Source organism: Urocitellus parryii, chromosome 7 (assembly GCF_045843805.1).
Source record: "Urocitellus parryii isolate mUroPar1 chromosome 7, mUroPar1.hap1, whole genome shotgun sequence".
Classification (NCBI taxonomy): Eukaryota; Metazoa; Chordata; class Mammalia; order Rodentia; family Sciuridae; genus Urocitellus; species Urocitellus parryii.
This window is the reverse complement of record NC_135537.1, coordinates 75,226,734-75,370,912: the sequence shown is the minus strand read 5'-3', so window position 1 is coordinate 75,370,912 and position 144,179 is coordinate 75,226,734. Positions and strand designations below refer to the sequence as shown.

Sequence of the window (144,179 nt, the reverse complement as noted above, 5' to 3'; positions counted from 1 at the left end):
TTACACCATTGATGGGACTGTAAATTAGTATGACCACTATGGAAATCAGTATGGAGGGTCCTCAAAACCTATGACTCAGTTCTACTACTTCTTGATATTTATCCTAAAGAATTAAAGTCATCTTACTACAGTCATACATGTGTACCTATCTTTATAGCAGCACAATTCACAATAGCCAAACTATGAAAACAGACTAGGTGTCCTTCAGTGAATGCATAGATAAAGAAAACATAGTTTCACTTGGCCATAAAGCAAAAAGAAATTATGTCATTTGCAGGAAAGTGGATGGACCTTGAGGACATCATGTTAAGCAAAATAAGCTGAACTCAGAAGGTCAAGGGTTGCAGGTTTTTTTTCTCATATGAAGAAGTTATAGAGGAAAAAGTAAAAGAAAGGTGGTATGGGGGACCTCTGTGCATGTACCACAATATGTACAATTATATTGCACCAATATAGTTGTACATATTGAGGTACATGCACAGAGGTGGTACATGCACCAACTAAATTCCACAATGTGTACAACTATAATACACCAATTTAAAAATATGGAAAAAAGTATGGACTTTTTATGGTTTTATGGTTCATCAGGTTGATGATCCAATTTGAGCTCTTTTTTATAGAGACTTATTTACCTACCTATTGTTTAGCATATGGATATGCAACTGCTCCAGCAACATTTGTGAAAAAGACTATCATTTTTCAAAGATACCAAATTGCCTTTGCACTCTGACAAATCAGTTGTCATGTAATTTGTGATCTAGTTCTGGACTAGAGATTTCTAAATCCCATTGACTTATATTTTTATTCTTCTGCCAAAATCACTCTCATCCATTACTATGTCTTTAAAGAAAGTCTTTACATTAGGTGCTCTAAGTCTCCAACTTTGTTATTGCTTTTCAATATTGCTTTGGGTCTTCTAAGTCCTTTGCATTTCTGTATAAATTTTCAACTCAAGTGAGTGCATTCTCTCTTTTTTAAAAAATTTAAGATAGCCTTTTCTAAAAATCTTGCCTTTCATATTATATGCAGTTTCACTGATTGATTGCTAAGAGATTGACATGAGTAATGTAAAAAAGATAATAAAATCTGAGCCCATGTGCTGCTATTCAAAATGGTGTAAGCACAGTATTTATCTTTTAAAATTCTCTTTTATTCAAAATTTGTCTATAGGATCAGGTAGAGCACAGTGTACAAGAAGCCCTACATTTCACTCCCAGCACTACACACATGCACACACACACACACACACACACACACACAAGCATATATTGAGTACCTGTTCCATGCCAGGTTTCTGCATGTATTGTCTTCTTCAATCTTAAGAGTAATCATGAACAGCCAGTGTGAGGGCAGAGTTTGTCAAACTCACCTGCAATAGGTCTGGGTTGGTGCAGACCTGGCAAAAACTGATTCAAGGAGATTTCCAAGAGAGGAAAATTTTGCAGATACAGAGGCTATCTCCCAACAGTTTCCCTCATGCTCCGAGTTTGTCCTCCAGATGCTGCAATACCATTGAGCCCCCATCAGGATGATAGATGCTCATGACCCTGGCTCCCAGGTAGCATGTCTCAGCTTGTGTTCCTGAACCTACAATGATCATTATCACCTAGGAAACTTAAAAAAAAAAAAAAGATTTCTGGGCCTTAGACCAAATCTATTAAAGCTGAATTTCTGAGGATTGCTAGTATTGCATTTTTAAAAGTTCAATGCATCTTTTATAAACAACTGCAGAACTCACCAAACCATAGGAATTCACTCTTGTTGTTGTTTTTCCCTCATCTATAAACTTGTTTTCTCCTATGGTCATCTCTTTTTTAGGCTAAGACAGCAAAATTTAGACAGAACCCTCTGCCCCAAACCTCTAATTATCATTGGTTCAATTTTTAAATTAAAAAGACATTTATCTGGTTCACTCCACAACTTTTCACTGACATGAAAACTATGTGAAATACTTAGCCCTAATCTAGAGTCAATACTGAAGAGAAAAATTAAGGACATTTTCATGATGGATGTTAATTCAATTGAAAAAAATTGCATATGGACTTATTTAGTTGATCAGTGTTCTGTGGTTGTATAAGAGAATATTCCTATTTTTAGGAAATACATATTGCAATATTTAAGCCTAAAGAATCATTATGTAAAGACATTATTCACAGAACTTGCAAAACACATAACTTTAATTCATTCAAAAGAATAAGAAACTCAAGGAAAAAAAGAATAAGAAACTCAAGAATAGCCACAGCAATTATGAGCAAGAGTGATGCAGAAGGCATCACAATATCTGATCTGAAATCATACTACAGAACTATAGTAACAAAACAGCATGGTATTGGTATCAAAATAGACATGAAGACCAATGAAATAGAATAGAAGACACAGAGACAAAACCACATACCTACAACTATCTGATATTTGACAAAGTGACAGAAGTATTTGTTGGAGAAAAGATAACCTTTTTAACAAATGGTGCTAGAAAATTGTAAACCACATGTAGAAGAATGAAACTAGACCCCTATCTATCACTCTGCACAAAAGTCATATCAAAATGGATGAAAGACTTAGGAATTAGACCAGAAGCCTTGCAACTACTAGAAGAAAACATAGGGTCACCATTCTATCATGTAGGGGCAAGCAACAAGACCCTTAAAGTTCAAGGGTCTTTAACTTCTTCCTCCACACAACCCTTAAAGTTCAAGAATAAAATCAAGAATCAATAAGCGAAATGCCATGATATTAAAAAGCTTCTACACAGCAAAGGAAACAATTAAGAGCATGAAAAGAGAACCTACAGAATGGGAAAAACATCTTTGCCAGTTGTTTCTCTGACAGGGGATTAATATCTGAATATATAAAAAACTCAAAAAAAAATATCACCAAAAAGCCCCAAATAATCTAATCAGTAAGTGGGCAAAAATCGAAGCAGATATTTCTCAAAAGATGAAACACAAAATTTGAAAAAATGTTCAACATCTCTAGCAATCAGGGAAATGCAAATCAAAACTACACTAAGATTTCATCTTACTCCAGTTAAAATGGCAATTATCAAGAATACAAATAATAATAAATGTTGGCAAGGATGTTCAGGGAAAGAGACACTCACACGTTGCTGGTAGGATTGCAGAGTAGTACAACCATTCTAGGACACAGTATGAAGAATCCTTGAAAAACTATAAATAGAACCACACTATGACCCAGCTATTCCACTCCTTTGTATTTATCCAAAAGAACTAAAATCAGCATACTATAGCAATGTAGCCACATCAATGTTTATACCAGCACAACTCACAATAGCCAAATTATGGAATTAACCCAGATGCCCATTAATAGATTAATAGATTAAGAAATTGTGGCATATATACACAATGAAGTTTTTCAGCCATAAATAAGAATAAAATTATAGCATTTTCTGGTAAATGGAAGGAAATGGAAAACATCGTGCTAAGTGAAATAAGCCAATCTCAAAACATCAGGATCAAATGTTTTCTTTCATATGTAGAAGCTAGAGCAAAATAAAAGAAATTGGGGAGGATCAGATATCATAAAGCTACAGGGAAGATCAGTAGAGTAGAAGGAGATCCAGAGAAAAAAAGGGGGAGATGAGAAAGGGGAGGAAATGCAGAATAAATTTTTTAAAATCGTGATATGTGAATATATAAATACACCACAGGGAATTTCACCTTTATGTATAAGTAGAGAGACCCAGTTAAAAAATAAACAAATAGATGAGCTAAAGGAAGATCAGTAGACTAGAAAAAGGAGAATGGGAGGAGGGTGATGGGGAGGACATTTAGGGGTATACATGAACTGAAATGGAATTCCACGAATGTACAAATCTGTCATGATGAACTCAACTACTCTGTAATTCATGATGTATATAACTCACCATCAAATGGCTCAAGAAAATAATGTGTTTGTGTGTGTGTGTGTGTGTGTGTGTGTGTGTGTGTGGAGAGAGAGAGAGAGAGAGAGAGAGAGAGAGAGAGAGAGAGAACAATTATGTCCAAAAGATAATAAATTGGGTAAAATATTTTTTTAAATTGTGAATTGTATAAATGTTTTTGTTGCTATTTTTTGTTTTTGTAAAGTTGAAATTATTGCCAAATGGAAATTAAGGGGGAAATTTAATTGCATGTTGATTGTTAACAGCCTTTTGCACCAGTCAAGCTCTTCACACTGAATCAGCTCATAATCCCTGGGAAATTTTCTACATCCTAAAGGAACTAAATGGAACCACCAGTTCCAGTGCAATATGCTTGCATAAATAGAACAGTGTGAAGTTACTAAGCAACTCAAGGCACCTTCCCCTGACTCTATTTAAAGACTAAGTCAGGTTTTCCTTTTTTTAAACCTATTTAAATAGAATCCAACTATTTGTGCACTTCAATTCTTTTTTTCTTATTTTCAAATCCTCCAAAATGCTTCATGAAGGTTGGTTTACAGGCATGCATTTCATACAAACTACCAATATTTAATAAGCAACTACTGCATGTAGAAGCTCATGTTAAGCACTGGAAAGAGCAGGCCTACCAACAGTCTGGGCTGTACATGCTGGGGGAAGCATTCTCCACTAACACTTATTTCAAGAGTCAAACCTGGAGAGACAGGAATGGGCATACATGTGCTGTGTGTGTGTGTGCGCATGAATGCATGCATGTGCTGGAGAGTAATTTCTGCAAGGCTTGAAGGACAGGGCAACAATGCCCTTTCAATTACTAACGAATCCTGGGAGGGCCTTAGCAGCTCAGAAAGCAGCCTTGGGCCCACACAGAAAACACCATCAGTTGAAACCAGGGAACTGGCAGGAAGACCAGTGTTCACTGTGCATGAGCTGGGTCTGGGCTGTTCTCCCCATTCTCACGGAACCCTGCCAACATCCATCCATCCAATAGGTCTCACTGTGACAAGTGAAGAAACTAAGTTGTAGTCAACCTAAACAAGAGAGAGAGAGAGAGAGAGAGAGAGAGAGAGAGAGAGAGAAGAGAAGAGAAGAGAAGAGAAGAGAAGAGAAGAGAAGAGAAGAGAAGAGAAGAGAAGAGAAGAGAAGAGAAGAGAAGAGCAGGGCGGGGGCAAGATCCTCCAAAAATTATTCAGTGATAACAGGATATTGCACTGAGAATATTCATGCCACAGTAAGCTATGGGTATGTTCAAGAAGGTTGAGACAAGGGAAACTTTTAAGTTGAAAAAAAGGCAGATATTTATTTAGGCTACTAAGATCAAAAGTTCATTGGTCTTGGAGACCTGAGACAGGAATTGGCAGCAGTTCATTGGTTCAAGTGCCTTCTCTGGGTAAGTGGTCTGTGCAGAGCATCTTGTCTGAAGCGCTGCAGACTCAAAGAATGTTAAACCTTGTTACAGAAATCTGTGCATACGTGGGAGGCATGCAAAGCACAAGGCGCCTGTAGAACAAGAAGAAATTTCCTTGGAACCTTTAGAAAGTCCTTGAGAACGTACTTATCTCAGACAGGCAGACATGTCCCTTCCCCCTTCATCACTTCTAAGTTCCAATTTTGTCTGGGTCTGACAAGTATAATTTCATCTTGGTGTCATCAACTTTCACAGTCACAAAGCTGATGGGTAGGGGAACAGAGATTTCCAACTTCTCTCTATCTCACCTCAACAGCTATGGCTGGGTTTTGTTTGGTTTTTATCTTCAGAGTTACCCTAAATATTTCACCATGAATATAACACAATCAAACTCTGAAATTGAGCAGCATCTTTTTCCTACTCCTGAGCAAAGTGAGGACCTTACAACACAAACTCAGAACATGATCCTCCAAGATGATGTTCAACTACTATACAATATTTTTGTTCTATTTTTTAAATTTTATCCTCCCATTTTAGTTATCATTCATTTTTCTTATTTCATCAAGCTCTATTTCTGGACTCCACTCTGTCTGCTGATTCATATGTTGGTCCTTATGTCAATATCACATCAACTTGAATGCTTTACACCAGATACTGTTAAGTCTCCCAACCAGGTTCTTTCTATCAAAATTGTTTTGGCTCTTCTAGGTCATTTGTATTTTCATATAGATTTTAAATTGCCTTGTTGATTTCTTAAAACAGACAGCATTCTTTTGAGATTGTATTGAGTCTATGGATCAATTGAGAAGTATTGATATGTCAATCATACAGCATCTTCCAATCCACAATCATGATATAGCTCTTCATTAATATCCTCTTCTTTAATTCCTCTCAGCAATCCTTTATGGCTTTCCGTGTACAGGTCTGCACATATTTTATTGGATGTTGTACAGTATTTCATATTTTTATGCTATTTTAAATTTTAATTTGTACTTATGAGCTACTAGTAGAGAGAAAATGCAGTTGATCTTTATATATTGACTTTGCATCTCATGTGTTAATTCTAGGATATTTATACCTTATTTCAGATTTTCTACAGAGATGATGATGTCATCTATGAATAAATGCAATTCTATATTTTGATTTCCGATTTGCATGCCTTCTTTTCTTGCTGTTTTGTACAAATGAGAACTTACATTTCAACATTAACTAGAACAGACATTGCAGGCTTATTCTTTATTTTAGGGGCAAATCATTTAATCTTCTACCAATTTATATTTTAACTCTAGATTTTTAGTAATTTCCCTTATAAAATTGAGGAAACTTCCTTTTATTCCTGGTTTTCAGGGAGCTTAATAGTGAATAGATTTTTATACAATAGAATTTTATACAATTATTTCTTTGCATATATTGAAATTATATGCTTTTTAAATTTAGTCTGTACATTTAGTGAGCTACACTGATTGATTTTATAAATGCTAAAACTACCTTGAATTCCTGTGATAAACCCTACTTGGACAAGACGTATTATCCTTTTTGTATATTGTTGGATTCAGTTTGCTCAAACTTTGTTAAGATTTTTACATATATAGGCATGGAAAACATTAGCTATCGTTTTCTTTCTTGTAATTTTTTATTTATTTAGCTACTTAGTTATTTTTGGCTTGTGGTATTATGATAATTTTGGTCTCTGGAAAAATACATTAAGTACTAATCCTCTTTGTCAGAGAAATTGCTATAAAATTGCTATTTTTTTCTTAATTGGGGATAGTTCATTAGTGAAACTACTTAAATATGAAGCTTTCTGTTCTCTGTTGAAATGTTTTTACCTAAACATTCAATTTCCTTCATATTTTCAGGACTGTTGACCTGTAAGAGAAACTGAGGCATAAATTGATCAAGAAACAAAGTCTGTTGGGACTGATCACAAATTCAAACAGACTTGAATATGAGCTCCAGGATCTTACAATTTCAAACAATTTTTTTTTTTGCTTTGTTTTCAAAAAAGTTTTAAAAGCAAAAACACAAATGGGGAGAGAGAGTACATGGAGAGAGGGGTTATATCAGTTGCTCATCAAGAATTGAGATGGTTCAGGCAAGATGGCAAGCTGTCTTATAAGATGGGAACTGGCTAACTTAAATGATATAAGTAGAACAGTTCACATAGAGGGAGTGGGAGGAAAGGACAAAGAGCAAAGGAATTCCTAAGAAAAAGGGAGTTAGAGGCAAGTAGTCCTGTGGCATTAGAATGTTCTTCTGTAAAGAAAACTGTAAGTCTCTGCACATAAACCACAGGATGATGTGAGTTTGGGCCTGGTGGGGTTTCTGTATGCACTGGGAAAGGGGTGTCTATCTGCACAAGCTCAAAAATATCAGGGATACATGACAGAAGCCTAGTCTCTTGTGTCCTCTCAGCCCTTCTGTGGTGCCTCAAAATTTGTCCTTTTATTTTAATTTCTTCCACAAGACTATGAAGGTTTTCTTTATCCTTTTTTTCTATGTGGGATTCACTGAGTTTCTGAAATTTATGATTGTATGGTTGTCATCAAATGTAGAAAAATTGTAACCATTATGTCTTCATATTTTTGATCCTTCCTGTCTCTCCTCTCCTCGTAGTTTATTACACATAAACAGATCCCTTGATATCTTTGCAATCTTTTTTCTCTCTGTACTTCCATTTGCTGTTTTCAATATTACTATACTTTTCTTCTGCAATGTCTAATTTGCTATTAATCCAATCAAGTGTGTATGTCATATCTAAAAAATGTCTCTTTTATCTCCCAGAGTTTAGATCTTTCTTAGTATCTTCAATCTCTATCCTCACAATATTCATGTTTTCCTCTAAATTCTTAAGCATTCGAGCCTATTATAATAGGGTTGGTTTTTTTTTTTTTCCAAACTTGCTGTCTATTAGAAGTCTCACGTTATAATTTCTGGGCTTGTTTCTCTTGAATGATTTTTCTCCTAGTTTTGGGTCATTTTCTTTTACTTTCTTTCTTTTTTGTCTTTGCATGCTTTAGATATTTTTAATTGTATGCTAGACATTGTGAAATTTGTATTGTATACTGGATTTAATTTTATTCCTTTGAAGTGAGTTGGTACACACACAGGTTACTTAGGAACAATGATTCATTCATAGCTTGCTGTTAAGCTTGTTAGGGCTCCCAAGCAGCCATTACTCTAGGAGTAATTTAGCTTCACAGATAAAGTGTGACTCTTCTAAATACTCAAACTGGCTTTCCATATATTACAAGATCTCTCCACCCTATAGGTTAGAATACACCTTTTTCCCAGCCTTGTGTGAGTTCTGGAGATTGTTCAGCTCTGTGGAGACCCACTCCATGAATGCAAAAACCAGTATTCAAAATTTTAAAGGGATCCCACTTTAAATCTTCAGAGGTCCCTTCTCTCCAGTATTCTACTCCGCAATTCTGGCAGCTTTGGTCTTTACAAATACTGATGCTCTTCTCTGCCACTAAGCTGAATTACTAGACTGTGCCTGGAGGCAATCAGCCAGGATGATCCTAAAACATATGTTAATTTTTCTTTCAGGGATTATACTCCTGCACTGCCTGGTGTCCTGTGTCTGAAAGGGGTGTTTTGTATATTTTTTCTGATTTTTTAGTTGTTTATTGTCGGGGAGTTTGGTGGACAGAGTCAAGGACAGCCTGTGGTATTGCATCCTAGTGATCACACGTATGTATGCTCTTGTCCCCTTGAGTATGGGCAGGACTTAGGACCTTCTTCTAACCAAGAGAATCTGATAAGTGAGAGGCTGTATGTGATCATAATACTTAAAATTACAATGCCCACCTTGGGAGAAGACAGCTTCTCTTCCTTGATAACTTTGAAGAAACAAAATGCCATGTGAGCTGACCACAGCCAGAGGACTAAATATGGCCTCTGGCCAAAAACTAGCAGAGCATTGAACCACTCACACCAGCAGCCTGCAAGGAACTGGACTTTTCCAACAACCATGTGAGCGTGAGAATGTAGTCCTCCCCAGACTTTCTTGATTGCAACCAGGGAAAAATTAAAATCAAACGGAAAAAGGCAAATTCAGATGCCCCAAAACATTAGACCAAGAGAACCTGAGACATCAGACTTCTTTCCCACCTACCTTCACATAAGCTTTTGACCCTGTGCAACATGCTGTAGTTTATGAGAGCTGTAGTTTTCATTACAGCAGAAAGCCACTAGGGTCATTTTGCCCCTAACTCTGTTCTTTTCCCCAAAATTTCTTTTTCTTGTCTTTTCCCTGATTCCTTCTTGAAAGCTGATTTACATATATCTTCTAAGTTCCCTAGTCCCTTACTTACAAGTCAGCTTGCCAGCCTACCTGCACCAAACTGAATTCCTGACAATTGATACAACCCCTCTCCCTACTTGTGTTTTTTGCCTTTATAACTTGCTTAAAATTTGTAAAACTTCTGAGCATATTTCAGCCAGCCTGAAATTTGTGTCTCCTGAATTAATACTCTGATCAGTCCAAATAAACCCTCTTTGTTTCTCAATCACTCTGTGCCTCAGTTCCTAACAGAATACAAACCCCAAGGCAAAAGACTCAGCTGAGTCATACACAGGTTTCCTACCCAAAGGATATAATAAATGTATGTTATTTTGACCTGCTGAGTGTGTAGTAATAGTGTTCTACAGCAAGAGACAACTGATACAGAGGTAATCCTTAGAGCGGTTAATGCTTGAGGGCAGAAGCAGAAGTCCACTCCACTCCGCCTCACTCCTGAATCCAGATCCACCCTAGATAGACCCTTTTTATCTTTCATTTTAAGAAAGGGTCTTGCTAAGTTGCCCAGGCTGACCCTGAACTTATGATTCTCTTGTCTCATTCTCCTGAGATGCTGGGATTACAGGTGTGCACCACCTCACCCAGCTCCAGAGCTACTCTTAAGAGGAAAAAAAATATATTCTATTTCTACTTCCTCAAAAAGAATCTAAAAATCTATGCAAATTCTTGTTTTCCATAGAAGACATAAAGCATCTCATTAAAATAAGAATAAATGTGAGAGAATGATTGACTGGTCCACCAGGTAGAGATTAAGAACACATACAGTGACTGGAGTTTGCCCCCTGTGACTGGCTACCCATTACCTCCCTTCTCTGCAGTGCCCTTGTCTGTAAAGTGAGGCTAACACCCACTCACAGAATCTTTGTGGGCCACAGATGGGCCACTTCAAGGAGAGTGCCTATCACATTGCCAAGGGCGTGAGAGTTCAACATATTCTGGTTGCTAGTTTTGTTCTTTCTGGTGAAACTAGTAGGATTAAATAACATTTTTTTTTAGTCTTTGCCCATCAATAGTAGGACCACACAGATCCAGAGGAGTATTCTAGAATAGCCATGCAGTAAATATTCATCAAGCTCCACTTTGTACAAGTATTGGCTGGACTTTGGATATATTTTGGTGAATAAAACAGTCTGAAGGGGAGAAAGTACAGAGAAATTCCACTTACAATCCAACCTTACAATCTAGTGTGGAGGACATTAATGATAGCAAATAGATAGATAAGAAGATAGATAAAATAAGAGTGTAATTAGTTTGATCCAGAAATACCATTGAAATAAATAAATAAGATGATATTTTTCCAGCAACTATTTCTATATCACCCCAGTAAGTCCCAAGTTTTCCATTATGCAAATATTTCAATGAAATTGGTACAGATGCATTAAAATAGGTTGGAAATCTTAATCTAGAACTTACATGCTAATATTAATTAGTATTATAGTTATCAAAAGTATATTCTTATTATTTAATTACATTACATAATATATAATTACTTTATATATTATGTACCATATTTAAGTTTTTATAGGTTTTCCACATCAGGGACAATCAGAAAAAAAAATCAATTAATTTGCTCCATCAAATTCCTCCATTTTCCAAGTGAGTATCCTTAGTGGAGTTTTAGCCTGATTCTCTACTTTCCAGCCACTTTTAATTATTAAAACAACTTGATCAGGGCTGGGGTTTTAGCTCAGTGGTGGAGCGCTTGCTTCACATGCATGAGACCCTGGGTTCAATCCTCAGCACCACATAAAAAATAAAGAAATAAACAAAAATAAAGATATTGTGTCCATCTACAACTAAAACAAAAATATATATACATTAAAAAAACTGGTCAACCTGTCAATTTCATAGTCAATTAGAATTCCTCTCTTGTTGATGCAAAGTTTCAGTTAGATGTGGTAAATAAAATTTAGGAATCTATTGCACAGCATGGTGACCATCATTAATAATATGTATTGCCTATTTCAAAATTGCTAAATGAATAGGTTTTAAACATTCTCACACACAAAAAAAATAGATAAGGTGATGTGTATGTTAATTAGCTCGATTCAGTCTTTCTACAATGTACACATACATCAAAGCAACACACCGTAGCCTATAAACATAATTATCATTTGTCAATTAAAAATAACAAATGAACAAACAACACATTTTTTACAATTACTCTACCTCCTCTGCAGCACTCTCTCCTGCTGGATGGAGGGCTTCTGCAGCCGGAGGGAGAAAGTAGAGAGAAATTCTGCTTTACCTCTCACACAAACACCACCTTTCAACTGCCCATCCCTTTGCTTTGGAAAGAACGAGAAAAAGAAAAATTGTGTTTCCCTTCATGATTCTGCTCCTGTTGAGTTTGCCTAGTTGGTTATCATGGTTAATCCATTATATGAGCAAGAACATGGTGAGCGTGAGACTGCCGCTGTGTTTTATTAATTTCGGTTGTCTGAAATTGGTTTATTGTCCCCAATAATTCCCACTGACAAATGAATCCCAAGCAGCCCCTTGACATACAAGTGGCACTTTGCAAGATTTGATGCATCTTTCAGCTGCCTCCTGGAAATGGCATTATGCAAGAATCCTCAAATGCATCTACTTACCTTTTCCACCCTGAAGTGATCTCTAGAGAATCTACAGCTCCTGTTCTCTCCTGTCTCCACAGGCCCAATTCCCTGGTCCTAAAGGAGATCGTGCTCCTCTTTCTATTTCTCCAAACTATCACCCCATCCCTCCTCACGTACCTTCCCCCAGCTCTAGCAGAAAAAGCACAAGCCAGGCAATACAGGAGTTCTGGGGACATCCTAAGGAGAAAAGAACACCAGTATCCCTTCCTTTAGCACCCACAAATTTTGGAGCTTTATCGAATCAGGATTTAGGGAGGGGACCCTCTTGGTTAAAGTAGAGATACCTTCTCACCCAACCCCTTGGCCAGTCCGTAGTCTTTTAATAAACATTACCATCTTGCCAAAGGTCACCTGTCTCCATATGTCCCCTTCCATAATACCATTTCATCTCCCATTTTTAAAGACTGGAACATGAAGCCTCCTTGGTTGTCCACAGCCATCCACAAAGCAGGTGAACAGTTAACCAATCACCAGCTGTATTTGATTTTGAGAAAATAAAAGTCAAAAGAAATAGAAGAAATAAAGACCAAAAAAAGAAAAAGAAAAAGAAAAAACACACAAAAATGGAGCAGCAGCAGGATACAGTGGGTGATCCAGCTCTGGTGGAGATTGCATCTAATGAAGGGAATGAAAACCCACGTGTTTACTGTGTAAGTATGAGCACTAACGGGTTACAGTGTGAAAGGACGACAGGATGAAGTTGAGAAACACAACATGGCTGGGCTTAGCAGGTTATGCTCATCTCTTCTACCTCCGGGCAGCTGGGATTTGAGATCAAGGCTTTTGAACTAGTGAATTCCATGACAAACACTGAACTTTCCAATCAACAGGAGTATGATGCAAATGGGCGTTCCTCTGAAGTAGTGTCTCATTATTCCCAGAAGCAGTGTCTCCTGTCCAGGGTTTATGTAGTTCAAATCAATGGTTTATATACTGCTCACGACATTTGGTTGCCAAGATCAAGGAAGAAAAGTTTCAGCTTCTCCATCGGGGATCTGTCACAGACTCAGCCTGTAACAAATCTCACCAGCCCTCAGGCCACTTTCCAATGTCCCATTTGTCCTCTTCCAATGGGAGGGAGCTGGGAGGAGCAGTCTTCATGGGCCCTTGAAAGAGAGAGGAGGGTGCTCATCTCCCTGTTAAAAGTTCCAAATTGTTCCAAATTAGTTTGCATTTCATGGTACCCCTAAACTCTAATAATCAATTTCTGATATTCTACAACGTATTTCTATACAACTTGCTTGGATTCTGGAGGTGGATGTTGACATTGTTTCAGAGAATTTCATCCTTCTTAGAAAGACGGATTGCTTATTTTCTTTGGTTTTGTAAGTAATTTACCTCAATATGAAGGTCCCCAGTGTCCTGACAAGTAAGTACCATCCCATCCTCCATTGATGAGAAAGAAGGCCCAGGCATCCACTTGAGGCTAGGACCCCAAACAGTGAGCAGACCATGGGAGGCCCAGAAAGGACAAAGATGTGAGACCCAGAGAAATGAACAGAACAAATAAAGTGTGGATGGTGGACACCTTTTCAACCTTTATAGTCAGCAAGGCACTTCTTCCAGTAACTTCTTCAGGTCAGGGGAGCCCAATGCACAGGTATGGCTCTCTAAAAGGTTCCATGAGACTAGGAACCAGCTGTAAACAAACAAACAAAAAAATCCTTTGTATTTTCCTCCATCCATGCTTTTCCACAACCTTCTCCTGGAAATCACTGCCTAAAGAATATACACCCTCAAGTTGCTTCCAGAGATGCTAACAGCTTCTGAAGATAATTGGGCATAGCTCTTTGATGGTATCTCCAGTCTTTAGAGCACATCTTTGTTTATAACAGATGCTAGCAATGCTGTGATCATAGCTTGGTATGGACCAAACCCAGCCCATCAATGATGGACTTTCTAGCAATTGTTCTCACTCTTACATTTCGGTAAAACTCTTAAGCTCTAGTGCCTGAGAGGTTAGGTGAGGTTGAGTCTTCCTAGGACGAAAATAAGAGACAGAGAACAGGAGAGGTAGAAGACAGCAAACCGAATTGGAAGCTGAGATTTCTGAGTTGATGGGAACATTGACATCCCCTTATTATTAGTAAGAGCATGAGGATCTGGGACTTTGGCAGAGCTTTCTACAGCAATTTATGAGTCACCCCATTCCCATTTAAGGCAGCCCTACAGCTCTGTGTAATTACATGCAGCACAGTCTCAGCAGTAGTCTCTTGACAAACTTAAAATATATGTAGAAGCCTGCTGCGCTCGTTAGATTTCCCTTATTGTAATGGAAACCGCAGATCATCAACTTATAAAGAGGAAAGATTTATTTTGGTTCGTGATTTTCAGCCCAGGATCCCTTGGCCCATGCTCTTGCACCTGTGGCAAAGCAACATATTGAGGCAGAGAGAACAGGGCAGAGGAAAATCATTTACTTCATGGCCAGAATACAAAAAAGAGGGTGAAAGAGAATCAGAGTGGGGTCCTGTGATTCCCCTTTGAGGGCACATCTCCAATGATCTGAAACCTCTCCCTAAGCTCTACCTCTTAAACTTTACACTACCTCCCAGTAGCACCAAGTTTGGGACCATGCCTTTAACACATGGCCCTTTGGGGACACTGCAGATCCTAACTGTAGCCCTGGCCCCCAAACGCCCATGTCCATCTCACAGTCAAAATCTATTTATTTTACCCCCAAATCGTCCAAGGTCTTAACTATTCCAGCACTGCTCAAAAGTCCCAATGCAAAGTCTCTTCTAAGATTCAAGACAAACAGCTGTGAGTCTTATAAGAAAATGTTTTGTAAAATACATACTTCCAAGACATGATGGTGGGAAGGGCAGAGGTTACATAGCCCATTCCAAAAGGAACAGGAAACTAGCAAGAAAGAATTGGACCAAAGCAAGACTGAATTCAGCAGGATAAACACTTAACTCCTGCAGTTCCGTGTCTAGCACCCAGGGCATGCTTTGGGATGGGGCTCTCAAGGGCATGGGAGGACCCCAGCTTAGCTGGTTACAGCGCACTCGGCCACTCTCCCAGGCTGGCTTCACATACTGCCTGCAGCCTCCCTTGGTCGGTGCTCCACGTTCCTTTCATGACCTTCCAAGCTTTCCTTTGAAATCTTAGTGGAAGCCTCCACATCCCCATAAAACTCTCGTTTTCTGCATCCCTACAAAACTAGCATCACGTGAAGGATGCCAAGATCTGGGGCTGGCCCTAACTGTACTTGGCCCCACTTGAACCACTGCAGCAGTCGGAGTGCCTTGCCTGCTTAGGCCATCCTTGGTGAGGAAAGTGCCCTGGGCTCTCTTCTTAAAATACTCTGCCCTACCATGTCTTTGAAATAAATTTGCATTTCTCTATCACTGAGTCTGTAATGGCCTTGCCATTCCAAAGATATCCTCAAGACATCTTTCCTGATGTCCCCATTGCAGAGCACTTGGCTGCTTCTTCTTCTTTTAATTATTATTATTAAATTTGGCTTCTTTCTAATGGTACCAAAGTCCTTAGTAACTTGTGCCTTCCTTGGCAGCACATTAAAATACACTCATTTTCTGGCCAAATTGCAAGATTTCCAAATTTTTCTGCTCTGCTCCTCTGAGCTTCCGATTCTCACTACAAATTGGGATAAAAACAGCCAGTCATACCCAAGCTACTGCCTGAGTGCTCTGCTGCCTTGAAATTTCCTCCACCAGATGAACTAGCCCATTACCTTTAAACTCAGCCTCCTACAACATCTCAGAGCATAGACAAAATGCATTTAAATTTTTGACTAAGATGTAACGAGAATGGCCTGTAGCTCAGTTTCCAATAGAGGACTCCTTTCCACCTGAAACCTCATCAACATCAGCTTTACTGTCCACATTCCTATCAATATTCTGGTCTTCTGAGCCCTTGCCAGGTCAGCTCTTAAACACTGCTTTACAGAACTCTAGGCTTTTTCTAGTCTGCTCCCCAAAAGATTTCCAAACTCCTTCTGCAAGCCAATTTCAAGTTTTTCCACATGATCAGGGAAACACAAGTCAGAGCCTAGGAGGACCTGATGTTTCTGAAGGTCTGCTACCAAGAATGTTTTGGGGGGTAAAGAGGAGGAAAAGTGGCCACATTCTTCACCTCCATTCTTCAGGTAGGGATAAAGCAGAACAACCTTGGTTGTGGAGTAGAGTCATGTGCTTATAAAGCATCTGAAGAAATCCAGATGTATAAGTGGCATGCAATCTATCCTATATGCACTCCTCCCAACCACCCCCCACTTATAGGTACAGAACAGCCGCCATTTTATCCCATTCTGCCACCACTGAGGAGCATGTGAGTAATAAAATGTCCAGACCTTCTTGGTTGAGTCCCTTCAGGGTTTTTTTGGTGGGGAGGGGATCAGGAAAACCTATGCTGGGGCTTCTGCAGCCCTGAATTGAACACAGCACACAACTTTTTCTGCTGTATCTATTGTTTTGCTTTTTGTTTGGGGTTTCAATTTGGGTTTGGTTGAAGTTACTGTGATGGCTGCGATTTGTGACCTGGGAATGAGGGTGAAAACTTTGAACCAGGCTCTCTGCTCTAAATGTAAACACAGGAGACATTGGGTATATCTGGAGAGAAAGAAAAAGCCAGAAGGAAACAGCATGGGACAGTCCTCAGAGTTTCCACAATAGTCAGTGTTGATTCTTGTATGTCTGTAACCTGGGTCGTGAACACTGAAGGCTTCAGATGGCTTTAACAGAGCCAGAGAGAGGTCTCTTCTATCATAACTCTTAACATCAAGCTAATATAGGAAATGGTGTCATTTTAAATATAATCTCAAATAGCAGTATTTCTGTGCTTACCTGGGAGACATTAAGTAGGATTTCTCACTCCTGGATGAGGTCTAAGTATTTGCCTTTAGTTATCTGAGTCAATGAGACAGGAATTACTTAACTATACAAATAAAAGAATAAGTATTTGTGTTTGTTTTATGCCATTCATTCTGCTGAAGACAAAGAAAAAGTGATTCCATCCTGCTCTGTGGCGGAGGGGAAGCGGATCACCCCAGCTCTGTGCAGCTGACTCCAGAGCAAAGCCCTCACGAACACCAGAGGCCTCCTCGGATAATTCCCCAGGATTCAGCCTCGAGAAGGCAATATGCCCAGTGCACAGTCACATGCTGGAATCTTTCCTCCCTTACCTGTGATAAAAGCTGAAAAACAGCAGATCACAATTTTTCGAATCTATACTGAGTGGTAATCACTTTCCAAACGTTTCCAGGTTCAGGAAAGTCTGAATTCAATGAATAAATAAATAAACATGAGCTGGTAGCTTGGAACGCTGCTACATTCACTCAGTCCTGCACCAAGAATGGGCGCTGCTGGATGGAAGGCAGGGTCCAGGTTGGACATCCCAGTGAAAAGGAAGGGTCACCTTGTCCCCCTGGAAAATATGGAACACAGTTCCTGTATGTAGATCTGAGCTGGGCGACACTGACTGCATCGAATGCTGCTCTCTGGTCCCATGCTCTTCAGCACCACCCTGGGACGCGGGAGGCTGGAGGGGGCTGCTTGGTACATGGGGCACATCTCCCAACGCTAGGAGGGACAGAGCGACATGGCCAATTACCACCTCCTTGGAATGAGCAGATGCCCTGGGCACACTTCATGACAAGCTGGGAAGAGCAGGCATTCTCCCATGAATGAGATTCCCACAAGGCATGGATTTTAAGCCTACATTACCAGCCATCTACCTCAGGCTTTCTCTGGCTTCTCATGTGCTTCTTTCTGCTAAGAGCCAGAAGGACATAGCTCCTGTCTTGCGACCTTTTCTCATGGCCTTGTGAGTGAATTTTCTTCCCCAGTGTTGGATTTGGCAAGGACAGTCCTGGTTAACTCCTTCCATTTGATTCTCAACTCTCAGCTCCATTAAAACTAGTCCCAGTGACTCCCTCTTCCAATTCTAGCACCATATGGAAGTGTTTCCAGGAAATGGGTCTCAAACCTTGACCAGACCTTCCTCAAAGCATCCGGTCGGTTTCCAACCTTTTTAAGGAGTCTAAACAATGGCTCGAAAGAACTCAAAGAGTAATTAAAAATAACAAATAGAAAAATAACTCAAATAGACATGGAGTCTTAGATGTTTACTAATAGACTTTGCATGACTTAGTCATTTACTTTCCTCATCTGTAAAATGGTATAAATAGTTTTTATATTATGGGTTTATTGTGAAGAAGAAGTGAGGTAACAAACACAAAGCACTTGGCATGGCACCTGGAGTATGGTGAAAGCTCAGTCCACAGGTCTCTGCCCTGGTTCAGTCACTTGTATGGCCTACCTGGACAACAGCCAGTGCCTCCTTACCTGTCTGCACTCATCCTACCTCCAGAGCTTCCAATGCCTCCTCACCTGCCTGCAATTATCATCCCTTTAGCAACAGGTGCTACACAAAACTAAAATCCTAGGCAACAGCCTCCCATGCAGTACTACATTTGAAACATGTTCCATTTTCCTGGTCAACACTCCCTCACCAACTGAACACCCCAGATTTTTCCATGCCCCCCTCCCCTAGCTGATTCTACATGATCTTATCTGTTTCCAGAAACACCTGCAGCTCAGATCAAGAGACACACCTTCTGCTTCCACTGGTCCTGTGGAAATATCCCAAGGATTCTGCTCAAATTATCCTCCTGCAGTAGATTTCAGCATACATCCTCATATCTCTGACTGAGGAGGGAGTGTGCTTTTCTTTCTCTTCTCTGACATTTTAAAACTCTTACAAGTTCTCAGTTGCTGTTCCCTTACAATTCACTAAAACTCCAAATCTACTTTCCCACACACACACCAAAAAAAAAAATACACACACACACACACACACACACACACACACCCTGGATCCTCTGTGGTGAGTGAGATGATTTCCACCCCACATCCCAGCAGGTGTTTCCATCTCAAATATCCTTGGAGCCAGTTCTGTCTGTGTTTCTAAGGCTTGTGGTCCACATTCATGGGAAATGCTTAAAAGGAGAAACTCAGGAGAAGTGGAAGTGGGGATGGTTGATGAAGAAGGAGAAAGGTCTCACAGAAGAAAACTGAATTCATGGCCCAGGGTCAGTGCTATAGTTTGACCTGGAATGTCCCCCAAAATCTTATGAGTTGAAAATATGGTCCTCCACACAGCAGTTCCGAGGTGGGGCTTTCAGGCAATGATTGGCTCCTGCGGGCTCTGACCTCATCAGTGGAGGAACCACTGGGAAGGGGGACAGAGTTGGAGAATGTAGTCTAGGTCACCGGGGGCTGCCCTGGAAGGTTCTGTCCCCTCCCTAGCCTCTTCCCGGCTGCCCACCCCCTCTCCTTTCCAGGCTGCTCTGAGTTGAGTAAATTCCCTTCTCTGCATCTTTCCACCATGATGTTTCTGATTCAAGTCAGCCAACCATGGGATAAATTCCTTAAAACCATGAGCCAAAATACATCTTTGTCTAACTTGTTCTCATCAGATATTTTGGTCTCAGCAACGAAAAGCTGACTAACAGTTGGCAAGAAGCCAAACAGGTGGAAGAGCAGTGAGAGAGAATGGGTGAGATGCAGAGGAGGAGGGGAAAGGCCAACATCAGGAAGGGCTATGGAACTTAACTCCCAAGTTCAGTGGAGGAAAATCCGTGACTATACCAGGAGCTGGGGACTGGAGGCACAAGAGGCAGGATATTGTTGATGGCCCCCGGGGCATGAGGAATGATTCACAGTGAGATGACTCCCTCCTCCCTCTGAAGAGAATAAAGTCGTCATGAATTTTGCATCACCACTAAAGTGAAAGCTTGCAGCCATTTTGATCTTGCCAACATCAGATCAATCTCTACGGAATGCTTAGATGATTATTTGCCATTCGAAAGTTGTTTGTGCCTCTCCCACAGGACAAAGCCCCAGCTTTGGTGGGGCATTTGAAACCTTGCCAACAGGTCCCTGCCACTGCCCACAGCCTGCACTCTGGATTAGCTTCTGGCATGGCTCCTGTCAATCACTCCCAACACTATTGCTTTGTCCAACTTAATAGCTACTTCTTACCCTATCTGATTCCACTCTCAGGTCCTGAGAAAGCACCTCTTGTTTTATATGTTCATCAATTCCTATTTCTTCTACTCTGAACCAGATACAGAAAGACAAACACCACATGATCTCACTTTTTTGTGGAATCTAAAAAAAAAAATTGTTCTCATAGAAGTAGAAAATAGAACAGGTTCCCAGAGATGGGGGCGGGAATGGGGGAGAGAGCAATGTGGAGAGAAAGGTCAACAAGTACAAAGTTACAGTTAAGACGAATAAATTCCAGTGTTCTATTGCACAGCAGGTTGAATATAGTTAACAATAATGTATTGAATATTTCAGAATAGCTAGAAAAGAAGACATTAAATGTTCTTGCTGCAAAGAAATAATGTATGTTTGAGGTCACAGAAATATTAATTAGCCTGATTTGATTATTACACATGCATACATGAATCAAAGCAACACATTGATTCTAGAAATATGTATGTTTATTATGTGCCAATCAAAAACTAAACTTTCAAAATGCTTACTAGAAATATATAAATTCATTGGAATAACAGATTGATTTGGTCATACCGGTCACCAGGAGAGGACTGAGTCCTAAAATAAGTGGACAAAGTTCCTGCCTGCAGGAGCTGCATGTGTTCAGTACATACATACACACACACACACACACAACAGGATCACATCAAGACCCTCAGCTGACCTCTGAACACAAGTTCCCTAAAAGACCATGGTTGGTAAAACTTCAGCTGGTAAGATCAAAGGGTTTTTTGGGGTTTTGTTTTTCGTTTGGGGGGGCGTTTTTGGTACCAAGGATTGAACCCATGGATGTTTAACCACTGAGCCACATCCCCAGGCCTTTTTTGAAATTTTATTTTGAGGCAGGATCTCTCTAAGTTGCGTAGGGCCTCACTAAATTGCTGAGGCTGGCTTTGAACTTATGATTCTCCAGTTCAGCCTCCCGAACTGCTGGGATGACAGGTGTGTACCACCGCACCCAGCAAGATTGAACTTTTAAAGAAAGAGAGAAATATGTATATATTTTATAGATATGGCAGCGTAGATTTCTGCCAGTCCACGAATATTCAGATTTCTTCTATCTGTTGAGCCTGTGCTAGCAAATACAGGAAGAGGCATTTCCACCAGCTATCTAATCCATTCTTGCAGGGGAACCTTCCCTCACATTAATTGATTGACATCTGGAGCATTGCACAAGGAGTGAATTTTTACAGCTTCCCTGCAATGCAGACCTTTTTTTTTTCTTTTCTTTTTGCAAAGATCTGAACCAAATCTTCAGTTTGAAATTTAATTTCTTCTGCACATTTATTTCCCCAAAACTTTTGTAAGTAACCGTGTAGTGTATCCATCTGCTGGGCGCACACATTCACACAGCACCCAGGGGAAATGTTCTGAGCTGTGTGCTGCACAGATGACCAGCCTTTTCCTTCCCCACCCCCTGACACAGGACACACAGACAGGAAGAGCAATATAGAAAAATATAAACTCATTGGAATAACAGATTGATGTTATATGCTCATCAATTTCTATTTATTCTACTCTGAACCAGACACAGAAAGACAAACACCACATGATCTCACTTTTTTGTGGAATCTAAAAAAAATTGTTCTCATAGAAGTAGAAAATAGAACAGGTTCCCAGAGGAGCAACAATGACCTGCACAAATAAAAGTTCTGATTTGGCCTAAAAATACTTCAAACCTGCAAAGACTAGGAAGGACAGGCCCTGAAGGCCCAGGAACAATCCAGATGATGTGGTCAAGGGGAGCCACCAAGTTCAGAGTGGAGCGTGAGTTCAAAGGACCCCACCATCTACCAACTAGAGATACAAACAAAACCACCCTTGATACTGGTGTAAATAGTATTTCTTGGAGACCAATTATATTTCATGAATAGGAAAAAATGTGGTTTTAAGTCTGAACCCAACCCTTCCTTACTCTACCTGTAGCTGATTGGGTGCCCTCAATTCTGAAGACCTGTTTGATTCCTGCCTCTCACTCTATGCTTACTTACCTTTGGGAGGATTCTTAACCTTGTATATATCATTTCTCCTCCAGGCCTCCCAAGAGGTCGTGGTTTTCTTGTGAGGAATGATGGTGCTTTCTGAATCTCTTGATGGACCACTTGATCTTCGACAGAGAGGAGGGACGATTTCTGATGCTGGGGCTCCATTCCGGATGGAGAAGGGTCCCTGGTGGTGACAAGCAGTCCACCAACCCCATAGCCTCTTTATTCACTGGTCCATGGCGCAGGGCAGCCCCTGTCTTTGCTACAGGCGCCAGCTTTAACACTTCCCTGAACTTAAGTGAGGAAGTTCTGGCAGGAAACCATCTGAATGCAAACTGGTACCCATGAAGTCATCTTTTATGGCCCTCTTCCTACATCATATCAGTGAGAAAATGAGAAAATACGGGGGAAGGAGCTATAAATCTTGTATTAGCTTTTCATTGCTGTCACCAAAATGCCTAACAAGAACAACACAGAGCAGGAAGAGTTTACCTTGGGCTCACTGTTTCGTTCCAGGATTAGCCAATTCCATAGCTCTGGGTCAGAGGGGACCCAGAACATGTTGGCAGAAGAGCATAGCAAAGGGAAGCGGCTTCGTTCATGCAGAGAGCTCTGCTCTCTAGGGACAAAATATAAACCCCAAAGGCACGCCCCCCTGGTGACCTACCTCCTCCAGTCACACCCTACCTGTCTGTAGTTACAGGCCAGTTAATCCAAATCAGTGGATTAATCCAGTGATGAGGTCACAGCTCTCATAATCTGATCACATCACCTCTGATCATTCTTGCGTTGTCTCACACATGAGCTTTACAGGGAATGCCTCATATCTAAACCACAGCAGAAGTGTCTAGTATTGTGTGATGCTGAAGGTCATGGTCTAAGTTCATGGGTGTTGAGAAGTACATTCCAGCTTTCTTTGGTTTTTACTGTCCTGGCTGAGCATGGTGCTTAGCAGGTCATAAATATTAATTCCTTGAAAATTGTCTACATTTAGCAGCAACTTGGTAGGAAAAAAACAAGATAAGCAGGAACCAGGAGTTTTACTTCTAAATTTCAAAAATGTAGATACACCAATAAAAATTGCATAATAACTGAATAATTTAATATGTACTCACTCAGAAGTCTTTCTCTCAGAAGAATAACTTTTATTAAAATGGTATTTTAATGCCATTTAATGGGATTTTATCTAAAAATATGGATACAACATTTATAAGCATATAACTACCAAAGGTTTATGTTTCATTCATCTAATCAGGTGCGAGAGGCCACAGCCCTTGAAAGAAGGGGACAGACCTCCTCCCCATTCTCCCTGCTTGTCTTGCTGGTGTTCAGAGTGGCAAAAGACATTTCAGAACAGAATTCTGGGCAGAGAGAAGAATCATTTTGGAGGAAACCTACCCAAATCATAATTGCCAAGGATATTATGTGTCCTTTTGGCATTAAAAGATGTTCAGAGCCCAAATCCAGTGAGAGGACTTAATGTTTATGGATTACATTTCCACACCTTGAAATGGGCCACTAAGATCCTTCCCAAAAGTTCAGGAATCGATTTTCCTCAGTACAAGTGTACTGTGTAAAAGACTGCAAGTCCAGACAGGTATTCACAAATAGAGGGCTTCCAGCCTGGGGAGCTCACTGCCACCCTGCCGTGCCTGCAGCAGGATTAAGGGAAGACCCTCTCTGGTGTGCCTTTTGTGGGGAGACAAATAGGAAAAGAAGGGCAGGATTCAGGGTATCCACTTCAAATACTGACTGTGCTCACAAGAGGACTAAGTATCACAGAGGCCAGTCTTGGGATGTTGCAATTGTCATCAGGAAGAACTCTGTACTGCTGGGTCCAAGTCCATGTTAGCGTCCTCCTTCACAGAGCCTCCTCTGGCAAGCTGACCGTCTCACTTTCTTGTTGACTGGTTTCCCTGACAAGCCGTCCCCATAGAGAAACTGATGACCAAGTACCTAAGGAAAATCCCCAGGCCACCAGGTTCTGGACCCACGTGAACAGATTCACTCTGGAAATCCTTCCAAACAACCCACTCATGATAGGTACAGCCCATGCTGAATAAATTTTAATGCAAATCAGGATTATTCAGTATTGTTATGAAATGAAAACTTCATCTGGTTTACAATGTAGCCTTGTCGGGAAAGGACTGCAGAAAGCACTTGCATTCTAAGTAGTGGTGGTTTGGGCAACTTGTTCTTACACTGGCAACCAAATAAACTAAAATCCAGGTCTGTAAGCAGAACTCTGACAAGTTCCCCACTCCCTCCCCATCCTCCAAAGTCTCTGGAAAGTCACCCACTCCATCAACACACAGAGTCCACTTCAAGTGATCCTGGTGTGCATGGTGGGTACTGGCACTTGTGAGATTAACATGCGTGTCCTCACTTTTTTTGACGGAGGGAGCCCTATTAGGTTCAGGCATCTCCCTTCCTCCACCTGCTTTCAGGTAGATGGAGCTGTTTTAAAGTAAGCAAGGTCATCCCATTGAATCTCACTGTCCTGCCATTAACTGTGCATTGCTTTTGGCCAGAGAGAAGTAAATAATGTCTGTAGGGCTTTCTATAGGGACTCAGAAAGAAACATGGAGACAGAGGCTGGGAGCAGTCAGCCCACAGGTGGCAGATGCATAAAGGAGATTGTGCTGAGACCCAAGAACAGGATGCCCCCCCTTTTTTAATACCTAAGATTGAACCCAGAGGCCCTTAACCACTGGGCCACATCCCCAGCTCCTTTTTTTATATTTTATTTAGAGGCAGGGTCTTGCTGAGTTGCTCAGGGCCTCCCTAAGTTGCTGAGGCCTCCCTAACTTGCAATCCTCTTGTCTCAGCCTCCCAAGCCTCTGGGATTACAAGTATGCATCCCTAGACTTCTTACAGAGGACAAGGCAAATTGTTTTTAAGCTAGTTAAAGTCAAGTTTTCTACTGCTTAGATAAAAACATCTGTGTAAAAGATTAGGCCTCATAACCTCAACAAGCCAATACTTAACAAGCCAAAGTTATTAAAACAAATCCAAAATTCCATTTCCTCTGGTCTTATAATTAAATGGTACAATAAAAGTGTCATGAATCATAGAACTGGGTTTTAACTGGAATTTAATTGGAATTATTTAATCAATTCCAGGTTCTAAATCTGGCCAAAGTCTGTCTGATCAAAATTTTCAGTAATCACTTGGATGAAAACATAAAAATTATAGTTAATAAATGTGCAAGTGGCCAAAGTTGACAGGCATTGCTAATAACAACTAATAACAGATGGAGGATATAAAAATTTGAACAGAATTTATTTGCATAAGAAAATGATTTCCCATAACTAGATATGGTATATTCCAGAACTGTAAATATTTCTTAGCATTAGGAGCCCATAGATTAATTTAAGGGTCACCTTAGGAGATCACATCAATAGGTCAAATAAACTTCCATGGGATTATTCCAGTAGATATCACCAGGGCATTGACAAAACTCTATCTGTCACTAAACGGGATAAACTAGGGTAAACTAGGGGCAGGCATATCCCTTGACATGATAAATGTCTCAGGCCAACAGCTCTATCTTGCACATGAATGAAACACTAGGGGCTTTAAAATTGAGACTCACAAAGGAAGTGCTATTAAGTAGCAATATCCTGTGAATTAAGACCAATATAGTAACTGATAAGGAGCATTTCAAGTTCTTATTATTTCTCCTTTTTTTATATATATCTTTTATTTTTATGGCTATGTAGTGCTGAGGATTGAACCCAGTGCCTCATGCATGCCAGGCGAGCACTCTACCACTGAGCCACAACCCCAGCCCCTTATTATTTCTTCTTAACCTTTGCAACTCTGTGAAGCAGGTGCCATCATTTTCAATTTTATAAACAATAAACTTGAAGTCTAAGGAAATTTGGTTTTTTTCTCTCTTTTTTTATTGGTTGTTCAAAACATTACAAAGCTCTTGAGATATTTCATACATTAGATTCAAGTGGGAAATTTGATAATATCTAATTAATAGTATGAAGCAAAGCTATATTTAACCTAGATTTCTCTGAGGAAATAATGGGCATACGTATGGAAAAGTAAGAAATAAAATTGTCACTACATGCACAATATGTGATTATATGTCCAGGAAAAATGGGTGGGTGAATGGACAAGTGCACAGTCACAGACTAAAAGACGGGTTGGGCGAGGAAATAAACCCACCTTGATAGCCCTGAAGGATTGTGAACTCCTCCTACACTGGCCCTGCAAATCTCCCTCTCCCTCAACAGCAGCCTCACCCTTCCACTTGCAATTGACCACATGCAATGTCTGCTTTTCCCCAGACAAGCTTGTTCCGTCTTCCATCGAGCAAACTCAACCACAGCACCTTCCTGTCTGCCTGGTACAGATGACGTCCACACACAGACACTCCATGAGCGTCCTTCAGTATGTTTCAGGCTCCCGCAGGTGGAATGATCAACTTCACCCAGTCAGTGGGAACATGGAAGGCCACCTAAAGAATATGGGAAGGGAAGACAGCCTCTGAAGAAGCAGCCACCCCTCAGAAGGTGCCACAGAGCCACGCTGTGGTTCTCAGGACTCACCACCAGTGTTCCACCAGGCAGATGAGGCAGTGCCTCTCTGCCTTGCTCCTCCTTCACCCTCCTGTGGTCCAGCTCACATCCCCACTCTGCTCTTGACCTCATGGGTTTTTGCTTATGGCTTTTATTGCCTTTTTCTCCTGGTGGGTGGCTCCTCGTTTGCATCAATCTCACTGTCTGCTGCTTTCATCTAAGTCTCTTAGGCTGATGCCTCAAAAGAGAAGGTTACGCCAGGCTGTGACTGTCTTTTGCAGCAGGCCACCTAAGACTGGCAGCCACCTGCTGTCTGCTGCCTATGGACCAGGCTCTGGCCTGGATCCAACCAGAGCATCACAGAGCAACCGAGGTAAAGTCCCTGCACAATGGCCAGCCAGGGCCACTCCTAGACAATGAGGGGCAGGCCCTCAGAGGGTCATGTTCGACACATGGAGATGTCTTGTAGACTTGTGACAACTGCTCAAAACCTCACTTGTGTCATGGTTTCTCCAACAATTTCTCATTTGCACAATCAAAGGAGAGTCACAACCACATGGTCTGATTGATATTGTGTGACATAGGTTTGCCTAATCTTTATATGTCAAAATGTTACCTAAAATTTTTAGCATTGAAGTAGAAACATTTTATTTATTTATTTATTTATTTTTTTATTATTGGTCGTTCAAAACATTACATAGTTCTTAATACATCATATTTCAGAGTTTGATTCAGGTGGGTTATGAACTCCCAATTTTACCCCATATACAGATTGCTGTATCACATCAGTTACCCTTAAACATTACATAGTTCTTAATACATCATATTTCACAGTTTGATTCAGGTGGGTTATGAACTCCCAATTTTGCCCCGCATACAGATTGCTGTATCACATCAGTTACTCTTCCATTGATTGACATATTGCCTTTCTCGTGTCTGATGTATTCTGCTGTCTGTCCTATTCTCTACTATCCCCCCTCCCCTCCCCTCCCCTCCCCTCCCCTTTTCTCTCTCTACCCCTTCTACTGTAAATCATTTCTTCCCTTTGTATTATCTTGTCTTACCCCTCCTTTCCTCTTATATGTCATTTTGTATAACCCTGAGGATTGCCTTCTATTTCCATGCGATTTCCCTTCTCACTCCCTTTCCCACCCACCTCTCGTCCCTGTTTAATGTACATCTTTTACTCAAGCTCTTTGTCCCTACCCTGTCCTTGTTTACTCCCCTTATATCAAAGGAGTCATTTGGTATTTGTTTTTTAAAGATTGACTGGCTTCACTTAGCATAATCTGCTCTAATGCCATCCATTTCCCTCCAAATTCTATGATTTTGTCATTTTTTACTGCAGAATAATACTCCATTGTGTATAAATGCCACATTTTTTTTATCCACTCATCTATTGAAGGGCATCTAGGCTGATTCCACAATCTTGCTATCGTGAATTGTGTTGCTATGAACATCGATGTAGCAGTGTCCCTGTAGCATGCTCTTTTTAGGTCTTTTGGGAATAGACCGAGAAGGGGAATAGCTGGGTCAAATGGTGGTTCCATTCCCAGCTTTCCAAGAAATCTCCATACTGCTTTCCAAATTGGCTGCACAAATTTGCAGTCCCACCAGCAATGAACAAGAGTGCCCTTTTCCCTGCATCCTCTCCAGCACTTATTGTTGTCTGACTTCCTAATGGCTGCCAATCTTACTGGAGTGAGATGGTATCTTAGGGTAGTTTTGATTTGCATTTCTCTGACTGCTAGTGATGGTGAGCATTGTTTCATGTACTTGTTGATTGATTGTATGTCCTCCTCTGAGAAGTGTCTGTTCAGGTCCTTGGCCCATTTATTGATTGGGTTATTTGTTATCTTATTGTCTAATTTTTTGAGTTCTTTGTATATTCTGGTTATTAGGGCTCTATCTGAAGTGTGCGGAGTAAAGATTTGTTCCCAGGATGTAGGCTCCCTGTTTATCTCTCTTATTGTTTCTTTTGCTGAGAAAAAACTTTTTAGTTTGAGTAAGTCCCATTTGTTGATTCTAGTTGTTAACTCTTGCGCTATGGGTGTCCTATTGAGGAATTTGGAGCCTGATCCCACAGTATGTAGATCATAACCAACTTTTTCTTCTATCAGATGCCGTGTCTCTGATTTAATATCAAGCAATCAAAATCCCAACAGCATTTCTTGCAGAAATAGAAAAGAGAATCATGAAATTCATATGGAATAATAAAAGACCCAGAATAGCAAAAACAATGCTAAGCAGGAAGTGTGAATCAGGCGGTATAGCGATACCAGACTTCAAACTATACCACAGAGCAATAGTTACAAAAACAGCATGGTACTGGTACCAAAACAGGTGGGTGGACCAATGGTACAGAATAGAGGATACAGTAACCAATCCACAAAACTACAACTATCTTATATTTGATAAAGGGGCTAAAAGCATGCAATGGCGGAAGGATAGCATCTTCAACAAATGGTGCTGGGAAAACTGGAAATCCATTTGCATCAAAATGAATCTGAATCCCTATCTCTCACCATCCACAAAAGTTAACTCAAAATGGAAGTAGAAACATTTTAAATGACAAAAATATTGTTTTAGAATGAACATTTTAAAAGAAAGTAGAAGATTAAGAAGGAGACTTGTTCGCTGTTATTCCAAAGGTAGAATTTTATCCCAATGTTGAAAAATACAAAAACAAAAACAAACAAGCAAATAAAAAACTCTGATACTGGCTCAAAATAAGAAACATTCAGGGCTGGGGATGTGGCTCAAGCGGTAACGCGCTCGCCTGGCATGCACAGGGCGCTGGGTTCGATCCTCAGCACCACATAAAAATAAAATAAAGATGTTGTGTCCACCGAAAACTGAAAAATAAATATTAAAAATCCCCCCCCTCTCTCTCTCTAAAAAAAAATAAAATAAAATAAGAAATACTCTAGCACAGTTTCCAATCAAACAAGGTTCCTGACACTGGTATAGATACAAGTCAAGGTAGGATATGCACCTGTTCTTCTCACCACATGAAATACATTTCATATTAACTACACATTACAGTCTAGTTTCAATCCTCATTTTTAACTCTCCCAACTGTAGATGCTACATATTGTTAGAATACACAACCTCTATCAAGCCTCAGCACCACATAAAAATAAAATAAAGGCATGCTGTCCATCTACAACTACAAAAAAAATTTTGAAAAAAAAAAACACAACCTCTAAAATCTTTTCCACTCTGAAACCATATGCTCTGATACATCTGCTCCCCTTTCCTTACTCCAAAATCGAATATAGGCCTATCCTCACATGACATACACAGACTAACAGACAGGTTGAATGAGGAAATAAACCCACCTGGATAGCCCTGAAGGATTGTGAACTCCTCCTACCCTGGCCCTGAAAAGCTCTCTCTCTTACAAGTCAACATTGATCAAAAATACCAATACCTTCAGGATTTCAGTGTAAGCATATCAACGGAACACACACATTTATTTCTGTTTCTTCTGAAACCCCACTTGAAAGGCTAGAAGGAACTTTTTAAAAAATAAACAAAAAACAATAATCAGAAGAACAAATGAGATAATACAAATGCTAGCGGGACGATTTGGAAGCTGGGAGAGTTGGATGAGTAGTGATTGCCTTGGGACTATGTTTTTTCTACTCTATTACAGTCTGCAAAGGGATAGGTGAGGGAGGGTGACAGAGTGAGGCCACTTGGCATTGTAGAATAGCTCGTCTCCCTGAACCTTGGGAACTGGTAGCAGTGGGCTTCCTGGAGGTGGGCCCGCTCACAGAGTCAAATTTCTGTATGCGTGAAGCTCCCTGCCTGCTGCTGTAGTTATGGTATTGCTGGGCTTAGGTTTATATTTTTGCTATGTATTTCCTATGTGTCCCTTCTCTTCTATGTTCCTTCCATGTCTCTTCTTTTGGGTTAAGCAAGTATTTTGAGTATTCCACTCTATGGCCCCTCAGCCTTACCACTTACTTTCAGTTTATTGTGGTGGTGGTTACTCCAGGAGTTAGGTATGTATCCTGAAATCGTCAGTCTAGTTTGTATTATGTTATACTACTTAATGTCTAATATGATCACCTTACAAGGGAATAGCCCCATTTCTTCCTCCCTGCAACCTTTGTGCCATTGCTCTACATATTTTAATACTATATGTTACAAACACTGTTATTTGGTGCCTTATGTACATTGGCTCCTTCAACCTAGTCCCTGATATTTTCTTTCTTCAAGAAGGGAAAAAGGCAAAGCTGGGAAAGTACAGCATCTTGGACCAGTGTGACTTCAAACATAGAAAAGTTCCTTCAGCAATTTTATCCTAATTTTGCAATAGCACTTAATCCTTTCTCTTTTAAGAACTGAAAGAAAACATGAATTTGGTGTCAGATTTTGCATACACTATTGAGGGACCATAACATTACTCAAAGCCCTTTCTTCTCTCCAGCTGACTCTCCCATTGGCAACTTGTTAAGAAAGCCACATCTCTTAAAAACAGAACATTTCATACAGCACAACAAAAAAGAAATCTCTTCTTGAAATCTGAATGATTTCATCACCAGGTGTAGATTTGGAAAGTAACTTTGCCACCTACAAACTTTGAGTGATCTCAAAATTTAGTCTAAAATATTCTCTATTAGCAAAGGTAAAAAAAAAAAAGGGAAAAGGGAAACTTTTAAATAATTTTCAAATAGATCAAAAGCATTAAAGCCTGGCTCTGTCTTTCTAGGATTTGACAGCTAGAGGTGATGAAAGTATTTAAATTTCAATTATCTGAAATCAGCACCAATTACTCTGATATGGCTAGAAGCGAAAGAAGTTTTTTGGACTGGAGACATTCTGTTACCTGATATTTGTGGTTACTCAAGTGTAAGGTGTGGAAATAAACTTCAACTACCAATGGGAAAGCCCATTTCCACGTATCTTTTAAAAAATTAAAGAACAAGACCCAAAAGGAGTTTTTGAAGAAAGAAAGATATGATTTTATTTCCGTTTTATAGGACTGTGTGCCTAACTCTTAAGTCAGAAGTTTTTTTCACATAAAGTTAATGTTCATATCTGCTCAGGTTGATTTTATTATAAATGATTAATAAAAGATATTTTAGAAACTGGTTTAGTTGGGTTTCCTATTGAACTTTGTAGAACCTATTATGCTCTCAACAAGAAATTCAATAAAATACCCAAATTGTAAACTGTTTTTCCTAATACATTTCAACTTCAAATAGTGAAATTATTTCTGACAAATTGAGAAAGGACTGATGGTTATGGGATTTTTAAGAGAGAAAGGGGACAGATAACCTACTAACGAAGGAGGGCATACAACACTTAACTAAGGGGCTGAATATCATGGAGCTGAGTGATGTCCAAGAACCTAGAAAGCCCTTTTCTGCATGGGATTGTAAAACAAGGAAACTTTTTGGGTTTGGGTTGCAAAAGAGGGGAATTTTAAGTGATTGATTAGGATTCAGCTATAGAGCATGGATTTTAAAAACTCAACTGAAAGTCTGATCACAAAAAGCAGGACAGATTGTCAGTGGCTGGATCACCACATGGAGTCCTGGAGCCTCCTGGTTTTCAAGACATATTGCTTAACTCACATATCCACCTACAAAACATTCCCCACAACTCTGTGACAGGAACAGAGCTGTAAGCTAGTCAAATGTATAAAGTTGGGTACATATGAGGGGATATTTTTCAGCCTTGAAAAGGAAGGCAACTCTTCAACATGCTATAATAAGAATGAACCTTGAAGATATTATTCAGGCTACAATTAATCCAGTCACAAAAAGACAAATACTGAATGGTTTCACTTTTGTAAGATACTTAAGTAGCCCAAAATTATACAGATAGAAAGTAGAACAGTGTTTTCTGTGAACTGGGTAGGTGGGATGTGGGGAGAAGGAATTAATGTTTAATGGATACAGTTTCCATTTTATAAGATGAAAAGTGATGGCGATGGATGGCAATGATGTTTGCACAACATTATGAACGTATTTACAAAACTGAATTATACACTTAAAAAAAAAAAAAAAACTAGTCACCTCAGCAAGCCTGGAATGCTAGGATCTGGCCCTCCTGGTTGGGTACTTATAACACCAGGGAAAATGTAAAGTGTTAGCTCCCAAACAAGAACTTATAGTTAAGCACCTGTCCCTGTGCCTCAGAAGATACACATCCCTTCAAGTTCATCTTTCTTATTTTTTTCCCCCTGGGGCGGGTACCAGGGATTGAATTCAGGAGCACTCAACCACTGAGCCACATCCCCAGCCCTATTCTGTATTTTCTTTAGAGACAAAGTCTGAGTTGCTTAGCACCTAGCTTTTGTTGTTGTTGTTGTTTTGGCTGAGGCTGGCTTTGAACTCTGAACGATTCTCCTACCTCGGCCTCCCGAGCCACTGGGATTACAGGTATGCACCATTGCACTCCAGCTCGAGTTGATTTTTGTTCATTTCTGATAAGGCCCTCCAGAGAAGAAAATAAAGTCACCCAGCCCCAGCTCTAGGTGACCTAAATTTTGCTCATCATTCTAATGCCAAATTCTTCAGGGGAGAATTTAGGCATTGGACCCTTTACTATTTTTAAACATAAAAATGTACAAAGCATGATCTAGAACTATGCATTTGCAGGAATGTGCCCACCTCTACATGCAAGGGTGAGTCTCCCCACTACGAATATGCATATCTTCCCAGCAAAATTCCCTTGTTCAGAGAGACGCTGCTTTGGAAGTCATCCCCATGCTCTTCTTGCTTGCTGTTAAGTATCAACCTTCCTTCACTTTTCTCTTTTGGTTGTGCTTATTGGCTTTGCATTTACCAACGGGCAAACCCACTGTGTTTGGTTACATAAACATGGGGTAATGAAAAAATAATTCAATTCTATAATATTAATGGTTTTATGTAAATTTTGTTGATACAGATGTAATAACACATTTTGTAACTATTGGGCTTTGTTTAGACTGATTTTTAAATGCTTAATAGCATTTGTCCTACCACACATACACCTGAGTAGGTTTACATGCATTTACTACTTAGATTTGCCTGGTCACATTTATTATTCTGCTGTTATGTATCTGCCATTCAATTGAATATGTAAACTTCGAGGGTTTAGTCACTGAATATTAATCAAAAGCATTAAGAAAAAAATGAAAGTGAAAAGGTTGAACAGAAAAAAAGGTGCCTATAGATATTTAATTTTAATATATAGGATAATAATTAAAATATGACATGGGAGTAGAGCTTCCCATGTACAAAAGTACTTCTTGGAAATTATAGCACTAACAATTCCCACCAGAATGACTGTCACTGATTTCTACTTTAGAAGAATTTCTACAGGGCTTTGCATAATGAAACCAAAATCAGAACCTATGATCAGAACTTTCCAACGTTGAGTGTTGTAAAAATTTAATAATTTACAGACCATTAACGGGAAAACTGATCTGCTGAATGTAGAACCTGTAATTACCACAGAGAAAAGCTCTATTTAGTATTTTCCAGGTTTCTGAAAGTAAAAATATCTAGGACTGAGCAATTTTAAAAATTTTAAACTTGTCAAAAAATATAAATATATATTGGTCTGACCAAATCACTGACATTCTGGCAAATATGTACCTTTAAAGGAAAATCCCTAAGTCACAAGAACCCACTAACAAAAACATCTTTTTAACTTTTCTACAAGATCTCTATGTTGAAAGTGAAACAATCTTTGAATATTAAACAGGAGATGGAACCTATGAGTATCTTTCTATAGGAGAAACAACAAATGGATTATTAGCCTTAGCAAATTAACTTAACAACTCAACATTCAGAAAACTGCTAGGAATAAGAAGGGGGAAAAAATGAAAATGAGAGTCAAAGAGACCAGCTGATGGTTTTTGTTGCTGTTGTTGTTGTTGATAGGGGAAAATGCCTGTCACATACATACTACTAAAGGGCTGTAGTTCCCAAAATATAGGAGAAGGGGAGAAGTAAGATTTCTTTTGGCAATATTTAAACCAAAATTATTAAGACAAAACAAATAAGGATGTCATGTATAAAAAAAGAATCATTTTTTTTAAATGAGGTACTTAAAATCTCAAGTATAAGAAATCAAAGGAATAAACTAACCTATAGGTAAAAGTTTTCATGGAACTCCATGAACAAATCTTTTAGACCACAGGATGTTAAAAATTTAAGATTTCAAAGTTCTCTAAATATAATCATTCCCCATGTAACAATGTTTTGACTAATGGTGGACTGCATATTCAATGTAGCCCCATAAGATTAAATGAAACTAGAAAATTCCTATCACACAGTGGCATTATAGCCATTGTGATATCTGAGCCTAACATGTTACACATTTGTGTGGTGAGGCTGCTGTAAATATTCACACAGTCATATAAAAGTAGACCAAGTACAGTTTCGTGCAGCACATAACATTTGATAGTGATAATAACTAACTATGAGTTGGGCACAGTGGCCTATGCCTGTAATCCCAATGGTTTGGGAGGCTGAGGCAGGAGGATTGCAAGTTCAAGGCCAGGTTCAGCAACTCAGCAAGACCCTAAGCAGTTTAGCAAGACCCAGTCTCAAAAATAAAACAGGCTGGGGATATATAGCTCAGTGGTTAAAGTACCTTTGGGTTTAATCAACGATCCCCTACCCACCAAAAAGACTATATTACTGGTTTATGCACTGATTATTCTATAGTTTCTATCACTATTTTAAAGAATATTCTTTTTACTTGTTTATTAAAGCTTATTGTATAACAGCAAAGGTTTACTGTAAAACAGCATGCAGTTACACCAGCAGCAGGCTCATCCACCTGGTGTTTACCCCACCTCTTTGATTGCATTAAGTGTACAAGTGATTGACCTAAACCATCTAGGTATGTATAGGTGCACTCTGTGATGTTTGCACAACCAAAATGTCTAATGTTCTTCAGAACACGCCCATCATTAAACAACACAGTATGTATTGCTCACTCTAACAGCTACAGTGTTTGTGTCTGTGTAGATACCCACTGATAAGAGATGATTCAAAGACAATTTCAAAACATTTACTTGCCATTCACTACTTTGCAACAATTCTCCCAATCTGGTTTGAAAGAAACAACAAGTGACTTTTGTTTAAGGTCCAAGTAAGGAATAAGAAAGAAAAATGAGACATTTGGAGTGAGAATTCTTTAATAGCTATATTAATTTTCATAGAACAATAAATACAGAAATTGCAAGCAGTATGTGTAACAGAAATATTTTCCTTAGATACAGAAAACACTGTTATACAATTGAACAAGCAAACACATTTTTCAGAAATCAGTACTGGGAGAAGCTACACAACAGAAGAAAATCACAAGTGAAATTAAAAACTATATTCTTGACCCTAAATACTGAGGCTCCCACTCCAGGTAGTCTTCACAGGTAAGGGGAAGTGGAAGAGACCAGTTCAGCTTCGAGCAGCAGCAGTCTGAGGCTGCTCAGATTGAAGCTGCTTACCAAGGTATTCCCTAGAAAATAAAGAGTAAAACAACATATTAGAACTTCACTTAGATAAAATCACTTCATGATCTAAAAATTGCTAATAAAACAGCCCTGGAAAATTAAAATTCTCCATATTTCAAAAGCATTTATACTAAATTCTCCCCTATTCATGCAAAAACAACTCATGACACGTACAAACTAGTAACTGTACATACAAACGAGGTATTATAAGCTGATGTAATCACTCCTAAGGGAAAGTCTACTTCTCTTGTTCACATAAATGTCTATTTATTACTGCCGCCATTTTTGTAATCTATGTTCAAAAATCAACTTAATTATGGTTCCAAAGAAGAGTAAGTAGTAATGTCTAATTTAATTTATGTGAAGGCCAAAAGGGAAGCCATCTTAAAAAATTTTATCAAACAGGAAAAATAATATTTGGGGGCACTATTACTGCTGCTACTTTGGGAAGGCCTGCAATTAGGGAATATTTGTGGCTGCATAGGTTTGTTTTATTTTCTTGTGGGAAAGGGGATAATCTTTTAAAAATTCCCAGATCTTGTAATATATATATATATATTTCTATACATCCCTAAGAACTTAAGCCTGAAATTAGATATGCTTCATTTTAAGGAGAGCTTCAAATATTCTAATTTGAACATTAGACTGTTTTAGTATGGTTCCTTAGAAAACATTGTAAGAGTGAATTCAAAAACATCATGTCATCCTTTAATCATAATAAGCTATGGTTCTTTCACAAAAGGACCCATGTCAAGGACCAGATTTTAAAGGTAAGTTTCTAAGACAGCAGGCAAAAGCATGTGGCAAACCCCCAAGAACTGAGAATATGAAATGCTAGGTGATTACAAAGGGTCCTTGTGGATTTTACCCACAGAGGCTTCCAATTACTCGATCCGCTCCAGAGACCTGAAGGGTGGCTCATTCCCCTCCAGACTGAACTAATGTCTAGGGGACAACAGGGTCCTTCACGTGAGAGGTTCTGTTGAAGAACAGTCAAAATAGGAGGACACTAAAACACAGCAAAGGTGAGATGTCCTGGCAGAGAATTTAAAGACATGCCCAACCATGGCTTCCTCCCCAACCCTCTTTTGCTCCTGTTTGTATTCCCACTCAAAAGCATGTATTATGGATAATGGTGTCTCCTACACTCCCATTTTTTCATACATACAACACAGCCCAGAGGCATCTACTTCTTTATGGCCTAATGTGTAGTAAAATCAGCGCCTCCTTTTCCATCTGCTAACAAGAATCTATGTAATTTCAGATTCGGGGAAGGACCAGGGCACTCATGGATATAAAGCCGGTACAATTGAGAAGTTGTACTCCACAGGTCACATACAGAACTTTGTGAGCCTAACTTGAAGTACAATAGGTCACAAAATGCCAAAAGCCCATCAAGGAAAAGCAGACAGGCTTGTGCAAAGAAGAATCATCAAATTCCTTCCTAAGGGTAACTGCTGAGTTTGTTATAGCAGGTGGCTTGTTAAAATAACAGAGGGAGTTGAATCATGCTCAAATGAAAGGATGTTCTTCTACAGAAAAGACCTAATCTGCAAAATATATTGGAGAGAATCTGCTCCTTTAGCTCAGCTTAACAAAACATTGTAGTCTGCTGCCCTGATCCCAAGAGAGAACATGCAGTCAACTGGAACATTCCCAAGACCCAGGGAGTCAAGCCTGCTCTGAAACCGATGTGCCCCACGCACAGGGAATTTGGCACCAAGTGGCTGCAGGCTGGGAACACAGGCTGGCTAGTACCATTGCACCCTTTATCACAAAGCCTTCATGGAAACTTCCTTACAGAGGTGGCCACAGGCCATCCTCCACCATCCTTACATAAAGCATCCCTGTGAGGTGGGGGTTACCTGCCCCATTTTATAAGGGAGGGACCAGAACCTTAGAAAAATGTCAACAATTGAACAAAGTGACCTCAAGGCTGACCAGAACTCTCATCCCATCCTCCCCAGACTGTGGGGCTGCCTAGCATCTAAGAAGAGCTGGGAAGTTGCAGAGTGCAGACACTGTTCCTATATTTATCAACCAGAAAACAATTAGGGGATAATTAATTACTTCCCGTTAAAGTTATTGTCAGATAAAGGAAAAACAAGTATGGATCTTACTTCAGAGAATTATAATTTATCTGTAAAAAGGACTCCAAAGAGATGTTTAAATGAATTAGCCTGCCTTTCTATGTATGAAGATCAATATAACAATAAAATTTCAACTTTTAATTCACTTAAGAAGTGCCCAATTTGTATCAGCAATCAACAGCTTGACATTAAATCTTTACTTCTCCTACTCAAGAAGCAAATTTGAAAAGTGTAATATTTTTCTTCTCTTTAACTTCATCCATAACTGAAATCTCTTGGGATCCCAACATCTCTAAAGTTGAAATAAGTGGAAGTGTTGAAGACCTGTTCCACTTGGAAAAATCCAAGGACAAAAGAGATCACACTGTATGTGTCAAGAGAGTTTACATCTAGCAAAGAAATACTGAAAACCACTCTCTGGTTCCCATAAGACAGCAAGAGACAGCCGAGATTTGGCAGAGGCAGTCTGAAGGTGACATGTTCTACTGAGGTTCTATTCTGCAATGAGCCAGTATATCTGGAAGCTAGCAGCTAGACCACATTAACCCTCAGAATAACCTTCACTGTATTATAATGAAGCACCATACCATCACAATATATTACTTGTTTAAAGAGGGAAACATTTTTATTCTTTTTTAAAATCTAACTGAAGACACTATGATAGTATTCAACATGCTAACTTCTTCTATATAACTGAAACACATGGTAACTTCAGCAATATAATTTTGTGCCAGGAGAAAAGTGAATTTTCTATTAGCAAACATATTAATCAATGGAAACCACCAAGTCATTCTTATTTTCTCTTACCTCAGTAGAATATCTATCACCTTTGAATTATGTAATTATGAAACAAGTCACTTAGTCTTATTTTCTTTAATGCTAATTCACTATCATTTAATCATAAATTTAGTGATCCTTACAGCTTTTCTGATTTTGAATATTAAATACAAAGAAAATGTTGTTTTTATAAGCTAAAAAAAAACAAAATTTGTGTTCCTCCTATGAAAACAACAGACCCATATAAAAATCACAGTGCTCTGTCTCATCTGCATCAAATTTGTAGAAACACATAAATTCTAAAAGTATTATATAGTCAGACTGTTTCCACAACATTTCAAAATCAGCATAGGAAACATCACAACAAAAACCTACTGTTTTAGAACGTGGAACTACTAAAAACTACATTAATTAATTACTTTGACATACATTTTCTTACTCTTCACAATAACATCTGTAAAAAGTAATGATGAACTTTTTATAGATAATAGACAATTTATAGAAACTAGAAGTTAGCAATGATAAATGACATGCTATAAGGTTAGGATAACTAGTTAGTGGTGATAATTGTATTTATAATCGAATCTGTCAGATTTTAAAACTCAGTTTTAATGGACTGTGAAATGAAAAGGAAAATAAGAGAGACAGTAGTTTTCACTGATTAATATGTTTTCCAATAGAAAATTCACCTTTGAATAAAGGCACTAAATTATATAGCTGAAATCACCATGTGTTTCAATTATATAGGTAAAGTTAGCATCACCATCATAGTGTCTTCAGCCTCAGTTTCAATGAGCAAAGCACTGCCTCATAGCACCTGATTCTATCTCCCACTGCTTGGAGACATGTTATTGGATAAAATGAGGATATGAATCCTCAATTTATTTTATCAAATATATTTTCATGGGGCTGGGGTTGTGGCTCAGTGGTAGAATGCTCATCTAGCATGCACGAGGCACTGGGTTTGATTCTCAGCACCATATAAATGTAAAATAAAGATATGTAGCCACTTAAAACTTAAGAATAAATATTTAAAAAAAAAATATATATATATATATGTATGTATGTGTGTGTGTGTGTGTGTATATATATATATATATATTCATAATCATTTAGCCACTTCATTTTATAGCAGTATGTAAATCCAAAGATAAACAGATTAGCAAGCCTGTTTGATGATTGTCCAGTGAAAAGCAATTGGAGTGAGCTGGGGATACAGCTCAGTGGTGAAGTACTTGCCCTGCATGAAAGAGGGCCTGGGTTGGATGAATGGAAGGAAGGGAAGAGGCAGGAGGGGAGGAAAGGAAAAAAGTAGTTGGAGAATCTAGCGAGGAAGTCAGATTCTGAAAGAAGATGTATATCCTTCTAAAGGAAATGTGCTGAGACACTAATAGACAAAAACATTAATAGTCTATACCTAACAGTTACTCTCTAATATAAACCAGTACATTACAACAGAATTGTCCAGTGAATTATGAACTATTTTTTTTTAGAGTCTGCTTATAACTCAGGACAATTCTACTAAACCTACCATAAAGTCAACATTTTAGAAGGGTATTTCACTGTTTTAATGACATGTTGTGAAAAATGATTAATGTTTTATAATTAAACCTAAAAGATTTCCTAGCCTACACAATTAGTCTTTAGAGAATCATTTTCCCATGAGATACACAAAAACTAAAATATATCAAAACATGTGGGCCAATTGTTTCTTCAATATGAATTATAATTACCTGCAATGAGTTTCAGAGCTATATAAAGAACAAAGAGGGCAACTTTGATACACTACATAAAAGGCAACAAGAGTTTTAAAAAGCTTGTCTGATTTTGCAAAGTAATAAGAATATCAACTGTAAATTTGGGGAGTGGCTGCCTTCCTCCCTCTTGTTTTTCCCCATATCCACTGGCCTCCAGGTCTTGCCCATCCATCTCCTCAGCACCCAGAACCCGCCCTATCCTCTTCACCCCGACCCTGCCTTACTGAGTCATATGCTCCCCATTGTGGCTTGGATGCACCTGCAGCCTCCTCACTGGCATTCTTCCTCTTGTGTTACCGTCCCTGATACAGCAGCCCCCACTCTCTCTAAAATGGTCTTGCTAAAATGACACTGTTGTTATTTTTATTATCACTTGGTAGTTATCCACTGCCTTCAGAAAAGAATTCAAACTTCTCCACAGAGCAAAGATGGCTTGTCATGATCTGGTCATTAGATACATCTCCAATTTTACTTTTAGCTTCATAACCAGACTCTAGTTATACAAAGCCACTGGTAACTCCCCAAATGGACTGGGTGCTCTCTACTTCAAGGTGTCTGCATACACAGCTCTCTTTCCCAGCACCTGCCTCTTCCTCCTGATTCCACCTCCCCCCTTACTACCTATCTCCTCAGCTGCTAACAGCTGCCACCTACTCTCTGCCCAGAACCTGCCAGGGCCTGGACAAGGCCCACTCTTTATAAGTCTTGTAGATCTTCCTACAATATCACAATTAAGCCTATGCTTGTTGCCCTCACCACAGGATGAACAATCTAGCTTTCACCCCAAAAGAGATTCAGAAAAGTTAGATATGTTCAAATTTGAAAATCAAACATAAGATTAAATAGTATGTGATTAACAGACCTACCTCTTTCCCTCATCAAGTTTCTATCGAAAAAAAGTTTCAAATCGAATTCAAATTAATTTCATTTAAGTAGAATTTATTATTAACTATTTTTTCAGTTAATAAATCATCAATAAAAATGGCACAACTACTTCCAATGGTTTTAATTTCTTAAACATTTAAAAACAAAAAATTAGCCAGATGCAGCAGCATGTGCCTGTAATCTCAGCTGCTCAAGAGGCTGAGGCAAAAGGAACGAAAGTTCAAAGCCAGCCTCAGCAACTTAGCGAAGCCCTGACTCAAAAAATAAAAATGGAAGGGAATATGGTGGAATAAAGAGGCTGCTTCCCTGGCGGCTTTGAGGCATGAAACCAAGAAAAGCAGACAGGCAGCTTTTCAGCAAGGTGGGTGAATGAACAAGAATTAGGGAGGACTCTACTGGAAGTTAATACTGGACACTTAAAACAGATTGGGGACTCAGGAGATCGAATATAAGAAAACAAGGGAAACTCCCCAGCCTCACAGTTGCTGCAGTGGCTGTAGATTCAGCCAGAATGGGCCCTCCATGAATGCAGTAAAGCAATAAGAGAATTAAAGGAACCCCCATTCTCCAGAGGATTGAAGCATGTTGGAGTATGGAGAGTTTAGAGGTCAGAGTCACTGCCTGAATAAATAGTAAGCTACACTGCTCAATATCCTTGTACCGAAAAGAAGCCATCATCTCTCTCCCGGAGGCATGCAGGAGACATCGGAAGGAACCATTGTGCAGCCACAGGGCAGAGGCCAGCAGCCAGGAGAGCTGATTTCTAGCAGACCTGAGGCTGGCTCAAAAAACAAGCTAGGCAAACTCACATGGAGTAACAGGTAGTGTGCCTAAGTGACCAGAAGAAAATCAAGAATGGAGAGAGGTTTACACAGGGGAATACTGGTCACGGAAACCCACTTGGCTTCCTTCTCACCTTCCAATCCAACTGCTTGCAGGACTCGCTGGGAAAGAAGCACCTGACCAGAATTTGAAAGGGAGGGGGTGGGAGAGATGGAGTTTGTAGACTGAATCAGAGACTAGGAATCACAGGGTCTGCAGGCGACGCAGTGGACTAAGAACAGGCTCCTTACACCATAGGAGGGAACCCAAAGGAGATTCCTGGGTATGGTCTTCCAGTATGGACTAGCAACTGCTGGGCCCTGTAGTGCACTGACTTAAAATCTCCAGACCAAGTAGCACTCAGCAGAGAGACTGGAGTATACCTGAGCCTATACCCTGCCTCACAGAGTTCCACCCCCAGGATTAATCCTCTCACCCTAGCAACCCCACCCACCCTGAGAAGGGAAGCTGAGAAACTTTTGAAATTCAACAGAAACAACTTATAATTTTTCATCGAGATTTATTTTTTCTTCTTTTTCTCTCATATTTCTACCATTTTTGAATCAAATATTTGTCATGTATCAGTTTATTGAGGACTGGATATCTGAATAATATCTTTCAGTTTTGGTTTGTATTCGTTAATTTTTACTTTTTTCTATTTTTCAATTTTTTAAATGTTTACCTTATATATATATATTTTCTCCCATTTATCTGTTTCCCTGATTCTCTTTCTCTTCTCTCCTGCTACCGCCTACCTCTATTATTCCCTCATTTACTCTTCCTTTATTTTTTTACTTCTATCTTCTCTCCTCCTTCCTCATAAACATCACATCTACAACTTCTGTTCTCTTTGTATCCACCACTGGAAATTGTAAAATATTTTGCAAACTTACTGTTTTTATTGTAGGTAATAACTGAACACATCATTTCTGTTTGTTGTGATGAAACAATAGACGTCTTGGTAAGGGTTATTTGGTTTAATGCTGTATTTTGTTTGCATTGGTGGCTGTTATTATTTGTCTCCCCCTTAAAGATGAGGTACTGGAAATGTTCAGGGACACTATAAGTCTACAGGGTAGAAACTATACTGCCTCAGATCCACAATGTTAGATGGGTAGGCACACAAACAACATGAAAAAGCAAGAGAACAAATCACACCAAACAAACCAAGATGCTCCAATAACAGAATCCATTGATACCACAGTGGAAGAAATGTCAGAGAAGGAGTTTAGAATATACATACTTAAATTGATCCACAAGGTAAAGGATGGTATAAGGAGTGAAATCAGAGATAAAATTCAGGAGGTAAAAGATCACTTCAATAAAGAGAGATTATGAGAAGAAATCAAGCAGAAATCCTCAAAATGAAGGAATCAATAAACCAAATTAAAAATTCAATGGAAAGCATTACCAACAGACTAGAGCACTTGGAAGATAGAGTGTAAGGCAAGGAAGACAAAATATATAATCTTAAAAATAAAGTTGACCATGGAGAGAAGATGGTAGAAGACCATGAAGAGAACTTTCAAGAAATATGGGATAACATGAAAAGACCAAATTTAAGATTTATCAGGACAGAGGAAGGCACAGAGATAAAAACCAATGGAATGCAAAATCTTTTTAATGAAGTAATACCAGAAAATTTCCCAAACCTAAAGAATGAAATAGAAAATCAAAAACAAGAGGCTTACAAGACCCCCAAATGTACAACATTACAACAGACCCATATCAAGGTACATTATAATGAAAATGCCTAGCATAAAAAATAAGGATGAATTTTAAAGGTTACCACAAAAAAATGTGAGATTATGTTTAGGAGAAAAACAATTCAGATCTCAACTGATTTCTCAACTCAGACCCTCAAAGCTAGAATGCTTTGGAATAATATATACCAATCACTGAAAGAAAATGGATGCCAACCAAGAATTCTATACCCAGGAAAATTAAGCTTCAGATTTCAAAATGAAATAAAAACCTTCCAGGATAAAAAAAAAAGGTTAAAAGAATTCAAAACTAGAAAAACCACACTACAGAACATTCCTAGGAGAATATTTCATGAAAATAAAATTTTAAAAAAATGAAAACCAGCAAAGAGAAGGACTATACTAAAGGAATAGTCAAACAAAGGAGAAACTCATCCAAATTAAAAACTGGATAAAAACCAAAATGACTGAGAATAAAAATCATATCTCAATAACAACATTGAACATAAATGGCCTTACTAATCAATCAAAAGGCACAGACTAGCAGATTGGATTAAAAAATAAGACCCAACAATATGCTGTCTCCAAGAGACTCACCTTGTAGACAAAGACATCCACAGAATGAAAGTGAAGGGGTGGGGGAAAACCTATCACTCACATGGATCAGGCAAACAAGGAGGGGTTTATATCCTCATATCAGGTAAAGTAGACTTCAGCCAAAGTTAATCAGAAGGGAAAAAAGGAGGAATTATACATCAATGAGACATAACAACTGTTAATATTTATGCCCCAAGCAATAGAGCATCAAACAAATGTACATCAAACAAACCTTTCTCAATTTCAAGAATCAAATAGACTCAACAACAATAATACTGGGTAATTTTAAAACATCTTTCTCACCACTGGATAGATCCTCCAAACAAAAACTAAACAAAGAAGTTATAAAGCTAAGTAATACAATCAATAATACAGAATTAACAAACATATAGACTATTTCATCCATCAACAATTGAATATACTTTCTTCTCAGCAGCACATGGAACCTTCTGTAAAACAGACCATATCTTATGCCACAAAGCAATCACATTAAGATCAGAAAAAGAACAGATCAACACCAAAAGTAGTAGAAGGCAGGGAATAAAATCAGAGCTAAGATCAATGAAATTGAAACAAAAGAAACAATTCAAAAATTGACAAAAAATGGTTGGTTCTTTGAAAACATAAATAAATTGATAACCTTTAGCCAGGCTAATGAACAGAAAGAGAAAACACAAATTATTAAAACTCATGATGAAAAAGAAAATATCACAACAGACACTACTGAAATACAGACGATAATCAGAAACTATTTTGAAAATTTATACTCCAATAAAATAGAAAATATTGAAGACACTGACAAATTTCTAAAGACATATGACCTACCCAAACTTAATCAGGAGGACATACACAATTTAAACAGATCAAATTCAAGCAATGAAATAAAAGATGCCATCAAAAGCCTACCAATTAAAAAAAGCCCCAAACCAGTCAAATTCTCAGCCAAGTTCTACAAACCTTCAAAGAAGAATACCAGTACTCTTCAAATTATTCCATGAAATAGAAAAGGAGGAACCCTTCCAAACTCATTCCATGAAGCTAATATCATCCTGATACCAAAACCAGAGAAAGACACTCCAAGGAAAAAAAACTTCAATATCCCTGAGGAACATAGATGCAGAAATTCTCAATAAAATTCTGGCAAATTGCATACAAAAACACATGAAAAACATAGTGTACCACACAATTAAGTGGGGTTCATTCCAGGGATGCAAGAATGGTTCAACATAAGGAAATCAATAAATGTTAATTCATCACATGGATAGACTTATAGACAAGAATCATATCATCTTAATAGACACAGAAAAAGCATGTGACAAAATACAGCACCCCTGCATGTTCAAAAATACTAGAAAGACTAGGGATAGTAGGTACATAGCTCAACATTGTAAAAGCTATCTATACTAAAGCCAAAGCCAACATCATTCTAAATGGAGAAAAATTGAAAGCATTCCCTCTAAAAACTGGAACAAGACAGGGATGCCTTCTTTCACCACTTTTATTCAACATCATCCTTGAAACTCCAGCCAGAGCAATTAGACAAAAGAAAGAAATTAAAGGGAAACATATAGAAAAAGAAGAACTCAAACTATATGTATTTGTCAACAACATGTTTCTAGATTTATAAGAGCAAAAAATTCCACCAGAAAACTTTTTGAACTCATAAATGAATTCAGCAAAATAGCAGGATATAAAATCAATACCCATAAATCAAAAGTGTTAAGAGGAATTAGGAAAACTACCCCATTCACAATAGCATTAAAAAAAACTGGGAATTAATCTAACAAAAGAGGTGAAAGTCCTCTACAATGAAAACTACAGAACACTAAAGAAATAAATTGAAAAAGATCTTAGAAGATGGAAAGATCTCCATGCTCTTGGATAGGCAGAATCAATATTGTCAAATGGCCATACCACCAAAAGCACTATGGAGATTTAATGCAATTTCTAACAAAATCCCAATGATATTCTTCATAGAACTAGAAAAAGCAGTCATAAAATTCATTTGGAAAAATAAGAGACCCAGAGTAGCCAATGCAACCCTTAGCAAGAAAAGTAAGGCAGGAGGCATCAGACCTTAAACTATACTACAGAGCTATAGTAAAAAAAAAAATTAAAAAATAAAAAATAAAAAAGAAGGCATAGTATTGGCACAAAACAGACAGGTAGACCAATGATACAGAATAGAAGACACAGAGACAAACCCACATAAATACAGTTATCCCATACTAGACAAAGGTGCCAAAACTATACATAGGAGAAAAATAGGAGAAAAGATAGCCTCTTCAACAAATGGTGCTGGGAAAACTGGAAATTCATAGGTAGTAAAATGAAACTGAACCCCTATCTCTCACCCTGTACAAAATTCAACTCAAAGTGGATCAAGGACTTAGGCATTACAACAGAGATCCTGCACCTACAAGAAGAAAAAGTAGGCCCAAATTTATATCATGTCGGCTTAGGAACTGAATTCCTTGACAAGACTACTAAAGCGTAAGAAGTAAAATCAACAATCGATAAATGGGATGGAATCAAACTCAAAAACTTCTTCACAGCAAAGAAAACCATCAAGAATGTGAAGAGAGAGCCTACAGAATGTGAGAAAGTCTTTGCCACCTGCACCTCAGATACAGCATTAATCTCCAGGATATATAAAGACCTCAAAAAACTTAACACATACACACATACACACACACACACACACACACACACACACACACACACAATAAATCCAATCAATAAATGGGCTAAGGAACTGAACTGACACTTCACAAAAGAAGAAATACAGTCAAACAAATAGATGAGAAAATGTTCAACATCTCTAGTAATTAGAGAAATGCAAATTAAAACTACTCTGATATTTTGTCTCACTCCAATCAGAATGGCAATTATCAAGAATACAAACATAAGCATTGGTGAGGATGCAGAGAAAAAGGTACACTCATAAACTGCTGGTGTAACCACTCTGGAAAGCAGTATAGAGATTCCTTAGAAAACTTGGAATGAAACCACCATCTGACCCACATTCTACTATCACATGTATAACTAATTAGAATGAATACACACACACACACACACACACACACACACACACACACACACATATATATAATAAAAAAGAAAAGGAAATTGAAAAGATGCTATTTCACTAACTAGATTGGCAAAGATTTAAGTAATTTGATAATATCCAATGTTATGTAAGGCATAAGAGAAATGAACCCTCTTATAACATGTTGGCAGAAATGTAAATTGATATAACCTCTGCCAAATTATTTTGGTAAAACTAGACAGATTACTTAAATCCTGTATGGTGGAAATATAATGACATGATTTATTCAGGACAAAGTCATTGCTTTAACCTGTCTAAACATTACCACAAAACATTTTATCATAATTTCATTATCTGGATGTCAACTATATTTATATTGGTATGTATGCACAGAAGAGTTAAACTTAATGATTTATAGAATCATTTCCTTTAAACTGTATTTCTAATCCAATGAATAAAGAATCTAATAGATTCCAGCATTGGTAATTATTTTTCAGGTTTGGCAGTCATTTAGATGACTCTGGTTTTAAGAATGAATGTTATAGACCCTTTCGATGCCTGTGTCTACTTGTTCTATTAATTGTTATGCAGCTATACTATTCGTTGAAATATTAAAACTCATTCAAGGGCAATTAATTAAAAAATAAAAAGGACTAGGGATGTAGCTCAGGGGTTAGGCACCCTTGGGTTCAATCCCACATAACCAAAACAAACAAAAAAAAAACACAAAAAGTTCTGGACAATGCCAATGCCATGAGAATTGCCAAATATGAATTTTCAAGGTATTACAAATGATTTTTCTAAAATTCTTATAGGAGGAAGGAGCTTTTAGGGGCATAAACCCACCAATAACTACAGTTTCCTCAATCGTCTAGTGAATGCAAGTTATTTGGCCTAGAAAAACTAAAAATCAAAATGCACGTAATTTTAACACATAGGAGTATAAATCAGGTTTAATTTCTAGGACAAGATTGCCAGCTGCTACACCAATATCCTTTATCTCTCTTTCCTAATGAACAGAACACTGAATTTTACTAGAGATGTGGCCTATCAGAGCAAAAACTTCATTTTCCAGTTTCTTTGAAGCTATGTGCAGCCACCTGACTCAGTACTAGACCAATAAGGTTTAGCAGAAGTAGCAGGGGTGACTCTTGGGAGCCTTCCTACTGCCTGGAACACCCACCACCACCACCACCACTCATACCTATGAGGAGGAAAGCCACACATTAGAGAAGGCAGTATGCAGAGCTGGAAGAATCCTGGACCCTTGAGCACTTTCAGTTCTAGTCTGCCCAAATTCCCACATTTTGATGTAAGAGAAACAAACATCCATCTTGTTTAAGATATGGTTATTTGGGGTTTCTGTTATATCATTAGCTGAAACTATCCTTCCCATTATTTCTTCTCTTGAATAAAAATATTAGTATCTGTACTAGATACACACTGGCAAGTGTATATGACTAGATCAGTCAACTGGGGATCTAAAAGATATTGCATCAACAGCATACCACACACAAATAAATCCAAACACAAGGCAGTAGAACTCAAGATTTTTTTTTCCAAATACTGAACTTCAGAACCTTTCCTCAGAGTCTTATCTCAATATGCAGTAGTCTTGACCCAATTTTCACCTGCCTGCTCACCTATTATTTGTGACCCCTTTCTCCTAATTCTCATCCACATAGATGAGCAGAAAGACAACTGAGATAGCTACAGGGCCAAAACAAACAAAACAAAAGTTTAGTAACAAAGCCAGAGTCCTTGAGTATCCTAGAAAATGGTCAGCAAAGTTAACATACAACTATGACTATACAATAATGTTGCATAACATACACAAAGAGAGAATGAGAAACAAACAAAACAACTGGAAAAAAATGCCAGAGTGTGATGACTTGTTTTTATATTACCCTTTAAAAAAAACTTTAAGTTTCAAATAAAATATGAATGATGTTTCTAAACGAATAATATATGAGCAAGCTGCTCTGCAGAGTACTGATCATTGACAAATTATTTAATGAGTGAAAATTTTAATTAGTAAAATTATCTCTTTTAAATAAGACAATTTATACTCAAAACTATCCAAAGAAAACCTGATTAAAAAATTAAGATATCTATTCTTTGAAAATGTTAGTTTTTCTAATATTATTCCACAAATGGGAACACTTTCCACAACAGTACAGAGTCTATGTGTAACATAATTCTATACATTTTCTTGGGTTTTAATAACCCACATGTATGCCCTTAATTTATGACATTTGCTCTCGTTTAACATAATATGAAGGCAAAATAATTTCTAATAACCATTTTCTCCAAATGTGAGGCTTTTATTTTCCCTCAAGCTTTCAGGAAATTACTGGTCTCTACATGGCACAATATAAAAAGCCCATTCTTATACAGTCTCTATCTTTTGATATTTTAAATTTAAGGTACTTAAAATATTTGATTTTCATCAAGGTAAGAAGTCAACAAGACTGAAGTAAATTAGTACTATCAAATTCTGAAGTGATACCAGAAGGAACTTAAAAGATATTAAAGAACAGAAGCACAAACTACTAAAATATTTTATCGCCAGCAAAAACTTCTGAATACTTGAAACTCTAAAGTACAAAAAGACAAACTATGAAAGTAGTATTAAAAATCCCCATCACCACAAAATGTAATGTGACTAAGAGTCACATTACTTCAAAGAGACTGCAAGTGGTAAAAAAAAAAATGTTTTTTTTTTTTTTAATATAGCATGGTAAATAATACAGCTAATTCCAAATCCAGTTGCTTGGGAGAGAAAAAAAAACAGGTCAAATTGCCAGATTAAAATCACTACTTATAAAAAAATCTGAAATGGACATTTAAAATAAATTTAAGATAGGTCTTAAATATCTTAAACTTCTAACAATAAAGTTATACAATTAATTTTCTTAATTATTAAATGGGCATAACAAGAAAAGTGATCAGATAAGACAGACATTGCCCCTGTAATTTAAAAAGCCAAAATACCCCAAAAAAGCAGCAAGTCATATTCATTTAATCTGCAAAATCTGAAGACTTACTATAAGACCTATCTTTGATTGATTAAATTACTCATTATGCATTCTGTCTACTCCTAAAAAGATCTGGAAAAATACTTAGTGGATGGGTGTCTGGTGGAGGTCCAGTTTCCCTAGAAATCGTTTGTTTATCCCCAAGGTGGCTAGTCACCTTTCCTTTCGGTGGCAACAGAAACATCACCCTAAATATAAAAGTTACATTGGGAAATGGACAGAAAGGCATCTCTTTCCATCAACAAAGAGCCAGGAGCAGCAGGCAGTGATTAAAGGAAGTAAAGAGAAGTGAAGGCAAGACAATCAACCTACTGGGGCCTATCCATTAGTTCCCATTGATCTTCAGGCCTTGAGAAAGCAATGACTGATTACTGGGTAAGACCTGAACACAGCCAGCCTCTCTGCACAAAAGTCAGGATATGAGAAGAAGGAAAGAAGGGAAGAGATTAAAAAAAAAAAAAGTCAAATCATTCAGCAAATAGCAGCAACTGAGACAAAAATAGCAAGGACTTGGGGGCAAGAAAGAAAAAGAACAATATGGACAGTAAGCAACAGACATGGACAAGGAAACCAGGAGAGAAGAGACAGAGTGGACAAGCTTCACAACAGTACCACTTATGTGGCAAAGCAAAGTCCTGAAAGGCACTTTGGATGGGGAGGGGATACAAGCAACCATATGCCTGAAAGGCCCCCAAGGATGCCTTACTGAAAAGCTCAATAAGTGACACCAAGATTGGAATTGGGGTCACACAGATTGAGGTCTAAATCCAACTCCCATAAGTGGGAGAATATGAGCAATTAACCAGGCTTCGTATCTATGAACACCAGGCTTTGTATCTATGAACATAAGGACAGTAACATCTACCGTGAAAAGACATGAAAATAAACAAAGTATGTCCCAGGCTGGTGCCACCTGGTGCCTCACTAACATTGATCTCTTTCCTTCCATGGTTTGAATAGGAATCATCACACTGCGTCCCCATCTGTTATCTTTACACACAATAATTGAAAAAGACTGGCAACACTCTGAACATTCTTAACTAGTCATATCATGTGCTTACCTAGCAAAGCTAGGCCCTGGGTTCAATCCCCAGCACCACAAAAATAAAATAAAATTAAAAAGTCACAATACTTTCTACCTACTACCTAATCTCATTCCCAATGCCCAAATTACAAGTTTAGAACACAAAAAGTTAAAAGTTTAGCTATGAGGAAAATAACTTATTTAGCATAAATTGGACACCTTGCCCAATCTACCAATATTTACCAGTTTATTTCAATAAATATTTATTTGCTGAAATTAGTCCAGACAACAGTTGTTTAACCTCACTATTAGAAATATCAGGAAAGGAAGTTTGCTCATTTACTGCTACAAAATCCCCACCTGATTACTCTTTCCTGAGTAATAATCCCACCCTGCCTCTTCGGGGCCTCTCTCCATCAATTTCCCAGCACTTCGATCTTCATTTCTACCATTTTAACTCCCTGCTGGCAGCATTTAGACATCTTCTACTTAAAAAAAAATGATAATAATACAGACCCAATCTCCACCTCAGGCTCCCACTAAATGTTGTCCTCTCTCTCCCTCTCTCACTGAAGTGTCTTGAAGAAGATGCCCACATGGCTTCATTTGTTCTCTATCACAACCCTTGACCTGCTGCAATCTGCCTTCTGTGGCCCCCAAGGGCCCTGGCCCAGACCACCGCTGGCATTCTTGCTACCACATATGAAGTATGCTTCTAAGCCTTCCCACTGTGTGTCCTCTTGGCTTATTTTACACTGAGGACTACTTATCCAATCCTTTTTTATCTTCCATTTCCCTAATGGCATATATGCCTGGTTTCCCTCTAAGTTCCCATCATTTCTCTTTACAGTATGGAAGTCTTTCTCCTCACCTCTCCCGTTATATAAAATCCACTCTTCTTCTATGGGTGCCTTGAATGTTTTTTGTCACAATGCTTTTTAACCTTTCATGGGTCACATACCTCCTTGAGAATCTGATGGAAAGCATGGACCCCTCCCCCACTGGAGACTAGTTCAGGGAAACTGTCCAAATGCCTCCTGGGGGAAGAGCCCCTGTTCTATATAAACTTTTAGGGGGTAAGCTTGCCCCCTTCCATGAATTCAGTTCTTACTCCACTCATTAAATCTATTATTTTTGCTCACATCTTGCTTCTGAACACCAACCCTATATTTCTTTGGCTATAACACAAACACATAAAATTCAATTTGTCCAAAAACTGAACTCACTGCCATTTAAATCCTGTTTCTCCATCTAAATTATTGTATTCATAAATGAAACATCCAGTTCTAAGTCAGGAGCCTATCTGCCATGCTGGATCTGATTCATTCACCACTAGCTCCATTCAATAATCAAGTTGACACTTTTTTTGGAGGGGGGGGGGATACTTTGAACCTAGAGTTGCTCCAGCTCTGAGCTAAATCCATACCTCTTTTCATTTTTTGAGACAGGATCTCACTAAATTGTCAAGGCTGACCTCAAACTTGCAATTCTCCTGCCTCAGTCTCCCAAGGTGCTAGGATTACAGGTATGCACTACTAGATCCAGCTGCTTCTATACCTTAGTATCTCAAAAAAAAAATGGTCTTTCATCCTCCATTTTTGCTATCATCATTATCATTTAGAGCACAATTACCTCATCTCTAGATTAACTGAACAGTCCCAACTTGTTTCCTCCCTTCTAAATTTTCCATATGTCAGGAAGGGAGATATTAAGAAGCACAATTCTTTTGATGGTACTCTCTGCTTTAAAATCCTCCAACACTTTCTATATTCCCAGGAAAATGTCTGAACCCCTCAAAATGACAAGAAAGGCTCCCTATATCACCAGCTTCATCTCCCCTTCATGAGTCCATTCTGAATCTCAATGAGGCTGATAGCAACTTGGCCTGTGTGACTAACGACCTTTAAAATGGATCAAAGCAAGACTGAGTTGCAGCAAGTGAAAGCTCAGACAAGAACTTGAAGAACTGGTATGAAAAAATACCTTGTTAAAAATCCTCACACTGTGTTATGATTTGGATCTTAAATGTCCCTCAAAGGATCATATGTTGAAGGTTTGGTCCCCTGTCTATGGTGCTTACTGGGAGGTAGTGGAAGCTTTAAGAGGTGGGGTTTAGGAGGAAGTTTGGTCCTTGAGGGCATGCCCTGAAGGAGATTTGGGGACTCTGACCTCTTCCTGCCCCCTTTTGTTTCCTGTTCACTGTGAGGTGAGCACTCTCCTCCACCATGTTTGCCCACCATGATGGTCTGCCTTGCCACAGGCCCCAAAACATCAAAACCAACTGACAAGAGACTGAAACCTGAAACCGTGAGCCAAAATAAACCTTTCCTCCCTTAAGTTGTTTATCTCAGGTATTTTGTCACATTGATGGAAAACTGATATAACACCAAAGATCTCACTGAAATGATAATGTAAATACATTAAGTTAAATAAAATGTATTATTGAAATTAACCTCAATGTTCTTTTTATTTATTTATTTATTTTTTTTGAATGTGCCTACTCAAAAGTTTTGACTTTCTTGTGTGGTTTGTGTTTGTGGCTCATATTACATTTCCTCCAGGCAGTGCTGCTCTTAATGGGATGATTTTGTGCACTTCCTTCAGCCTTGTCCTTCCTGGCAACATCTCCTGCTCAACAATACTAGTTAGGTGTTATTCTGGGTCAGGCACTGAGTAAGATCTAACATGAAAGAAAGCAAAGCATAAGGACCCACCCTCAGGGAACCCTGGAACACCTTCTATGTGCTTTTTCCCTCTTTATATGAGTTAGCTCCTGCTTAAGGCCTCAGAATAACCATTCTTCTTCCAGGAAGACTGTCCTGATTTCACCAAGTAAAATACCTCATTCATCTTTCCCTAAGGAATACAAAGCACAATCCTATCTTAGCATGTGCTATAATATTCTGTGCTTACAGTTTCCCCACTTAGTCTCCAAATTCCCTGAAATGCTCATTACCAGAGCCCACAACAAAGCCCAGCACAAAACGGCTGCTCAATTAATGATTAATGAACAAACTCGTAACTCATATAATTAGTACTTGTGGTTTCAGTTCTGATGATGACTGGAGATTTGATAATAGGGACTTAAAAATCTCTGGGCCAGAGCAGCTACTCTCTTTAAATCCCTACCTTGCACAAGCACCAGAAACCAGCATATTTTGTTCAGCCAGGGCAATTTTTTTTAAAAGTTATAGTTTGTATCTTTAAAATAGTACAACCAGAGAATAACGTAGTCAGCATTTTAAGAAACCAGAAGTAGAAAGTGTGAAGCAGGTTCAAAGTGGACTGGTCACCAATATGGCTGAGCCTATGACACCAAGCACACGATAAATTATATAAAACAGGTTTATTACTTCAGATAGGCAGGAAGAAATGACAGAAGTCAAGAATTTATGGCAAGCAAATCCCCTACGTCTTAGGAAAGCTGACTGGAGCAGGTGATGTCTCAACTGCAAGTGGCCCACAATTGAGGGTTCCCAGAAAGCAGTCACCTTGGATTTTATTTTACATGGCATGCTGGGCTAACGCATTAAGAGACATCCTGTTGGTGTTAGAGTGGGGCAACTGAAATAGCCTCAGCTGTTCTGGTCAACTCTGCCAATCTGCAGGATGTTGCTCCCCAACACACTCTACAGTTATTCATAAGAACTATCAGTGAGAAAGGGGAGAGAACTGGGTCAATTCCCGGCCATCTGGAAAACTGTCCCACAGAATGAGGGGCCAGTTCTTCAGTGCTCTTGTAAGGGACAAGCCTCAGCCACTCTACCTGTCTAGGCCATCCCACCACATGGGTTTAGCTTAACAGGTAAAGGAGAGAAACTGGCCAATGAACAGTCCAGGCTAGAAGTAAGGGAATATCCCACATCTAGAAATTTGGAAAGGTATGCCCAATGAGCCAGCTTGGAAAGGTGAATCAGAGAATCAGAAAGACACTGGGGTTTATTACCCTGCTGCAACCAAGACAGGCAGAAAAGCCAGTCTATAGAAAAGAACAACGCAGATGAGCTAGAAATGTGAGAAATCATGAGGCCCAAAGGGGAAGATCGATGGAAGAAGTTACTGCTTTACTTCCTGCCAGTTTTCAGTTTCCGTGGATGGTATGACTACACCTAATGGTTTCTGTAAGCTACCTGATGTCCTTACAATGTATCTTATTATATTTAAGCTAACTAGAGTAGGTTTTTGTTCCTTACAAATAAACCATTCCTTAGAACAAAGGAAAAATGTTTAGATTTTAGTTTACTAATATACTCTTTCACTGGTAGAATCAATTACATTCCTGTTTCACTCTGATAGAACCTCTAGTGTCAAATTCATTTCTTTAACATTTACTTTATTTCTTAGCTGAATGTATAGAATCCTCTGACAAGCTAAAAAAAATACTGGAAAGACTTTAAGATTATCCATTAAGAATCATTTGTTACCATCCCACATTTTTACCAAAGATGTAAGTTAATAAAATCAGAACTTATATCCTTACTGAAAATAACATGCTCCTTAGAACAAAAATAGCAAAATTGTTATAGGTTGTCAAAGACAGTAAACTGCATATATCTGATTTTAAACACACAGAATACACAAAAGATGTCTAGAAAATAGGTGCATGTGAATGCCTACACACGTATACACACAAATATAACAACAAAAATTTCTACGTAAGCAGAAAAAAATTAGACAAATGAAAAGAGTAGTCTCAAAATTATGCTAAGTGTTCTAACATTAACATACTATGAACATACAAACCCTACCAAATACATTTTGTCCATTTACGTCTAAAAAAATAAAGAAAATGAACATTTGCAGTAATCTATCTTACGATTTGCTTTCTTAAAATTGTATTCATGTGGGAGAACACTCACTCTGGTATCCCAAACAAAATCTATAGTACAATTCTATTAAAAAGCTTGGTTATTAAAGACAAAGAAAATAAAAGCTTGATTAGGAGAATTTTTCTAATAGCTTTATTATGTCCATCATATTTATTATATCTCTAGAAGAGATCAAAGACATGTCATTTTCAGAAAATGATAACTGAGATGGGAAGCTGACGTGGAGTCATACTTTTCTCAATATAACTATCTGAAGTGAATAAAATAAGAATTTTATCTTATTTTCATTTCTCTTTTCCCTCTAGCATCTTGTAAATGGTACTTGGGTGCCAGAAGGAAAGAAAAAAATGGAAATAAGATAAAATTCTCACTGAATTTTATCTTATTTCCATTTTGGCAATGGAATGTCAAGAGCCTGGCCTCCAGCATCTTCCTCATTCTCCCAGTGCAATCCAGACAAATGTTTTACTGAATCATTGCATTATCTCTGCTTAAGATTTTATTTGCTATGTGCTGATGAATATAGACTACTGACTTAAAGGAACTATGAATATAAAAATCCCAAAAAGCATTTTGCAATCTTCACAATAGCCTCAAAAAAAAAAAAAAAAAAAACTTGGGAATCAACTTAACGAAAGAGGTGAAAGACCTCTATAATGAAAATTAAAGAACACTAAAGAAAGAAACTGAGGGGCTGAGGATGTGGCTCAAGCAGTAGCGCGCTCGCCTGGCATGCGTGTGGCCCGGGTTCGATGCTCAGCACCACATATAAACAAAGATGTTGTGTCCGCCGAAAACTAAAAAATAAATATTAAAAATATTCTCTCTCTCTCTCTCTCTCTCTCTCTCTCTCTCTCTCTCTCTCTCTCTCAAAAAAAAAAGAAAGAAAGAAATTGAAGAAGACCTTAGAAGATGGAAAGATCTCCCATGCTCTTGGATAGGCAAAATTAATATTGTCAAACCCAAAGCACTATACAGATTGAATGTGATTCCTATTAAAATCCCATCGTCATTTCTTATATAAATAGAAACAGCAACCATAAAATTCATCTGGAAAAATAAGAGACCCAGAATAGCCAAAGCAATTCTTAGCAAGAAAAGTGAAGCAGGAGGTATCATAATACCAGAGCTTAAACTAAACTACAAAGCTACAGCAACAAAAACGGCATGGTATTGGCACCAAAATAGACTTATAGACCAATGGTACAGAATAGAGGACACAGAGACAAACCCACATAAATACAATTATCTTATACTAGACAAAGGTGCCAGAAACATACATTGAAGAAAAGATAGCCTCTTCAACAAATGGTGCTAGGAGAACTGGAAAATCATATGCAGCAAAATGAAAATAAACTCCTGTCTCTCATCATGCTGAAAACTCAACTCAAAGTGGATCAAGGACCTAGAAATTAGTCCAGAGATCCTGCACTTAAAAGAGGAAAAAGTAGGCCCAAATCTTCATCACATCAGATTAGGCCCCGACTTCCTTAACACAACTCTTACAGTGCAAGAAATAAAATCAAGAATTAATAAATGGGATAGACTCAAACTAGAAAGCTTCTTCTCAGCAAAATAAAAAATCAATAAGGTGAACAGAGAGCCAACATTTGGGGAGCTAATTTTTGCCACATGCACTTCAGATGGAACACTAATCTCCAGGATATATAAAGAACTCAATTGTTCTGCTGTTTCTGGGATCATCCAAGAGATCGTTTGTGTTTCAGGCCTCCACAGGGACCTGGCCCTTACTTAAGCCCTTAAGGAAAATAGCCAAGCACAGCTTGTAACAGCGACAGAGGGAGGGGTTGTGGAGCTTTTTTGTTTCTGTTTTTGTTTCAAGGCTGGGGACAGAACCCAGCTCACATTCAGCAAGTGCCCTACCACTGAGCTACACCCCAGCCCTGCTGTGGAGCTTTGATAAGGCCTGGGTGTCAAAAATCTGGCCCCCTTCAAATACTGGGCATTATTTTCCTGAATTCATTCTGTTAAATATAAGGACAGATGACAAATTCTATTTAACTCACCTAAGGGAGGTTAAGTTTAGGCCATTAAAAAAGTAACTACTGTATAATTTCCTTAAAATGTAAATTTGATAAAAATTTAAAGAATATTTACATTTAAAACTGCCTTTCATAAGATGAGAGTCTTTAACATAGCGCCCCACCCTACCCCCGCGGCCATTTTTGGTTAATTCCTCAGGTTTTATATAGTGATTAAAAAAAAAATCTTGTCAGTTCATTTCTGTTATCTGTGAAGGTTTTTTCCCCATCAAGATGTAACATCTTGGTGGTATACATAAAGGAAACTAAGAAAATAATTCAAAAACCTAATTAAATCTCTTAGTAAATATAAATTTTGCTTGCTCCTTAGTGAATACTAAACTCCTTTTAGCATACTCTATTGTTAGATGATTCATTTAAAACATACACACACACACACACAGCCCATGAAATGAAATAAGCCAAGTGAACACAAATGTTAACTGCTGCACTCAGAGGAAGACAAAAGACAGCACTTAGAAGCCGAGCATGTTAATCATAAGTGAATCCATTTTGCTCTACTCTCACTGGACAAGGTTTTTCCTGGTTTTGGTTTTGGTTTTAGTTTTGGGTGGTCTCTGCTTTTACTGATTTTCACAAACCCAGTTCAAAGATCTATCTGACCAAGATCTGGACCCCAGATCTTTACACCTTGGCTACACATATCTATCTGTGAATCTGTTTTTGATTTTATATTTAATTATAAAATGCACAGATTCTATTATCCTTCAGTTTTATTTTATTTTATTTTTTTATTTTCAAAAATGATCTTTGCCCATCTCTTCCAAACGTTTATTTTGACTGGTTCTTTGCAAAAATCTAAGATTTATATTTTGGTGGCACTTCCAAGTCAATTATAATTCAGTGATACACAGTGTCCAGAAAAATTAAAAGTTAGTACAGCCCCAAGTATCAAATACAAAATAGGGCTGGGGATGTGGCTCAGTGGTCCAGTGCCCCTGAGTTTAATCCCAAGTACCAAAAAAGGGGGCGCTGGACCACTGAGTCACATCCTCAGCCCTATTTTGTATTTCATTTAAAGACAGGGTCTCACTGAGTTTCTAGTGCCTCACCATTGCTTGAGGCTGGGTTGGAATTTTGATCCTCCTGTCTCAGCCTCCCGAGCTGCTGAGATTACAGGCATGTGCCACAGCACCTGGCCTCAAAAAACACTTCTGACAAGCAAATCAGGCAATTTGACACTGGGAGACAAAACTTTTCAACTGACAATGAAACAACTAAACAATTCCTCCACTTTTACTAAGAATTGGTTTTAATTTTACTTTCTTTCTTTCTTTTTTTTTTTTTTTTTTTTTTTTTTGGTGTATGTGTGTGTGTGTTTCTGGGGATGGATCAAACCCAGGGCCTCAAGAATCATAGTTAAGTGTTGTACCACTGAGCTAGACCCTCAGCCCTGATTTTTTTTTAAATCTAGTTAATATCTGTGTTTTTCTTTTTGGTTTAAATGCACAAAACATATGACACTAAACACATGTTCAAAGGCTCCTCCACTAAAATCACTCTAAGAATGAGGTGGAAAATTCTAGGCATCCCAGAAAGAGACCATAATTTTGTAAATTAATCCTGGAAAAGTATTAAATCTGGAAATGTTATGATACATTTACTAAAAATTATATAGAATCCTTTAGTAACGTTAATGATAAAAAGTTAAAGCACATGAGGGGTTTTGTTTTTCAATTCAGTTCATAAGTAATACTTTTATTTCATAAGTAAAACTTTTAATTACTGTATTTATAAGTAAATACTTACAAAATAACTAAAATATCCTAAGTGGTATAAACATCAAGAGAACAAAGCAGTATTATCCATACTCTTGGCTTGCTAAATTTCTGTTATATTAATTTTCCTATATATAAAAGATCTAGAGAGGGTAACATTCTTATAACTTATTCTGCTGGTTAAAAAAGAATGTAGAAACACAAATAGAAATTTCTGCATGAGATTGATTCTCTACCTACAAAATTCTGTGTTTCTTTCCTGAAGTCCTGAGCTGTCCATATGCACATACTGTTGCTTCTGAATTAGAGGCTGATTACATTTTAAATCATTCTGTAGGAAAAAAATGACGACATTTTATGATGTTGAATTATAAAATATGAACTAGGAGTATGTATATACAGAAGTTCTCTAGAGTAAATGGTCATTATTTATTTTTGTCAAATCTATGAATATAAAAAATCTAGCCCTACTAAAAAAAAATAAGGGATGCACCAGGAAAGCCATGGTGAAAAAAGAGCTGCATTTTATCATCTGGAGGGAGTTCAGCGAGGACTGCCTTGCTAAAGGCCTCCTAAATGGAGGGAGACTCACTATGTGCCTACTGTCCCATTCTTCCCACCCTATGGCAACTCTATTCTACCCCCAGCACTCCAGAGTAGACTCAGGAATATCTGTAATCCATGAGCCCACATCAATAGAGATGTCAAGGAGCAGGGGAGAAACAATGGCCATTCTAAGACCTGCAAAATCATAGAAATGATTTTGAAAACAATCATAAAATTGTGAAAAAGAATTATTTTCATGCTATATAACTATATTACATGTTACATAAATTCAGACTTATCTCTATATTACAACAAAACTGAATATTTAACCCCTTATAATAGAATCAAATCAAGATCCATAGCCAGTCCAGTTCATGATTTTATAAGAATCCAATTTACACTGACAATGTAATTTTTAAATTATACTTAAAAATTTTAATTTCCTCAGAGAAAAATAAATGCTAACATTGCTATATCCACCAAAATTATGATTTAGTCTAATAAACAGAAACTTTAGGAAAAAAACAGTATTGAAAACCTAAAAATCACCTAGGGTAGAAAAGTAAAAGCAGTCAGGTTGAAAGCCTGGTTCAGAGCACAGGGACTCTGGAAAGCACCCAGGAATGTGGGGAAGAGCCGCTGCCGCCTGGCAGACACACTTCTGCTTTTCATCTACAACTGTATTTTAATTATTTACAAGTAACTTACTTCACTATGGGGTACTAAAATAAATCATTAAAAAACTAATTTTAACTAAGTTAAAAACAAAATGCTAAGTGAAGATCAACTCTGTTTTCAAGCTCTTAGTGTGAAAGTGAACAATTTCAAGACATCTTTATAAAATTCTCCCAATAAACAAACACCAGCAGCATTTTTAAAAAATACAACAACAACAAAAACCCTATTTTAGGTAAGTAGAAAGGTTGTCTTTACCAAAGAGTTTAATAAAGACAACTAGGTTTCATAGAGACATGAATCCAAGTTCATTTTACATTGGGGATTTTTACTTTGCAAATTCAGCCTCAATTAATCCAATGTAGAAATAAATTGCTATTAGTCGAGTAAAAGTCAAAACAAAATATTGAAGTTACATGTAAATTCTACTTTTCCTTCATATGAAATCTTCCTTTACCTCTTATTAAAGTATAGGAAGATGCTAAAATTAAGCTTTTCCATTAAATGCAAAAGAAATTTATAACTGAAATACTGAAGTTAAAATAGCTTGGCACATAATTAGGGAAGATAAAGGGTGCTCTTTCTTCAGCTAGTCAATGACAGAAAGCAAATAAACTAGTTTCTGTTTATAAAGACACATATATAATCATACATGGAAAAAATGTACTATGAGACTAAATTCCTAAACTCAATAAAAAAATTCAAATTTTAATTCCTCTTCAATGCATTATCATTTGAACAAAAATTCTCAATGAAAAAAAAATTTCTCTACTGGCCAAGAGAAAAGATCAACATCCTATTTCATACTCATCTTTTCTTTCACATCTGGGCTATACAGTTGTTAGAAGAAAAAGAAAACAATAAACCCAAAATCCAATTCAAGAGAAAGAAATAATAAAGTTAAATTTCTTCATTAATACAACAAGAATTATGTTTTAGCATTGCCTAGTATCAACAAAAAGGGAAAATAAAACTGACTTTCAAAAGAAACTTCAGAAAAACATCAAACAAATATAAACTCACTTGGTTCCCACAGCCTTAAACTCTATTAAATGTTAACATTTGGAAAAATAATTCCACAGATGAGATATAAACAAGCCAAAAGATATCAAATTGCTAAATAATTCATTTATGTGAAAAATCTAGCTCTAGGTAAAGTGAAACAAGGAGAGAAAATCCAGTGACACTTGAAGTTTTGTCCTCTTGCTGCTTAGATAAAAAGTCATTTTCAAGTGCCCTCTACTTTGATCTCATTCTTCTTGCACTTAAGATAATGAAAAAATACAAACATTTTCAGTCCATTAAGTGATTGTGGTACTGGCTCTAGGAGCCACCTGAAGTCCACCTACCTCTTATCTCAACTTTTATTGTCTGGTCTAGGCCTCCTACTACCTCTACCAACGACCACCATAAGAACCAACTATAACAGTCTTCTTAATTTCAGACTTACCCCTGTATGATCCATTCTCCAGTCAAAATGATCTTTTTAAAATATAAATCAAATATTGTCATTCTCCTATTTATAACCCTTTTCTATAGCTTTCATTTTACCTTATAAAAGTAAGCATCAAACAACAGCTGACAAGACACTCCATGATCCTATTCCTGCCTACCTCTCAATATACTTTTCCATGTTGGCCTTTATACTGTCCCTCTAAATTAGAGTTTCTCCTCCTCAGTACTGACATAGAACATTCTTTAAAGTGGAGGCTGTCTGTGCACTGTAGGATCTTCACCAGCATCCCTGGTCTCTATCCATTAGGTGCCAAAAGCAGCACCACCCTCAAGTGTCACAACCAAATGTCTCTATGCATTGCTTTAACAAGCCAAGCTCATTCCTGCTTCCTGGGTCTTTTTCCCTCTCCTTCCTTCTACCTGAAATAGGAATTAGCCCAAATAAATTAGCTATATGGCTGGTTCCTCATCATCATCATCTCAGCCCACTCAAAAGAGAGCTTCTCTAGCTGTTCTCCATAAATTTGCACTGACTTCTATCCTATTATTAGCCAAGCAGAAAGCAAGTGCTCAAAAAGCAGATGTGAGAATGCATAAATGTCAGTATTTATGAGAAAAGTCTTAAGTGGCAGGACCGTAACACTCAATATAGGAGGCCACAGCAACACTCCTGGGTATTCTCCTGTACTACATTCACCTGCATCTTTAAATACACCCATTCAAGTGCACCATAACTTTGTCCTTTAGAAGTGCTAGGAACAGTATCATCAGTTATAGGTACTGCATATTTATTACTTGTGCCTTAATAAAAACAGTTCAAAACCAGAGCATCCTTCAGTAAGGTTGAGAATAGAGAGGCATTTGAACTGTTCAGAAGAGTGCTGAACAACCAACCTACAGCTAAAAACAGCCAGGCAAAATAGGATCCTCATTTATTCTATCTTGTACACAAAGGGCTTACCATTATGTCTAAGCAGTTGCTCCCTATTTTAAGTGGATACAAAAGGTCAATAATCTTCTTCATTTTAAAAATAAAAACAGATGAGAGAAAAGCATGATCTGGCTACTTCCAAAGTAAAAGGATGTAATGAATGAAGTTTAAGAGTTGAATTTGAGTTAATCAATCAGCTTTTCGTGTTTTTAATGTGAACTGATAAAATTCATTCAGGTTAATCATATGCTGAATAGTTAAGACCTTACCAAACTGTAGAATCAGTGGCCCAACTAGATTCCATTCAACTCCAAAAAAGACTGATTCACTTACATCACAAGGTTCCTTTCAAAAAACTTGTGAAGTTGTTTTAGATATTAGTACTTTGAGTATATTTTTTTAAAGTATTAGTGTAGTTCATTTTCAAATTATCATGTCATTGCTCTAAATAGTAAAATAGTACATTTCTATTTTTTTATCAAAATCACTAACTTTAAGAACAAGCATTCATCAGAACATTTACAGAACTTGCAAGTCAATATAAAAGTGTGAGTGAAGAGCTAATGCATACCAGTTGTGCACCATGAGCTTCTGCACAGCCAGCAGAGCATTGTAGCGGACCTGCTGGTCTTCATGATGCATGTGGTTCATTACCAGCTGCTTCCCACCGAGCTGCTCAATAACCCTGCAGAATAGAAGAGACTTGGTGAAGATGCTACAATTACTTTCAAACTCATGCTGTTCACAAGAAGAAAGTTCAAATATGAAAGGATTTTCAAAAATGACAATGGATGGAAGTAAACCCAACACATATGCCTTCTTACATTGTTCGTCTCTGAATTACAGATTTAAAATATTCAAATATATTCTCTTCTGAATTCTTAATGATAAATCCATCTGTAATTCAAGTTTCTAAGTCAGAGAAGAGAAGAGATCATCTACCTAGATACCTCATAGATCACAAAGTACTCTAGTTGATCATTTCTGGATAGTTGAGTATTAACTTCTTTATTACCAGTATTTCTGGCTTGCTTAAAATCAATATTGAGCACAATCTATTATTTATAACTTACATAAGATCAATATTAAGGCCAGCAGTTAGCATGCCGTGTAACAGATACAAGCTTAGATGCAGATAGTAAGGGACAGAGGGTTAAAGAGCATCCATGTTAATTTCCTGGAAAAGACCCGATTTTAAGATAGCTGCCTGTTTCTCATAACTATGGGATATGCCATGTAACCTCCTGGGCAATGAAGCAGAGGAGAAAATTCATGTCTTCAAGAGAACCAAGATGACTGACAACCAACATTGTTTTCTATCACTGTACCCTCTAACACCCTGAAAATTCACTTACTACAGACAAAAGTAAAGTGAAAATGATTATTTTCTTCATAAATAAAAAGAGATTCTCTGTTCTTAAAGTGTAGTTTTTAAACAGAGCTATGGAGTCTTTAAACTCCAACACAACAATGTGAATTCCTATGTCCATTCTGTATCCACCAGTATGATCTGATGGATGATATCTATCATTTGTCAGGTACAAGAGACACCTTAATGAAATAAGGCATTTAGTGGTTGTTTCAACTTCACCGATCAGTAAGGCTTCTAATATTAGTAAGAAATGAGTTGATGGGGGTTACAGGTGAGAGGAAAGCTCTCAACTGCATACTTTTTCATATTTTATTTTAGGAATCTTTTCAAAAATGTGTTGAATTAGTGGGGGAAGAGAACAATATAAGAATAACGAAACATTAACTGAGTGCTTACTGTGTGCCAGGTACTATGCTTTAAAATGCTACCTGATATACCAGTTCAATTATTAATGTGTTATATTAGACAACTCCTTTGTTGTCTAATAAAGTAAATTCCTCCCTGCAAACAAGGAGAACAAGGGCATCTCTATTATATCATTGCTGTAAAGATTAAAGGACATAAAGCCCATGTCCCTGCAGTGTGGTATGCTTCTAGGATGACACTAGTTCTGACACCAGGCTAAGATAACACTAGTTCTGACCCCAACACTACCTCCCCTCAACACATTCTCCTATTATACTCTAAGAGATCTCTGCAAAATACTGAATATCATTTTCCATACCTAAAATAATTCAGTCACTACCACTGCTCTTAACAAAAGGACCTAAATCCTTAAAATAGTCAACAAAGCCCTTCACAGGCTCATTTGGAGCCCCTGCCTAGCTTCAGAGAATAGGATCACATACTTCTTGTGCCCAGGGCTTGCTCTGCATATTTAGCTTATGGCCAACAGCACTATTAGCCCTGCCTGAAAGAAACTTAACTGCCACATACATTTTCTCCATAGGCACTTCACAACCTCTTAGGCTTAGAAATCTACTGAGTACTTCAGCAGTACGCTGCTACACTGGGGAACCTTTTTAAACAGCAAAATAAATAGCAAAAAGACCCAGAAATGTTAACAATGTGGTACTAAACAGACTATGTAAAGGATTCTCGTTGATTGTGGGAGAGTAAACACAAGAAGGCAGATCATAGCCTTGTTCTACCTCAGTTGAAAATGTGCCAATTGATGACTCAGCTTTTCATCACTTTATACAGATCTGTGATTGACCATAAGAGTGCCATAAGCATTAACATGGGGATTACAAATTAATTTTAGTAGGTAGTGAAATTTACCAGTCTAGAATCTGCCAACAATGAGAATCAACATACAATCTCAGGAAGCTGCCATATTATGTATAAAATATGACCGAATGAAAAAACAAAGGGATCATATATCATTTAATAAAAATATGAGCACTTTTCTACATGTTGGGCACAGTGCTCAATGCATCATTTTTTTTAATCTCCTGTACTCTCACAACAAATGTATTACCAAGGAAATTACAGAGGATTGTTTTTGACATTTTAAATCCTTACCCTTTATACTATCTTCTCATACTAGTACCAGCCAAGAAAATTCTGTAGAACTTTGCTTTTAATAATTGATACTGGATATGTGTGTACACAATTTACTGAAAGCATTCATTTTCAATCTACATTTTACTGCTCTCCACCCCACAGAATCTAGCAGGTCCTAGAGTGGGGATAATCTTACCCCACTGGAAATCACTGCTATAAAATAGTCATTTCTTTTCTTCTCAACTAGATATGCAAGTCAAGTATCAATTACTTTCAGATTATAAATATATCAGAGATGCTTGAAAAAAATGAAAAAAGAATTCTCCAGCTGGCAGATTATAATGAGAGATCATTTTTTAAAAAGGATATTTTGATGATTTAATTTAGAATTAAGATTCAAGTACTTCATTTTTTAGCTATTGTCTAATATGGATAACCTTGTTAACTATATTTCAAAATACATTGAATCAATAGCACATTAAACTTTAAAGACTTCAAATATTATAATACATGATTAGCAAGTTTAACCCTAGTAAGAACATTTAAGGAATGCACCAGCTGGTGAAATAGAGAAATATAATTTTAGAATAAACTTTAGATATTCTAAAAAGTGCAGAACTATTTTTGTTTGTTCTAAAGGTCTTTTTCCCTCTTAATATAGTTTAAATAATTCAGATGAGTTTATATTTTCTAATAAGAATTGTGTTGTTTAGAATTGTATAGAGGCTAATGAAATTATATCACTCTATATTATTATCCCATGCACATTATTAAAAACTAGTTATTAAGCTTCAGGCATGACATAATTTACATGAAAGTGGATACTTCTATATCTATGCATCAATTTGCCCTCTAGAGTTCATAAGCTCAATGAGCACAGAAACCACACCTATCTTATTCCCCTTATAATTAGGAAGGTTATTAGTTCTTTCAACAACAAAAAGGTAATTTAGAAGATCTTTTTGCCAGGGAAAAATACAGAAAAAACCACAAATGTTTCACTGGAACATAAGCTCCAAGGAGCAATACTCAGAATGGTAACCAGTACATTAATAAAACATCAATGATTTCATGAATGATTTTCACTACATAATAACTGAAATTTCTGTATGATAAAAAATTACAAACAGAAGTTGTTAATGTAATAATGTAATTTAACATAATAATGCTGCAGCTTAACATAATAATGTGAATAGAAAATTTTAAAAATGTTTATCATAAATGCTAATGTTCCTATTAAATCATATAAGTAGTCAAAGTATCAATTAAAACCACCAATGCCATTTTCTCCTATAAGAGGTTAAATAGAAACAATAGCACTTAGCACTGCAGCAAGAATCATGAAAATAATGTTCTCATATATTGTTAATGAGAGTCTGAATTGGCCTACATTTAATGATATTTTTTTAAGTGTTCACATGGGGCTGGGATATAGCTCAGTAGAGTGCTTGCCTCCCATGCACAAGGCCCTGGGTTCAATACACACACACACACACACACACACACACACACAAAGGTGCTCACATGTTTCATTCTCATTAAATGTATTTCAGGGAGCCAGCAAAAGCAAAGTAATAAGAATGTAAAGATATAAGTTCCATTTTAATAATAATAAAAAATTGTAAACAAATCAAATTTGCTATAGTAAAAACAAGAAGCTGAAATACAGGTAACTAAAGGTAGCATTACATTATATTTTTAAACTTTAGATGGAAAATATTGAAATAAACAACTAAAAGCAAGAGATAAGAGAGAAAATATTACAAGACCACAGTTTTAGAACAAAAAATATGTATGCATAGCGGAAGAACAAAAACATCATTAAAATTATCTCATGGTTTGCAGCATCAGGATGCTATTTTTTCTTCATTATTCTTTTCTATAGTTTTCAAGTTTCCTATATTGAGCACTTGTTAGTTTTCATGATAACTTTAATTTTCAACACAGAAACTGGTTGGGTTTGGTTGGCAAACAGTTTGTGCCACTATTAAAAACAATCTATTTGCATGTGCTATGCTAGGTTTTTGAACAAAGGAAATAAGAGATACTTACCTGATATAAGTCTGTATTTTAAGAGAACTAATATGACTTCTTTTGGCAATTCTTTCAGCACTTATTATACCCTACTGTATGGTGAGTACTATGCCTACTCATATATGTTGCTATTTTTGAGAAGTTCACAATATAGTTGGGGAAAGAAATATAATCAGGTTATCATCGTACTAAACTACTCACAAGTGTTACATAATGGAGATATTATACAGGATACTGTGCCTCTATGCTTGAAGATATGCATCTCCCTCAAGTTACTTACATGCTATTTTATAATGTTTAAGTATTTATAGACAGGAAGGACAAAGAAGTAGTCATGAGTAATTATGGAATGCTAAAATCTTCAAATATAACCACAGCTTCACCAATTTTTTCCTCACATTCTAACAGTTCCTGAGTTTATTAACTTCTGTTGCTTGATAAATGTGTGTATATATGTATATATCTTCATATATAGCTTTGATGAATATAAAATATTAACATTACTAATAATGAAAGCAGTCAATAATTATTGAGTATTGACTGTACACTGTTCTAAACACTGTATCTGGAATAACTCCATTGACCTCATTAGAAAGAAATATTATTATCCCAATTTTATGAAATAAGGAACCATTCAGAAAGGGAAATAGCAACAATTAGAACATAGCTTTTCACACAAAATAAAACAGCCCTTTTGCCCCATTTAATGTTTTTTCCTTTGATATAATAATGGCATCCTGATTTTCTATTTTTTTTCCTAGAAAACCTGTATATCTTTTTGTTGTTAATGCATCTAAGTTAATTGTGTGACCAATATCACCTCCTCTCTAACATGTCTCCTTAATACTTTGGAATATATAATTCCAATACTATCTTTCTACTATAACTTTTCTTAAAGATGTTGTATTTTCTATTATACTTTGAACCTACTGAGGTCAATCATAACTTATAAGTCATCTCTGTAACTACAAATAGTAATAGAAAAATAACTAGTGCTCATAAAAAGTCTAATGAATTAAATTATACAAACCAGAGAAAATCCTTAACATGAAGTTTCTAATGTAATCTCTGATAGCTACTACATAATACTATTATTGCAAGTGTTCTTATATTTTATACTACTCATTTTTAATTGGGTTTATCATAATTCACACTATTATGGTAATCTTGATTCCATTTACTCAATTAGTTCCTCTACTAAACCACTCTATTTTACTTATATAGGCACATTACTTAGGATTCTATGTTGAAGATTTCAAAAAACCCAAATGAAATTATTGGTTTTCTCTTACCGTTTGCCTCGTGGATAATGCCGCACATATTCTCCAACATCATGTGCAGCAACAGCTAAGACTTGTGGATCATCTGATACCTCCAAAAGTTTTGTCAAGATTCTGCAATAAATTTAATCCAGAGAGAGCAAGTTCTATTTTTTCCTATAGATCACAGATATAATCCTAACATTTTCTTCAAAGTAGATGTTTATAAACATAATCATATTCTTTTAAGAATTTCACTATTATATATAAATTAGCAGTTCTTAAGCCTTTGTACATATATAACAGGTTAACTTGAAGATTCACAAAATACACCAAGCTGAGTCCCAAAATATTATAGGCTCCCTCTCCCTCTAAAGAAAGACAGCTAGAATGTGAGTAAGAGTTATTTTAATATGAGACTACCAGTGGATCTTTGTTAATTATATTTGTTAAATAAATCACAGCACCAATTGTTAGTATTGTTAGTATTGGGACAGATTCTTCTCAGCACCCTACAATCAAGATGATAGATTAAGCACTAAGCCACTCTCTCTTGCCGTATTTCTAAAAAAATTACTGGGACTAAGTCCAATCACTAAAGCAACTGAATGTTTTCTAGAAGATGGCAGCCTAAATCCACCATTCTCTCTTGCTTATCTAATACTTTCCCTCATGCAACCATACAGAGTGAAACTTCTTTCAGAGCCTCACAGGTATCATGAGACTATGAACTAGGGATTGAAGCAGAGAAGGCTGCTGCTGGTCTACTACATTTTCTACCTCTCTTCACAAAGACCACCAGCGAGAGGATGTGGATCCACCCAGGTGATGTAAAAGTCCCTGGGTGAAGGGGGAGGAAAACAGTGCTGCTCAGAATCCAAGGAGCTGGGGAAAGACTGCCTTCCTCTTATTCAAGAAGCACATAATTTCTGTTATTTAAGCTGTTCAAAGGTCCATAAATGAAGGGGAAACATCTCAACTCCTTTCATAAACAGAGAATATTATAATAACCAATCAGAATAGCAATGTTTAAATGGCTAGGTAGAAGACTAACATAAAACAATTGTTTTCTAATATGCCAGCAACAGACACCCAGAAATAGAAACATAAGTTTCTATTTCCTTAACAAAGTATCAAACTGAACTCAGGAGTGAACTCAAAAAGATAATTTATTCAGCTATCAGCTCAAATGTACCCTCTTGCTTAAGAGCCATATCACTAAGGCAGGACTCTCTGTGATACTCTTCTCATACTTCATTTTTATTCATAGTACTAATTGCCACTCATCATTATATTCTCTATCTCCATGATTGCTTATTTTGTCTTTCTACCCCAAATACAATGTAAGCTTAATGACAATAAAGACTTATATTTGCCAATATATCTGCAACAGCTAGAACCAGAGTGACCATTCAATAGATGCTCCAACAAACACAAGAAAAATATAAATCAATAATTTAAGTGTTAGATTGGTGATGCCAAGTGGGAAAAACAATTTTGACAGCTCCTGATGGAATTTAACATACACAGATCCTTAAACCTAGCAATTCTATTTTTAGAGCACTTCCTTACAGAAATGTTTTCACATTTTCACAAATATATATATGTACACCATCTTTTAAAATGTCTACAACAGGGCTGGGGGTATACCTCAGTAGCAGAGTACTTGCCTAACATGAGCAAGGTCCTGATTAAATCCCCAGTACAAAAAAAAAAAAAAAAAAAAAAAAAAGACTAAGTCATTTTTAGTGACTTCAAGTAATCATTTCTAAAAAAGATAAGTATCAGATTAAGACTCAGTGGTAGAGTGCTCGCCTAGCATGCATGAGACACTGGGTTCGATCCTCAGCACCACATAAAAATATTGTGTCCACCTCATCATTACCCTAAGTACATGTATTAATACACAAATGGTGTGAATATACTGTGTGTACAACCTGTGATATGAAAAATTGTGCTCTATATGTGTAATATGAGTTGTAATACATTCTGCTATCATATATAACAAATTAGAATAAAAATTTTTAAAAAAATATTATGTCTACCTAAAACTAAAAAATAAAATTGAAAAAAAAGAAAAAAGATGTATGATGGTGATAATAGAAAAATTCATCATTACTTTCATCACCATCATTCATTACAACTACCCAGGTGAGATATGTCTAGGCCCCAAAAGAACACTGGAGAGTCTACCTTTGGTTCTGGTTCCCCCAGAGAGGAATCTGAGACGGAAGAGCAGTGAAGAAGACTCACTTTAGTTCTGTATGCCTTTACGAGCGCTGGAATGACCTGAACCAGGTCTGCTTGATATGACTTGGATTTCATAGATTTAGCAATACACACATTTTAAAAGGTTACCTAATTTTACCAAGATGTTCAAGATGTTATTATGCCTTGCAATTGCTAATTATTTAAGATATTTAATAAAAAAATTGAAACCACTGAATGGTTCATTTTCATACAAGCCATTCATTTACAAAATATGTCCTATTTCTTAAAATCTTAGTAGGAAATAAAACACAACTATCTTTACTTTTATTATTTACATTACAACAAATATATAAGAGCAATAAAACCCTCTCTTTGTTCAAAATTTTTACCAATCTATGAAATTTGCTTACTTTGATTTCTAGATAACATTTACTTGGCAATGTCTTCTAAGACTGAGGCCTAAGGTCTCTGAGAATCTTTTCCTGTCACCATCTCAGCCTATCAGCTAACTAAAATCTATTAACAACAGGAAGCACTGATAAAGACCCCTGTTGTCAATTAAGGAATCATTTCATTTCATCATGAAGTAATTGCACACCTTCTACTTTCCGGAGTAACTGGGAAATTTGGATTTCCAAGTTACAGAGAAGAAAGAAATAACCACTTGTTATACATACTATGCGTGTTTCAAACTGTGTAAAATATTCTCCATAACAACACATAAATGATAAAATGAGACTTATAGAAGTTAGGTAATATGCCTTTCAACATTTCAAATGTTAAAATGATGTTAAAAATGTTGCAATTGAAATCTTAATTATTATCTGCTAACTGTCCAGCCACACACATAACACAACTGCGCCCTGATAGAAATTCTTTCAACTCCAGCATATGTAATCTAAAAGATGAAATAAGATATATATTCAATTTTCCATATACTTATATTTTGAACACTTCAAATTATGCATGTTTCCTTTATAAAAGGCCAATTTACAAGTTATTCTAAAGTTAAATTCAACTGAATTTAGCTTTAATTTAATTTTAAAAGATTAAACTGATATTATCTTGACATTTTAATAAGATATAGCTTTAGGAAATTGTAAGTAAATTGTGTTAAAATTTATTAAACATAATATTTATTCTGATTACCTCAAACTGGATGGAAGTCAGAAAATTAGAGCTCAAGCCAAACCTGGTTGCCAACTGCCTTTGTAAATAAAGTTTTACAGAAACATAGCCCTGTTCATAGTTTACTTCTTGTTCATAGCTGCTTTACCACTACAACAGGAGTGTTAAATAGTTGAGACAGGGAGTAAATGATTCAACAAGTATAAAATACATAACATCTGAGCCTCTATAGAAACAAAGTGTGTCAATCCCTGTCTTAAACCATATTCAGTGGCTTAAACCATTCTCCATGTGGCTGAAATCCTGATACCCAAAATATGATGTACAAACTAACAACAACAGTACCACCTGGACACCTGGAATCACAGGCCCTACTCTAAACCTACTAAGTTAGAATTTGCATTTGAACATGATCCCATAAATATTTGAAAAGCACAGTCAGACTCAAAGAATGCTAGAATCAGAAAGAATCACAGAGACTTTCTATTAAAATCTACCAAACACAGAAATTATTTTAATGGTTATCTTTGAGGGACACATTTAGTCCACTGATATCTTCCTATTGTCTGTAAGTCTGTTAAAGTATGGTTTCTATTTGTAATATTTAAATTATTAATATAAATGTTCAAAATACATTACAAAAAAAAATACTTTTGTTAAGAAAAAAGAGCTCCCTCCCAAGCCATCTCTGAGTACAGTTAGTAAGTCAACAATATATTCATCAATCATAATCTAAATTTCTATCACATTAACCACAAGCTGTGATTCTGTCAAATACTCTAATGGCGCCCAAACAGGAACATGCCACACAGCTTTGTAGTTAGAACAAACATGACTTACAACTCTGATGTTTGTTAGAAATGCTGTCTTGAAAAGTGTCTATATAAATTCAAAACAGAATTTAAGCTATTATTCTCATTGATCACTCAACAAATTTGCTCTGATCCTTCTTCACACTGTTTCCCTGCCTGTTTTATAAACTTGTTGCTCTCTTGGCTTTGCTTTTAACTACCATCAATGATTTTTTACATTTCAGAACATTTTCTTATTCAAAACACATACTTATTTCAAAACTATAACATAAAAGCTCCAAGATATTTTTGAATACCATTGCACTCAAAGGTAATAGAGGAAAAATCAAACTTATATCACATACTTGCTGAGTCTGAAATTACCCCATAATATGTCACAGCCTGAAATAAGTGTGGTTCTCCACAGATGAAAAGGTCAGCACTCACAGTGCTTTTAAAATAGCAGAATTAAATAAAGACTGCAACTGCATCTATCTCTTCAAATAGTTTTAAGAACAGCACTAATATACCCTTCCTGTCTATCATCCTATGCAACTAATTTTCAGGAATAAGATGAACAATGATTTCAAACTTATCATCATGTAAACATAAAAGAAAAACAAAATACCAAATGCCATTTTTTCTGGTTATTTAGAAAAATCACAAAGGATCATACAAAGATATGATCCTTTGTGATTTTTCTAAATAATGGAATATGATGGAGTAATAAAATGTAATGCCAGGAAATAGAATGTGCACTTCAAATGCTCGTATTATGTGTATCATACATAGAAATAAGATCTAAATAAGAAATATATGCATGCCTAAATATATTTCATCAAATACATGTATCTACTTTTGCTCCTTCTGTCTCAGACTACGCTGTTCAATATGACAGCCACTAGTCACATGTGGCTATATAGGCAAGTGCTCTACACTGAGCTACATCCCCAGTCCTACCTGTGGCTATTTAAAGTTAAATTTATTAAAATTAAATTCTAATATTAAGGGTTTTTGGTGATACCATCAACATATCAAGTACTCTTTGGCCATAAACTACCATACTAAGTAACACAAATACAAATTATTTCTACTTGCACATAAAAGTTTCATGGAAAAGTAGGAAATGAAAAATTATAAAAGGCATCTGTAAAAACATCAAAAAACCAAATGCACTGGTATAAACTTAATGAAATATAATCAATACCATAACATTATTTGAAAGTAATCCAACATAAACTAAGGAATATGCCATGTTCATAGACCAGAGGACTACCTCTCCCAGCAAGTTTTTTAAAATATCAATTCCTTCTAGAATGAACTATTGATTCAATCTGAGTCAAAATCCCAATAAAACCATTTACATGACAAGCTTATTCTAATATACATATGGAAACATAAAAGGCAAAATCCAAGACACCTTGGAAAAACAACAAATTTGGAACACTCTTATTATCAGAGACCTTGACTCACTATAAAGCATGACAAATTAACACAATGTAGCACTGGAATAAGAATAGAGAGATAATGGAATGAAATAAAAAATTCAGAAAGACATTTGCATAGTAGTGATTCTAGCCAAAGCAATTAGGCAAGAAACAGAAATACACTCAGAAAATAAAAAGTAAAACCACCTCTATTTGCAAATATAATAATCTTGTACTAGATAATGCAAAAATTCAATTAAAAAGCTGTTTAAACTAACAAAAAGAGTTCCAAAAGACTGAAGAATATGAGATTGACCTATAAAAATCAAATATATTTCCTTAAGTTTACAGTGAATGATTGAAAATTAAATTTAAAAAAATCCATTTGTACTAGCGTCAAAAGCAAAAATATTTAGAAACAAATTTGACAAAACAAATGTAAAACTTGTACTCTACAAATTTAAAGCATGGTCAAAAAAATATGATCTAAAAAACAGAAAAAAACTTATTCAGAGTCTATATTTAAATAGTTAAAAATTATTTATAGCTTCAACACAATCTCTGTTAGAATTACAACTGGTTTCTTTTTTAAAAAATATTTATTTTTTAGTTGTAGTTGGACACAATGTCTTTATTTTATTTAGTTATTTTTATATGGTGCTGAGGATCAAACCCAGGGCCTCACACAATCTCAGCCCTCCTACTGGCTTCTTCATAGAATTTAATAAAGGGATTCTAAAATTCATAAGAAATGGCAAGGAACCAAGAACAGCCAAAACTATCTAGAAAATTAATAGGCTTCTAGTTTCCCATTCAACATATAAACAACTTGGAAGTTATTACTCCCTTCCCCCCAACAACTAAAAAGCTTGAAAATAAACTCTTCTTAAATTCATCAGACAACTGAGTTCTAAATGTACACTATTACCATGTGAACTAGAGAGACAGGTAAATATAGAGAATCAAAGCTTATTGAGAGCAGAAGCTACTGCTGGCTCCATCAACTTGCAGGAATATTTCAAGTATAACTGAATAACTGCAGAAGATTTAAGCAGTGGCTGGCTTGAGAGAAAAAAAAAGTCCTCCTAGGGGCTAATCTAAAATTTCCTGTATCTATTATACAAATTCAATGGAGACTGAATAACCTTATAAAACAGCAAACAATAGGCCCAGACAGTTTCAGGAGTTAATTCTGGCAAACATTTAAAGAGAAAATGACATCACTTTTCTATAAAATATTATAGAAAATAGAAGGAGAAGGAATACTTTTTAAATCATTCTATGAGACCATCATTACCATAATCCCAAAATCAGATACAGAATCACAAGAAAGGAAAATTACAGAGTACTATCTATCTCTCATTAGCATAGATGCAAAAACCCTCAACAAATACTAACAAAATCAAATCCAACAGTATAAAAAGAATTATGCACCATGACCAAGCAGGACTGATTCCAAGAATGCAAATCTGATTTAATATTTGAGAATAAATTAAAGTCATCCATCATATTCAACAGGCTAAAAAAGAAAAATCACATGATATCATCAGTAGGTATAAAAACATCATTTGACAAAATTCAATACCTAGGGGGCTGGGGATGTGGCTCAAGCGGTAGCGCGCTCGCCTGGCATGCGTGCGGCCCGGGTTCGATCCTCAGCACCACATACCAACAAAAATGTTGTGTCCACCGAGAACTAAAAAATAAATATTAAAAATTCTCTCTCTCTCTCTCTCTCTCTCTCTCTCTCTCTCTCTTTCTCTCCTCTCTCACTCTCTCTTTAAAAAAAAAATTCAACACCTATTCATGATTTTAAAAAATTATTCTCAATAAGTTAGGAATAAAAGGAAACTTTCTTGATAAAGCAGAAGTACAAAAAAAATCTACAACTAAATCATACTGAATGGTGAGACACTAGATGTTTCCCCATAAGATCAGGAGGGATATCCTGTCTTGCCACTCATATTTGCTGTCATATTGGAAGTGCAGCTAGTGTTTAATAAAAAGCCAAAAAGGAAATTATAGCAAAGATACAGAATATAAGGTTAATACTTAACAGTTTTCCTATACACCATCAATGAACAATTGGAATTTGAAATTAACAGCACCCAAAAATAAAATACTTAGGTATAAATCCAACAAAATGTGTAAAAGATCTACATGAGATAGACAAATCAAATAAATTAAAGAAAATCTAAATAAACAAAGAGATTCTATGTACATAAGTAACAAGACTCAATAATGTGAAAATGTCAATTCTTCTCAACTTGATCTATAGACACAATGCAATTCCAGTAAAAATTCAGCTGAGTTATTTTGTGGATATTAACAAATTAAATCTTGTTTCCATATATTTAGTTAGGGAGAGGCAAAAGACTCAGAATGGCCAGTGCAATAATGAAGAACAACAAAATCATAGGACTGACACTACTAATTTCAAGACTTACACTAAAGTTATAATAGTCAAGTACAGTATGGTATTTACAAATGAATACACAACTAGATCAATGGAACAGATAAGAAAATTCAGAAGTGGACCCACACAAATATAGTCAACTGAATATTACTCAGCTTTAAAAAAGAATGAAATCATAGCATTTTCAGGTAAATGGATAGAGCTGAAGAATACCATGCTAAGCAAAATAAGCCAAACACAAAAAAACAAGTCAAAAGTTTTCTCTGATAAGTAAATGTTAATCCATAGTGGGGTGGAGGGGTTGGGAAGAATGAAGAAACTATGGATTATGCAGAGGGGAGTGAAGGGAGGGAAGGAGTTGTGGGGATGGAAAGGACAGTGGAATAAGACAAATACTATTACCCTACGTACATGTATGATTATACTATGGGTGTTACTCTGCACCATCAGCCAGAGGAATGAAAAGCTGTGTTCTATTTGTTTACAATGTGTCAAAACATATTCTACTGTCATGTATAACTAATTAGAATAATTTTTTTTAAAAAACTTATAGAAATGTACAATGCAAAAAGTGAACCCCAAGGTAACAAATGTATTTCAGTTAATAACGAACTCTAGATAGGGCAGAGGGGTTGGAGGGGTGGGGAGGAGGCGTGGGGTTATTAATGAGGGTGGAATGTGATGATCATTATTATCCAAAGTACATGTATAAAGACATGAATTTGTGTGAATATACTGTGTGTACAACCAGAGATATGAAAAATTGTGGCTCTATATGTGTAATAAGAATTGTAATGCATTCCACTGTCATATAAATTTAAAAATAAATAAATAAATAAATAATGCATCAAATGCTAGCTTATCAACTATAATAAATGTGCCACACTAATGCAAGATGTTAAAATCAAAAGAAACTCTGTGCTGGTGGGGATTAAGATAGGATGTAAGAATGCTCTGTACTTTCTGCTCAATTTTCATGTACACCTAAAATTTTTCTAAAAATTAAAGTCTACTATCTTAAAAAGTTATAGTAAGGTAATTTGTGCATTGTTTGTAACAGACAAATCTGGCAATAAATCTAAATGCCTATTACTTAGAGATTGATTAAATAAGATGAACTCATTTTTTAAAAAGAAAAAAAAATCAAAGTCATGTCTCGTTTCAAAACTTACTATAAAGCTGCAGTGATCCAGACAGTGTGCTACTGGCATCAGGAAAACCATATAGACCAGTATAGTGTCCAGAAATAAACCCATGTGTGTATAGTCAGATAAATTTTCCAAAAGAGCCAAGAATTCAATGGGGAAAGAACAGTCTTTTCAACACACTGAAAAATCAGACAGCTACATGCAAAAGAATTGGACCTTCGTCTTACACAAATATAAAAATAACTTAAAAGTGAATCACAGACCGACATGTAAGAGCTAAAACCACAAAAATATTAGAGAAAGCATGGGATAAATCTTTGTAAGCTGAATTTTGTTAATGGATTCTTTGACACAAAACCAAAAACACAAGGAACCAAAACAAACAAACAAACAAATTGGACTTGATCAAAATCCTAAGTAAGACTCTTACACTTCAAAGGATACCACCAAGAAAGCTAGGAATCACATAAAAGGGAGAAAATGCCTTGTAAATCATATGTCTGATCAAGGACTTATATTCAGAATATTCAGATGATACCCTGTGGTTCAACTTACAATTTTTTGACTTAATGAAGGTATGAAGAAATATGCACTCAATAGAAACCATACTTTTAGTTTTGATTTGTAATCTAGTCTCCCATGATACTGAGCAGTGGCAAGGATCCATCATTCCGCCAAATCACAAGGGCAATCAACTGATAAAGTACAATGAACTATGTTGCTGTGATGTTTTAAGTTAGGTATATTAAGTGCATTTTTAACTTATACTACATTTATCAAGATGTAGGTATCATAAATTAAGGGGGCATCTGCATAAAGAACCTTACAACTTAAATAACAACAAGGCAACCCAATAAAATATGAGTCAAGGACTTGCTGGTAAGTGGATGGAATGGGAGACTATCATTCTAAGTAAAATAAGCCAGACCCAAAAAGTCAAAAGGTCAATTGTTTTCTCTGATATACAGAAACTAATACAAAATAAGGGAGTAAAAAAAGAGAAAGAAAGGGAAAAAAGTGGGGGAACAGAAGATCAATGAACCAGATGTAGGGGCTTGAGGGGGGTATGGAGGAGGGACAGGATAAGGGAAGAACAGTGGAATGAATATAACCTAACTTTCCTATGGGTTAGGACTTTCTACTTTTTTTTTTTTTTTAGTTGTTGATAGACCTCTTATTTATTTATATGCAGTGCTGAGAATTGAACCCAGTGCCTCACACATGACAGGCAAGTGCTCTACCACTGAGCCACAGCTCCAGCCCCCTAACTTTCCTACGTACATATATGAATAAGCCACAGTGAATCTCACTATCATGTACATCCACAAGACACTAAATGAAAAAAAAACAGCAGAAAGACTAGTAGAGCAGAGGGAAGGGATATTATGTATAACTAAAAACAATCAATAAAAATATGTATAGAAAGCAAAATATTTACCTATATGTGTGTGTGTGTGTGTGTGTGTATACACATACATACATACACATCAAGGATTCAATAACTACTCCTCCAAAGAAGATATAAGGTGGCCAATGAGCATAAGAGAAGACCTTTGAGCTCATCAGCCATCAGGAAATATAAATAGAAACCTCAATAAGCTACCACTATATATCCACTAAAATGACTGGAATCAAAAAGTCAAATAATAAACCTTAGTAAAGAGGCAGAAAAATCAGAAACTTCATACATTGTTGGTGGAAATCTATAATTTTATAGCTATTATAATTTTAATAATAAAATTATTTTAATAAATTGTTATTATCTTACATCATAGTTTTAATTACAATTTTAAATTATTATAATTTTATAATCATGTAGCCACTTTGGAAAAATAGTCTAGCAGTTCCACAAAGGTTAAATGAAAAATTACCACATGACTAAACATTTACACTCCTAGTTATCTACCCAAGCAAGAGAAATAAAAACTTTACATCCACACACCAACTTCTACAGCAAGTATCACTAGTCTTATTATTCATAATAACCAAAAAGTAGAAACAATCCAAACATCCATAAACTGATGAGTTCAAAATAAAATGTAGTCTTATTCATACAATGGAATATTACTCAACCATAAAAAGAAATGAAGTACTGATAAATGCTGCAACATGAACCTTGAACATATGGTGAGTGAAAGAAGCAAGATATAAAAAGTACAAATATATGACCCCATTTATGTGAGATTATGTGAGAGAGACATGAAGTGGTTGTTTCAAGCTGGGTAAATGGGTGGATAGAGAGGTGATAGCTAAAGGACATGGGAATTATTTCAGAAAATGTTCTAATATTGACTGTGTTGATAATCATGCACAGCTGTGAATGAATCCGACATTTTGAATAGATGAATTATATAATATGTAAATTGTACAGTAAGATACCTGCACATATGTGGTCACCTTATCATGACAAAGATAAGCCTGCAAAACACTGAGAAAATGTTATTTTCAATAAAGGGTGCTAGTTCAATTAAATAGCCATATAAGGAAAAGAGCAGATTTTTTACTTCTACTTTATACCTTACCCAAAAATCAATTCCAGATAGACGGACTTCTAAATGTTAAGAGGTAAAATAATAAAGCCTCTATAAATTAACATAAAAAGGAAGCTTCATGAACTTAAGTAGGCAAAACCTTCTTAACCAAGACATAGGACATATATCTTAGGGAAAGATTAATAAATTGAGCCACATTAAAATTTAGAGCTTTGGGGCTGGGGATGTAGCTCAGTGGTAGAGCACTTTGCTAGCACATGTGAGGCACTGAGTTAGATCCTCAGCACCACATAAAAATAAATGAAGGTATTGTATTCATCTACAACTAAAAAAAAATATTTTAAAAATTTTAGAGTTTCTTTTCATCCAAACACCATTAGAGAGTGACATAGCTGATGCAGAATGAGACAATATAGTTGTAAGGAATATGAAAAAATAAGTCATACTCTGAATACAGAATTCCCATTAACATGCAAAAATAAATAAATAAAGACTCGAATGGGTAATTCTCCAAGAAAAGATGATGTTACAATAAAAAGGCATTCAACTATTCAGCATGAAAACATAAACTAAAACCATAGAATACGTAAGATTTAAAGAATGACAAAAACAAAAGTTGATGAGGATTTGAAATAACAGGCGTTAAGAATGTAAAGTGGAATAAAAACTTACTTCAAGAGTTCATAATTCTTCTCATTTAGCCTCACAGCATTCTCTCTCCAAAATTTCTCAGATTTGTGCACAGGACTCCATTCCAACCTTCCAGATTTAAGTTCTGAACTATATTCATCAAATGAGCTATAAAATTTTTAAATGAATATTGTGTACAATAAGAATTTGAGTTATTCCAAAATTAAGCATAATCAAATTTCTTCACTGGTGATTAAAAATTATGAAGACTGACAATATATAGTGACAAACTATCACTAAATAAAGTTTAAATAGATTTAATAATCTTTAATGAATTCTATGAAATTTTATTCAAAATACTAAGATCAAAATTTTATCAAAGTACTCACTCCTGAAAATTTGAATACTGCATGAAATATTTAAATGAGCACTTGTTTTCAAAATCCTTATCCCAATAAGTACATGAATATGTATTAGGAAAAAAAACTGTTCAATCTATCAGAATTTCTACTGTGACACTTGAAATACTAATGTTTGCCAGACTACTAGGCATAATAATGTGAATATATGTAAAAGCAGAGTACTTTAACAAAATATCTTTAGACTATATCATAAACTATGATAATTTATACATCATAAAAATAAAATCACAAATATCTGTACAATATTTTACAATGTGACTACCAATAATGTAGAGGTAATTTATTAACTGAAATAATCCATTATAGATTAATTAAAAACATCTATATGTATAACAAACTGCAGTGCACTTTAATTCAGAAACCACTCACTCTGTGTACAGTAACTTGATTATTCAAAACATCATAATCTGATATTTTTTAACATGGTCAGCTAGTAGACAATGTCAGGACATGCTGAGATTTTCTTTCAAGTAAAAACTTAAAAGAAATGTAGCCATTAAATATTGACTGGTAATTCAGTGAAAGCATGATAAGTAAGATGATTGGGGTATCCTGTTCAAATAAAGTAGTTACTTAGTTTTATGTAGGGCCAGTTGGTATAAAAAGTGATAGTATTTTTAACATTCATATCCTATACCTTATAACAACAAAAATAGAGATTAGCCAACTGTACACATCACTCTCATTCACTGTTTATAAATAAAAATGATAATCTCAACGGAGAAGAGGTAATCCACAGCTCTAACCAACTGTTGCCATGTAAAAATGATATTTCAAGAGAAGACAGCATATCTTAGGGAATGCTCTTGATTTTCATACTTGGCCATCAATTCAGATTCTGAAAAAGTTATGCAACTCAGCATATGTACCTGTAGCCCCAACCCCCCAGGAGACTGAGGCAGGAGGGATCTCTGGAGCCCAGAGTTCACAGCCAGCCTGGGCAACACAGTAAGAACCCCCACTCCTTGCCAAAAACAAAATAAAACAAAAAGCTATGCAAATCAAACAAAGCCCAACATATCCAGTATATGAGAATTTTTTAAAGTAATAATATGAACACACCTAAGGTCCTGGACACTTTCACCAAGTTTTTCTAAAAGAAATTTGATGTCTTCGCTGATATCTTCATCATCATACTTCTGCTGTTCCAGGTTCTCCAGCTGTTTCAGAACTTTGCACTGAATCATAGCCAAAGCATATTCTTGACGAGTTTCTCTTTCAGTTGACTTTTCTAAAAAGTTCTGGGTTAGAAAAAGAAATAATAAAAAAACTTTATAATTTTGTCACATGATGTTCCCAGATTTCTTCATTTCCTTTTATATCCTCTAACTTTCCTTCTGTTCTCAGATATAACCATCACTTTTAAGTCAATGACTTCATCATGGTGATATCCTCCTTCATGAGTGCCTCTCCCTTATTAGAACTCTACCTTTGATTACTTACATACTATTATAGTTTGAATCTGAAAAGTCTCTCAAACTCCCAGGTGTTAAAAGCTTGGTCCCCAGCCCATCGTGTTACTGGGAGGTAGTAAGAACATTACAGATGGAGCCCCTAATGGAGGAAGGAGGAAGTTATGTCACTGGAAGCATACCTTTGAAGGGGATATTGAGACCTTGGCTCCTCCATCTCTCTCCCTTTGCTTTCTGGCCACATATGAGGTGTGTAGCTTCCTTCACCACATGCTCCTCACTATGATGTGCCCTTCTGCTGCAGGCCCAAAGGCAATGGGGCCAAGAAACCACAAAACTGAAACCATGAGCCACAATAAGCCTTTCCTTCTTATGGGCTGATTATCTGAGGTACTATGTCACTGTGATGAACGTTGACTAACACACATACTTCTGGCTTACTAAACATATTTATTGGCCCAGACAAGCTTCACAACACTAAATACACTGAAAACAAAATCCACCACAATCATTTCTCACAGCCCTGCTTCTGAGTACAATAAAGTGAACTTCATTTGTTGTCCAGTTAGAACACTAAGGATGCTAAGAAAAAGAGTGCTCCTGTGATTATCTCTCTAGTTTCCAGTCAGTTACATATTTCCCCCCTTAGAAGTCTATGCACAAAGAACAGTAATTTTTAAATTCTCCTGCTTGAACAATTATCAGGAATTTTTTATGGTATTCAAACAGTTCCCTAACTTTCTTCTGCACTTTTTTATTTTTAAGAGAACTTACAAAGGGCTAGAGTTGTGGCTCAGTGGTAGATCACTTGCCTGGCATGTATGAGGCCTGGGTTCAATTCTCAGCACCATATATAAATAAATAAAGTAAAAAGATCGACTGACAACTAAAAATACATTCTTTTAAAAAAAGAGTATTTCTGAAAATAGCAAAGGAATCAACAAATTAATAAAGACAAACCGTTCATTGAATTAACCTAGGAACAAGTACAAACATGGTATTTTAACTAAGCTGATAAAAAAGATCTAAGAAATCCCCCCACCAAAAAAACACCCTCATATAATAGCAATTCTAAATAAAGTATACTTGAAATTTGAAATTTCTTTTTGTAAGCAAGTTATAACCCTAGTAGTTATGCTAAATACAGAAAGAGACTGAGCTTAGCATGTGGAAACCAAAGAGATCAATACCCACTGTTCTCCCCTTTATGTTTCCTCCAGATTTCAAGTGCCTTGAAAGTAATGGCTCATCCTTCTTTATATCAGTTGCTCAGTATCTGGCTCAGAATTGATATTCAAAAAAAATTTGTGAACCTAATATTGCTCCTCGGTGGTTGTATATATAACATCACAAACCACTTGCAATCTTAGTTTATTATAAATACACAATGAGAACAGTAGCAATACTATAACTCAATCTGCTTTTAGAATTAATTCAAAACTAAAACCCAAACTTCCACTCAAGAAAGACAAAGAACCTAGCTGATAAATCTCTCTCTTGTAAGAAATAACTATAAAACCTAATCACACTGAAAAAGCAACTACAAAAAGGAAAAGCAAACAGAGGCAGACAGACTTTGAAGTTCACACTCACTTGGAGTAAGGAAGTCAGGAAGCAATACAAACATCTGCCACTGAAGTTTATTTTGAGGCCAAGTACAATCTGTGCATTGGGCACAAGAGCAGTCTGAGAACCTGCAGTAAAGCCAAAAAATAGTCTTTCTGGCCTAGACAGAAAGTGAAGCTGGAAAGCATACATGCTGACTTCCAGAAGATTAAAAGCTAGAAAGGAGATTCAAATTCCATCTAATCACATATGACCAACCCCTTAAACCTGCATGCACAGGAAAGACTCAGAGCAGCTCAGCTAAAGACAAAATGTTTGGACTGCAACCAGAGCTGCCACCCAAGAAACAAAGTTTCCTGTTCAAAGTCAATCAAGAAAACCACCCACCAAAATAAAGCAAGCAAATTTTACTAGACAAAAACAGAAGAATGTAGAATCTCCAGGACATAGCATTTCAGGATACAATCTAAAATTACTTGACACACAAACAAACCACTATACTTAAGAATCAAACAGAGATGAAATAGGAAAGAAAAAGTGAACTAGAAAATATATAATCAAAATTATCCAAGGAGGGGCTGGGGTCACAGCTCAGTGGTAGAATGCTTGCCTAGCATGTGTGAGGAGGCCCTGGGTTTGATCCTCAACACTACATAAAAATGAATACATAAAATAATGGTACTGTATCAATCTACAACTAAATTTTTTTAATTATCCAAGGAGAAGAACAGAAAAAGAAAATATTTTTAAGAAATAAATAGAGGCTCAGAAGCTCGTTAGTTATATCAAATGGCCCAATATACGTACAACTAGAATACCTAAAGGAGAGGAGAAAGAGAATGGGGCTCAAATTTTATTTGAAGAAATATAGCTGAATTTCCCACATTCAATGAAAGAGAAATTTTCAGATGTTCAATGTACACCAAGCCCAGAAGATGCACATCACTGTCACACTGAGAAAAGTTTGTTGAAGGATTTTTTTTGTTGTTGATTACAAGAGTAAATATAGAATTCTGGGTTGACATTTCAGAGATAAGATAAAACTAAAGGACAGGCACCAAAGCAACCTCAATAAGTGCCTGAAGACTATGAGAGCTGACAATGCTTTCACTCACTAAACATAGGAGTCCTTCATTCTTTTGGTCAATCTCATTTGGAACTGTTATCTTAAGTCAGAAAACTTGCCATCCATATGTATACGATGGTCATCGTCACCTTAGGTACATGTGTGGCTGCACATATGGTACAATGCTACATTATGTACAACCAGAGAATGAAAAGTTGTGCTGCAATGAATCAAAACGCATTCTGCTGTCATATGTACCAAATTACATAAATAGATAAATTTATTTTAAAAAGAATTCAATTAACTCAAGAGAAGACAAAAATTGAAAAGAGAAATCAAAAAACAAAGGAGCAAACAGAAAAGAGTAAAATGGCAGATCTAACACAACCACACCAACAATCACTTTAAATGCTAGTGAAGTAAACACTCAGGTTAGCAGGCAGAGATTATTAGAACATATTCAAGACTCAACTATATATTGCCTAAAAGAGACAAACTTTAAATATGAAATCAAAGATAGGGTGAAACTAAAAAGATGGAAAAAGATATACCATTCAAACTATAAGCATAAGAACTGGCTTATCACATAATTTCAAATAAAGTATATATTGAGAAAAGAGCTTTATCAGTGATAAAAAAGAACATTTCACAATGACACAAGGGAACCATTTATTAGGGAAACACAATGTGCATAATGTAATAATAGAGCTTGAAAATTCATGAAGCACAAACTAACAAAATTGAAGGGAGAATAAACAAATCTAAAATAAAAGCTAGAGATGTGAACAGCTCTCTAAGCAACAGATAGAACGACTAAACAAAAAAATCAGTACACAGAAGATCTGAATAATAACTATCAACCACCCTGACCTAATTGACATTTACAGAACACTATTCCCACCTGCAAAATATGCATTCTTTTAAAATGAGCATAGTACATTCACCATGATACATTATGAGTCAGAAAACAATTCTCAACTTTCCAAGGGTTAAAAACTTATAGAAAGTTCTTTAGCCATAATGGAATTCAATTAAAGACCTGTAAATGTCTACTTTCTATTTGGAAAGATAACAATGTGCTTCTACAAAATCCACAGGTCAAAGAAGAAATTATCAATGACATTAACATTTGAACAAGCCTGTGTCCTTTACTAAACTGTGAAATCCTAGCCCACATCATCTGACTAGATAACATAGATCATGTTTAATTCTTCCCTTAACCCCAGCTCCTACTATGACTACTCCTATGAACTACTCTCTCCCAAGACATCTATTATTTCCTTCCACAAATTCTTTTGAGATCTTAGACTGTATAGAACCCTAAATCTAATAACCTCTTCCTTTATGAAACTCTTCCTTTCCTTACTTCCTTTTCTGAGATTTTACTTGTTCTTCTATTAAGTTTTCTGTTACCTTTTCCAGTTACTTTTCCTAATACCATCTCTTCTAACTTTAGAAGCATGAAAGTTTTTTGGTTCACATGGTCCCTTATTGATCTCCTACATGTCTGTTTAAACTCTATATGATATTATGGTAATAATATCATTAGTGGTTTCAACTATAACTTTAACACATTCAACATCTCAATAGGACAGTCTGTGTTATGGTAATCTCAATTCTCAAGATAATGGCACCTCAAAGATCAGTCATCTTTTATTCTCCCCTTTTCTTCAATCCTGTCAAATCAATCATTAAACCTAATTTTTCCTTGAAAACAAGTTTTAATTTCATCTCTTCATCTGATAAAGAATATATAGGAGGAAATAATGTGTTATGAAAAGTACTTGAAACAAAATCTTCCAGAAACAACCTATAAAATCTGGGAGCAACATAGTTTTATAAGGTCCTAAAACTGAGTAGTACCTTCACCCAACAAAACAAAAAAGTGACCAGGCATAGTGGCACACACTTGTAATTCCAGTGGCTGGTAAACATAGGTCAGGAGGATCATGAGTTCAAAACTAGGCTCAGCAACATATGCTGTGAGCAACTCAGTGAAATCCTGTATCTAAATAAAATATAAACAAGGGTAAAGCACCCCAGGGTTCAATCTCTGATACCAAAAACAAAACGAAAAAGTGGCCAATCCAGCCTCATTTAGCCTTTGGAAAATTTGTGGTGCAGCAAGATCTTGACTTCACTAAGTACAAGATGGAATCACATGACAATTCAGATCTTTCCATTACCAAAATTAAACTTCTAGTCATGAAATTACACATTTATCAACTGTAGTGATGATCAGTCTCAAGGTGAATGCTTTCATTAAAAAATTAAGAATGAATTTTAAAATATCTGAAAAATCCAAACTCAAATTCTATATTACAAAAATTAATAGACATGCAATTATTCTATCAAATTCCTGTAAGTTTCTAAATGCTCACTCTCACTTTCTGTACTATCCACTGTGGATTGTAAAGGATGCACTACACTGCTTACACAGGTGATAAAGATCACACTTCATGCTCACTCTCACTTTCTGTACTATCCACTGAGGGTTGTGAATGTTTCATTGCACCGCACTGCAGTGGTAATGCAGGCCACATTTTAAGATTTAAAATGTTTCAATCTTGCCAGGCATGGTAGCACATGCCTGTAATCCCACAGGAGGATGAGGCAGGAGGATTGTGAGTCCAAAGCCATAGTGAGGCCTTAAGCAACTCAGAGAGATCCTGTCTCTTATTAAAAAAAAAAAAAAAGGCTGGGGATGTTGCTCAGTAGTTAAGTGCCCCTGGGTTCAATCCCCAGTGCCAAAACAAGTCTCAGTCTTGCTTCATTCACACCTGTATCTAATAAGCAAGATGGAGATTTAATTAGCAAAGTCTATGCAGAATTTCTGAAATAGGGATTAAGGGATAGATTTGAGAATACAATTTTTTCATGGCAATATAATTTCTATGCCAAAGTGAGAAAAATAGTCCCTATACACTCAAGCTAGAGCTAGCCTCTTTGAAACTATTAATTACTTGCACAGGAAAATGCACATATCTATGAATAAGTACGTGCAGATATGAATTAAAAGTTATGATAAATACAGTTAATGAAAAGAAGATCATAACTTGATGGTAATTCTTAAGACTTTCTGATAAAAATCAGAATTTTAAAACAAATATAATGTCCCATGTCACTATACATATAATTCAGACTCTTGACTAAATAGAACTAAAAGGGGAAATAAAACTCAGAGCAGATGTAGAACTCTAGACAACAAAGATAATCTCCAATGCCTGTCTCAGTCATAGCTCCAAAACCTTCTAACTTATTTTAGAAACTAAAGATTGACAAATCCATTTAACCAACAGCAATAACATTTGCAAAGACCTGGGGTTCCACACCTACCATGCATAAGTGAGACTGACATTTTCAAAAATAAAATTCATCCCTCAAATGGAAAAATAATAATAATTAGCAGCTGCTAATTATTCATAAGGGCTCAACAAGCTTCCTAAAGTCTCCAGCATGAAAATTTCCTTCTCAGTTTCAGGATATGGGGGAAAAAATACATGACTAGACCATATTGAGAGAACCTCATCAGAAAAATCTTTTTTTGTTTGTTTGTTTTTGGTATCAGGGATTGAACTCAGGGGCATTCGACCACTGAGACAGTCCTATTTTGTATTTTATTTAGAGAGAAGGTCTCACTGAGTTGCTTAGTGCTTCACCATTGCTGAGGCTGGCTTTGAACTCGAAATCCTCCTGACTCAGCCTCCCAAGCTGCTGTGATGACAGGCATGCACCACTGCGCCTGGCTAGAGAAATCACTTTTAAAGAACACAGGGATTTGAAAATGATTTTTCAAAACATTTTCTCCAGTTTTTTTGATGGTCTAAATCATGCCCTTACAAATGGCTTAATTTTAGCTCAGTTGTATATATCAAAGTTGTGGATATCTAAAGACATTCTTTTGAGTTTGGGTCCTCAGCATACTCACATAAATAACTGCATTAACCCAAATTTAGCATTATTCAGCCCAAAAAACAAATATTTCTGCTATTGGACTGATCTCTTTAAATAATCCAAAATCTTTAAAAATTACAGATGATGGAAGCTCAGAAATTGTCAAAAAAAATTTCATGCATTATGGGTAAAAATTGAAACTACAAATATAGTTTACATAGAATTTTAAATCTTGCTTAGTGTTTGTAAAATATCAATTCTGCCTCTTATAAATCAAACAAAAATAAAGCACTACATCTTCATCCGGGCTTAACATTAATAAGAATTCACCTTACATATAAGATTTAAAGAGGCAAATTTCTGGTGTTCTATGATTTTACAAAGAGAAGAGACAGAGGAAAGAGTATGTATCATGTACTCACTATTGCCAGGCATCTCACTATTACTTCACTGAATCCTTATCTTACTCAGACATGAAGTGGGTTAAGTATTACTACCCACCCTTCACCAATGAGGAAACCATTTCAGAATTCAAGCCACTCTCCCAACACTAAACAAGCAAGTGCTGAATTCAAATCTAGGTCTATCCACTCCAGGCAGACTCCAGTCTCACATTGTACTGTCACTTAGAAAGAAAATTAAGAAAGAGCTATACTACTCTTCATATTTCAATACAAAAGATACAATTAATCCAAAGAGTTTCCATATTAGGTCAAAAAAAAAAAAAACTAAGAATCTCAGTCTGGCTCTACACTTCTTGTGGCTTTTTGAGCTTTGCATACCATAAACATTGTGAATTCATCAAGTCATTCCATCAAGACAAAGATTTAAACAAAATACAAAGGCATTTTCAAACAAAAATATGACTAACATACAGAAAAGGATAAGTAAATACAAACTGAAAAATAATACAGTTTACTTCCATATTAATAATTACTAAGGAAACTGTTGATTTTTCTATCAAAAGAAGTGAAAAGTCATACAAAAAATAAGAACAATAATTCAAGATTATCTTTCTAGAATAATCTAATTGTAAGAACATTGAGTCAAAGGTATTTTTCCTAATGGTTTAACAATTACAAAATATATCTTATTTTTTGAAAAGAGCTTTTCAATAACAAGTTTATGAACAACTTTCAAATTAGAAAAAAACATTTATGGACTAACAGAAAAAAAGGGATTTTCTTCCTCTAGTCTTGCTTTCTGTGATATGTTTTTATGTGGATTATTGTAGTGAATGTATTCTTTTTTCCTTTTCTTTATTTAATTTAATTTATTTATTGTGTGTGTGTGTGTGTGTGTGTGTGTGTGTGTGTGTGGTGGTGGTGGTGGTGGTGGTGGTGGTGGTGGTATATGTGTATATGTTACTAAGGATTGAACCCAGGACCTCACATGTACTAGGCAAGGGCTTTGCCACTGATCTACATTCTCAGCCCTACACATATAAACTTAACATATAAACTGAAAAATAATACAATTCACTTCTAGAATAATCTAATTGCACTGAAAACTAGCTTCCAGAGGCTCTGAGGTACACTAATTTTTCAATGCAGCAGCAGCTTCAAGCAATAGACACTATGTTATAGAATTTTATCATCATAGTTTTAAATATGAGAACAAAACAACCAAATGTTTTTTAAAAAGAAACTGAAATCAGTCAATAAGGAAATCAACATAAACATCAATAAATTCAATGCCATTACCCTATTCCTATAGAAAGTTTTTCTTTCAGCACTTTTGTTCAATCTCTTGTATAATCACACACATTTTGGGGGGGTCTATTTTATGCCCAAGATTGATTTAGTACACATTTATTTTTTGAAGGACATTACCCTATTGGCATCATCAGTAAGGTCTAGTGACAAATTTAGGAGAGAGAATAGTACTCACACCAGAAACATGAAAAAAAGGTGAAGCATGGAGAGGGAAAGCAAATGCCAAAGGCTCAGAGGACAACCCAGGAGCCCAACAACCTCACCTCCACTGACCATGGCAGATGCGCTCACTACCAATTTGAGTGCACACACCATCTGCAGTCGCTAATGTAAACCATGATCCACCTAAATTATGACGGGGGCTGAGAATTCAAAGACTCCCCTTGGTCCTTCCTTCTGTTTTTCAGTGCCCAATACAATTCATCTTGAATTGATGCCTTGTGTATTTAGGGAATAGAAATTATAAATAGCACATAAAATGTCAACAAGGCTCCATTGGAAAATTGAGGATAATTTATACTTTTTTCTTAATATTTCTCTATCGTACAATTTTTGTAAACAAATGAAAGATCTAAACTAGCTCCATTTTTTTCCAAATGGTAGATGCTTCATTTAAACTAGAGGATTTTAGTAAAATATGGGCTCCTATGAATTTACTAGATTAATAAGGAGGAAAGACAAGAGAGAAACTCACAACATAAACTAACAGAATTGGAAGGAGCTTTAAATCTTCAGAGAATAAATATGTCGAGTTGAAAATATGCAATACATGAATAAATTTATTTCACATGAATAAATTCTAAAAAATCAGTCTTGTTTCATGTAGAAAAGTATGCAATAAAATAGTAAAAGCAGAGCTGACAAAGAAGCTTATTTAGAGAGACTGGGCTTTGGTGAGTTCTTCCTCGTAAGAACTAGGCAGCACATTTTCCCCCTCTCAAGAGGAAACTTCATGTTTACTTTTTTAAATTCTGAGACAGGCTCTTTTTAAGTTGTCCAGGTGACCTCAAACGTGCAATCCTCCTGCCTCAATCTTCCCAGGTATATAACACCTTTAATTCACAAAATTTTCTGAGTCACTTTTATGTGAACATAAACACAGATAATAGAGACAACCAAGGTCTTATGTTTGATGAAGACGACTGAGTAAATTAAATAATGTCTGTACAAAGCAGTGATTAAAAAACATACAAGAAAAAAATATATATGTGTGTGTGTGTGTGTGTGTGTGTGTGTATATATATATATAAATAAAATCATTTGAAAAGTTGCAGAGTGAAATAAGGGGTTTTAGGAAATACTCTAGGCAAGGGCTCTGCCCTGATCTACATTCCCAGCCCTAGTAACCTTAACATATAAACTGAAAAATAATACAGTTCACTTCTAGAATATCTAATTGCACTGTTACCTCACTGAAAACTAGCTGCCAGAGACTCTGAGGTTACACTGATTCAAATTCTCCTCTCACATTACCTATGGTTTTCCTTTTCATAATCTCCCTCCACCCTTTTAATGGCACCCTTAAGGTTCCTGAGAAAATGTACCAAAAGTAGATGGAAAAAAATGAGTGCAGGGGAGATGGCAGAGTGGTAAAGAAAAAGATTTTGAAGCTGATAAATTACACTGAAGTTTCAATCTTATACTAACTGAGGAATCAACTTCTTAAGTCTTGGTTTCCTCATCTATAAAATAAAAATAATAATAGAACCTATTGGTTAATCATGAAGATTACATAAAGCAATGCATGAAAATGACTCATTAAATGTAACAATTATGATTCTCAGCATCAAACACAAGGTTAGCATGATGGTTAACAGCATGAGTCACACTGCCTGAGTTTGAATCCCTGCTCTTAATTTCTTAGCTATTTTGGCAAATTATTTAACCTCTCATTGCCTAATGAGAGGCCATGCATGGCTTCTTGGAATAATTAAATGCATAATACATTTAAATAATTATGACAGTGCCTGACACAGATAAGCTCTCAATAAACATTAGTTGTTGTTAATAACTACGGACATCCAGAAAAGAGTTCCTACACATCAAATTTTAAAATTTACAAGGTGACAACAAGCTATTAATATGCAATTTATAGAAAGAAAATAAATGGTCAATAAAATACTTAAAGATGTTTAGCTTTATTCAGTATTAACAGAATGCAATTTCAAAACAATGATTTCATTTTTGGTAAAAATCAAAAGAAAGACTATTAAATGCTAGTAAGAGAGTAGAAAATTCCCAATACATACTTGATATAAATATAAATTGGCACAGTTTTGAAAGACAGGTGATTTGGCATTATCTATAGTAAGTGTAAAACAGCATGTATCTTTGACTCCCCTTCTAGAACTTCATTAAGAAGAATTATTCATCAAAGTAAGCATGCATACATGAAAGAAACTGAAAATACCCACAAGCCCATCAATAGAATACTTAACGCTTATATACCAACACAGTGGAATATAGCCATTAAAAGGAAGAGTGAAGATCTATGTTTAGAGAAATAAAAACGTATTCTTTAAGAATTGGTAAGAATAAAGCTAAAAAAATAGGAAAGACAGTGGAATGAATCTGACATAACTTTCCTATGCTCATATATGAATACATGACCAGTGTAACTCCACATCATGTACAACCACAAGAAAGGGAAGTTATACTCCATGTATGTATGTATGTCAAAATACTTTCTACTGTCATGTATATCTAAAAAAAACAAATTTTAAAAAAGATAAAGAACAATATTTGTTATATGGTATCATTTTATTTTAAATATGAAGGAAAACCACACACTTATTTATATATTTATCTCTGCATGCTCAGAAACATCTAAAAGGTGACTGCATTTGACAAATATGATATCTATACTATTTATATTTTTGTAACACGTGTATATTACTTTTATTTTTGACTTGTTCATTACATATGAATAAATAATGATCAAAAGTACAGTTTCTGAAGCAAACAATAATAACAATACCAATAATAAAAATAATAATTTTTATGTTCTAGGGCTCTAATAAACACTAAATGAGTTAACAAGGGAAAGCCCTGGAAACAATGCATGACACAGTAAGCGCTACCTGAGATATGTCCACTATTATCACTCTCAGGTAGCATTCTTTTTTTTTAATATTTATTTTTTAGTTGTAGTTGGACACAATATCTTTATTTTATTTACTTTTATTTGGTGCTGAGGATCAAATCCAAGGCCTTGTACATGCTAGGCGAGTGCTCTACCACTGAGCCACAACCTCAGCCCTCTCAGGTAGCATTCTTAAGAGACATTACACTAAACAAGCCATCTGTCAAAATCCCATCTGAATCCTAAGGCAATCAACAAAATTATCAAGAGACAGTTGTTACAGTGAAGACATTGGCTCTGGGGACCCAATTAACAATACTTTATTTCTGTTTTACAAATGACTAGCTACCTAGAATAAAGATTCAAACTCAGCTCCTCTCTTGTTCTCAACTTCCTCATCTTTTCAAGGGAGGAAGTTGACTTACATAACTCAAAAATTCTTACATATTAATAAATACCTACAGTTTAAAATAATTATATACCTTTTTATTCTAATTTGTTATGTATGACAGCAAAATGCATTACAATTCATATTACACATATAGAGCACAATTTTTCATATCTCTGGTTGTATACAAAGTAGAGTCACACCATCATGTTGTCATACATGACTTAAGAGTAATGATGCCCATCTCATTACACCTTCTTTCCTACCCCCATACTCCCGCTTTCCCTCCCTCCCCTTTGCTTTATATCTAGAGTTGTCTAATCCACCCATGCTCCACACCCCCCACAACCCTTTTATGAATCAGCCTCCTTATATCAGAAAAAACATTTGGCTTTGGTTTTGGGGGATTGGCTAACTTCACTTGGCATTATATTCTCCAACTCCATCCATTTACCTGCAAATGCCATGATGTTATTCTCTTTTAATACTGAATAGTATTCCATTGTGCATAAATACCACATTTTTGTTATCCATTCATCCACTGAAGGGCATCTAGGTTAGTTCCACAGTTTAGCTATTGTGAATTGTACTGCTATAAACATTGATGTGGCTGTGTCCTTGTAGTATGCTGTTTTTAAGTCCTTTGGGTAAAGACCGAGGAGTAGGATAGCTGGATCAAATGGTAATTCCATTCCCAGTTTTCCAAGGAATCTCTATAATGCTTTCCATATTGGCTGTACCAATTTGCAGTCCCACTAGCAATGTATGAGTGTGCCTTTTTTCTCACATCCTTGCCAACACTTTGTTTTTTTGTATTCCTCATAGCTGCCATTCTGACTGGAGTGAGATGAAATCTTAGAGTAGTTTTGATTTGCATTTCTCTAATTGCTAGAGATGTTGAACATTTTTTCATATATTTGTTGATTGACTGTATATCATCTACTTGGAAGTGCCTCTTCAGTTCCTTGGTCCTTGTATTGTTTGAATTATTTGTTTTTTTTTGGTGTTAAGATTTTTGAGTTCTTTATATATCCTGGAGATTAGTGCTCTATCTGATGTGCATGTGGTAAAAATTTGCTCCCATTCTGTAAGTTCTCTATTCTCTTCACTTAATTGTTTCTTTTGTGAGAAGCAGCTTTTGAGTTTACATCCATCCCATTTTTTGATTCTTGATTTTAATTCCTGCTCTATAGGAGTCTTATTAAAGGAAGTCAGATCCTAATCCAACATGATGGAGATTAGGGCCTACTTTTTCTTCTATTTCGCGCAGGGTCTCTGATTTAATTCCTAGGTCCTTGATGTGTCCTTCTTTATCTCTTTTGATTAACTTTAGCTTAAAGTCTACTTTATTTGATATGAGGATAGAACCCCCTGCTTGCTTCCGAAGTCCATGTGAGTGGTATGATTTTTCCCATCCTTTCACAGTCAGTCTGGATGTCTTTTCCTATGAGATGAGTCTCTTGGAGGAAGCATATTGTTGGGTCTTTTTTTTTTTTTAATCCAATCTGCTAATCTATGTCTTTTGATTGGTGAGTTTAGGCCATTAACATTCAGAGTTACTATTGAGACATGATTTGTATTCCCAGCCATTTTTGTTTATTTTTGGTATTTAATTTGACTTGGTTTCTCCTCTGATTAGATTTTCCTTTAGTGTAATACCTCCCTCTGCTGATTTTCATTATTGTTTTTCACTTCCTCTTCTTGGAATATTTTGCCAAAGATGTTCTATAGTGCAGGCTTTCGAGATGTAAATTCTTTTAACTTTTGTTTATCATGGAAGATTTTCATTTCATCATCAAATCTAAAGCTTAATTTTGCTGGATATGATTCTTGGTTTTCATCCATTTTCTTTCAGAGCTTGGTATATGTTGTTCCATGATCTCCCGGCTTTGAGGGTCTGGGTTGAAAAATCTGCTGAGATACGAATTGCTCTCCCCCTATATGTGAACTGATTCTTCTTCTCTTATGGCCTTTAAGATTCTCTCCTTATTCTCTATACTAGGCATTTTCATTGTAATGTGCATTGGTGTAGATCTGTTGTAATTGTGTACAATTGGTGTCCTATAAGCCTCCTGTATTTGATTTTCCAATTCATTCTTCATGCTTGGGAAATTTTCTGATGTATCTCATTGAAGAGATTATGCATTCCTTTGGTTTGTAACTATGAGCCTTCCTTTATCCCAATAACTCTTAGATTTGGTCTTTTGATGCTGTCCCATAATTCATAGATGGCTTGTTCATGGTTTCTTACTATCTTTACTGTGTGGTCAACTTTATTTTCCAGATTGTATACTTTGTCTTCATTAACTGACATTGTATCTTCCAAATGATCTATCTAGTCTGTTGGTGATGCTTTCTATTGAGTTTTTTATTCGGTTTATTGTTTCCTTCATTTCAAGGATTTCTGATTTTTTTTTCAGAGTCTCTATCTCTTTCTTGAAGAAATCTTTTGTTACCTATATTTGCTCTCTCATCTCTTTGTTAGAATGATCAATTTTGCCTGTTTTTGCTCATTTCGGTCATCCTTTAATTCACAGATCATTTTAATTATGAACTTCCTGAACTCCTCCTCTGACATTTCATCAACTTTGCTGTCTGTGGATTCTATTATTGCAGTATCCTGGTTTGTTTGGGGCACTTTCCTCGCTGGATTTTTCATGTTGTCATGTGTTTCTATGTGTCTTCCATTCTTGCAGTGTGGATCTGAGATATTAAAGTTTCTACCATATAATCTTTTAGTATCTGTACAGATTATCTGTACCTCACCTTAATGTTGGGCTTCCAGACTCTTTATGTACGCTGCTGCAACTAAAGGTGGTGGCAGCAATAGCGGAGGTAACTCCAAGATAGCAGTGGTGGTGCCCAAAATGGATGCAACATATTTCAGAGATGGGGCTGAAAGGGTGAGCCTTACACTGTCTTTGGGATGCCTGCTCCGAGATGCAGCTGCTTCTAGGCCCTGTCTGTTGTTAAAAGGTAGAGGCTACTGCATGGAGAAGGCTATGGAGATGTCTGCAGTGTCCCAAGATAGAAGTGGGTTAGGCATGGGCTCCCAGCTGAGAGGTGAAGGTAGCAGTGGACTCGAACCTACCCTGGGCCTGGGTCCTGTGCAGGCTGGTGTAGGTGGTCCTGTGCCAGAGCCTAAATTGTGTCCTCAGGTGTCTGCCAGTGGCAGGATGGACCTAGGCCTATCCTGGGCCTGTGTCCCGTGCAGGTGAGCAGAGGCAGATCTAGGCGGAGCCTGAGCTCTGGTGGGTGTCTGCCAGTGACAGGACGGACCCAGGCCTACCCTGGGCCTGGGTCCCGCATAGGTAAGTGTAGGTGGATCTCTAATTATACATCTTTATAGTTGCCTTAGAAATATACTGCTAGTCAGTAGATCCAGAATCTAAAAAAAAAACAAAAAAAAAAACCTCCATACTAAAATACAGGCCCCATAAGAGAAAACTCCTCTAATAGCAGTCTCATGGCAAGCAATAAAGAAAAGGGAGACTTTCTTCAACTGAATATAACCAAATTGCCTTTCCTTACAAGTATTCTATGACTCACACATTTCATTGATTTAGATGGTTTCCTCCAACCTGCTCCACAGCCCCATGCCATAAAGACAAACCAATGATATCTTACTGTATGTTTATAAAACTACATGTAAAACATAGAGGGCAAGTAATTTTCCCATATGCTAAAATTCATATATACTGCACAATAGTAAGTGCCTCTGTCTCTCTCACACACACACCACTACCACCAAAAACAACAATAACAACAAGCACCAAAACTTACACGGAATGCTGCAAGAATGATCCTTGTGACTTTCTCCTTGACAGATTCTTGGAGGATGTCGGAGAGGACAGGAATGATATTGTAGCGCCGCAGGTGTTCACACATTTGAGGACTGAATGCCAGGAGCCATATTGAAAAAATCATTTGATATTGGAGTTGAAAGCCACACTTGTTACTCAAAACTCCCATTATGCTGAAAGGGAACAGGCATTTAGAAAACATTTAATATGATGAAACATCAAAAAAGAAATGAGTGATTATTCTTTTTGAACACTAATGGAAAAAGCCTCTCTGAATTGTGTCCTCAGTTTCTTTTCCACCAGCAACAGCACACAGCCAGATTGCTACTCAAAGTGGGCCATTTCCAGCACAGTTCCACTTAACCCTCTCTCCAAAAGTCATAGGACCTCACGTAGCAGGAGCATTTGCTGCATAGAAGCAACAAGAAAGGGAACCAAGACTTGTAATAGGGCAAACAGAACGGTAAGAAGAATATGATAAGCGACAGAGAGCTAACATCAACAGAAAGTCATGACAAAACAAATGTACACCTTCAAGTCAAATTTCATATGAAGATTTTGCATCTGTGCAACCAAGAGAATAGATTTAATATACACAGAAAACTCAGAGAAAGGAGGGAATGACTCCAGAGGAAACCTGTGAGGAGACTGAATTTTACACAGGCTATCACAGAATTTGGGGGTCAGAGAAAATCCTAGATGGATTATAGATAAATCTTCTACTTCACTGGAAAACTCCATGGAAATGAAAGAGATTTCCCCAAGGGAAAAAGTATACAACAGAAGATAAATAAGCAAATTTCCCTGCGAAATGCCTACATTCGGACAATGAAAGACAGAATTATCAAATAAGACCATTAAATCTGACCACCAGGTTAAGGGGAGCTCAGACACACAGAATGTCCAGCAGAGTGACTCCTAATATAAACTGTGGACCTCAGTTAACTACTGATGCCTCAATAAGAACAAATATATCGTGCTAATTTAAGACATCAATAAAAGGAAACTTCAGTGTTGAAATGAAGGGGGCACACATATGGAAACTTTCTACACGTGAATTTTTTTTTCTGTAAACCTAAAATTGCTCTATGAGTAAAAGCTGAACAATTTTCAAAATCTAATTTTACAATCTAAACCAATTAAATTATTAGAAGCTTATATTTGTGCCAATTCTCCATTTTTGTGATTTACATACAGTTCTAAACTTACCAAATTATTAATTTTCTCATATATGATTTACTGATGTCAGTATCTCAACTCCTGAGAAACCATGTAACTTTATACTATCAACACCTTAGAGACTGGTTTCCTTGTTCTCTGTTCCATTACTCAACTAAGCCTTCTACACTTGGCTTTGTGATGCTGGGGGGTGAGAACCTGGGAACCACATTTCTGCCATACCAGCTGGCTCCCTCTTAGGCTTGACCAAAAGGGAGTACTTGAGGCTGACTGCAAGGATGGAAGAAGGAGGAACTTTGCTGTGTTGGTTTTGTTTCTCTGGCAGCAGCTGAACTCAGTTTGCAGTTCTTCCAGTTCAGTAGAAAACACTTCATCAGACCAAACCAGACAGTGTGGGGCCCTCTCCCCAGAGGCCTGAGTCTGTGAATGAGGCACTTTGTCAGAATTTAGATATGTCAGTATCAGAGGGGTGGCACCTCCTCCTCAAAGGTCCAAGTTTTGGATGCATTTGCCCCTCCTTCAAGCACGTAAATTTTAGTGATCCTAACCTGTGACCATTGCTTCCCTCAGCTTTAGGGAAGTACTTGCTACCTCTCTAACACTTGAGTCATTTCTTCATTTAGTTTTTAGAACAAAGTAGATAGTAAATATAGACTTACTTAATAATTCTTCATATCAAATTTTCTGACAGAATCAGTTTTGTTTTGGTTTTTTAATAATAAGAGGGGTTGACCCAGGGAGCTCACAAACAGTACACTATTATAGAAACCAAAGCAAAGCAGAAAGATTTCAAAAGAGGTAGTTGTCAACAATGATAACCTCGGCAGAAACATTTAGAGGAGTTCAAAATTTACACACAATATATATGATTATGTTAAAAAGAAGTCTTCTACATCTAAATATTAGACACAAGAAATATCCTAATAAAGCAAAATAAAACTCCTGTTTTCCAGAATAAAGAAGGAACTGACTTCAGGATAACAACCCTGAATATAGTGAAGTAGCAAGAAGAACATGCCAAGAAACACCAAGAATATTAAGACCCAGGATATAACTAAATATACTGATTTAACAAGTATTTGCTAAAGAGCTATGTGGAGGTATAGAGCAAGGCACAAGGGATAAAACAGGAAGCAAAAATGATTCTGTCTATGCTCTCAAATAGCTTACAGGTTACCATGGGTGAAAGGAGGATTCACTGAGGAAGGAACCAGAGAAGTGAAGGTGGCATCCACCCTGTGCCATCCCTCTAATTAAGAAGGCAAGTTAAATGTGACTGCTGAGTTTTAAAAAATGTGAATCTGCAAGGCTGATGTGACTTTTAAAGTCACTGAGAAAGTCACTAAATGAAGTTGTAGAATACTAAAGGCTGCCTTTGATGGGTTCTAATATTTTCTGACTAGATTATAAACTTCATAAAGAGAAGAGCCATATATCTTTGTAGTCCCCATTATATGTAGCACAATAATATAGAAAGCTCAGGAAGTATAACTAGCAAATTCAAGATTAGAAGACGACTAAGGTCTGTGAGGCCAAAATCACTATTAGTGTTGTTTTACTTTTTAATAAGTTATTTTAAATCAAATGAATAAAAGGAATAGTGAGACAAAATAGATGGGTACTGGCTAAGACACACTTTGAACGAGATGCTGCCCTCCAAATCCATAAGTACCTCATACCTCATCACACAACATCACCCAAGAGTGTAAGATTTCAACTAGTTTTTCTTAAAACTCGCCTTTAAATTTTGCATTACTTTATACTTTCGAAACACTTCAAATTTGAGGATATAATAGTTCATAAATGCTAGTTGAATTGTGAAGACAATTAACTCCAGGAAATGCCCACTTTTAGCTGCAATACTTAAAAAGTCAATGCCAGTCTTCAGACTGTGAAGTCAACAATTTCAACACAATGAAAAGTATTTTATCTTACATAAGTACATAAATATTCAAAAATAGTGTTGTGTCATGTATACAATGGCTTTTTAGCCAAAAAAAAGCAGACTATGTTGATTAAACTGTACTTTTTTAAAATCAGTTATCTTCCTCTCATTAAACAGCCTATTCTTGCATTTTTTTTCTTTTCACATTATTCCTGCTTGTGATTTGAGAAGCACCAGAAACTAAAACTTCAATGCTAAGCAAGACAAATGGGAAAGTAGAAAGTATGTTTTACCTCTGAAAAAATAAAAGGATTAAATGACTTTCTAAATTGCTACACTATTAGCAAGTTTAGATATACCTTATTAATGTCTGTTCACAACCTAAAGATTTATTTGATTACTGCTCATTTCATTAGTGATGATTAGCATACCAAAATACAAAGGCTAAGTCAATACTGTTGACTGTTCTCCAAAATATGAAATATAGTAATTGAGACAGCAGCATTTAGTTGGAAGTCCCTATACCAAGAGAATCCACTGGACAAAATTTTTAAATTTAAGTTAATTTTTTGAACAACATAAAAACTTTTTGTAGAGATTGCCACATCATGACTTTTAATTTCTCACAGGTATTCCAAAGGGGAAAAGTCTGATTTTTATTCAGTAGAATAAAATTTATTTTATTTTGCAATGGCTGTATGGACCTATTGAGCCCTTTTATAAACAAAGGACATGTTATGGGATCTTGGTGATCTTGGACTATTTCATAATCCTAAATATTATTTCATCATTATTAACCATAATTAATTATCTTATTAAATAAAAACTAAAATTAAAAAATTGAGACCTATATAATGATGATATAATGAAATATACTGAAATAATCATTATCTCTTCTTATTGCTCTGCCCAAAATATGGCATCATCTTCTAGGAAAGTAAAAAGACTTGAAACATCATTTTTGTAGTCCACATTTAGGTTTCTGTGCAGAAGAGCTGACATCACAATCTTAAGATTGCTAGTCTTAAAAAGACCTGCTTGTAAGGTTGGCCATTGGCTAGCTTTTAGGAACTTGGCTAGTAACGAGTTCCCTACATCAACACAAAATTTTCCCTAAATCCTAAGGGTAGCTCATTGTACCTACACAGTTTGTACAAATAATATGGTGTATGCTATGAACATCCATTGCTATGGTTTAAGTATCTGTGTCCCTCCAAAATTCATGTTAAAATCCTAACTTCCAAGGTAATAGTGTGATGAAGTGAGGTCTTTGGGATTAGGCCATACAGGCAAAGCCCTCATGAATGCAATTAGTGCCCTTAAAAGGGCCTAAGAGACCCTTTGACCCTTCGGTCATAAGAGGTTAGAGTGAAAAGACAGCCAACCTGAACCAGGAAGCAGGCCCTCACCAGACACCAAAACCACTAATACCTTGATCTTGGACTTCCCAGCCTCCAGAACTATCATAAGCCACTCAAATCTACAGTATTTTGATTTAGATAACCACTTTCTTTTTGGAGTCTGAAATTTTGATGTATTATAGTCAGTGGGTATCTACACTACTAGCCTCCAGTAAAATGCTTGGAAGATGAGACAATAATTAGTTTCTTGGACAGAAATCTCACACAAATGTTGCTGCATTTTTGTTGATGGGGGAGGGTACACTCAGTGGGACCTCATGAAAGGGAGGGAGCTCGAGGAAGCCTGCAGGTAAATTATTCCAGATTCAGCCTTTGTCTTTTTCACTTACAGACTAGCTGTGTGCATCCTGACCACATCTCTGCAATAAAGTTTAGCTATGAGTCCCAGCTGCTGACTCCATGAGTCTTCCTAATCTCCCAACAGCAGAAACACACAGCTGAGAATTCAGAACTTTTTACTTTCCACCCATAATAATGATTAACAGAAGAATACATTGCACAATCATTAATCAGAAGACTTAAAAGCAAAGTGAGAAATAGCATTCTGTTCTAACAATGATGGTGAAATTATGTGTGTTTAGATGATTATACCATAAAAAAATTTTCTCAGATGCAATAATTAATGAGTAAGCAATATATGTCTTCTATGGACAAAAAGGAAGTACAGTTTTCTCACTTGTTGGTATTGAACACAAAAATCTTCAAGACAGTATTCCACAACAAAAACCTAGTCAATTTTGCTCAAGAATATGTGATGATTTTTTTCATTGTTTTATGGTATTTATGCATAAAATTTACTTACTACAAAAAGAGCTGCTACATTTAAATTCCTATTAAAATTTCTAATAGTCGGTTTTTACTTTCTCTCTATTTTTGATTAATTAATTTTTCATAAGAAAACTAAAACTATATTTTTTTAGAAGAACTACTGGACCAGATGGCAAACTGAAATAACTACTTTTCCTGGTAGATTCAGGGGTAAATAGTCATAAATATATTGAACATACATACTAACTCACTGAGTCAGTGGAGATTGAGTGGTACATGATGATTTAAATTCAATTCATAAGAAAAGCTTTTTGCAGAAGTCTAAGAAAGTTTAAAAAACTGCACATATTTGTAGAGGGAATCCAGAATATTCAGATCCCTTTCACAGTATTCATCTACTGAAGATGTAACATAAAGTTCTGAAAGAGTTTGATGCCACACACATATTGTCAATCAACTATTGCTCTAAATCCTTGCTCACCAAAGAATCTACTATTGATAACCTAATTTCATATGTTTACTTTCCAACAAAGACACAATGCCCTCATTAACTAAAAAGAGTACAGTATAAATTGGGTTTCCAGTGATAAAACAGAAATTCCAGTATTTTGGGGGAGATTTTTCTTAGGTTGTTTATTAACAGCTTCTTAAAGTTTTCGTACCTGCAAATTAGGACCCCACAAGAATGGACTAAATTATATGGCTTATAAAAACAGTTGACACTCACTTTTTTCTGATGGGACATTTCCTAATTGATTTTTATCTGTATTCATCACATAATACTTTTATAATTATTTTGTTTTCTGAGTTGTTCCGTCCAGCATTAGGATCTTAGAAGGCTTCAACCTCTTTTAAATGCACAAACCAGTAAGGGAAGGGAAATGTTCAGTTTGATAGTTATTGACTTATAAGAAAGTTAGCATAATCCATTGTTAAACAGACATGAAAATATAAAATACTTCTGTTGGATGATTAAATGTATTAATTTCTTTGAAAATGTCAGGGAGAAATGCTTTTAAATGTTATTCTACATCAAAAGTAAAGGGCACTCACCAGTTTACCCCATCTGCTTCCACCCAGGCAAAACGGTACTCGTTGACCCGGAGCATCAGCTGCAGACACCCAGCAACACACTGCACATACTGAGAACTCTACACACACAAAAAAAAAGTACATAGTTTTAAAATGGGAAAGCATTTAAAGTCATGAAATCGTGCACACCCATTTCTACAGGAAAAGTTTAGTTTTTTACTGAAATTGGTTAGCATCATTTCATCAGAAATTCCCTGATATCTTTTCAAAAGTTGATCCTCATGTTTGCCTTTATCTCTGCTTCTTAGAAATGAAGATGATTTTGTCTCCCAAATTACACCTACACAATGCAAGACAATTTAACATACATAATTAGGGAAATAAAGACATAAAGTAAAAGTATATTTGATACAGTTTGATAAATAAGCATAATGAGTTGTAACATTTCAAATACTCCCAAATAGAGGCACTATAGAGAAAAAAAATAGTAATTATTCATGATTATACAAATATCAAAGAACAATAATAAAAATGAAAAAAAGAGTGGATGCATCAAGACAGACCTATAATTAAATGACTTTAGACAAGTTATTGAATCTTTCTAATACAGTATTTAATTTCTTGGTCCTTAAACTGAAGGGGTACTGTTTGTTTAAGGAAAATAATTAACTAAGCACACAACTAGACACAGCTTCAAAAAAGATCTGTATGGCACATTTAAAAAGTCAAATAAACACCTGTAAAAGGCAGTTCATGATTCTTAAAACAGTCAGTTAAATAGTAACTACCTTATAGAAATTGAGTTTAAATCTGAAATTTCCAATAAATATGAATCATTCTCCTCAAAGTTACAAACCCCTCCTTTTTACCAAAGCTAGTAGAAATACCTGGTCTGGGCTCTTCTTTAAATAGTTACAATGAGTCTTATATTTTTTAAGAAGTGGAAAGACTTAAAAGAAATTTCAGACTCTAGCCTTCATAAAGAGCATACTATTAAAAACAAATTTTTCAAAGGAAAGAACCATGGATATTATAAAAATTCACAAAACCTAATATATATGACACTACTAAAATCTATAGTATCATTTAAACAACATTTGTAAAAGTCTAACACTTCAAAGAAAGTCTGGGCACTCAAATACAAAACTGCAATGATATCATGTACATTTGGTAGAAATAGACAAATGTTATCAAGAAAAAGGTTATATGTTATGCTCCACCTGGAAAGTAGTAACACTGTTCACACAACATATCCAGGAATATACTTGCCTGAAAACTCAAAACATTAGCATAATGACAAAAAATAGTGCATTTTCAGCTCCTAAAACAATCTCGATAATGGAACAAAATATGTATTTTTCCAATTAAGCCAGAAGGTACAAACCCTTACTAAAGAAGAGGAATTCCACCTTTCACGTTTAGAGAGATATCTTGTGGAAGATTCTAGACATAAATGAAAATGGGGGGGGGGGGGGAATGGCAAAAAAAAAGGGTACTCTCTCCTCTTCATTTATCATTTTCCTCTCAACACAAAAATTCTTGATTTATTTTAAGTCTTTTCTATGTTCCTTTACCATGGCTATTGAAATCTGTAATATAGTACAAGTATGGATTCTTCACCACTGGTGGCAGCTTCATTATAAATGAACTGGTCCTACAGCTGAGGGTACTATACTTGTACACTGTCAAAGGACCCTGTGCTTCTCCTTAATAGGCAGTGGCACACATTTATTGCAATAATCAACTGTGTAATTATTAACTTAATGCTGTGCCCCCAGACACAATGTGGCCCTCCGAAGGCAGGACTCATACCCATCTTGTTCAGCACTTCACTCTCAGCATCATGCTGTACCTATAAGGCACTCAACAAATATTTCCCAAATTAACAAACAATGGAATGTGCAAATAAACCCTATATCTTATACTAATTCCAGATGAGTAGTGCCCAAGTAGACATGATTTGATGTCTTAGACATGATTTAAAAGTCTAAGACTGTGATCAAAATTGCTATACTGATAATAATCAAAACTGTAGAAATAGACACAATTTATCATTATTACCCTATCTCTTCTAGAAGCCAAGATAATTTGATTAATTATTCAAAGTATTTCCTAGAGAAATTATGGACCTAATATAACTGCCTATTTAAATTTAAATCATCTCAATTTGAGAACTCATGTAAATTTCTAATTTTCAGTTATGTCATCCTACTTTACTAGGAAATTTAGAGTATTAATAGCTCAGTTAGCTCAATAGTTTCCATGTAAGTTGCTAAAATAATTCATTTCTCCACTGAAGAAGTATTATTGTATTTGGACTGACTTATCCAATAGTCAAACAAAAAAGAACGTTGTAGATACTCACTGTATTATTTCCTGAATACTCTTTCTTATTATTTTTTAATATCATTCACATTTAGTTCTTTATTTTAAAGTCTTCCATGTAATAAAAATAAATTTTTTAACCTTTGTAACTATCAAAATATGTCAAAAATGAGCCAGGCACAGTGTGTGCTCCTGTTAATTCCAGTGACTTGGGAGTCAGAGGAGGATCACAATTTTGAGGCCAGCCTGGGCAACTTAAGAGAGACCCCCATCTTGAAAAAAAATAAATCTTAAAGGCTAGGGATGTAGCTCAATGGTAAAATGCCCCTGGGTTCAATCCCCAGTACCGAAAGAAAAAGAAAAACAAAAACAAAAACAAAACAACTTTTTACAAAGACAACTTATGAACGTGTATATTTTTCAACATACTTTCAAAAAAATATCAAAATAAAAGGAGAAATTGAAATTTCCCATTTTAATAACATGAACAATTCATCATTATGACAACCACTTCTTCAAATGGGGAATATAAGGCTTACACATTTGATATAATTGTTGAAATTAAAGTAATGAGTTCAAGCTGGATGCAGTGGTGCATGTCTATAATCCTAGAGAGCTAAAAGGCCGAAGGAAGAAAATCACAAATTGGCAGACAGCTGGTTGACCACCGCTAATCATCTGTCATTTATCCATTTGCCCACCATTTGCCAGCAGACCACCCACGGATCGAAAGCTGCCCACTGCCGCCTGGAAGTCCATATCAAGAGTACCCACAGGTTTGGTTACATGAGGCCACTGCCATCTTGGGACACTGGCCAGGCCTGGACTCAGGGCCTGCAGGTTTGCCATAACCACTGCCACCATCTTGGGGCATGGCTGCCTCAGTCTAGGGATACCAGCCAGGGCCTAGAGATATATTGTCAGGGTACCTGCAGGTCTGGTTGTGCCTGAGGTCTTCCTGCTGGGTAAGCTAGTGGCTGTCCTCTGGCCGCCTCTTTGCAGGGTTGCTCCTTTGTGTGAGAGCATCCCTGGTGGTCTCTCTGCAAGCTGAAATGGCATTGAGATCTTGGGACTCCAGCAAGGCAGCACCTGGGAAATCTGAAGCCCAGGTCCATCAGATTGCAGCTGAGTCTGTGTGGGGCCAGTGTGGGCCTGGCAAGCCTGTGGAAAGCTGGAAACTGAGGGCAGCTCCCCAGGTAAAGCACAGGTTGGAGAAACTGGGCTCTCTCCCGCTCAGTGAGTCCAGAAGTGCACATGGGCAGAAGGGGCCAGCAAAAGAGGCAGGAAGACTAGAAGAGGGTGTGAGGGCATCTTGCTATAGGTTCACCCAGCCAACGGGTCTGGCACCCACAGGACTGGAGCTACCATCAAAATTCAGATAACCCCACCTACCAGCAGAGAAGAGGAGCTGAGAAAATTTTTAAAAGCCAACGGAAGCAATCGTTCAATTTTCCATTGAGACTTTCCTTTTTTTTTTCTTCTCCTTCTCTCTCACATCTCTACCACCTTTGGATCCAAATATTTTCCATGTATCAATTTATTGAGGAATGGGATGTCTGAATAGTATATTATAGTTTTATTGTATATTCTTATCTTTATATTTCTATTTTTTGATCCCCCTATATATTTTTTCTCCTTTATCTGTCTCCCTGGATTCTTCTTCTTGCCTCTCTCATGCTAACAGCCAACTGTTACTAATTCCTCCCCCTCACTCTTCCTATAAATTGTTACCTCTATCTTCTCTTCTTTTCCCTCATGAACATCACATCTCATACTACTTCTGTTCTCTCACTATCCATCGTTTAAAAAGGTAAACCCTTTTAGCAAACTTACTGTTTATATTTTAGACAATAATTGAATACATCATTCTATGTATAGTGACAAAACTGTAGACATCTTAATAAGAGCTATTTGTTTGAAGGTTGTACATTGTTTGCATTGGGTGCTGTTAATATTGGTCTCCCTCTTAAAGGTGAGGTACTGGAAGCCTTCAGGGATACTGTAAGTCTACAGGATAGAAACTGTACTGCCTCAGATCCACACTGCTAGATGGGAAGACACACAAACAACATGAAAAAACAAGAAAACAAAGCACCTCAAACAAACCAAAACGTTCTAACAATAGAATCCATAGACAACAGAGTAGAAGAAATGTCAGAGAATGGGTTTAGAAGGTTAATAGTTAGACTGATCTTCAAACTAAAGAATGGTATCAGAAAGAAAATGCAGGCATTGAAAGACCACTTCTATAAAGAGGCAGAGATTATAAAAAGGAAGCAAGCAGAAATCCTCGAAATGAAGGAAACAATAAATCAAATTAAAAATTCACTGGAAAGTATCACCAACAGACTAGACCACCTAGAAGACAGACCTTCAGGTAATGAAGACAAAATATATACTTCTGAAAATAAAGTCAACCATACAGAGAACAAGGTAAGAAATCATGAACAGAACTTCCAAGAAATATGAAATAACATGAAAAGATCAAATTTAAGATTTATTATATACAAAGATGTGGAGATATAAGCCAAAGGAATACACAATGTTTTCAATGACATAATATCAGAAAACTTCCCAAACCTAAAGAATGAAATGGAAAATCAAATACAAAATTCTTATTGGACCCCAAATGTCCAAAATTACAGCAGAACCACACCAAAGCACATTATAATGAGAATGACTAACATACGAAATAAGAATTTTAAAGGCTATGAGAGAAAAAAATCAAATTACATATATGGGGAAACCAGTTTGTATCTGAGGGCTGAGAATATGGCTAGTGACAGAGCAACCCTGGGAATGACGAGAAGGAAAAAAGCATCACCTGAAGGATCCAATAAAGCAAAGTTCTCTAGTAGGAATCATTTTCCTTGCTCTGAATCAGAAAATTAAACAAACAAAAGAATAATCAAGAAGTAAAACACCTCAGGCTTAGAGGAAAAACTAAAGCAAATACTTTGATAATGTCAAGATTCTTGAGTACAGTATATGTTGACATCAGGGACTGTAAAAAAATAAAATAATGAAATGTTGCCATTTCCACTGTTAGTTATTATTACAAAAGATAGATTCTGATGGAAGGAAAGAAATGGTGGAGAAGGGGTAGGAGAAAAACTGAGCACCTACTATGTGGAAATTCTTCATATAAGGAAACAACATATTTTTGTTTCATCTAAGTCTTCCAGCAACACTTTTAAGTATATATATTATTCAGCTTGCTTTGTAATTGAAGAATCGGAATTTTAATGAGATGATACAACTTTTCTAAGTCCATACAACTAAATGGCAAAGAATGTCTAACCCAAGAGGGCCTAACATAATTCCTTCCAGCAAACTGTGTTTCTTCCCAAAGGGCAAGAAATTCTCATTGTTGAACAATTTTCATTTCTTCTGGAAATGTGCTGCATACAACATCATTTTACTATGAAGTCAAGTGTTGCTTATGGCAAAATTTTTCACATTTCCTACATGTATGAAAAATGGATAAACAAATGAGGAATATAATGATAATAGTGATTTTTCTATGAAACTATTTCTATCCCTGTTTTTTTTTTCCTGGTACTGAGAGTTGTACTTTATCACTAAGCTACATCACCAGTCTTTTTTTTTTTTTTTTTATTTCAAACCAGGGTCTTGATAAGTTGCTGAAGATCTCACTAAGTTATTGAGGCTGGTCTCAAACTTGCAATTCTCCTGCTTCTGCCTCCCAAGTTGCTAGTAGTTGAGATATTCTTGCCTTTTCATTTTTGAAACACTGGTTAAAAAAAAAAGCAGCAGTACGGATCATGTATGTTTATTGTTTTAAAGTAAAATTGAAAAGTTAGCAATTAAAATATTAATTATTCTTAATTTTTAAAAAAGTGAGACAGACTTGGATTGGCACAAGAAGTGAACTCTCTACATACCCAAGCTAGTGTTCTTCTCACTGTGCTATGTATTCTACCTGAGAACCTACCACAACCTGCACTCTATGCAACAAACATCAGTGATAAAGAAAACACCATCTTTACTTCTCAACACATTTAAGAGAATATTATTTAGATAAACTCCCTGATGTTGCTGAAAATACAAATTCATACCATACTACAGTACAATAATTACATCAAATGGAAGGAAATTAATAACTGACAGAATTCACCGTCCTAGAGAATATGGTCTCAGAGATTCACAGTCTACAGAATTACAAAGTAATTCAAGAATTAAGAAATTATAATGTAAATGCACAATAAAAGAAATACAAAAGCATCAGTGATATTGTACCAAAGTAAAACCTAATATTTTAAAATTGTCTATGGACAATTTTCATTACTCATTTTGATGATAATATGACTAAAGTACAAACTAAAATAAAGAAATAACACATTATTCATCTATATTTTGGAATTGTGAGCTCTTGGGAAAATAAAAGTCAGCATTGAAGCACAGAGCAGTTGTTTCATAGATACTGAGTGAAAATATTCAGGACACTGGTATCAGTGACAGATGAACTTTGGAAATATAACTGACTAAAATAAACTGCAGCAACCACTCTTACATGAAATGGAAGGATCCTGATTTAGTTTAATATGTTTTATGACTATTGAATGACTCTCCTTTCTTAAAACAAAAAGTAAATGTACATATATGTACATAGATGAGGTTTCTTTGCTTCTGTCAGAAAGACATCGACTTAAATTGCACAGGACAATATCAGGTATCAGTAGGGAACTGGAACAAATGGCACTCTCATACTTTGTTGAGAGGTGCATAAATTGGTTTAGAAAACTGGCAATATGTACTAAAATTAAATTCATATAACTCATTACTGAGCAAGTCCATTCTAGAATTAGGCACTCCAGATGCAAAAAGAATGTTCACAGCAAGATTATTCACAATAGCCAAAAACTAGAAGCAATCACTCAATATACAGCACTAACAGAAAAATAATGCTAAATGCTATGAGTAAATTTCACAGACACAATGTTGAACGAGCAAATCCAAGTAATTACAGATTTCATAACGTATGAATATGACTTCATTTGTATGCAGTTCAGGATCAGACTACATTAATTTATGGTAACAGATAATATAGTACCAATAATTTTATCAGAATTGAGGTGAAGGTAGATCTCAAATAGGTAGAATTACAATGTATAAACTCATCCCACCAACTAGCATCTGACCTGTGCATTTCACTTTACATAAGTTAAGACATTTAAAAAACAAAAAAGAAGAAGGCTGGGAATGTGGCTCAGTGACAGACCACTTGCTTAGGCCTTGAGCTCAATCCCCAGCAACGCCAAAAAATAATGGTAGGGTGGGGGCAAAAGAAGGGAAGAGAGGAAAAGAATCGAAGAAGGGAGTGAATACCACAACAAGAATCAGAAGTTTTGCCACACTATCTCGGGTACATCACTTAATCTCTTCAAAATTGTTTCACTATCAATAAAAGAAAATATCAACCCTAACAAACAAAAAAAATCTCTGCTATGAAATGGAAATCAATTTCTATAAACACTAGATAATTGTAAGGTATACTATTATTACCTAATATTCAGGAATTAAAATGCATATAGCCAAGAATTCTCTTGAAGATGACTTATGAAAAGAAATCATTCAGTCAATATTCATAAAATACCTAGATTAAATTGAGATATATTCTTGAAAACTTCACTGATAATTTACAAATTTATAAATGTCCAAATAACATTTTCAATATAATTTCCTTAATTAATATACTGTAGTTACATAACTATTGAGAATCTTATGAGGAAAAAGTGTTGTTAATATAACTAAGAAAACATGATTTACTTTATAAATTTCTAATTTATATACAACTTTCAAGAATACATCTAAGACATAGTATTAGGTTATCTTATTATTATCAGTGCTATGCTTTCAAAATGACACATAAAAGGTGGTCTTATATTCAAATACTTCATCATTTAATTTTCTTTTATACTGTGTGTGTATAATCCCTAGGAACTCCTTCCAAAAATTCGATCAGAAAAATGAAAGATTTTAAAAGAAATTGAAGACTTTAGAAGATGGAAAGTTCTCTCATGTTCTTGGATAGGCAGAATTCATACTGTCAAACAGCCATACTACCAAAAGTGTTATACAGATTTAATGCAATTCCTATCAAGATCCCAATGACATTCTTCATAGAACTAGAAAAAGCAGTCATGAAATTCGTCTGGAAAAATAAGAGACCCAGAATAGCCAAAGCAATCCTTAGCAAGAAAAGTTAAACAGGAAGCATCACAATAGCAGATCTTAAACTATACTAACGAGCTATGGTAACAAAAACAGCTTGGTATTGGCACCAAAACAGACATGTACACCAATGGTTCAGAACAGAAGACACAGAGACAAACCCACATAAATACAGTTATCTTATACTAGACAAAGGTACCAAAAACATACAACAAATGGTGCTTCAACAAATGGTGCTTCAACAAATGGTGCTGGGAAAACTGGAAATCCATATGTAGCAAAATGAAATTAAACCCCTATCTCTCATCCTGCACAAAAATTAACTCAAAGTGGAACAAGGACCCAAGAATTAAACCAGAGACCCTACACGTAATAGAAGAAAAAGTAGGCCCCAAATCTTCATCATGTCGGCTTAGGACCTGACTTCCTTAAGACGCAAGAAATAAAATCAAGAATCAATAAATTAGATGGATTCAAACTAAAAAGCTTCTTCTCAGTAAAGAAAACAATCAATAATGTGAAGACAGAGACTACAGAATGGGAGAAAATCTTTACCACAAGCACATCAGATACAGCACTAAACTCCAGGATACAGAAAGAATTCAAAAAACTTAACACCAAAAAAACAAATAACCCAATCAATAAATGAGCTAAGGAACTGCACAGACACTTCATGGAAGAAGAAATACAAACGATCAACAAACATGAAAAAGTGTTTAACATCTCTAGCAATTAGAGAAATGCAAATCAAAACTACTGTAAGATTTCATTTTACTCCAGTCAGAATGGCAATTATCAAGAAGACAAGCACATCTCAATGTTTGTAGCAGCTCAATTCACAATAGTTGAACTGTGGAAACAGCCTAGATGCCCTTCAACAGATGAATGGATAAAGAAACTGTGGAATATATATATACAATGTAATATTACTCAGCCTTAAAGAATGAAATCATGGCATTTACAGGTGAATGCACAGAGTTGGACAATATACATGCTAAGGGAAGTAAGCCAATTCCCAAGAAACCAAAGCCTGAATATTTTCTCTGATAAGTGGATGCTCATCCATATGTTTCTTCCTTTTCTTAATATTCATTTTGTATGTATACTTTAAAGATCACCAATATTTTGGAGGAACTTTGGATTGAACAGAGGGGAGGGAGAAAAAGGGAGGAGATGGTAGAATGAGATGGACATTATTACTCCTATGTATGGGTATGATTGCATGAATGGTGTGACTCTACATCAATGTACAACCAGAGAAATGAAAAGTTGTACTACATTTGTGTAAAAAAAATTTAAATTAATTTTTTTAAAAAGAATATAAGCAACAATAATTGTTAGCGAGGATGTGAGAGGAAAGGTACACTCAAACATTGCTGGTGGGACAGCAAATTGGTACAACTACTCTGGAAAGCAGTGTAGAGATTCCTCAGAAAACTTGGATTGGAGACACCATTTGGCCCAGCTATCCCACCCCTGAGTTTATACACAAAGGACTTAAAAATAGGCATATTACAATTATGTAGCCACTTTAATGTTTATAGCAGCTCCACTCACAAGAGCTAAACTATGAAACCAATCTAAGTGTCCTTAAACAGATGAATGGATAAAGAAAATGTGGTATATATACACAATGGAATATTATTCAGCCTTAAAGAAGAACAAAATTATGGCATTTGCAGGTAAATGGATGGAGTTGGAGAATGTCATGGTAAGTGAAATAAGCTGATTCCAAAAATCCAAAGACTCAATGTTTTCTCTGATATGCGGATGCTGATTCATAATGTGGGGGAGGGGCACTAGGGAAGAATGCAGGAACTCTGGATTGGGCAGAGGGGAGTGAGGGAAAGGGAGGGGCTCTAGGGGTAGGAAGAATGATGGAATGAGACGGACATTATTACCCTACGTACATGTATGATTACAAGAATGATTGTGCATCATGTATGGTCAGAGAAATGAGAAGTTGTGCTTCATTTGTGTACAATGAGTTGAAATGCATCCTGCTGTCATGTATAACTAATTAGAACAAATTTTGAAAAAATTTTTTAATTAAAATTAAAAATTCTTATGTTTCTTCCTTTTCTTAATATTCATTTTGTATATATATTTTAAAGATCACCAATATTTAAAAGTATCAACTTCATGATAAAAGACAAAGAAAAACCACCAAGAATTGCTTTGAGTAAATAACATGCTCTTGAAATTTACACTTAAGACAAGTACAGCAATCCCCCTTATCTACCAGTAATATATTCCAAGAACCCTGGTAGATACCTGAAACTGCAAATAGTCCTAAACCCTATATATGTTTTCTCCTACACATACATATTTATGATGAAGTTTAATTTATAAATTAGACACAGTAAAAGATTAACAACCATAATAATATAGAACAACTGTAACAACAGACTATGACAAAAGTTATTTAAAACTTACAAGTCTTTTATTTCTGGAATTTTCCACTTAATATTCTCAGACCACCATTGACTACTGATGACTAGAAAGCAAAACAACAAAAGACTGGGGAACTGCTACAATCAACTGCATGTTAGTATTACACCCCACAGACTCCACAGCTCCCCAACTAGAGCAGATTATAATTTAAGAATAGGCCTGATTGTATGCATTACTGACACAGCCCACATATATCTACTGCTTGGACAGCACTTTTGATGGATTGGAAACAAAGAGTTAAATCACGGATATCCTTTACCTCTTCTGAAAGACTGAAAAAAAAATCACATCATCACAGCACTAAATTAAAAATGAGCCAAAGCAGTAAAACCAACCTTCATTAACAAGGATAGAACTGCCACAGAATTTAAGGAATGTAACAAAAACCCAAAGAAACTAAGTTGTTCTCCCACCATTCTGAAATGCTATCATGGCATGCTAAAACATGGATGAATCTTGAAACATTATGCTAAGTTAAAGAAGCCAGTTACAGAAAACCAAGTACACATTTTCATTTCTGTGAAATGTTTAAAAGAGGAGTAGATTTGTGGTTGCCAGGAGCTGAAAGGGGAGAGCAGAAATGAGAAAGACTGTGGGTGTGTACAGGTGCTTTCCATTTTTCTGAGGTGCTGAAAATGTTCAAAGTTAGACTGTAGTAATGATTGCACAACTGCATAAGTATACTAAAAACCACTGAACTGCAAGTGGATGAATTTTATAGTACATGAAATAAATTTCAATAAAGCTTTTTTTAAAATCTTAAATAAAATTGAAAACTTACTTCCTCACTCAAACCAGCCACACACCCCAGTGCTACCTGGCTAGTGGCTACCATAATGGATGGTACAGATAGACAAAGTTTCCTTCAGCACAAAAAATTCTACTGCATGGAACTGTTCCAGAACACTGAGATGTAACATGTAACCAGCAAGGAGAATTTGGCAATTCCAGTCTTTCACTAGCAGTGAAACAATGTCCTCTAGAAATAACTGATGCAAGACTAGATCTGCAATGGACGTAGACAGAAAACAGGAAACGGTCAAATGTGGAAGCTAGGAGACATTCTGCTCTCCTACCCACAGGTATTAAGTGTTAAGTAGTCAGAAGAAAAAGGAAAACAAAGAAACAAAAACTCCAGATTCTAAGTCTTTCGAAGACAGTAAGAGATCACAGTATTCTCTTGTCAGGCCATCAGCCCAAGAATCCACTTTCCAGGTTGTGATGGTTCCTCAGAAAGAGATTTTTTTTTTTAATCTATATATGACAGTGGAATGGATTACAATTCTTATCACACATATAGAGCACAATTTTTCAAAACTCTGATTGTATACATTCACACCAATTCCTGTCTTCATTTATGTACTTTGGATAATAATAATCATCACATTCCACCATCATTTATAACCCCATGCACCCTCCCTCCCCTCCAACCCCTCTGCCCTATCTAAAGTTTGTCTATTCCAGAAAAAGAGATTTATAATGTACATTCAAAAACCAGTAAAGAACTAAGTAGATAAAGTAAGTAGATATAATTTGATGTTGTATATTATTTTCACAACTAGGTAAAGAGAATATAACACATTATGAGGAAATTCCACCTTTGCAATATTACATATTAAATTAAAATATCTGTAATGATCCACTCATGATGATGCTTCTGTGGACAATTTTTAAAAACTGTTCAAAATGTTTCTTACAGTGCAGTGTACAAATTTTTCTTGTTTTGTACTGCCATCAAGTGGCAATATTATGAAATGCAGAATACCGAACTGCTTTTCTCCATTCTCTGAAAACCTAAAAGGGGCTTTCAAGACACATTGACCTATTTAAAAGTCTGAGTAGGTAATGTGATTTGAGAAATGCCTAAAAATTCAAACCTGTCCAGTTGCCTCAAGAATAATTCTCTCACTAAGCAATTCATTTCACTGGAGTTTCTGCTACTCATTGGCTGTATGACCTGGGCAAACTGGTGTTTTTCTGCTTTGGCCTCCCTGCTTATCATAAAACATGGCTAATATTACAACATTCATCAAAGAAAGAGTTTGATTACTCAGGCAATGTAAATGTAAAGTGAGTAAAACAGTGGCAGGCAGAGAGTAAGTGCTCAGTAAATAGATTTCCTCTCCCCACCCTCATCCCAAAAAGGCTCAGCTAGTTCTACACTGTGTTCTGATTCCACTTCAGATTCCCTTTCCTGGTCTAACATACCATTTGTCAAATCCTTCAACCCATGCCAACCAGGAAAGCCAGGCTCCTAACTTTGACAATGGATTCTGCTGTCTAGTCTTAGAACATACATAATGGTATGTTCCATTTACATCATGGAAGCTCTAATAATCAAAATGGATATTAACTGGCCTATAAAGAGCTTAATTTAGTTCTACTATCTACAGCTTGTAGACACTACTCTCTAATGATGTTTTCAAGTATATCTACTCTCTAAAGGTGCTTAAACATTTCCAGCAAATGAAGCTAATTAAAAGCTCACCTTCATTTCTCTTCCCCCCACCAATCTTTCTCTCAGCTCATTCCAGTCATACCCATCCTTACTGTGTAAACTTATTTCCAATCCCTGACCTATCAGAGTACAGCAAAGTTAAACCATTCCCAAATGGTTTATCCAAGAAAGGAACTTGGGGAACCATGATTAGTTTTAACCATTAACTTTTTGGCTCTACAAAAAGGTGGGGAGAGATTGATTGAAAGGGAGGGTGAGGGGGTCCAGGTTTGACCACCATGTAGTCCACAAAAAGTCCTAAGCAGCACAGTGCAACAGCACATTTTAGGGCCACCAGTGAACTGAATCCCTGTTAACTGTTCAATATACTATTCACCCACTGGTTAGACAAATATTAGTTAGCTTTGTCAGACAACTGTGAAGAGAGTAACTTTATGATTATTTACTCCAGTTTTACACCTGAATTGAGATGCTTGTTGAATTCAGGTCTAAATGGACTGAAAAAAGAGAACAGAAAGGACAAGTTTCTTGGGGCTGGGATGGTGGCTCAGGGGTAGAGTGCTTGCCTCACATGTGTGAGATACAGGGTTCAATTCTCAGCACCATATATAAATAAATGAATAAAATAAAGGTCTGTGAACACTAAAAAATATTTTTTAAAAAAAGAAAGACAAGTTTCTTGACCATAGAAAAATTGAACACCACAGATCACATGTAATATATTGTTTTTTTGTTATGGTTTGGATCTGAAATGTCCCCTGAAAGTCTCATGTTTTAAAGCTTGGTCCCCATTTGATGGATTAATAATTTAAATGGACCACTAGAAGGTGGTGAAAACTATAGGTAGGTGGGGCATGGTTAGAGGAAGTAGGTCACTGGGGATTGTATTCTCATCCTTCCTCCCTCTCTCCCTATCCCCTTCCCTTCTTTCCTCCATCTCCCTCTTCTCCTCTACTTCTTTTACTGCCATGAGCTGAGAAGCCTTCCTCCACAACACCATTGCCCATAATGTTCTGCCTCATCTCAGGCCCAAAGCTGTGGAACCAGCTGACCATGGACTGAAACTCTGAACCCATGAGCCAAAATAAATCTTTCCTCCTTTAAGTTGTTCATATTAGGTATTTTGGTTACAGCAATAAAAAGCTAAATAACACCACTCTGCAATACAACCGAACTAAGTGGGGGTGGACAACACATCAAATTCATAGATTTACATTTGGGCAACTAGTAAACCCCTTGAAACTTTAAATATCTGTGACTCAAAATAATTTCTTTTTAGAGTGTGAGGAGGCCAGTGAATTAAGGAGGAATGTACTTACATCACTTGAAGAGACTGTTCCTGTTTCAACAGCAACACCGCTACCACGAAGTTTCTATTACGAAATAAATTACTTATTACTTAGTTTTGTTTTAATTTTTAACCTGATAATAGCTTATAAAAGGGACCTCAGTGAATTTAATAATTATTTTCCCTAATTCTACTTTATAAAAAAGCATGAGGATGATGTAAAATATTCTAAGTATCATTATACTCTTCCAGAAAATATCTTAATTGATAGATTACTAAAAATGGAAGAATAATCTGATGCTAATCTGATGCTAAATTTTATATGTGAAAATTTATAATATAATATATATTATATATATAATATAATACATAATATAATGAAAATTTACATTTCAAGATTTATTTACTGAATTTTTTTCCAATATGAAGACTGCTTCTCACTGAACTATCTACATTATATTCTGTGGCAAAGCTTTTCAAAATAGGTGCCTGACAATAGAAGATACTACATGAGACTGAAGATTAGGTCATCTATAGGAATGCTAATAAATTATGACAATCAACACCTCAAATATTATATAGACATGACCAAAGAAAATGTAAGGTAGAGAGTCAAAGGCTGAAATGTAAGAAGAAAAGTAACAATGAATTTCTCAAAGGAAATGTTTATTTTTATTCAATAACTACCAAGTAGTTGAACTACCAACTACCCAAAAAAAAAAAATGCCAGTATAAAGTCAAAGAACAAAATATCCAAACCTGTAACTAACTTGAGCTTTTGAAAGTTTATTTCCTCTAAAATCAAGAAAATTATAGTCCTTTTTATGGGGGGAGGAAAAAACACTTGAGGGAAAGAAAGAGAGACTGTTCTATGACATTTGAGCAAGGTAAAAGTAGTAAATAAAATCATAAATAATCCTACATTACTTCCTTTGAATAAGTCTACAATTTAATACTGATAAAAGGCTATTGAAGAACTTTCTGCTCACAGCAAGAGAGAGTGAGCCTAGAGCAAGCTGAAGCAGTGCGCAGACTATGGGACACAAAGCCAGACTAAGCAGGTACCCTGAAGAGGCACCCTGTCGCAGGATGACTTACAAAGCCGAAATGCTAAACCACACCGAAAGCCAAAGACTGGGATAAAAAGACAGCAATGGATAGATACAGAAAAGATCTTGAAGACCATTTATCAAATATGAAGAAGCTCAATTCTAATGAAAACCATTCTAGGCACTGAAATATTTACTTCCACAAATGATGAGAGAAAAACTTTCCCGCAATTGTTGGGACATGGTTACAATCAAGTAACGGTTAATTCTGATGTTGGTTAATTGAGGAAGAATAATCGTCTGTGAGGCAGTTTAAGTGATATTTCTATGAGAAAAAGTCTAAGGTGAAACTGCCCAAAGAGTGAGTGCAAGATTATAGAAGCAAACTCTCTGCCCTGCCAGTATTCATGTTATGAATTCAGCAACAATACAGCCTTAAAAGAAAGCTAACGTTAAAGCAGAAATGAGGTTTATTTAAAAGGAGAGATAATTTCATAATAGAAAAAGGGATCAGTTTTTCCCATTTAACTAATAAGCATTCTGATTCCAAACGATATATATTTAGAAATTTAAAATTTCATTTTCACAAGCATATTTTTTTCATGTTTTAAATACTGTTTGTTAAATACCTCACCAACTCAGTAAAATCTTCAAATTGGTAGTTCTCATAAAAATATTTTACAATGGTCTGGGATTGTGGCTCAGTGGTCGAGTGTTTGCCTGGCACACATGAGGCACTGAGTTCAAACCTCAGTACCACATAAAAATAAAGATATTGTGTCCACCTAAAACTAAAAAATAAATTTTAAAAAATATTTTACACAATAAGCCCACAAAGACTTAAAATTATTTTGGTGATTAAAAAGATTCAGTTTCATCTCAGACTTTCTATCCAAACATTAAAGGCAACTAGACGAAAAGAGGCAAGCAATAAGGCAAAAAGTAAAGCTCAGCAAAGTGTCATGGTGTCTTCCTTTCTGAAGCCTCAAATTAAAATCTGTGCAAATAATAAGGTCACTTGAGACCTATATTACAACTTTCCAAAAATGTATTTCAAATAGATCCTTTTTGGTAACCTAAGGATGACAATATAACAATTACCAATATTACTTCTCCTAGTCTCATTCTTCCATGTCACCTACCCCACTACATTTTCTTCCCCAGAACACTCCCCCTGACACCCAACATTATTTCTCTCCTTTTCTAAGCATCATTCCCACCAAACCTCCCCCTTATCACCTAACACTTAGTCACTAGAAACCTAAAAAAAATTACTTAGAAAAATCATCATAAATGTTCTATTTTACCCATTTCTAAGGAACGATTTATTTGGATAAATACAGAAAATTTGCCAATTTCCTCAGAAAATCTGTCATTTTTCCAGCTGTTTCACTAGCAAACCATCTTCCTTCATGAAGAAGCAGCTCTAGAAATGCCTGGAAGCAACCTAGATGCCCAACAAGCAGCTTCATGTCTCACTTTGAGCCTTACTATTCAATCCCACAATCATACTGTGGTATCATGAAAACAAGGTGAGACACAGCCATCTCACAGCTGGAATGGGCAGCTCCAGGGTTACCCAGGACATCTGGAAGCCCAGTACAGACTTTTGGCCAAGACAAGGATAAGCAGGCTAACTAACGTTCTATAAATGTTGTCTGTGGTTCATAACACCCGTGGTGGCACACAGACCAGTTTGTTTAATGGTGCAACCGGTTAGACGGCTTGACCTGGTTGTGACCAAAAGGATCTGAAAGACCTCAGTAGAAACTTTTGGAGAGCTCTCCCAAAAAACAAGAATTCTTGCACAAATCTTGATGGCTTAAATTCCTGAGGCAGATGTGAAAGCAGCCTGGAATTCCCTCCAACTGCACTACTTCTCCTTTACCAGAGGCCTTACGTGAGCATGTTCTTTGGAGTTGTGCAGGTCCTCCCAGTTCTCCAAGCTGTATAATCTTGGCAGCCACCTAGAAGGAAGACACTCCCTGACCACTGAAAAGCAAGAGCGGGAAAATGCAAGTGGCAGAAAAGACAGAAAGGTTTGAATTGGAGCCAAAGAAAGAAAAATTAAACATGCTACCATATCTAAGAGTAATTTGGCTTACTTATTAAGTTTTACTTTATAAAGTTCAAAATGGAATTACTTTCAATAAAATTTTTTTGTAATTCAACATATTTACTATAAATAGTTTAAGAGAACATGGATATTATGTTCCTTTTAAAGATACTAAAAGAAATTTCTGTTACCTGTGAACTCAGCTGAGTTTTTATCCAATTGAAATAGTAATTTAAGTCACTGCCTTCCATCAGTTCTTTTCCCCAAGCTGCTAACTTGGCAATAATTCTTGCTGCCTGAAAACAAAAAAGGAATACATTTGAATACCATCCTGATTGAAAACATCACATCATTTGCCTTAAAACTCAACTTCTAATCACTTTGATATATGATTTTTATAGCACTTGATTCCTGCAAAATAGTTTATAATTCACATTTTTAAATTTATTTTGAAATACAAACATTCAAAATGTATTTTTAGATATGACCACTAAAGTGAACCAAAATGAGATGTTTTAAGAATCTCATTTCCAGCTGCTCAGGAGGCTGAGACAAGAGGATCACAAGTTTGAAGCCAGCCTGAGCAACTTAGAGAGACCTTGTCAAAGTAAAAGGTTGGAATGTAGCTCAGTGGTAGAGCACCTTCCTAGAATAACTGAGGGTTCTTGGTTCAGTGCCCAGTATCAACAGCATATGCACTACTTGTGTATATAAGTAAAAGATAAAGAAACAAGAGATCTGACATTTCTATTCCTAGCATAATCTCCACCAACACATGGCAAATCAACAACAATCTGACCCTAGAAAGTTAAAAGGTTGGCCACAAGTAGTATAACTTATCATGGCTGTACATTTGCTCTTTAATATATTTGTCAATTTTATTATAACACTAAAAAGATATTTCAGTCAGGCAAATAGACAGTGAAAATAGGACTCCAATATTTAGAAGAAGGAAGCATGTTATTGTTTTTTAAAAAGTTATTCTTTAAAATGAAGTTTATACCATTAGTCTTCCTTTTTAAGTTCCCATTTTATAAATGTTTCATTATACATACAAAATATAAATGCACTAACACATAAATAAATACAGAAATACATGGAGGAAGAGAGAGAGAGAGAGGTAACATACATGCACAAAAATGTTTCAGACAATAGCCTCTGATTTGAATAATTTAAAGCTACCTACTGAAACAAGGAAGAGCCTCCAAGATCCTCTTCCTTCTTCCCCACCCCACTCCACTCCTGCCCCAGGCCCTCCACTGGACATAGATAAACCTTGTTTATGCAAGCATTTATTCTCTCCTTCCTCTCATCCCTTCTCTACTCTCTAAGAAAGATTCTTCAATGTTAGATCTTCTAAAAACAGCCCTTCAAGCTAAGACTAAAATAAGAGTGCTTAAGATATTAAAAAGCAGGCAATTACTTAATTAAAATAAAATTAAACACAGTAGCTGCTTCAAAGAAAAATTCAAGTTCTACATGGTATACTGTAGTTAATCCTACTATAGAAAATTTGAGCTGTTTGCACATGTAAAGTCACCACAGACTGATACTAGTGAACTCATTATTACCCAGTAATCTACAAAACTTTGTGTCAGAGCAACTCTATCTCCTTCCAATTCACTAATGTCCGCTTTTTACTAAGCACACTATTAAGAAAAGCTAATGTCACAGTAGTTACTCTTCTAAGAACTGGCAAGTTACCAGGTAATAAATGTTTCTTATCTAAATCAGAATGTAACCATGATTTTACGTCAATACTTTTAAAAAAGTGAAAATAAGTAAATTCCTTTGTTATAACACATATATACTATTATTTTAAAAACAATATGATCAATTCAGAATTTACCATATGAACAGTAAAGGGATCCTGACGATTCAACATTGGCAGAAAGTACGGCCAGGCAGTACTCTTGCTACGTTTCGCATACTCAAAGAAAATGCTGACACGCTGGTGATTTTCCTAAAACAAAAAAAAATTGTACCACTAATCCAAATGAATTTCACTGATGAATGCAAAAATTGTGACTAGTTCTCAACCTTTTATTTTATATCCCTTTAGGTATATGTTCTTTCCCCCCCTCTAGGTATATGAGTATCTCTCTCATTATTATGGGGCAGTGGGTAGAGATGGTGGTAGGGACAGATACTTTACAAATAAAATCACCTTTAATGATTATGATTATTTTAAATCACAAGGTGGAACTATACATTACATTTCTTCTCAGCCTATACCCTCTGACCTGCTGCTCCCAACATGTCTTGACACATCTTTGGACACCAAAGTGTCAACATCATGGCCACCATACAAAGGAAATTAGGAGGGGTCATAAAAGCCTACATGAAGGATAAGCAGGAAATTCATCAACTATTAACAAACAGGTAAGGGAAACAGAACTACATAAATCTCAAATGTTCAAAGTTACTTCTAGCACATCTTGATAGAAAACTCAGGATAATAAACACAGTAAAACCAGCATATCACTCAGGCAGGCAGATACAGGAGTTGGTTCAAATTACGCAAATATCTCCCAAGCTTTTCTGCATATCACTGGCTAAAATCCACTTTCTGGTTCATTAAGTGAATACAGTTGATAAGCAGCAATATTTTCTAAAATAACCATAAATAATAACATCATTTTTTAATTATTTTTAAATACCATGGTTTAATATCCATCTGTGCTAACAGCAACCTACTTGAGGAAAAGACTACTATATTCTTAAGCAATTACTCATTAGTTTAAAATAGTTATGATAATGACTTTGACAAAGGATTCAAAATTCAGGTAAGCCATTATACTTCATTGGTAGAGGAACCAGGCTACAAACCTTAAAGAAAATAAGATAAAGTCCTTCTAGTCTGGTGCACTGGGCAATTGCTGTTGCTATGCAGACATAGAAAACAAAACAATTGACTTAAGAACTCAAATATAATATTGATATACAGAGACTATAATATTGATTTACAAAGCTATTGCTTTGTCTGCATAAACAAATCAGTTCAATAATAGAACAGAATAGAAATGATGTTTATAACAGCAATAAGGGAGACAAAATACTTAGGCTTAAGGTAAGAAATGTACAAAATCCTCTATGTGAAAAACACTACAACACTCCTAAACAAACATGTATTTAAATAAATTGAATGACATCCCTTGTTCTTGCATACAAAATTTCCATAAAGATATCATTACTCCCTTATTTGAAAATTTAAAGCAACTCAGTAAAAATGGCAACAAACTTAAATAAAAATTACATGCCCTTTATCAGAAAAAAAAAAGGAAAGCCATGTCAGTTTTAGTACACAAAGTATCCACAAAGCCTCATATGATTCATCAAATTTTGTTGGTATTCAATGCAAAACTCTGAGGTAGCTCAACAAAAGCTATATATGGGTTACTTGATATTCTGAAAAACAAAAAATAGCTTACGTATGAATACTTCCATCTTTAGCACTACCAATGTGTTAAGTGAAACTTTACAGAAATGTTATTTCTGTAAACAAAAAGATGAAGTCACCAAAGGTATTAAGAAATGAATATACCTACCTGCAACATATCATCAACCATAGTTAGTATGTACTGCACTGTCTGTTCTTTGGAGATATGAGTCATCAGATTTATGAAAGTTTTAGCACACTATGGAAAAATGAAATTAATGTTAATTATTGTTTTCACTTGCAAATACCATTTTACAATTAAAATGTTTACTTCAGTAAAACATTTCTCTTTCAAAAATAGAATACAAATACTATTAGCTAACAGAATTATAGAAAATGTATACCTTTTATAAATATTATTGAAGTATGGGAGGACCTTACTATGACTTGCATCAGTTATGTGTTGTTATTTTGTTTTTGTGGTACTAGGAACTGAACCCTAGACCTCATACATGCTATACAAATACTCTTCCACTGAGCTACATCCCCAATCCTTTTTATTTTATTTTGAGAGAGTCTAAGATGCCCAGGCTGTCCTCAAACTTGTAATCCTCTTGCCTCTGCCTCCCAAATAGCTAGGATTACAAGTATGCACCACTGTGCCTAGCAGATTTCTTTATCATTTCTACTGGCAAACCTCAAAATGTTTACTATTATTAAGTAGACATACCTAGAGCCACAGTCAATTCTTGATTCAAGAAAGCACAGTTATATAGACAATTAAAAATGGTACATAGATTTGAGTATTTCATTCTTTTCAATCTTTACTTTTTGTGCTGAGAAGTAGAAAACTAGAAAAAGAGTACTTCAGATTGTTATTAGAAGCCCTTGATCCGTCTCCATTCTACAACATATTAACTACATAACAATCTCTCCAGAATTCAATAAAAATTGAAGCCAACAACAGATTATCTACCAATTTTCCCAAGATCACTGTGAGAATCACATCAACTAGTTCACAGACTCCTTCAACCACCCACGGTCCTATATCAGAAAATCTGATCAGCAGTAGGACTGTATCTTATTTGGGGTCTAGGATCTAAACTCAATGTATAAATCAAATAGGGCACCAAGTTATTTCATAAAGTCCTTTAAATCATCCCTAGAGTTATGACTTTATGAATGCAACACATTCAGAAATAGGTTTGTCTTTATACTTCAAAACTTTCTGTATCCCCAAAGACGTACAAATTGAAATGTTTCACTCTGTATTCATGCATTCAATAAATCCCCAGTGAAACAAACAGCATGCAATAAATCCTATGCTGTAAACTTATCAAAATAATATTCATTCCAGAATTTATCCTGTATCTAAGAGTCATATCTACCTTGGAAAGACAGTCCTTTTACCATACTGAACAAGGGAATTGTAAAGATTACAAGATGTGCCTATAATTATCTTTAAATCCTTTAGAAAGTTAATATTACATTCAAAACAACCAGCAATTTTTAGTCAATACATTAAAATGGAAACACTTTCACCTCTTTAAATAAAAAAAATAGAAATTGCCTGTGACACTTCTGTCATTACTTTTGTTTTTCAATATATTGCCTTTTTTTTTTAATAAAATCAGACGTTTATTTTCTGGTAACAATCCAGAAAAAGGATCACACCAGAGACACCAATTAAGAAAGAACCAGTTTACTTAACTAAAAAGTCTTATCTTATTAACATCATTTTCCCAGTCTTAGTGCATGATAGGGACAGTAGGATGACAACAGAAGACATCACAAAGGAAAGGAGGGAATAGATTTGCTTGCATAATTGAAGCCTCAATATGGCAAAGGGACCCATCAACCAAGTTTAAAATTCAAGAAATGAGCTTTGAAAATATGGCATACAGCTGGTATGTTTAATGCATGAAGGAATTGACAAATCAGTAAGATAGGTATAAACATTCCTACAGAAAAGTAAGTAAAGAATATAGAGAAGTAGTTATTATTTTTAAAAAATATTTTTTAGTTGTGTCGGACACAATAGCTTTATTTTATTTATTTTTGTGTGGTGCTGAGAATTGAACCCAGGGCCTTACATGTGCTAGGCGAGCACTCTACCTCTGAGTCACAACCCCAGCCCTAGAAGCAGTTATTATGAAGAAATAAAAGACTAAAAAAATTATAAATGCGTGACATTATTATAATAAGATACTATTTTCAGACAAAAATCAAAATGCCTAAAATATAAGAATGAATGATTAGACCCAAAACAGGTGCTGAAACACCTTGAGCACGTTTATACACTGCTGGCAGGCATTTCAAATTAGTATAACCTATCAAGAGGACATCTTTATAATGTACATAAAACTCACATAAATATCCAAATTGTTTGATCAGCAATCACATTTCTAGAATTCATTATGAGGAAGTAAGAATGTTTACCTCAAGACTTCTTATAAAGAGAAAAAATGGAAGTAACTAAATTATGTAGGGTACTGGTATAGAATATGGTTCATTCATTAAATGGAAAACTACACAATTATTTTTAAAAGACACAGGATAACTGCTACAGGTATAGGGGAGGAGATATACAGTTAAATGAAAAGAACAAAACCATGTACATGTATCACACCATTTTCTTAAACCTCAGATTTGTATCAGTAAGTTATATATGCATAAAAAATGGTTAGAGATATTCTGAAGTGTTAACACAGGTCCACCTTGAACAGGAATATCAGGTAGAATAATAATGCTTATTTTATTCTTACTGTATTATTATATTTCATTATTTTTCTACAGCAAACATGTATAACAAAAGAAGGTAAAACTGCTGGACATGGTAGCACAAGCCTGTAATCCCAGTGGCTCAGGAGGCTGAGGCAGGAAAATCGCAAGTTCAAAGCCGGGCTCAGGAACTTAGCAAGGCACTAAGCAACTCAGTGAGACCCTGTCTCTAAATAAAATATAAAAAAGGGCTGGGGCTGGGGCTCAGTGGTTAAGTGCCCCTGAGTTCAATCCCCAGTATCAAAAAAAAAAGAAAGTAAAACTGTGGTGTGGTAGCATGTAACTATAATCCCTGCTACTGAGCCAGATCACAAGATCAAGGCCAGCCTAGGCAATTTAGCAAGATATGCCTTTTTATAAAAGGTGTAAGGGTATAGAGTGCTTTCCCAGTATGTGCAAAGCCCTGAATTCCAACCCCAACACCATATTAAAAAAAAAAGGCAAAATGTCAAACTATATACATTTTAAATTATTATATATGAAAAACTCCAAAGATAAACAATAGGTTAAAAAACACTTGTTATAAATGGCAAATGTTAATATACCTTCTATGTTAAAAGATTATATAAGGAGCTAGTCATGCTTGCATGTGCGGGCCCTGAGTTCAATCCCCAATACCCCAAAAAGGTATAAAATAAAAAAGAATCAAAATCTTACAGATTACAATAAAAAGAACCCCCAAAAGTTCAAAATAAAAACTTAACAAAGAGAAAAAAATGTAATCCCATGTAGTTGAAGTAATATCACTTTTAATCCTCAAATTAGATTGTTTTTAATTATGTTATTATGTTATTTAATTATGTTTTTAATTATATTATTCAAACTTCACTAGTGAGAATGTAAAGCAAAAAAAAACTTTAAAATGTTAAGCTTATTTTAAAACTTTATATACTTTGAAATAGTAGCTTCAAAGAAATATATTCTATGAAGGTACACAAGAACAGAAAAGGATGAAGGCATAAACATGCTCAATATAACTTTTCTATAATTAACAAGAAAACTAGAAATATCTTAAATGTTTTCCAATAAAAGAATTTTTAATTAAATTATGGTGCAGGACTAGGGGTGTAACTCAGTGGTAAAATACATACTTGGTAAGCACAAAACTCTGACTTAGATCCCCAGCAACACCAAAAAAAAAATTATGGCACATAAAACTACAATGCAATATCACAGTCATTCAGATTTTTTTACAGGATTTTTTTTGGAGGGGTAGGTACTAAGGATTGAATCCAGGGCCTGCATGCATTCTACCACTGAACTATAACTCCACCTCTTTCTAAAATTTTTTTAATGGCATGGAAAAGTCATAGCAAAATGTATATATAGATCACCTGGCTGCCTTCCGTTTGAAGCATTTCTTGCTTCTCTTCAGGACTTCTTTTCATTTCAAATCTTTGAATAAACTCACAATCTTCAGCAGAAATCATCTGCCCCCTAGAAAATGAGAATAAATTGTTTTGTTCAATAAGAGTTGAACAGCCACTGTAAGTAAATGATTGAGGAATTCCAGCTTTTTTCCTCTCTCCTTTATATTGTTCAATAACATTATAGCAGGACATTGTTTTGGTCTAGGCTCCTGTACCAAGCCCCAACAAACTGACTAAAAATCAAAATAGAGTCACTCATACTAAAGACCCACATCACCAAACTAAAACTAAGCTCTTACTTGACCTTAAGAAATCAGGAAAGATAACCACCAAATTCCCTAAATGGGCCAGTTTTACTAGGTATGATAATGAAGTTCACCCTGTTTAATCCTTACCAAAAAAGTTACCTGATTATTAACCAATTAGATATTTTTCTATTGTTCTGGTTCTCTGTTCCCACCTTACAAAGAATGTAACCTTAATATGACGATTTCATATTTTGTCGTATATTTCTTCTTTCTTCAGCCTTTGTCTAACAAAACCAACCTCTTCTGTTCAGACCATCAGAACACTTATTCTGTTTTATGGAGTGAAGTGTTACCTGACTCTACAATCACAAGAAACACCAATTAAGATCTTTAAATTTGTTTTAATTTTGTCTTTTGACAGTACTAAAACACAAGAATTGACATACAGGCCCTGACATCAAATAGATATCAAAATTTAGCTCTATCACTTATTTAGTAATGATATGACATCTGTGGAAAGTGATTTAATTTATCTACAAAATGGGGAAAACAGCCACATTTCTTTCAAGGGGCTGTACTGAGGGTTAAATTAAGTAATTCACATAAGATGGTTAATACAGCACCTGGCCCACAGTATGCACTCACTAACCAGTCACCTTTTAGCATCAGCCAAAGTCTTGTCCACATGCCAAACAATTTACTTGACTATCTTATTTATCACAACCAAAACCACTTCACATTGAATTTCTCCACTCATTTCCTTCAGCACATTTTTCCCTCTATATTCAGAATAGGTCATCCTTCTCCTCTCTGAAAAATCCCCTTTCCATTCTGATCTCATCTACATAGTTCCTCCCTGCTCCTGAGGCATCCCCTCATCCCTGGCTTTTTGTTTTTCAAGATTTATCCCCATGGCTCAATCAAACTATGTCCTTCAAGGAGATTCAAATCAATAGAGCCCCATCTTCCTTCTCAATTTTCACGGATTCAGCCATCACCACCACTCAATCTATCTTTCTGTTGCAAACCTAGCTTGACCTCTCAACTTCTCCACTCATCAAGGACTCCAACATGTCACAGCCCACAACACCCCGATTCTAATCGTGTGTGTGCGCGCGCGCGCGCGCGCGCGCGCGTGTGCGTGCGTGTGTGTGTGTGTGAGAGAGAGAGAGAGAGAGAGAGAGAAGATACACCTGGGATTGAAAATAGGGGTGCTTAACCCCTGAACCATGTCCCCAGCCCTTTTTATTTTTTATTTTAAGACAGGTCTCTCTATGTTACTGAGGCTGGTTTTAACTCTCAATCCTCCTGCCTCAGCCTCCAAGCCACTGGGATTACAGGCGTGCACCACCAAGCCCAGCTCCCCATCCTAATCTTTACATCCAGACCCTTCTTTTAAAATACATATCAGCAGCTTTGCTAGTCTCTGTAAGACTCTGGTCTGAAGGAGTCTGGAGGGAGTCACAACAAACTACCCAAAGCTCTGTAAGCACTGCAAAATCTTCCAAGCCTCAGCTCCCTGCCTGGAGCTTCCTTCACTGCAACCCCCAGCTCCTCAGCTTGATCAGCTCCTATGAGTACCTTCATGTGTTCTATAAAAACTTCCTCAAGTCTCCTAGCCCTTCCTTGTTTTGTATATATACACACATGCAATAAATTTCTCCACACTTACCACAATTCATTATTTAATTTGTTTAAAGATGTGTTTCCTCATTGGACTTTAAACTAAAGAGGGAGTGTGGTATGTTATGATTTTTGTAGCCTCAGATACAGTTTTATTGGACCAGCTTGAGTAGAACATGCCATGCCCACTCATTTCTATACTATTTAGTTAAGAAAAAGCTTAATCAAATATAAACACATTTCTGAATACTGTATTTTCATAACATGTTAATTTTTGAGAGACAAAAGCATATTGGCCTTTGACATAAAAACTCTTCCACAAGTTTTGTTATGTCAAGCATATGTGATACAAAATTCATTAATTATAGAGGTGATATTCAGCCCCCAACAATCTGTAAGGTCTTTAGGGGAAAGTATAGTCCACACCCTCTAGTGTTCTCACATCAATAGGCTCAGCAGCAGGCACAGTTAACATCTGGTGAACATTTACATACAGACATACAGAAGAGTTTTATAAAAGAAATTTGTGAAATGGACAACAGAATAAAGGTCACAACTAGGAAACAGAAAAAGCAATGTATGTAGTACAGAGGCTATGGAATAGGAAAAACAAAAGAGAAAACAAGTTAAAATCTCTATGTCACTAAAAACATTCCAAATACCAATACTAGAGAGAGTGCTATCAGCCTGCTAGTACTTTATGTTCAACAATATTATTCTATTTAGGTTATAAACAGATTCAGCCTTTATAAACATGAAAATTCTTTTCCCTCTAGTATAAATGAACTGTGGACAAAAGTATTATAAAACAGCTCAGAATCCTAATTTCACAAGTAATTTTAAAAACTACAATTACCAGTGACCAAAGAACATCTTTAAATCCCTCTTCCTCCTCCTGTCCTTCAGTCAGTAGTCCCACAATAATCTACCTCCTTAAAGTGAGAATTTAGAAGTCGTCCTAGACCACTTTCACCCCACACATCAAATCAATCACCAAGATTTTCTTAAATCTATACAATTCCACCCGTCCTAACAACCTTAACTACTGCTATTGCTTCTCCCAGCCTTAGGTTTGTTACCCACAAATCCACCTTTACACCATTGGTAAAGCCATCCAACCAAGGGACAAATCTCATCATTTAACTCCTAGCTAAGAACTTCAATAGCTATAGCAATGATTTTTAAAACTGTGCTCCTTAGAATCCTAATGAGGATAGTGAATGGTCTTAAAGACCATTCACTCTGAGGAATACGCTCCCAACTCCACTTAGCTACAATTTTCACCTGTTTTACACGCTGAGATTCCTTATTAGACCCCAAAGCCAACCATGGGATCCACAGCTTAAAATCACCCTGAAAAGCACTGACAGGATTAAGTCCAAACCTCTTCCAAGGTTACCCATGTACTCAGGTCCTTCAAAACAGGACCTGGCTGCCTCTCAGCCTCAGCTCTCCCCACTGCCTGCTTCCAAAACATGAATGACTGTCAGCCAGTGTGCCATTTTTTGCTTCCTTGCCTTTGCTCATGATGTGTGGTCTACTTAAAAGGTTGCCCTTTTTACCACATGGCTAAATACCATTCATTCTTAAAAACTCAGTTCAGAGACCATGCCCTTCAGGAAAAATTCCTGAGGATATGACTAGCTGCCCTTTTTCTATGTACCAAATAGATCCTGGGCATTTTTCTATTATCATAGTCAACACACTAAATTAAAATGACTTGCATATGTAGTGTAAGTTCCTTTAGAGACAGTATTCTATATCCTTTTTGCAGCTACAAAGCCTTCAAAATGTATCAAAATGTGGTCAATATATGTTTGATGAGTGACTAAGTTAACAGACATAAAATAATCACTTTTGAACACTATATACTACAACAAAACAAATTGCTAATTATAAAGCTACAGATGCTTCAATTAATTTTTAAAATGTATAAGCAAATTGGAAATGAATTTCCTTAATTATTCACTCCGTTATAAATATGGCAACAAGCCTGAGGGATATTGATTCCATTTCATGTTTACTATATCAAACCCAAGAGTAGTTAAGTGATTTGCCAAACACCAAACCAACAGAGAACCAAAATTCACCCCCAGCTCTTGAAACTCAGAAATTCATGCTTCTTCTTAGTAAGAACTATCTGGCAACCATCTGCCCCGACTCTGATCACCAAGGTATACTGGGCTCACATGGCATGTTTAGGCCCTCATCCCCTTCCTCCCTCCACAGCCCATGAACATTCCTCCCATGTTTCTCACTCATTCAAATTCTTCCCAGACACATAAAACCAAAAGCACTAGTAACATTTCTATTTCTCACTAGAGTCTCAAGCTGTTTCCACCATACTATGCTGTCTCCCTGAAACAACTAGTTATTCTGAGGAAATGTTTCTTCCACATTTACTAGTATTTTTCCAGCGCTTCTCTCATAGAAGCGTGACCATGAAAAAGTCTGATGCAAAAGCACATGATTACCCATGATTCACAGTACTTACTGAAGATAGGACTGCCAGTTTACTTTATTCGCTCGAACTTCTGCAGCCTTGGCTGCAATAATGTTGGTTGGGACAGCAGCATCCACAGCACCTCGAATATCCATTTTGGTCATCTAAATTTTACGATCTTGAATGCTTTTTAACAGACCTTCAATTTAGATGCAAGGTAAAAAACAATACCAGATATTAATTTTTCATTTATAACCACTACTATCATCATCACCATCACTTTAATGTCCCCAGGCATTCAACTCAAATATTAAATATTCTCAATTTGAAAACACTAATGTTATATTTCATATCTTGTCCACTGTCCCAAAAAAAAAGAGTTCTCTACAGGTTTTTTCTTTTCCAGGAAAGGTTATTTATTTATTAGTCCTAATATCACAGTGAAATTTTTAAAGTGACCATTTAAATACTGACATCAGAAATCATGACTAAAAAGAACAGGCATACAAATTAGGGGAAAAAATACATACACACACACACACACACACACACACACACACACACACACGGTGCTGGCTGAGGATTGAACCCAAGGCCTTGTGTATGCTAAGGAAACTATTTTAAATTTATACAATTGGGTTCAAATTTCCTCTTTTGATAGAGAAAAAATATAAATCACATATTAATGTTTACTAAGCATCATTTTAAAGTAACACATTAAAAATTATAAGATCTTCCTAAAATTCATTCAAACTAAAATGTACAAAGTGGGAAAGTAATTTCTCAGAAGACAGTGCTTTTCTTTAGCAACCAAAATTCATAATATTTCCAAAATCAATTTTGGGAGAAATTTTTCAATCAAAAACTATTGCGATTTATATACAACCAACAATGAGAGCCTGAGCCGGTTTCATAAAAGAACCTACAATAATAAACATTTACATACTTCTCATCCCTAAAACTTAACAGATAACAGCTTATGCCTGACTTTATCACAAAACAAAACGTAGGTTCCTATTAGCAAAATATAAGTTCTTGGTCATGGTCACAAAGATGCTAAAGTCACACCCAAAATTTTATTCCGAGTTCCCAACGACCTTAGTCAGTTTGAAATTTAACCTCTGTATTGAGGATTTGCTGCCTAAACAAGCCAGTGCAGTTGGGGCTGCCTCGGACCCGGTAAAAACAGGCTCAGCCCAGGCTAGGCTGGAGCTCTGGAACTATCAGGCTCGGCCCCAGAGGCCTTTCCTGGGGTGGCTCGGGTGCCTCAAGACTGTTATCTTGGTCCGTGAACCACTGGCACCTCCGGCAGGCTGGGGGCATGGCCCAATCCTGGAGAAAAGATCTTTTTTATCCATTCCCCTTCATTCCCCTGGCCCACTCTTCCTCCCTTCCCCCTTAGGGGAAGGCTCTGCGGTTTCGCAAACCTGATCGAGGCCTGGAAGGAAAGCCATCTGGCCACCCCTGGCGGGAGGACAGGTGGGACCGAGCGGTAAGGGACCAGCGTGCAGCAGGGAAGCTGGGGAAACCGCAGTGGTAGTCTCACCGGGGCAGGTGCCTTACCTCTTGAATCCTGGGGACCCCACAACGCACCCACAGGAGAAGGGGAGGGTGCGGCGGCCGGGGCGTTGAGGCCGCAGCCAGTCTGGGGCGCCGAGTCAGAGCCAAGTTGGCGTCTCCTGTCGGTCCCAGGGGGCTTGAACGGCGGCGGCGACTCGGGAGCAGGAAAGTGCAGCGGTTCCGGCACCAAGGAGACGTTGAGGACCCACAGGCAGAAGGAAGCCCAAGCTGCTGCGGAATGACAGGAGCGCTGGTCACGTGAACAGAGGCACGTGACCGCCGCGGAAGGCGGAAGCCGAGAGAGCCCAAAACAACCGGAGGGGGGGGCGTTGCGCTAAAGAGGGTCTCACACCTTGGGACCACGGCGTCTGCTCCGGAGCCACAGAGACCGTGCGAACCTGATCCGAACTCGCGCTCCTAAACCAGCGGCCCACCGGGGACAGCTCAGAACCCCGGTCTGGAAATAGCGAGCAAGGCCAAAATTTAACTTTTTTTGCAAAGAATGATCTAATAATACCTTTTAAATAGTTTGATTTTCTTTGGGGTTTAAGAACTCAATGAAGCAGGCATTCTTATTCCGATTTTAAATATGAAACTGAAAAGTGGAGCACAAAAGTTATCTTCACCTAGGGTTGCAGATTTGGCAAATAATATATGTTTCCTATAGTAATTGCAATTATAATAAAAAGTTATTTATTTTTTATTTAAAATTCAAATTTAGTTTAGCTTCCCATATTTTATTTGACAGCTCTCTCTTGAGCCCAGGTTTTCCTTTTGTATGGCCGCAGCTACCCCTCTTTGTCTTAAGATGAAGTGATACTAAACTGCACCGCTGGTCATATTTATTTAACAGCATGTTTTGGCTAAAAGCACTGGAAATGAATTATAAATATAACCAGTACGTTTCTATTAAAAATATTGAGGTCAGAGCTGGAGTTTTGGCTCAGTGGCAGAGTGCTTGCCTAGCATATGTGAGGCACTGGGTTCGATTCTCAACACCACATATAAATAAATGAATAAAGTAAAGGTTCATCAACATCTAAAAAATATTTCTTTTAAAAAATATTGAGGTCAAGTTTTAAAACAAAACTAATATGGTACATGATAAAAACACAGTGTGCAAAATGGTATTAATTTTCTATTGCTTCAACAAATTACCTCAAATTTACTATCTTAAACCAACATAAATTTATTATCTTACAGTGGGTAGGTCAGAAGTCCAAAATGAGTCTCACCAGTCTAACAAGCTTTTGGCAGGGCTGAGATCTAAATCCACTCTCCCCATCTCTAGGTCTTTAACCTTATCACATTTACAACCTTAGATCCCTTGTGCCACTTAATATTTTCACTGGTTCATTACATAGACATTTTTAGGGGACCATTGTTTTGACTATCACAAATTAGGAGGAATGATTACCCACTAATGTAGAGGGTTGTGTAAAAATAGAAAATGACCCTATATGTTGTTTTTCTAAAGTAAAATTTATATATACATATATAAGCACTTAATGTGTGTGGGTATACACACTTGTACTTTACTTAATATTTAGTATTGTTCATGAAGCATAAAGAAGAAAATTTGGTAGCTTTATCCAGACCACACAGGGTCCATATATTTTAAGCGGTCATTGTATTTGATTACAGCAAAAACATTTTCAAGGCTCAGTGGTAGAGTGCTTGCCTAGCATGTTTGAGGCACTGAGTTCGATCCTCAGAACCACATAAATGTAAAATAAAGATATTGTGTCTACTTAAAAACATTTTCAAAAGGAAAATGTTAATGTCATAGAAACTTGACATTACTGAATAGTAATGAGGACTTTTAAACACTTCAATTCCATTTGCTGCCTTCTGATTTATGTGATTTTTTTTAAGTACCATTTTTAAAAGAATTGTAGCTAATGGGAAAAATGTTAACTTTCCTAAAACATGATGCAGAGTGCAGTGGCACACACCTGTAATCCCAGGTACTTGGCCAGTCTTGGCAATTTAGCAAGACCCTGCCCCAAAATAAAATAAAAAGGATGTAGCTTAGAAGTAGAACACTCTTGAATTCAACCCCCAGTACCACACACAAAAAAAGAGAATTGTCCAAATTATATTGTGTACATGTATGAATATGTAACAACAAATCCCATCAGCATGTACAACTATAATGCACCAGTAAAAAAAATGTGAGGAAAAAAAAGAAAACTGAGTTGTGGATACATAGATTTCCCTTACTTTGTTCTGTTTATTTGGAATTATTCTTTTTTAGAAGACTGATCATTACATCAGTGCTGAGGATTGAACCCAGAGCCTCAAGCATCCTAAGCATATGTTCTTCAACTGAGATACACCCCTAACCCAATTGAGCCTATTTAGAGGCAAAACTGTAGCCTAAATTAATGAATGATTTGCTTACCAAGAAATTACTAGAATTATGAGCTGGGATTGTGGCTCAGAGGAAGAGCATTTGCCTTGCATTGGTGAGGTACTGGGTTTGATCCTCAGCACCACATAAAAATAAAATAAGGATATTGTGTCCACCTATAACTAAAAAAGATAATATTTTTTAAAAAGAAAAGAAATTACTAGAATTAGAATCTAAAAGGTTGCAGACACAAACCTATAGGTTACACGCTGTAATTTTTTTTTTGAGAGAGAGAGAGAATTTTTTAATATTTATTTTTTAGTTTTCTGCGGACACAACATCTTTGTTTGTATGTGAAAATGAGGATCGAACCCGGGCCGCATGCATGCCAGGCGAGCACGCTACCGCTTGAGCCACATCCCCAGCCCAATTTTTTTTTTTTTTTTTTTTTTGATGGTGGTGGTGGTGGTATTGGGATTGAACCCAGGACCTCACACATGGTAGGCAAGTGCTCAATCTCAGAGCTACATCCCCAGTCCTTTTTTTGTTTTTGTTTTCGTTTTGCTACAGAGTCTTGCTAAATTGCCCATGCTGTCCTTGAATTAATTATCCTCCTGCCTAAGCGTCCCTACTAGCTGGAATTGCAGGCATACACCACTGCATCTGGCTTTTAACTCTAATATTTTAAGCTCAATACATATTTCTAAGTTTCTGGGAGTGGAAAAGGGTCTTTGAAACTTTGAAACTGTAGGACTTTCAGGGTTATTATAATAACTAAGGAGTGAATGCTGCTGGTGGTCAGTGTCCAGAGACCAAGGATGACCAATGGTAGAGATCAATAGCAGAGAATGTTTTCTGGCCAAAAATATCAGTAGTTGCCAAAGTACAAGTATGAAGACAAACAGAGATTATATATATATATTAGTGATCCTATGGAGAAAAACAGGAGAATGGCTCTCTGCTCACTAATGTGTCATTCAATATATGAAGACAGATTCTAGGCTGTACTGGAGACATGGCCTTACAATTACAGAATGGCATCCTTCTGGAACATCTGAATACAGAACTCTGTACTGCCAGAAAGAAGTAGTATGAGTATCTACCCTAAAGTTAAGTGTGCACACAATCCAACAAACCTCCAGAAGTCTGTCCTACAAAACTGTTAGCAAGAGTGCACAAAGATGAATGGACAAGGGTTTTCAGTGCAATGTTTCTTATAATAGCAAAGCAATAACAGAAAACAGTATGTATTAGTAAGCCCCAGCTGTCATAACCAAATACCATAGGCCAGATGACTTCACCAATAAATTTATTTCTCACAGATCTGGAGGCTAAAAGTTCAAGATTAAGGTGTTGGCCACTTAGTTCGTGGTAAGAGCCAACTTCCTGGTTTGTAGGTAGCCACCTTCTCTCTGTGTCCTACATGGCAAAGAGAGAAAACAAGCTCTCTCTTGTCTCTTCATATAAAAGCAGTAATCCTATTGGATCAGGGCTGTACTCATGACTTCTTTCAACTCTACATATCTCTATGAAGGTCATATTTCCAAATACACTCATACTGGGGCTTAGGATTTCAACATATGAATTTGGAGAGGGTGGAACACAAAATTGAGTAGAAAAAATAATACAATAATACAATACAATCATACACTGAAGTATTATGTAGCTATTAAAAATATTTAGATAAAAGTTGAGTTCTGACAGCCATTTATGCTATGTTAAATGAGAAAAGCATGCTCAACTAATATGTACAGAATAATATAATTTTGTTGTTTAACTGAATGTTTACATAGTGTATTTATGGGTACATACCACTATAAAAATGTATAATGACACATGAAAGTGTTTATCAAAATGGGTAACTCTAGGGAGTGGGAGGTGAGATGTGGATTTTCACTTTTTTTTTTTTTTTTTTTTTTTGGTGATCAAACTCAGGGGCACTTACTCACAAAACTATATCCCCAGCCATTTTTATTTTTTATTTTGAGATAGGGTCTTGGTAAGTTGCTTAGGGCCTCACTAAGTTGCTGAGGCTCATCTGGAACTTATGAAACTCCTGCCTCAGCCTACAAAATCACTGGGTTACAGGCATGTGCCACTGTAGCTGGCCAGGGATTTTTCACTTTTTACTTTAAACACTCTGTATAATTCCGTGTGTTAAAATTAGCATGTATTACTGTAGTGGCACCCCCTTTCTCCACAGAAAAGTCTTAACTGGGCTTCTCCAGAAATCTTCACCATGGCTGATTTTAAGACTGTCAGCAAAAGACTCTCTACAAAAGACTTCAATGTAGATAAATTTCCAATTTTCGTGTTGCCCTGTTTTACTTGGCCACTGGCTGGGAAGAAATCAGCACTCCAGGTACTGGACACTCCCTTACTAGTTTTTCACAAACATGTATCCAGTATAGTAATTTATAGAAATGGGTAAACAAGGCCTCTGGCCTTGAGCTGGGCTTCACAGAGATGTCTACATTTATAAGATAAGAGAAGCTACCAACTAGGCTCCATGCTAACAGCTGGCAGGGGGAGGATAGAAAGGGGAGGAGAAGCTCTCCCCTTCTCAGGTATTGTCCTTGAAGGGTTAACTTGCCCAGAACAGTGAAAGAAAAAAAGCTGCTTTTATGTGAACTTCTGCAGACTGTGAACTTCTATACTCCTTTCCTTACATGCTAGGTATAAAATTCTGAAACTACCTGAAGTCGGGATTCAGGGGATTGATTGATTACAGCAAAAGCTGTGCCCTCTGAAGCTGGCTGCAGCCATTTCTGCTATCTTAGGTGCCTTGCCTGTCTGTCCTTACAACATTACTTTAATGCTTAAAAAAAAAAAAAATTGAAGACAGAATTTACTAGTAAAGCCACCAAGCCTGAGGTTTTCTTCATGGGAAGATTATTAACTACAATTTCCCTTTCTTTTATATATATATATAAGGCTATTCAGATAATATGTTTATTCTTAAGTGAACTTTGGTAGTTTGCATCTTTTGAGGAAATTTTCCATTTCATTTAAGTTGAATCATTTATCAATTTAAAAATTATTCATAACATTTCTTATTATTCATTTGATATCTATAAAACTAGTACTAAGTTTATTTCTCTCATTCCTTTATTGGCAATTGGTAGTGTCTTTTGTTTTTGTCTGAACCAGTTTGCTAGAGGTTTATCAATTTTATTTATCTCAAAGAACCAGCTTTTTGTTTCATTGATTTTTTTTTCTATTTAAATTCTGTTTTCTTTTTCTTTTTATTTTTTCAGTGCTGGGGATCAAGACCTAGCGCATTACTAGGCATATACTCTACCAGCTACATCCACAGCCCAGTACTATTATTTTTGCTTGAAACAGTCTTCTAAGAAGAATTAAGCAATTTTTAAAGTTTATATTTATCCTCAATTGTTACCATTTTCAGTGCTCTTTCTTCTTGTTGTATTTGTCTAGATTTGTGGCCTTGGTTTTCATTTTCCTTATGAATAAAGGACTTCATTTAATATTTCTTATAATTAAAATCTGCTGATGATTAATTTTTGCAACTTTTTGTGTCTGAAAACATCTTTATTTTGTCTTCATTTTTCAATGTGGTTTTCACTTAGTAAAAAAAAAATTCTTATTGACTGTAATTTTTCTTTTTTGTTTTAGTACTTCAATTCTGAGTTAATAATGGCATCATTTTTGTGTTTTGGTTTATTTTTTTAGTTTCTCCACTGTATTTTTCCTGATTTTTAAAAATGTGCTGTTATCCTTAGCTTTGTTCTTCTCTTTTTAATGTGTTTTATTTTTTCTGGCTGCTTTTAAGATTTTCTCTTTATCATTGGTTTGTGGAATTTTATCATGATGTGCCTTTGTGTCATTTTCTTCCTCTTTCCTAAACTTAAATTTCATTGATATTTTTATATCTTAATTTTTATAGTTTCTGTCAAATATAGAAAAATTTGAGCCTTTATTTCTTCAAATATCTTTATATATTCTACCCTCCAATAAAGTCATCTGGGCCTGAGGTTTACTTTGGGAAAGGTTTTTAACTACACTTTCCAATTCCTTGACAGATATATGGCTATTCAGAAAATCCATTTCTTCTTAAGTGAATTTTGATAGCATTTCTTATGCCCATTTCATCTAACACAGGAACTGAATATATATATATAGCTACCTGACATTATCTCATAGTTCAAGGATGCTGTTATTTCTTGTTTCTATTTCCCTTTCTCTCTGTGTTTTACTTGGGATAATTTGTTTGGTTCTGTTTCTTGCTTATTATTTCTATTTCTTTTTCTTTCTGTGTTTCACTTAGGGTAACTTCTTTGATCGTGTCTTCAGATTCACTAATGTTTTATTCTGTAATTCTGTCAAG

The 144,179-nt window shown here is 36.2% G+C and overlaps 1 protein-coding gene across 2 annotated transcripts; it reads right to left on the bottom strand.

The window, feature by feature from the left end:
- Positions 1–35,923: 35,923 nt before the first annotated feature.
- Positions 35,924–137,731, bottom strand: Atp6v1h (ATPase H+ transporting V1 subunit H). Of its 2 annotated transcripts, XM_026394396.2 has the most exons (14): positions 137,482–137,731; positions 135,970–136,117; positions 131,569–131,671; positions 127,623–127,712; positions 125,924–126,037; positions 124,266–124,370; positions 121,001–121,054; positions 106,271–106,368; positions 99,945–100,137; positions 84,101–84,279; positions 82,659–82,784; positions 70,407–70,508; positions 64,774–64,887; positions 35,924–36,248 (listed from the first exon to the last, which is right to left on the bottom strand). In XM_026394396.2, the coding sequence occupies exons 2-14, from the start codon at positions 136,080–136,082 to the stop codon at positions 36,188–36,190; spliced, it is 1,452 nt and encodes a 483-aa protein (XP_026250181.1). In that variant the 5' UTR covers positions 136,083–136,117; positions 137,482–137,731; the 3' UTR covers positions 35,924–36,187. The 2 variants fall into 2 exon arrangements, with proteins under 2 accessions (XP_026250181.1, XP_026250182.1); XM_026394397.2 differs by lacking the exon at positions 121,001–121,054.
- Between the last annotated feature and the right edge of the window lie 6,448 nt (positions 137,732–144,179).

Excerpts from the sequence above, each read along its gene's own strand:
- Atp6v1h (XM_026394396.2), bottom strand. The coding sequence starts at position 136,082 with ATGACCAAAATGGATATTCGAGGTGCTGTGGATGCTGCTGTCCCAACC. Across the intron at positions 126,038-127,622 it reads TGGTTGATGATATGTTGCAG|GAAAATCACCAGCGTGTCAG; the intron begins GTAGGTATATTC and ends TTTTTGTTTTAG. Across the intron at positions 70,509-82,658 it reads AAGAATTATGAACTCTTGAA|AATCTTGACAAAACTTTTGG; the intron begins GTAAGTTTTTAT and ends AATTTATTGCAG.